Source organism: Diadema antillarum, unplaced genomic scaffold (genome assembly GCF_040938485.1).
Source record: "Diadema antillarum isolate AM-2024a unplaced genomic scaffold, OU_Dant_1.0 scf00000179, whole genome shotgun sequence".
Lineage (NCBI taxonomy): Eukaryota > Metazoa > Echinodermata > Echinoidea > Diadematoida > Diadematidae > Diadema > Diadema antillarum.
Window position 1 is genome coordinate 142,491 of NW_027271068.1, and position 144,179 is coordinate 286,669.

Below are 144,179 nucleotides of genomic sequence, written 5' to 3' on the forward strand. Positions count from 1 at the left end.
GGCTCATAACTTTTGATCCCTATGTCCGTTTGTGACCAAACTTGGACGGTAGATGTCCCTTGGGGAGTTAAAGGTCATCACAAGGTCAAAGGTCACAGAAAGGGGTCAACAAATTTTTAGGGCCCAATGTTAAGTTTTTATGGCGCATTTCGATTATGGCTCATTACTTTTGATCCCTTTGTCCGTTTGTGGCCAAACTTGGATGATAAATGTCCCTTAGGGTGTTGAAGGTCACCACAAGGTCAAGGTCATAAGCAGGTCAATTAACTTCTGGGAGTTATAAAAAATATTAATTCCTTGTACGCGAATGGGCGAGACACAATTTGGCGATTGCCTTGTGTTTTTGTTTTTGTTTTTGTTTTTGTTTTTTGTGTTTTTTTTGGGGGGGGAGGGCGCAGGCCACCGGGGGTCAATCAACAATTGATAAACCCTATTTTACAAGGATTTTACTTTTTTTTTAAAGTCACTGCAACCCCTCCACCCCCCCCCCCCCCACCCCCATTCCGCGGCGGCCCCTGCTGTGAGGCATGTACTACGTACATGATGCAGCTGCTGTCGTAGCTTGTGCAGTTGTGGCAGCCACTGTGGTCGCAGGTAAAAAGGTCGTGGTAGCACCTCCAGGGCTAGCGATACACAGATCGGTTTCACAGCAACTGACGCAGATTGAGCCTTCTTTACCAGTACACTGCGACGCATACATGGTCTTGTCATTATAACATGCCGTGTTCTGTTGACATCGATGAAGATATCGCGGTCCCAAGTAACCGGAGATGTGAACCTCAGACCTGCAGATCTGTGTGAAGTTGAATAAATGATAACTACAATTAGGCATCGTTCAATTCACATAATTATATGCCTACGCATGTGCATACATAGCACACACACCCAACTTTTGTTCACACATACTCAGACACAACGCTTTTTGCATCAATCAAACTTGAAATATTAAGCTACTTTATAAACTGACTGTGTCTCATTCCCTGCTGTCATCCCGCTGTCATGCAAATGAAGTTGCGCCAGAAGGTTTCCCTTCCTTTTATACAGTAGGTTAAATTAATAAATCTTAACTTAAGTAACGAAATTAGAATATACAAGTTGTATATTTCACATGATGCCTGTAGTGTACTTCAGGATGGCATGTGAGAGGGTCCACCTTCTATAAATATTAACTTTGATGATGTTGTGTCCTTAGATTTGTCACGTTATCTCTTTCGTTTCAATGCCTAGATGTGATTATGATGATGATTATTTTTTTCTGTATTTATTTATAAATGATGATAATGATGGTGATGATGATGATGATTGGGATTATGGTGGTAATAATGATGAAAATAATAGAATTGAAATAACATGCACTAAACATTGGTACATGCACTTGCCTCATTTTCTTCACATAATCGCTCTCCACATTGTAACAGAGAGAGCGCATCCCAACAGTCAAAGCACCGTAATCCTGAGCAAGAACCAGTGAAAGTAAAAAGAAAACTAGAAATGTCGCTATGGCGACTGATGCCTCCGCCATAATGCATGATTCTCCCATTAGCTGTATCTCTTCACAATGTGTTATAACCGTTTCACATAATTGGCAAAATACAGCTGTATTGAAATGATAGGTTTGTCAGAAATATCTTGTATGTTCACTTTCCTTGAACTAGATTTGCTATAATTGTCTAAGAGTGCAGGCACATGTATTTGGGGAATTGACGATTTTTACTTGTTTTCTGACCGACCCTTTCATAAGTTTATGCATTGGGTAATTTTCAAGGTATGAAGAAAGCGTGTAATTACAGTATGAAATAGATTTGTTTTGCATTTAAACCTTGCCTTTTACCCTTAACCTTTGACCTTCTGGCTTGAAATTTCCCAGAGAATCTCCATTAGGTAATACATGCATACCAAGTTGTAAAAATAATGATGCAAGCATTCCATATGCTAGTATATGAGGGTAATATTTCGAGGAGTTGACCTTGACCTTTGACCCCCTGACTAGTGACCCATGACCCCTACATTCCGTAGATAATCCTTGCAGTCAGTACATGCGTATGTGCCAAGTTCCATGAAGGTACAGTGAAGCATTTGCGAGAAAAGTGAAATTGTAACATTTTCACCTAACCTTTGACCTTTTGACCTTTGACCTTATGACATGAAAATCTCTCTTGAGAATCTTTATGCAGTAGTACATGTCTACACTAAGTTTCAAGAAAATACCTTCGGGCATTGCATGGATATGGGAAAATAGCAACATTTTTAGCATTTGACTTTGACCTTTTGACCTTTGAGATCTTGCTAATGTCACTAAAATCTATTCAACTAATTGCCCCATCATACATCATCCTTGGACCAAGTTTGGTGAAAGCAGCTTCATTGAGTTTTGAGTTATCACGTAAACAGATAGATTTTAGGATTTGACCTTGATCTTTGACCTTTGACCTCTGTCCCATTTCACTCAAAAACTAATCAAGTAATTGTCCCATCATACATCATCCTCGGACAAAGTTTGGTGAAATTTGCTTGATCCAGTCTTGAGTTATCGCGTAAACATGCAGATATACAATTTCATGATTTGACCTTGACCTTTGCCCTTTGGCCTATTGCCGATTTTACCCAAAATCTAATCAAGTAATTGCCCCATCATACTTTATACTTGGACCAAGTTTGGTAAAATTCCAGTCAATATCACTCAAGTTATCGCGTAAACGAATGCGGACGGACGTACGGACGTACGGACGGACGGACGGACGGACGGACAACCCGAAAACATAATGCCTCCGGCACCACTTCGTGGCGGAGGCATAAAAAAGTAAGATAACACTCCCAATACCACTGGGAATTAATTTACCGTGGATATCAATGACGTTTGAAATTACGTTTGAAATTAAGGCTGACTGTGAACAGTTTACGGACGGTATTTAACGGTAATATGCAATTACGATAAAAATTCTATGCAGGTGTTTGGGGTCTGCATCGACATTCTTGGCTCGGTCAATGATAATGTCAAAATATGATCTAGTATAGCTTCATGCAAATTTCATCAACAAAGAAAAGTTTGTGTCGTGGTGAGATGATGTGGGGTGCTGTTCCTGCCATTTGCGTAGCATAACATACAAACAACAATAACAACAATGCACCGTTTCATGAAAGTGTTGTCAGCCTGACAAGTTGTTAGTCTGTGACAACTTCAGTGAAATCCTTGGTTTTGATTGGCTGAGAAGCTCTGGTTTCGGACTGTTTATGGTGATTTTTCAGTGACTGACAGCATGTCAGGGCTGACAACTTTCCTGACGATGCCGTTGATAGACGGAGAGCAATTGACTCTGCACATTTCATATCTACTTCAGACAGCAGTGTCCAAATACACACAAGTCTATATATTACATTATTATGGACAAGGTCATATGGGTATACATGTAGTATGTTGTCTTGCTTTCAATCACACGTTTCCTTACCTGAACATAAACTCAGGGTGGTTGCTAATGACATCAATTTCTGTGCATGATATAAACAGATATATGCAATGAAAGACACAATTAGTAACTCCAGGCTCAATTTTGCCATAACTTCTACACATGCAGAGCCATCGATACCGCTCACGGAGAAGGGATGCTGTGTGTTATTCCGAAGGTTTGTTATTCCAAAGGTTCGTTGATCCGAAACACACAATTCCCTATACCTAGAGGTTCGTTAATCCGAAAATGAAAAAGGGTTCGTTTACCCGAACATTTGTGGCGTTAATCCGAAGTTTCGTTATTCCAAAGGTTCGTTGTTCCGAAAACAAAATAGGGTTCGCTATTCCGAAGGCCTGTTAATCCAAAATGAAATAGGGTTCATTACTCGGAAGGTTCATTAATCCGAAAATGAAACATGGCTCATTATTCCGAAGGTTCGTTTATCCGAACATAAAATAAGGTTCGTATTAACGAATTCTATTTCGTTTTCAGATTTACGAACCTTTGAAATAACAAACCTTATTTTATTTTCGGATGAAGAACCTTCGGAATAACGAACCTAATATCATTTTCGGATTAATGAACCTTCGGAATGACGAATCTTCGAAATAACGAACCTTCGGAGTAACGAAACTTCGGATTAACTAACCTTCGGAATAACGAACCTACGTTAATATCATTTTCGAATTTATGAACCTTCGGAATAACGAATCTTATTTCATTTTCGGAGTAACTAACCTTCGAAATGTCTAACCTTCGGAATAACTAACCTTCGGAATAACGAACTGTGACCTGGAGGAGATGGCTTTGATTACTGGACAGTCTGCTCTGCTACAATAGGAGATTTAGGCTTCTACCAACCTTTACTGAATTGTGGCTAGCTTCCGTTCACTCCTGTGGACTTCTTCAGGCCAAGTGATTGCACCGTTTCTCTGAAACTGCTTGCTTGTTTCTTGATCACTGGACCAAAGATTGGCGATAAGCTGTATCCGGAATCCCTTATGAGTGTGGGTTTGATTCTTTTTACCCAGATGGACTCTTTCACTTCCCTTAGCCAAAAAATTCCTTTCAAACGCTATTGTTGCATCACTCCATCCATTGTTATATGTCCTGTCTTGAGGCTGTGTTCAGCTAAGGGTGAATGGGAAGGATTGTTACGCCAGAGGGCTCTTTCGTGCTGCATTAGTCTTGTAGAGTTTTGCCAGTTTTATCTACCAGATAGACTATCTGCCAGAAGGATATGACCCTATATAAAAACTCAGAAATAAACCTTGAATCAAAGACAAGGAGCATGGGTGCAAGTGAAGGTGATTTATTCCTTTGAATAACTTTTTAAGATAACAAGTAAGAACCTTTTGGAAACTTAATCTCTTGTGATTAAAGGAAACCCAAACCCAAAGAGAAATATGGATTGAGTGAAAGCAACAACACTAGTAGAACACATCAGTGAAAGTTTGCGGAAAATCGGACAATCGATGCAAGAGTTATGAATTTCTAAAGTTTTGGTGTTGGAACCGCTGCTGAGGAGACTACCAGAGGTTATGGCACAAACTTTCAGAATAACGAACTATAACCAGATGGATACGGTTTCTTTTCTTCTTTTTTTTTTTGGTTCCTTTGTTCCTTTTTTGTCTTCATGTACGAATGAATGATAGTTACTATCATCATTGCTATCATCACTATCATTATTATTGCTGTAATCACTAATGGGGATTGTGTCTTTACGCATGTGAACATGCATCTTAAAGTCACTTACCAAAGACAAGAACAAGAAACTACCACTAGCTGACAGGTTTTTCCTCGAATGATTAGCAGTCATGCTTTAGCCAAGGTGTTTTTGGTCCTGTGTGCCTAAATGTGTGCTCCGTTCGTCTGGGTATAGGAAGAAATGAACACGCAGATAAAATAAACATCTCATTTTAAGGGTTTTCTGCAGCAAGGCACTACAATAATTATGTTTAACGTTCAATCTAAGGAAACATTTAGGCGCAAATACAATACTTGGTATCAAGTGCGCATTAATCCAGAAAGTGCATGTGTGCTGATCTATAATCATCCTCATCTTTCCGGGTCATATACAGCGCCATGTCAGTGACACCAATGCTGTTTCACAGGGACGACACGCAGCCACTGAGAAATATATATTATCATACACCTGTATTTCCTGAAAAATATAGAATGAATACCATGTATACTGTCACTGTTATATACACTGAATATGTGAATGTGTATATACTCACCTATATGCATGCATAGGCCCCATATATAATTCCAGGTATTTGATGGGTTAGATATGCGTTAAAATCACGTAAACTGTTGGAGTCGAATCAATAAATGAATCTCAACACTGCTACTGCTTATGGGCACGAAACTGTCTTGGGTTACCATTCACATTACGTGACACCGCTTGATTGCTCGGGAATATGTAATGAAAGTAAACCAAAACAAACAGAATCAACTGTTATTCATTTCATAAACCCATGAGGTCATTTTCTCGTTTTGATGGTTAGATCATAGGATCAAGTCTAATGAATTGTAAAGCTATACGCCATGGACATCACCATTTATCCTCAACGATAACATTACATTGTGTGCAACAAACAAACTTTGGCGCCCTCGAATATCCTCCGATCACCAATGTTAGCTTGAATCATTCATATTGCTTTTCAATCTGATGGATTAGGGTTAATTGCACGACATGGTGCAACTACCTAACAGTAATTGATCAAATAATCCCATAAAATGCCCAGCGCAAGGCTCAAGTTGAAAGTATTAACTTTCTGAGGGGGCTCTAAAAGGACAGTTATTTGACATTAAATGCGCAGGCCTTTAGAACTTTTGTATTATTCATATCCGGGAGGAACGCCAGAGTCTCCTCGGTAACTTACCATGAACGGCATAAAAAAAAAATAGAGAGAGCTTGAATGTGAAAACAGATAAACGTCATTTTAACTATTTTAAGGGACGGTATACCATTATGTACAGCATGTATAGGATTGGTTGAGATGAGGATTCAGATCTTACATTTTTGCTTGATACACACTTATAGAAGCCACTTCATAGAATGCTAAAGAGCACACAATTCTAAGAGGAATTCAAAGTTTATTCGATAAAAATCGTTTTGAAATGACTGAGATATCTAGAAACAAAGTTAAACAAAACGGTCTCATTAAAAGGTGGGTCCCAATTTTTATTAGGATCGCTCTTGTTTGGATATATCTCAGCCATATGCTTTTTCATATGTTATGATACATTTCTTATTATCTCCAAAAAAATAATAATAAAAAAAAAAGTTGGAAACATAAAGCCCCAACTCAACCGACACTGTACCATTCCTTTCAGAGACTAGGTCATTACTGTAAATAGAGAAAAATACACTTTTCCAATAATAATGCCCTCGTTTCACAAGAAATATTTTTGAAGATATTACATTAGAATTATCACATTTTTTCTTATTTTCTCAACTTTTATCAGCTTTAATCTGAAATACCTCAAATTGATATAAGTGGATACATTTGTACATCTGTATGTGTGTGTGTGTGTGTGTGTGTGTGGTGCATTTAAACTCTTCTGAACTGTAACTCGGTAGAAACATCTACGCACACGCACAAACATATATATATTATTATACGCATACATAATATGCATGGTACAAGCACAAAACCAACGTATTCAATCATTTTCAATAATCCAATAAAATATTCCATATAGCCAAAGAGATTGAAATTTCCATCATAATTGGAAAGAGAGTAAACAACATATACATGCATATAGGCCTACAATATATATATATATATATATATATATATATATATATATACATATATCATGGCTCGACACTAACTTTTTTGTTTGGTGGCCCGATGGGGCCACCAAAATCCTAAATTTCATATTTTTGGTGGCCCGAGAGAAAAATTTGGTGTCCCGAAAAAAAACAATAAAAAACATTAAAAGTCCTTTTTTTTTAATGAGTCAAATATTTAAGATTTATGATAGTAAGAATTAGAAGTTGGACGTATCTACTCATAAATAAACTTCAACAAACTTGCAACACTCACTCTCAGGCATTCAATCAGTCCTTTTCATCCATCCTTTGAACAAATTTAACTGCTAATTTCCGGCGCAAAAAGTTACGAATTTATTCACATATACTTTTCAAAAAATTTTGGTGGCCCGAGGCGGGCCACCAAATTTGCCCTTTTTTGAAATTTGGTGGCCCGACTTTCATTTTTGGTGGCCCCGGGCCACCGGGCCACCGTTAGTGTCGAGCCCTGCAAATAATATATATATATATATATATATATATATATATATATATGTATGTATTATGTACCATATAGTATCATGTAATTGGAAAGAGAGTAAAAATGTATACATGCATATAGGCCTACAATAAATAAATTTATACATATGTATGTATATATATATATATATATATATATATATATATATATATAGGGGCCTATATATGTACCATATACAGTAGTATCATGTCATCTGTATCAAATAACCGTTAATACGCTTGTATACAGAACAGACCCATTCTATGTGACACTACTTTCTCATTATGCAATACATTTTGCGATGATACAATCATTTTTATTATTCTCACTAGAGCGTTGACACATTGATTGATATGTTAGATAATAAAATCAAATGGAATCAGTTTCAGGGTACTGCAATATCCTTTCCCTTAATAGTATATCAAAACTAAATTCTTTTTTTTTTTCATTTCGTAAGTTTCCAAATATGACATGTGTGATATTATATCCATTAATGATTTACCCATTATTGAAAAGACGTCTACTGAGTTTTTGGATATGACAACAGATTCCAAATTTTCTATGTAATGGCAACACAGGGCATAATATTTTTACTATGTCCGGAATATATTGCAGTATATTTTGCACACTCAGAGATTTATTTTGAAAAACAGTTATTGTGTATACTGCATATTTTTTCCATACTCCCCAATATTATGCACTTCAACGTTGTATTCAGATACTGCAGCTCGACCAAAAACGAATTCTGTCTTCATCCTTAAAAGAGGGCCTTATGTGCAATTTTAACAATAACGGCTATATATCCCATATACAAACGTTGACTGAAAGTATAATGAAAAAAAGAGATATCCTATATGGAACATCGAACTGGAGCAAAGTTGCTGGGAGTACAGTTTACCATTGCTACTGGTGTGCACAGAACATTCGGTATCATGCTTGTGGTGTACGGGTACAGTATTAAAGGGCTCGTACAGTTTTGGTTGAGACCCAACTTCAGGATTTTAACATTTGGGGTGAGATAATGAGAAACCTCTTATGAAATGTGAAAGAGCATGTAATCCCAAGAGGAATTCAACGTTTATTTGATGAAAATTGGCTATGAAATGGCTGAGATATCCAAAACAGAGCAATACTAATAAAATGTGGGACCCACATTTTATTACGATCGCTTTGTTTTACTTTGTTTTGGGATGTCTCAGCCATTCCATAACCGATTTTCATTTAGTAAGCTTTGAATTCCTCTTAGAATGGCATGCTCTGTACCATTTCATAGATGGTTTCTTGGTATCTCGCAAACAGTTAAAAGCCAAATCCTCAGCTCCACCAATTCTGTACCATCCCTTTAACATACTGTTTGGAGTCATAGCTTATAGGGAAAGACTATGAGTCGTCCAGGGGGGCATTTCATGAAGCAGTTTGGTCTGATATTTTTCTGACAAACTGTTACAAGCTACTGAAATCCTTGCATCTGATTGGCTGTGAGCAAATTTGTGTGATAACTTTGTCGGACAAAATGCTTCATGAAATGCCCCCCAGATCAGTAATTTAGATTAGAATCAGGAGGACAATTACGGAAAAGCTCAAAATGTGACTTTTGACATTGTTACCACACATCACTTTGATGGCTGTTGATGAAATTAAGAGTTTGATGACAATTTAATGTGTTTACTCCATTCTTATTGATTTGATATTGCATGTATTCCAGATTTGAGATTTAATCATAACTGGAAGAATATTATCGTGTAACAGGTGAAGCATAACTGGGAAGGCTTCAATTCGCTCTATCTGACGATGGATTTTCAATTTTGTGGAAATGGTGCACAACCTGTTTTGAAGTCCCACACCGTCTTCAAAATGGCGGCGTAGCAGACGACAACGACCATCATCCTGGGGGCTGTGGCATAGTGGATAAGACTCCCGACTCCCAATCGGAGGACCCCAGTTTGATTCCCGCCCAGAGCTTACGCCCCTGGACAAGATGTTTTACCCACCACGTCCTTCTCGATCCAGGTGTATAAATGGATACTTGGCGACGCTAGCCTAACGACAGTGAAGAGGGTACCCCGCATAAAGAAGACATTATTATTATTACTATCATTCTGTTTCTATACGTACATTTCCTCGTTAATCTGCTCCACAATGTGACAGTTTTGCAATCGAACTCGTGAAATACACATTCATACAACAGTGTATATCGATGTACAATCTCTTGCTAATCAACTCAACAATTTGATAATTTTCTTAACTAACGTGTGTACTATTCTTTCGAGGACTGGATTACTGTTACTCCTAATACAGACACCTGCACCCCTTTCCCGAACACCTGACATACATGTATTGGCCTACAGATCGTCTGCCACATAAAAAATGCGTTGTGTTAGCATTTAATAAGTCAACTGGCAAAGTTCAGAAAAGAAGCAAAGATAAAGTTTGCACAACCCCCATCCCCGCAACAAACAAAAACAAAATACATTGTAAGGAAAACATATTGCTTATTCACCAGGTATATCTTCAGAAGTCATTAAGTCTATGAAACTGCATGTATCTATAAAAGTTTTAATAATGCTTATTTTTTTATCACATCTTCATGATGACAAAAAAAAAAAAAGAGAATCGACAAAGTCAGTGTGACCGCCTAAAAAAAAATGGCGCGGCCAGCCCCTTTCCCACAAACACTGATTGATCACTGCAAATTCACATATCTAAATTATAACTGTATACACGTTGCTATTATTATGTTCACGGGCTGAATGTGCTGTCCTAATTGATAATCATTAATGGGTTTATCTCGTCAAACAAAAGGAAACGTTTGGTAGTGAGTCAATCTGCGGATGCCTGACAAGAAACAAAATGTATACATACATTATACATGTATAAACTCAAAAGGAAATACAGTACTGGGGGATGCTGACTTGTCTTTTTTTTTAGAAGGCAAACTCGCAGATAACCCAAATTTTGATCCTTTTGAGAGTGATATAGAATTATAGGGCTCAAAATCAGGAGTAAAGTATGATGCCATTTCTTTTTTTGCTCTTTTTTTAGGGGGATGGGGTGGGGAGTGGGTTTAGGAGGTTATCAAAGTTTCACGGTGCTTAACATCCACTAGAATATCCATATGAACATGATGAATAGGCCTATGTGTTTAAGAGGCTTCTTCAATATCGATAGTGAAGCCATAACTTGTTGCTAATGTGCTGTGATATTGTCCTATTGTTGGAAAACAATTGCTTCGAATCATTTATAGTTAAGTCGTGTGAACTGAAATGGCCAACTCAAGGGAATCAAAGTCAAGTTCATGACGTCACGACTACGTAATGGTTGCTCGTCGAGACGGAGGAAAGAGAGAGGCTCTCGACGTCGCCCTCTGAGAGATAGCAAGAGCCTTCTTCCTTGTCGAAGCTGAACGACTGACACGATGAACCCGTCTTCAAACAGGACGTCGCACACCTGATGAGCGAGCTTGCAGATGTTACCTCCGCTGCTTGGATTGGCTGTAACTGTCTTCTCTCGGCGTAAAGGGAGTAAATGCCGGTCCGAGTTCTTGTTGCATCTGCGGTGAAATAATGTGGCGAAAGGAAAAACGTGTGGACTTTTGGAGAACTTTTTTTTTTGTAGATCTATGTTACTACACAGTCGGTATAGTAAATACATAATTTGATATGTGTGTATGTGTATATAAAAGAGTGCGTGCTGTGTGTGTCAGTGTATACGCAATTTGAATATTTTCTATACTTGTCAACCAGTTCAGAGTCTGAATATGGTGTATATGGGGTGTACATATATGTGATATGATATGTATGTATGTATATATTTTTGATGATTTATTTTGTAATAAAGATTGTTTGTAATGAAGATTTCCAACTAGCTGCGGACTGTTGCATGATTAGGAAGATGCAACAAAAAGATTATGCAGATCTGATGATTATTATAGTGATAGGTAATCACTTAATTTTACAGTTTTGTTTTAAAGAGTCACTGCAACCCCACCTACCCCCCCCCCCCCCCCGTTCCGTGGGGGCCCCTGCTGGAGACACGTACCCGATGCAGCCGCTGTCCAAGCCTGTGCAGTTGTGGCAGCTGCTGTGGTCGCAGGCTCAATGGTGGTCGTAGCACCTCCAGCGGCACACAGATTGCTTTCACAGCAACTCATGCAGATTGAGCCATGCTCTCCCGTACACTGGGACGCGTAAGAAGGCTCCTCGTTATAACACGCCGTGTTCTGTTGACATCGATGTAGGTACTGAGGGGTACTGTCATAGATTCGAACCTCAGACCTGCAGATCTATATGAAGGCGAATCAATGATACCTGCGAGTCAGCAACATTCAATTCGTACTTTATGCCTACACACAGTATACATACATTAACACGTGCGAAGGTCCTACAGAAAGTTTCCATTCTTTTCATGCAACGGGGGGGGGGGGGGGGTTCATAAAGCTGTTCGTAAAGTTACGAACGACTTACGAGTGACTGGCAATCAGTTCTTACGCTGAATTATGGAAATTCTGATAAGTACAGCACATCAGAACTGATCACCAGTCGCTCTTAAGTTGTTCGTAACTTTACGAACAGCTTTATGAAACAGGGCCCTGGTTATAAATTTAACAGATCTTAACCCTAACTATAGGCCGGGCTATTTAGGTATATCATAAAGCCGGTGGGGGGCTACCAGCCCCCCCCCCCCCCGATCGCGACGAAAATTGGCACATATATTGCCTATGATGTAATCTAAAGTACCATGAAGTTAATTTGTTTGAAAATTATCATTTATGCTTAATTATGCTAATTTATGCATAATGATGCATGAAATCAGACAATTTGGTATAAATCACTAAATAAAGCTCAAAACAGGCACATTTTTTTGTGTAAATATTTGTTTTAATGTCCGTAGCACATGTAAAGGAAAAAATTGTGCAATCAGTAAAAAAATTCTGTTTTTTAATTTCTTATGTATTTCTTTGTTCTTTCGATGAAATTTGTCCGCGACATTGCTCTGAACAAGAAAATATATCATTAATTGATTTTAATCGATAAAACCTCAAAATAATCATGCTTTTATGAAATTTGCCTGTAAACACTGTTTGCATTGAAATTGTACACGAATTCACGTTTTTGAGCTATTTTTGGTCTGACATGCGCGTAAATATTTATGCGCAACTTCGGATCCACACGCGTTCGGGCATCGCAAATTTGGCATCAAAAGATGCGGGAGGCTCGAAAGAAAAAATTCATGAAACGTCGCGGCGATAGCTTTTCGCGATAACGATATATCGCGCGAAATGTCGGGGGGGGGGGCATCGGCACCCCCCCCCCCACCACCACGGCCTAGTTAGGGTTAACTTGTATAGCGAGAAACTCTAGTGATGAAGGCAAGAACACATCTGTATTTGAAAATGAATATGCATAGCTATAGGTCTATTCACATGATGCCTCTACTGTACTGCAGTGTGACTTCTTTGTCCCCTTTTTATCTTTTTTTTTTAAACCCATAAGGCTCGCAACAGCAATCATATTTGAAGGAACATGCTTTGATATTATGGCCTTTTTGTAATGTTAACATAAAACCCTACGGCCCGAATTCACGAAGGTGGTACAAATAGAAACCATGATTTAAACCATGGACAAAACCATGGAGCGCCAAGTGTCGCATGGAATAATTCGTTACGAAATTGGTCATTTCGTCGACAAAATGACCGTTTTTTTAACGAAATTATAATTTCGTGGACGAAATGTTCATTTAGTTACAAAATGTCATTTCGTTACGAAATAATCATTTTATCGACGAAATGACTGATTTCGTAACGAAATATTCCATGCGACACTTGGCTCTCCATGCTTTTTGTCCATGGTTTAAACCATGGTTTAATTTGTACCACCTTCGTGAATTGGCGCCCATATGTCTCAAATCTTTCACGCACTCTTCAGGATGGCATGTGAGAGGGTCTACCTTCCATAAATATCAACTCTGATGACGTTGTGTCCAATAGATTTGTCAAGTTATCACTTTGTTTCATGTTTGAGAATGTAGAAGATATGGTGGCAAGGATGATGATGATGATGTTGTTGTCGATGATGATGATGATGATAATGATGATTTGGACTGCAACTGGTAGTAGTCTAGTAGACCCCTCAACCATTCTGGATCTGAAGGAAAGAATCTTAAATTTTCACCATTTACTGATTTAGGGCCTAGCTCTTGTTTTGTTTGAATGAGCATGATGGCAATTCATACTTCTCTTGATACGCTTAATACACACTGAACTGCTCTTTCTTTCCTACTTTTGAACCGAATTATCCTTGTCTTTTTAAGAGGGTGGAAGTCTGTAGTAATAATGATGATAGTAACGATAAATGGAATAAAGTGCGGTGAACATTGGTGCACTTGCCTCATTTTCTTCACACGTTTGCACGGAACATTCAGCCAGAGAAGTCGTAGACGAACATTTATAGCACTGTAATCCTGGGTGAGAACCGGGAAAGGAAAAAAAAACACAGAAATAAACAACACTCTGGACAGTATCATTGGGAATCGTTTGACATTGGACACCAATTACAATAGTCATATCGAGGTGGTTACTGTGAGCAATTTACTGACGATAAAGGTATACTTATGCAACGATAAAAGTGCCATGAGCACTGAAAGGTGGACCTGTTTGCTATAGAAGTAGCCATTATTATCATTATCATTATTATTATCATCATCATTATCATCATCATTATCATCATCAAAAAGTTCATGCGCGCGTTAGTGCATGCATCGAAATTCTTGAGTCAGTCAACGGGAGGTGACAAACTAAACTTTAAAGTAACTGAGAAATTCTACCAACAATGAAACATTTAGTGTTGTGGTCAGATGTCGGGCGCTGTTCATGCTATTTGCTTGCAATACACAAGAAACCAACAATAAGGCCTACATCTGGAGAGCAATTACAGTATTAGACTCTGCACTAATTTCATATCCACTGTAGATGACGATATCGAAAAGAACATGAGTCTATAGGCCTAAATAACACAAATGGATCTTAGACAAAGTCATGGGTATGCTGTCTTGCTTCAAATCACGCGTAACGTATTTTCCTTACCTGAACAAAAACTCAGGCTGGTCGCTAATGACACCAATTTCTGTATAAATGATATTACAGACAGATATCAAAAACAGCAACAACATTAGAAACAAGAACATGAAACAGACAGACACAAAAATTGTAACTCCATCCTTAATTCTGTTATGACTTCTACACATATTATAAACGTTATTGCTCATAGAGCAGATGGCTTTGATTACCAGAACGTTCTCTACTTGCCAAGGATGACAAGGGGGCGCTTTTATAGAGCAGAAAGAAAGAAGTGTTGTGCTGAATGAATGGTGCAATCAAGGATATACTTTGGCAAAAAGCAAGCTTTTGACCTGTAATTTATGTTCATCTGCTACATCAATTTTGACACACTGATGGCATGAATGTTGTCGCCGATGCAAAAAGCCAACACAGCTATTGCTTTCAACATAATTGGTCTTTACTAAACATCCAATGCACTCATTTCACACATGATTAGCATAGTAAAACAGTGAAAACAGAAGGGTTGAAGCCCTATAAACGCAGAAATAGACCTCCAGTCAAAGACGGTTGGCATGGGTATGACTAGTGAAGGTGACTGATTATATCAGTAAAAGTAAGAACCTGTTGGCGAATTCATCACTGATGATTAACTCTGCCAAGAATTTGCGGGGTCATCCCACTAGACCGACACCCACGAGTCATACAGCTCATGAGTCATATATACAACCCACGAGTTCGACACTAAGAAAATAAAGCCCATTCATGAGTTCGACACTAGGTTAGAACAGCCTACGAGTTCGGCAGATTATACAACACGAGGCTTAATGTGTCAGTCTCGTGGGCCTTGTTAGCTTAGTGTCGAACTAATGGGCTGTATAACTTATAGGCTGTATGACTTGTGAGCTGTATGACTCGTGGGCTATATAACTCGTGGATGTCGGTCTCGTGACATGCACCCGAATTCGTTCACTGTTACATTCTCGTTCTAATCATCGTAAAGTGCAAAGCGATTATGGTCTTGATTAATTATACCAAACGTAACTCTTGTACATGTTATGGAAAGCGGATATTCTCATATAGGGGCATTCTTCTGCCTTTCTGTAGCCATTCCTTTGTAGACTTCAATGCCAAGAATCACAAAACACGTGTAAGCTTTCCATCAAGTCTCCTAAATCGCGTCATGAACAACGTCAAATTGATGAGTGATGTTCGTTCTTCCGAAGGTTTCTTTATACGAAAAGACCGCTAATTCGAAGGATCATTAATCCGAAAAGAAAAGGTGGATATTAACGAACCTTGGGAATATATCACGAACCTTATTTGAAGGTTCGATAAACCAACCTTGGGAATAACGCACCTTTTCTTTTCATTTTGAGATTAGCGAACCATTGGATTAACCCTATTCGTTTCTGGATTAACAAACTTTCAGAATAACGAACGGTTACCAAAAAGACACTGTTTATGTTTCTTCTCTCCGTCTTCAGTGTGAGTTATTATCATCATTGCTATCATCATTATCATTATTATTGCTTTATCATTGATGGGTATAGTGATGTGCCTTTACGCATTGGAACATGCATCTCAAAGGCATTATTTACCATTTGCAGATGGAACTAAAACCAAGATTCAGTGCTTTAAAATAGATCTATTTAAAAAGAGAGTTAGGGATGGAAACATCCAATGTAAAAATTGTAATCATTATAATTATTAAGTATTGTTAAATATAAAAAATGTGAAAATGGTAATAATAGAATTGATTCTATAGACTAAATCGTGTACAGTTATGATGGTTTAGTAAGAAATATAGTGATATCTCCTTAAATTCTAGGCTTTATTGCAAATTATATGGTAGGATGTTTTGTGATACAACTAACCTGCACATTATTATGCATCAAATGTGATAAATCGAACATTTTCTAAATTTCTGCTCCCAATGGTAAAAAATATGTTTAAAGTCACTTACCAAAGTCAAGACCAAGAAACTACCATGAGATGACAGCTTTTCCCTCGAAGAAGCCATACTGGTGCCAAGGTTTTACGGTCTTGTGTACCTAAATGTGTACTCCGTTTCTCTAGATAGGAAGAAAATAACACGCGTATAAAATAGCACTCTTATTTTACGGGGTTTCTGCTGCATAGCACTGCAATTATGTATTTAACGTTCGATCGAAGGGGTCATTAAAGGACAAGTCCACCTTCATATATATGTAGATTAAGTGAATGCAGCAATATTAGTAGAACACATCAGTGAAAGTTTGGGGAAAATCGGACAATCCGTTCAAAAGTTATGAATTTTTAAAGTATCTGCGTAGTCACTGCAAATGAGAAGACTACTACAGTGTATGATGTCATATGCGTACAACCATATAAAGAAAATAAAAAGAGAATTTTACAAAACTTTACTTTTTGAATAAAGTGCACATTTCTTCGACTTGTTACTGACATATGTTAAGGGTAATATTATTCCCCCTGCCTTCTGAAAGAGAGAAGTCAAGTGTTCTGTTGTTATGCGAGAAAAGTGAAAATATGTTGAATTTTCTTTATTCTTTCTTTATATCGTTGTACTCATGTGACATCACAAGCTATAGTAGTCTTCTCATCCAGCCTTGAGTGAGCAGAAACTTCAAAAATTCATAACTTTTGAACAGATTGTCCGATTTTCCTCAAACTCTCAATGATGTGTTCTACTAATATTGCTGCATTCACTCAATACACATGTCTATGAGGGTGAACTTGTCCTTTAAGGAGCAACTGCATCTGTATTAAGCGCACATCAAAGAGACCATTTACGAGCAACTACATGATTGTATTAAGCGCACATTCCTACAAAAGGCGCATTTGCTGCCGACGCACTCTTTGACTATTTAGTATACATAAAATGGCCGTGGGGTGGGGGTAATTTGAGAACTAGTACTTTGGTTGGCACTTAACACTCACTCTCTCTCTATCTACTGAATAGCTGTGTTGTTATGCCGATTTCCTTATTTTATTCTGGGCCCTGTCTTATAAAACTTGTGATAGAAACCAATCAATCACAAATCTCTTGAAAGCTACAATCAATCGCAACCTGTGATTGATTGATTGCAGTTCTCCGTCTTAATTTCAATCATAACTTTTTAGAAGATGGATTTGCATTCAGTCGTAAAGGTGTGGTTGATTTGAATCAATCACAAGTCTTTCTAAGACGGGGGTCTGGTCTGGAGATATGAGACCACATTCACAGTAACTATTGATCACTTCCGCGGTACTTAGAAACGCTAATGCCATAAATGTTCTCTTCTTCGAGCATTTGTAATCCTTGCATGCATATATCAAGTTCCAAATATCAACAAGGGAGCACGTACGCCATAAGTGACTACGCACAAATGTCTTTACACTTGGGTTTGACTCTTGCTCATTCCCCCACCCCACTGAATTAATGTTATAAATGGATTGTTGATATTGCTATTTCGATGCATGATCAATAAAAGAGCTCTTGCATTCACGTTTGTTATGAAAGACATATCTTCTGATATACTCATATCTGATGCATACAGGAATTATAACCTCTAGAACCAGAAAACATGCCCCGAGATAATTCATGCAAAATGAATTCCCGGTATCGAGATGTTCAAAGTATTAGGCTGATAAAATAACGTGTAGCCATGTACCCATGAGTATTCATACATTTAAGAAAATCAGTACAGGGCCTGAACCCCATACTTGTACTGGCATCCACAATTTGTGTATGTCAGAAATTGAGCTTGATTGATAAAGCGCCCACAAAAAATGATCATGACATTGTGGATACAAAAACGAACAAATCCAACGAAAGAAAGCAAATAAAGAACAGCGATGAATAAACCAATCAACACGAAATATGATATATCTTATACAGACCTGAGGTTTGATTGTTGTTTAACTGAGAATTCGCTCCAAGCTAAATATTCACCATCGTGTATCAGATCTGCTATGCGGATGGTCATTGCTTTAAATCAAAACTAGTCCTATATAGCTACGTCCATCGCAGGATGTTGATGTACCATGTGCCATGAGTTCTAATTGACCGTCTCTTTTTCTAGTTTTGTCTCATTAACTGAAACACTTGAGATAAAGCCTCCATTAAAAAGATAATAATGAAATCGAGTTCCCAGCAAGATTCATCCGCGTCTTAAGGAGTGTATTTATGTCATAGTTACAAGCCGGAGTACTCGGGGAAGCAATATTCTAGTCTAGTCTAACACAACTATTAAGACCTATTGTATTAAAGTCCATGGCACGCTAATGAAAGTAATTTACCGTCCTGGATGTGGGAATAATTAAAGAGCGAAGTAATCAATGCTGACCACATGTGCGACGCATTGTTTTGTCTGCTTTGTTGAGGGGGGTTGACCCCTACAGTGTGTACAGTGAAGATGGACTTCAATAAAGGCGTTCATTAAACCACAGATTCGTGATACCAGGCTATTAAATGAGAAGAACGCTTTCTTCATCGGGATTCCAATAACTCGTCTAAGATGCCTACAATGTATACATGGATTCGGTCATCGAGGTCAGCATGGCTGTGATGGCTTATGAATCCAATTTGCGAGTTTATTTTCTGAAAATAATAGTAACGTCCTTAATTTTCCAAGAATCGTATGAAAATTTGTAACTGTTTTCTCTTGACCAATGTCCTCGGCAATCCCTTGTGTGTAGTATCATGGAAAAGGAGATTGATTTTAACGGGCAGTTATGAAATCTATTCACTCAACCATCAGATCAGGTTGAATGATTATGAGATATACGTGACTAATTTAAGAAAGTTTGATAACTCATCGACTTCAAGTTTTTGCACATATCACTTACGTGAATATTATTTCTGATTTGTTTATGTTATATCATGATATGGACTATTCAGACTCCTGCAAAGTCCTCCACGACTAAAGTAACAGCTTAAGATATGCATTTTGTAGTCGATGGGGATGAGACACGTGTATCACATTCATTGGTTATTTGGTTGTTGGTATATCTTTCAGGCGGGTTTGAAAGAAAGTCTTCGTGAATTATTTAATATGTATATGTAGTTGGCAGATACTTGATGACCTACATGTATTACTTGTCCTCTCTAAACGATACATTTTATACGGTCATTTATTAATGTCGATTAGTATAGATTATAGAGTATAGAGATCAAGTATCATGACAATAAAATCCTCATATTATCATCATAGGTATACTTTGTTTATCTATTTATGCTGACGCCATTCCTGTAAGTAATTATCTCCTTACGTCGACTAGCGTGACTAGTGCTCTTTCTTGTAGTTGCTAAGAACGCGATAGAATTTGTACAAATTATTTCGCATTGAGTAACACATTAAATAAGCTGAACCTATTTTTTTCACTTGCAAACTGACCTTTGACCCCCCCCCCACACACACACACACACACACACACACACACACACACTCACACACACACACACACACACACACACGTACACACACACACTTACCGTTATCGTCATTATCATCCCTGTCCTGCCTATCGAGGTATGTACTGCGCCATGTCAGTGACACCAATGGTTTTACATACAGAGACGACACGCAGCCATTGCACTGAGAAATATATAAGCAATATACACCTATACTTGCTGAGAAATATAAAAAAATATAGGGCTATAAAGTATTAGGCCGTATACCAATTCAGGTATTTGATTTAGAAGGATAGGTTAAATAATATGCGCGTTAAAATCACGTCCTCTGTTTGAGTTTATCATTTTCTCACTAAATCAAATCAAGGAATAAATCTCAATATTGTTGCTCCATTACTGGTACGTGACAACGCTTGATTGCTCCTCTTATACGATGAATGTAAGCCCAAACAAACAGAATCAACCCTCATCACGTAACATATTTCGTAAACTCGTGAGGGATCATCTTCTCATCTGGCTGATTTTATAGCAGGATCGAGGCAAATTGTGAATCTATATACGCCATGGACATATTATCCTCAACAATAACATTGCATTATGCAACAAACAAACTTTGGCGCCCTCGAATATCCTCCGATCACGAAGGTTAGCTTGAGTAATTCATATTGCCTTCCAATCTAATGGATTTGCCTGAAGTGCATAGCATGCAACTACCAAACAGACTTATACGATAAACAAAATGCCCAGTGCAAGGCTGAAGTTGAAAGTAATAACTTTCTGAGTGGACTGTAAAATGAAAAATTGACATTAAATGCGCAGCCTTGTAGAACTTTTGTATCATTCATATCCGGGCCAGTATCTCCTCAATAACTGACAATGAACGGTATACCACGAGAGCTTAAATGCAAAAACAGATAAACGTCATTTCAGCCATTTTTTTTTTACAGGGTGGTAATGACTTTAGATAGATAAAAATATAACTTTTCGGATGATACTGCCCTCGTTCCACAAGAAATATCTTTGAAGATATTATTAGAATGATCACATACACTGACATTCTTTTAGATTGTTTTCTCAATGTTTCAGCAGTCTTAGTCTAAAATACCTCAAACATACAAATGTATACATCTGTTTTTACATTCAAATTCTTACCTGAACTGTAACTCGATGGAAACTAGGCAAACTATGCATACATACATACATACATACATGCATACATACATGCATACATACATACATACATACATACACGTACATGTACAGACCAATGTAGTTCATTGATTTCAATCATCCAATAAGATATTCCGCATAGCCAAAGAGATTCAAATGTCCATCCTTACACGGTTTCCCTATTACGATTTGTGTTATTGCAGCGCTGTTGAAATAAAAAACAAAAAAAGCAAATCATGTTGTCATCTTCTGTATCAATAGCAGTTGATACGCTTGTGCACAGAACAGACTCATTCTTAGTGACATCATTTTCTCATAATCTAATACATTTTGCAATGATACAATTCTAATCCTTTATTATTATTGTTATTATTATTATTATTATTATTATTATTATTATCATTATTATTATTATTATTATCATTATTATTATTATTATTATTATTATTATTATTATTATTATTATCATTCTCAACAGAACGTTGACACTTTGATTACTATGCTACATAATATACCAAACGGACTCAGGTCTAGAGTGACATACTCTCTCTTAACATTATACTAAACCTAACTTTGTTCATTTCGTAAGTCTCCTAGAATGACACGTGTGATATATCTTCTGACAATTTACTCATTATTGAAAAGACGTCTACTGTTTTTTTTTTAATTGACAACAGATTATGATTTCGTTGTAATGACGCCATTGGGCATATTTTTAATATGTCGAGTTAATATGGCAGTATACTTTGTACACTAAGAGTTTAACTTTGAAAAGAGTTTGTGTATATTGCATATTTTCTATTATTTCCAATGTGATGTACTTCAACGTAGTATTCGGATACTGCAGCTCGATCAAAGTCAATTCTGCATTCCTCCTTCAAGGAGTGCCTTGTGTACAATTTGAACACTAACGGTTACATATTCCGTTTATACTATAAAGAAGGTTGCACTATATAGGAATAACGAATCTGTACAATGAGGTACAGACCTACTATGAAGATGGGCAACCTTGGGGATGACATTCGTTGTTTCGGAGGTTTGCTATCTGAATTCGTTTTTCCGAAGGTTCTTTACTCCGAAATGCATAAATTCCCAATTCTTCGATGTTCGTTCATCCGAAAATGAATAAGGGTTCGATTACTTCGAACATATTTTGTTGGGCTACCCCGAAGGTTTCTAATTCCGGAGGTTCGTATTTCCGTGAGTGAAATTAGGTTCGTTTTTAAATAACAAACCTCCGAAATAACGAGCGTCACCACTAGGGTTGCCTATTGAGATGTAGTAGGCCTACCTCATTGTACAGACCCGCTGGTGGCCTACAGACGTTGACAGCCCAAATATGCACTCGCATCCGACGTACCACGCAACTTCAAAACAACTCTGGACTTCGATCATGTAATTTCTTCTTACATTTTGAAGTCAACTGGTGTTGTATTCAAAACAAGTCATCTCAAGTCTGGGAGCGGTTGAAAAGTGCGTATGGAAATCTGCTGATGTTGTTTGAGCTTGTTTGAATGCGAATGTTGAAAATTAGTTGGTAATATGGAGTAATATAATTTAATTGTTTGTTTTGATTTGATTCTACCTTTCAAAGAGAATTTAGTTCGATGGAAGATTGAATCAATTTGACTGATTTTTAACCATTGTAAAGATGTTGAAACAGCTGTTCAGATTTTGTTGCATTACCCATAAATTAAAAATAAACAGTATTTCATTTCATTAATATAAAACATGATGAGACAATATCATCAATTGGTTATGATATTGAAAATAAAGATATGATTCTTCTGAATGTAATATATTTTTGCACAATTTACAAATATAAAGATTGCAAATGTTATCTCAACTTACCAAAAAGCAATTTGATTATTGTTTGTTATCAGTATTCAGAAGAAAATTTATAATCAAATTTTGATTACACAAAAAGGGTAACAAGATAAAGATAACTGAATGACCGTATAAAGAAATAGATATTTTGTAAATAGTGAAATTACAATTATTTACCATCCAACTATATACTATCATTATGATATCGGTATTAGACTTCTCTGTATGTGTCACTACGTTGATTAAATAAATCTCTATGAGGGACATTTTTATTTATTTATTTATTTATTTATTTATTTATTTTTTGTGGTCCCACTCTGGTTTCATATAATTTTTTGTTCGTATTGTCTTTATGATTATTGACATCAACATTGGTTATGATATCATTTCTGTAACTTCTGTTTCCATTCATTGCCATTGTTACTGCCATAATTACCATTAATATCATACTGATGGAATAGAACGATGCAGTTATGGGTGATGGCCGTTATTCCGAAGATTCGTCAATCAAAAGATGAAGTAAAGTTCCTCATCACGATAAGGCCGTTGATGCGAAAATGAAAAACCAAAAAGGTTCAGTAACCCGAGGGTTCGTTAATCCGAACATGAAATGAGGTTTGTAAATCTGAAAATGAAAAGAATTAAAGGTGCGTACCACCGAACCTTATTCCGTTTTCGAAGTAAATTACCTTTGGAAGAACGAACATTTTTACATTTTGGGATTATAAACGAACCGTTGGAAAAACGAACCTGATTCTATTTTCGGGTTATCGAACCTTCGATAAATAAACCTTCGGAATAACGAGCCATATTTTGTTTTTTTGATTAACCTTATTTCATTTTTCATTAACAAACCTTCGGAACAACTAACCTTACTTCATTTTGGGATTAACAAACATTTGGGCTTAATAAACCTTTGAAATAGCGAGCCTTCGCAAAAGCGAACGGTAGTTGTGATATATAACCAGTATCCATAAACAACCGATCAAATGCCAGCAACCAAAGTTCTGGATGATGTTCTCTTACTTCTATTATTCAATTATGCCTACATTTTTTGTTTCTTTTTACTTATCATTTCAATCATTTTTTTTTCAACTGATTCCTGGATTTTTCTAATGTAGCATTTATGTTACTACACTTTTCAAAAAAAAAAAACACAACACAAACAAACAAACAAACAGACCTTGTAATTGCTAAATAAATACTTGAATCATGAATTGGCAAATCACTTTTGACAATCAACCACTGTTTTCTTTCAATTCTTTTTTTTTTATAGTTTGTCTGCTTTGAGAAGATTCAGTATATTCAAGCAGTTCAATCTAATATCTATCCAATTTAAAACCGGAAATGAAATCAGGTGTTCATTTATTGAAAAGATGATTCTTTCTGATGCAAAATTTACCCAAGACTTGATGGAATAATTGCGACCACATATCGCATATCATCACAATTGGTGTAGAACGGCTATCATCTCCATTCAATATCATAACCAGCATCGTATAATCCCGTCAAAATGTCAAGGATGAACAATGGGCAAGGTTTCCACTATACTCGTCGAATTTCCTTTGTGTATTCGGAATGACATACACGGTGTATGCTGCTATTATAAAGAAATCTTGTTTTGTGTAAGACTGGTTTAACTATACAGGAAATTTGCATTTCTAATATACAAATAAATATTGTATGAATGTGACTTTGTCAAAAAGTTCCAAACAACTAACAGAGTTCTTCTCAAGGTACGTGTGCAAAAAGCTCTCTCTCTCTCTCTCTCTCTCTCTCTCTCTATATATATATATATATATATATATATATATATATCTTGGAAATTTCCACGTGTTGGACTTTGAATGTTGTAATTATAAGATTAACGAGTCTCAAATACGCCATAGATCCAAGAAGGTTTTTTATTTACAAAATTTTCAGCCTGCTTCAGGCCTTCGTCAGTGTAGTGTATACTACTAGTAGCACTAGGACAATGATAAGTTTTTGCTACAAAAAAACTATCATTGTCCTAGTATACACTACACTGACGAAGGCCTGAGGCAGGCTGAAAATTTTGTAAAAAAAACCTTCTTGTTGGATCCATGGCGTATTTGAGACTCGTTCTTTATATATATATATATTTCCATTACGTACAATACAACTTTGCTATATGAGTGTACACAGTGCAGCAGTGTTATCATTATGTTGCATAATAGACTCTTTTTATTTTATCGGGTGCTCCTCCGACAAGCAAACAATCTACTGAAACTTCTGACTATTTTGCATAATGTTAAATTCAGCACATCGTAAATCAAATTATATAATGTGATGAACTCACCAACTCATTAAACCAACACCATCTGTGCAAACTGAAGAGAACTCGTGTACTACAAGAACTGTCTTTATAGAGCACTAGCATCTTTTTTGAAATTAAATCAATTGATGACAAAAAAAATAATAATAATGCATGTAATCATTTTCTTAATCAATACAACATAAAGTTCTTATTTTCATACTCCCTCAGCAAATCAGAATAATGGTAACAGATCTCTGAAGCAAAGATATTGTACACCCAAGTCATTACGGTACGGTGTTAATCTGCTGCTTATTACATTTAAAAAAGAAAAGAAAAAAGGGGGCTATAAATGTGTAACACACAAGTTATCAAATAACATTCCAAACAAATTATATGTAAACGTGCAGATTTTTCAGCAATTTTGTTGGTCTACATCTTGCTCATTTACATGGATTCAAATGGATATTACACCAGTCAATTTATGACCATTGGGCTGCCAAATGACTATAACTGCCATAAATAATATGGTGTCATAGTCTTTCAGTACTGTGATTTAGTTTGTAGTGAGTGTGTGTGTGTGTGTTTTGAGAATCAATGGATACTAAAGTCTTGCATTGTAGCAAAGTGCTAATCAAACAGAATGAGGATTAATTTTGTCAATCTTATTGAAGATACAGATCTCTTACTATTTTTCTTGGTGAGTGCTCATATGTATCTTTCTTGCATTAAGGATACTTCTTAATGGAATAATACACAGCAAATGCCATGGAAGTTCTCACCAAACTCAAATATTGATTCATCCATGTAATTACTGAATTTATAATCTCAGAATTTGTTTTGTCTGAGCCCCCAATTTCTTGCCATACATTTACTTCTCACTGTAAAGTTCAAACTTGGAAACAAAAAATCAAGTTCTTTCTGTGCTAGTTTATAAAAAAAAGAAAAAGAAAAAAAAAAGAGAAATCCAAACATAACCAAATGATTTATCTTGTATCATCAAGAACCTTAGAACCAACGAAACAAAAATCAAGAATACCATCTGCTGCAAGATCTAGCAATGTCTATGCCACCTTTTGAAATAGATTTTTGTGTGATACAAATTGTCACACTAACTGCGATCGACATGTCATGAAAAATAAAATAAAATGCAGTTTGTATTATATCCTTATGCTAGATGTTTACTAATTCCTGACAGCATGTGCTCTCAATTATAATGAATTGATGTTAGATGGAGAACATGTAAATGAACAAGCATTGTGAAAGCTGTAATATATTTCCATGTTTGCATACACAATGGTTACTATTGAGTGGCATTTAAGGTAAACGGGCTTCAAAGGCTCACTATATCCAGGGGCGGATCCAGGAATTCTGTAAAGGGGAGGTGCCCATGCAAAATTAAAGGGGGGCGCTTACACCCCCTTTTTTTTCTTTTTTTTCCTTTTGTTTTAACCAAAAATAAAGAGGGAGTGCGCACCCAGTGCATCCCCCTCTGGATCTGCCATTGATATCAGGGATATGAGGGGTGAGTTCTGAAATCATGGAGTTGGTCTTGCATGAATACCGTATAAGGAACAAGTGGAAAGTTTGTGATTATTAGCATCCTTACACTTGCCTTTTAACAGGGATAAAACTCGGAGGAAGACAGACAGAAACTTGCCAATACAGTCAGAGACCAGGTGATCTATAGAGCCACCCATGTCGCTACACATTTAACAGCCACATCTGAACACAGACCATAGTTGATGTGTGCACTGAAGGGCATATTATGAATACGTCACAAGTAAAACTAAAGATACACAGGCGGTCTTCAGCTAATAATTGTCGCAAAACTAAAAGCACTACTACACACTGATTGTCATATTATGTAGTGACTGTGTTCTTGCCAGCTGTAGCTTCTTGAAAAGTTAAAAGCCTGTTCTGTCTACAGACTTTGCAAGCATAGGTCTGTGTGCAAAATTTTGTCTACCTTCTCAACACTTTTCAGCCTTCAAATTTATGAGCATTTCAGATCAAGCGATGTGATGACAGAATAACGGCATTCAGATACAGGAAAATTGGTGAGTATCTTACCAATGACATCATAGACAAACACAAGAGGGAAAATAGAGTTTCATTCCTAGGACAGAAAACCCACAGTGTCCTAAACAAACAAAGACATAACATAATAGATACAGAATCTATGATGACAAAACTGTAAATCAAGAAATGTAATTAATCTGGCGGTGCTACATCAAAATATGTCAAAAGTGAATAGAAAATTCGTCCACAATCAATTCAAGTCTGGGGGGGGGGGGGGATGAGAGGCCATTGTTAAAGCTTGCAGTTGGTTAATAGTATTTCATCACTGGCACCTTGATCCTAGTAAATTTTCCCTGGTCAAACTAACCATTTTAAAACACATACTCCTTTGTATCAATACAGTCGAATTGCACACATCTACACATGATCCTCCTAGGTACAATGTACATTCTACGTAGTGCAATCTATGAGAACAGAAAAAAATACATCACACAGCGGACATACATTTGTAAAATACCGTCATGCCTCCAAAATCGCATAAAGTCCTGCTCTATTCAATCATAACAATCTAATCTGAAAAATCATGATACACGTGCTACACTGTCCCAAGTAATTCTTTATATGTTATATATCAAAAGGACTACAAAAAAGAGAGAATTATAATGTAGATACTGATTTTTCTTTTTGAAATAACATTTTGGTGTTAGCATGAAAAGCATCTGACAATTAGACAGGATCAAGACGCATTTGACAATTAATGGCGCAATTCTTGCTAAATGAATGAACAGGTAGTCAACAAAGAGGGCGCCCTCTTTACTCTTGCCTGCCCTATACAACGCTACATTGTGTCGCTCCACTACAACATAGTGCATCTAAATGTCATACTGCTAGCTGCAATGCTTTGGAAAAGAAAGCATCTTCTTCAAAATTTTCTGACAACCTTACTTAATTCTGACACTCGTACACATCAAGATAGTACTGTATTGTGTTCTGTTACACAAACAACTCAATGGCGCGCGGAAGGGGTCACACACAAGACTGTTAGCATGAAAGACTCCTAGTCATCCCAGCATAGTTTCTAATCATCACAATAAATTTTGCCATTTCAATGCATTTCATCTACATCATCCATTACCAATGTATATTTCAATTCCATGTGTGAAAAAAAAAATAGGTCTATTAAAAATAGGCACTGCATGGATTTCAACTCTCGATATGTATTGGGTAGGTACATGTAGTAGTCAATGAATTGCTGAGTAGGCAATGGACTACATGTATATTGTAGCTGTTAGGGGCCTCAAATTCAAATTCCAACCTTACATGGAGATCTTGAGAGAGAGAAAAGACCAATTTCAAAATCTCACCACAATGTACGAGGCAGGAGAAAAAAAATACATTCAACAATCTTTCTTTTTTTTTTTAAACCGATGTGCTGATCACTTCACCACATTTTGTATCATGGCTCACCTGAATGACCTAACACAAGTGACAGAAAAGGAAAAGAAATTTTGTTCCAAATATTTTGCACAAATTTCACAGATCAAGCAAAAGTACTGATTTTTTTCTAATGAATCAAGAAATACATCATACAAAACAACACACAGTGATCAGGAGTGATAGGAATTTACAAAAGTTGCAGTGAAACGTCTGCTAGTACCATGAAGAACGGAAGTGAAAGACAATTTCACGAAAGACAGAAGTGAATGAATGTAAAAAAGATACTTAAAGAGATACATGTACTCCCTGCACAAACCAGAAATAGAAATACACATATCCACTTCGGGAGTGCAGTGGATTACATACATATAGTACTTGAAAAATTCTATGTCTTCAAATTGTCAAATTGTAAAATTAGTCCAGCCAATTTAATATTTCTCTTCTCTATCATCACATCATCCTATATACAGTTGTAGTCAATAAAATCTAGTTACTACTACTAACTACAATATGCACATCTACTTTGAAACATGTAAATTAAGAATACCAGCTGTTACTGGACTTCTCAGCATCTCATTGTGGTCAGTACTATAATGGAATTTCTTCTCAGAGAATTGCATAAATTGTGCTTCTCTCTATTGCAGCAGTGTGAAATAGAACTGATAATTATGATAATGATAATGATAATGATAATAATAATAATAATTATGTATAATAATCTTGTTTTTCTTCACTATAATGTTATTTGTTATCGGTTGCCAAACAGTCAAGCGTTGTGCTTATTATTGGCAATCGTTCTGTATGCAAATTATTAACATGTTACTCATGTAATTATACTACAGATGTATTGCATAATTGATGAAAATGATGAAAATTGTATAAAGTATACTACCGGTATTTCGTACTTTGTTAATGAAATTGCAGAAAATTGATGTATTTGAAAAAAAAAAATGGCATACAGAGAATAAATAAATCAAATCAAATCAAATCAAATAATAATAATAATAATAATAATAATAATAATAATAATAGAAAGACTCTTATGAAGTGCTCATTCTGACTAAAAAGATACTCATGGCACGGCAGAACAGAGTGCATTATGTATCACGTTACAACAGAGTATCACAGAAGATATCAGAAGATATAAGAACAACAGCTTCAGGAAAAATCAAACACTGTGCCCAGAAATGCATTTGAATCAAACATTTCTGTATTTGGTAAATATGATAAAAAAAACCCTAACAAAATATGCAGTGGGAAGTACCCTATTACAGTGCAGAAGAGTATACATACCTTGTATGTATTAGCTGTGCTGCAGAAGTGTGCCTTATCAGTGTCATCTTTTTTTTTCCATTTTTATTTCTGCAAAATGACATCTTCAATCTGTGTCCTCTTTAAATTAGCATCATTTTCTCAAACAGAAACTAGCATCTTAGATATACCCTGTATATATATATGAATTAATTTAAAAGAAAGATTCAAACATTCACAAACCTGTTGAGAACTCTACATAGTCATGTAGATCTAAAAATTGTCCTTTTCTCAGAACAAATCCGTACAAATACAGGTAGAAAAATATCGTCTTCTAAAGTTCATCGCACGTGTGAAAAAGAAGGCACTAGTCTTACCCAAATTCACATTTAAAAACAATGCAAAAGGTCAGTGCATACACACACGGTCAATGTTTTCATATTTGATACTCGGATATATTTGCAAGTGCTCATGTATGAGAATTCTCTTTTTTCCCCTGATTGTAGATTCCTCTTTACTCCTGTTCTAGTTATTCAGTTAAGGGAAATAAATTACTAGATTAACAGCACCCAGTTGTAATGTAATTTGATGTCATTGATTAATCTTTGCCTGCACCCGTTCAGTTTTCAGGCAGATTGAGCATGAATTGGTGCTAATCCTGCGGTGCTAGGCTTTGTCGGAGACTTATGGTGAGCAGGACATTTTAAAACTAAGCAAAGGATACCTGACAGGTCTTTTAAACTACCGGTACATATAGGAAAGTGGAAATTCATTTTGGCCTACTTTTTGTGAGTTTTGAGCTAGGCAGTCACATACATGTATGTCTGCCTGCGGAAAGCACAAGAACACTTTGCTGATTTCCTGGTAAAAAGAAATAATCACAATATGCTAACTTGATTCTTGAGTGGAACAAAACTCTCTGCTCTAATACAGCTGATTCCGGCTGATATTTCTATTCTGCTTATATGAGAACACAAAATGTTGCCCACTAAAATCATTTTCATGTTTCACTGCTATAGTCATATTTCATCATGATCATCTTTCATTCTAATGAATACTTTCAACCGTCACATTCACACTTGGGTCAATGTTCATTGCTACAAAATACATAATTTTTCCACACAGAAAATATATCATGATATAGCATTCGAGAAGTATCTTAAATTGCTTACTATGAAAAACAGATTAATTTTTGTCACATAAATATATCATGATATACAATTTTGAATACAATTCTGAAAGAACTAAAACGTATATTATACGTCAGGGTCAGAATACAGAGATTTCACATCAATATTCGACATTACCTGGATCATATCAAGTTCAAGTACTAAATTGTAAACTGTTGATTTTTTTAACATTGTGCCTGTTATGCTCCTCAAGCTTTAAAACTTAACAAGGAGCAATTTGCATTCCAGCAAGGAACACCTTTAGAAGGAGTTAGGTGCCTCTACTCCTGACCTTCGTTGTCGACCAGTCCCCGGTTATCCCCTCCGACAGGCGGGGCACCCACTTCGAGGTGCATGTCATCCACCCGCTGCCCCTGCTGGGCCTCGGCCGAGTAGGCGGGGGGCGGTTCCGGCATATGGCTGTGAGGGGGCGGCGGCATGAAGGCGTGTGGGGGTGGTGCGTCCGGGTACATGGTGCTGGTGTACATTGCGAGTTTCTCCGCGTCGCTGAACTCTTTGTCTGGGAGGGGTCCCGCCACCTCGTCCGGAAGGCCCGTCTTCTCAGCAGGGTAGCTGGGCTGCCCTCCCCCGACTGCGCCCATTGGTGGCACGAAGCCCGGATTCTCATATGTGGCAGGATAAGCATTCTGAAGAGAGAGGGGGACGAGAACATCACACTTCTGCTCCTATACTCTGATCTTTTCTAGTTTGACAACCTGTATGTGTTTAACTCATAATTCAGTGCCAGGTGTTGGCATAAATGTATAATTGTTTTGTCCTTTCCGCAAGTGGCAGTTGCTAAGGTGGCAAATGTATCTGAAAATTAAGACCAGAAGACTACGGGACTATTTCACCCTCACCTGAGCTCTTGGACAAATGTAACTCTGATATAACTTCCCTGTGGTACCCCTTGACAGTACAGGTATGTTATGAACTATACCTTTTGTGGGGCCTTACAAATAATTGCAACATCACATTCCTTACCTACAAGGGTACAGTATATCAGTTACCTGGCTACCTGCCAAACACATTGTATAGCCACCAATGGCACTGTCTTGAACAACTTATATTTCTAATATCTAAAAGGTGTACTTCGTTTGGATCTAAAAAAGAAAATCTCTTTGAAATTCACTAAGTTTTGATGCCTTCTGCATGTACCCAATGCACATTGGTTAATTGCCACAGTATTCAAACAACTTTCTATTCCCTACCCCTTTAAGAATGATATTCCTTTACAGGAGGGTAATAATGGATTATGGGCACTGAAGAAAAGCATAAAACATATACAGACAATGCAAGAAGCACAACGGACTATGAACTACGTAGCTCACAAAAAGTGATCGCAGAAGTTTGAGATTGAGCCCCTCATTCGCATGACCAATTTGCTTTTCAATGCACAAAGCCATGGGAAAATTGTGTGGCATGGCATCATCTTCTTTTTTACTCAATTCACATGTCACTGTGAGTAACAGTTATTTTACAAGTCCTTATGGCATACTAATTCCATAACTTTTTCATTTTTTTTTTCTGGAAAGGAAGCTTTATTATTCTGTTTCGACTTCTTTCATCAATATAAAACCAATCATGGTTTTGGAGTTTCCCTTTCACAGAGTGTCACCCCTTTGGAGAACAGGTAGTGCAGGGAGAGAAGGTTATTGGCCTGATTGAATGTTCTCTGGAATACAAATACATGTTGATTTGTGTTGATTTATTATACCCTCAACATCACTTTTGCGGTGAAATGAATATCTAGATACATTTCATACATATTTAACTAATTTTTTTTTTCCTTCAGATTACGCTGATACGCCTATATAACTATGCCCAGCATAACTTGAACGTTTCTGTGATATCAATGTGACTAACAAAAGACATGGCGAGAGAACATGCAAGTTATGCTGAGTCGAAGGGAAGGTGCATTCTAATGTCTTTTGTTAAACATTTCAGTACTTAAGCAACGATTGACAGATGAGGTCATTTCAAGAATATTGGCTTGGAAGGATTTTTTGTGGGCATATCCAAGTAATCTGAAGAAAAATAGAAGAAAAATTAGATAAAAATACATGGATTGTTTCTACATACTCATTTCATTGCAAAAATGATGTTGAGGGTATCATAAATCACATTAACACAAATCACCATGCATTTGTATTTCAGGGAACCTTTAAATTGAACTTCATTTGCTGCCCACCTAAGTACATTTGAAAAATGACTAGTGCAGGCCTGCTAGAATAGAACTGTGTGTCAGCAAATATGTGCTTCGAAGTGCACCCTCATAGGTGACATTCAACACCAGTCAAGATTCTTTGGCTGGTATGTATATGCATTCAAAGCTGTATACAATTTGTTACCGGAATTCCTGAGCATATCCAAATCGGGCCAGGAGGGGGGAAGGAAGGGCAGGGGGAGGGGTATCGATAGGAAGGGATTAAAAGTGGACTTCAAGAATGTACGTGGGATCAGCTTACCTCATACACCGGATTGGATTGGTTTGTGGGAGGAAACCTGTTTCGGTCCAGTTCAACATTGGTGGTTCCGTTGTTGTAAGAGACGTTGCCTGCCGTCTCTCTCTTTGACTTGGCTCTGTGTGGAGTGGAACACATCCAAATGAACGTAATGGCAAGTACACTGTACATGTATATAGCCACAAAATGACAATTAAAGTCATCTATGGCTCCTTCATTCACACCCTGCAAAAATCTGGAATATGTTTTAGTGGTGCAGAGGGTTCTTACACATTACCCACAAGCTGACACCAATGCAAAAGTGGAAATATTCAGATAACCTAAACATATTTGGTTCTACATGAATTCATAATTAATAGCAACATATGTTACCATTTACTGAAATTTAAAAAACATAATACTGCAACAGACCTAATGTGACAAATTAATTAGGCCCTACACACAAATGCTCACTTTTATGGTATTCCAAGCACATTTTTACACACCAAATGTGACCCGCGACAACGGTTTCAGGCAAAAGTCGCAAGAGCAAATTCCCTTCTAGGCAGGGTACAAAGATTTTGACCATTATTTTTGTCGATTTAGGTTTTTTGCAGAAATCGAATCTCTGATATGTTTTTTACATCTGCACTAAATTTCATAGCATAAGACTAAGTTTTTCCTATCGAAAATGGAATTTTAAGCACCCTATGTTGGATCGCACTCGTCAGTTTCGAGCTTCTTTCGAACGCTGCGCCAATATCCCCAGTGTTGCTACGGCGCAGGGTCTCGCATGCGATTGGCTGGTGCGTCGCATACATTTACATAATTCGGCTTTCGGAGACACCAGTTGCAGCGTTTAGGGAATGCTTTGTCCATGCGTGCACGATTACATGATGCTCCATTGTTCTCGCTATAGTGGTTTATATACGCTCGCTCTGTAGTGCGTGCTCTTCGTTTGACTTTCTATCCAAACTATTCTACCGCAATGTTTGACAACAGAAGTGAAACAAAAATCATGTAGCATGACATTAATAGTGTGAAAAGAAAACTAAATATTCTCTAATTTGTCTACTTGTACATGGAGTAAAAATGATGACAGCAGACTGACTCAATGGAAGGTAGATGAGAGGAAAGGAGCGGTCACATGTGACCAATTATATTCAAATACTACATGTTAAGATCGCACCAAACTAATGAGTCGTGTTTGTTTGTTTGTTTGTTTTGATTTAATTAGCACCACCGAGCAAAGCAACATATGCATGTCTTGTAAAAGCAAAACTTGTAGGAAGCGTGACCCTTGCCAGCACTAGCAATTTTCTGCCTTCAAAAGGGTCGCCAATGATAAAGACAAATCAACCACAATGAAAACGCAATTTGTAAATGTGTGGATTCGCCACCGCTCCTGTTACATGCACAAGGTCATGGCGTGTGGATGCCATTGCGTAATGCGAGCACCATACACACACATGTACATGTACACCATACGTGCAAGTATCGTATTCGCCATCTTGAAAGACGTACTGGTAAACAAACCCGAGCGAAATGCATTGTTTTTCGGCTCCATACGCTGAGCTCCGAGGAAGGTGCCCGGGAAATTTGACTCTCTCAGTGAGCCAATCAGAAGGCGATGTGGTTGCTAGAGGCGGAGCTTAACATCGATTGGCACCATCGTACGGATGGGTGATTCTCCCCTCGCATCGCCGCTCGGACATTGTCTTTGAGAGAGAGGTGAATCTTCAAAGCCTGTTTTCTCGCAATTTTGCCAGGCTAACAACTTAAAAAGTGCATTTTATTTCTCTTTCTATGCCCACTTATGGTGCCGAAGAATACAAGTGTTTTATATCAATGCAAAGCTTAGGAAATGGGCAATGTGATTCAGTGAAAAAATGAATTTTCAAAATTCCCGACTTTTGCCTGAAACCGTTGTCGCCGGTCACAAATAGTTAACCATAAGAGGAATTACATAGCTATACAACATGTATAATATAACATAAACACCTTACACATAATTTGACACTGCATTTTAATACCATACACTGATGCATACACCATATCATGCACAATGGAGTGTGCTGGGTGAAGGTGGTGCAAGCACTGTACTAACACTATGCTACACCACAAGAGGCAGCTGCTTCCACTTACCGTCGTTTGTAGGCGTAGAGCAACAATAGAAGCATGAGGACAAGAATGATGACGATGAGAGTTGATGATACACCAGCCAGGATGGGGACATTGGATGCACCTGCGGACAGGAGAGATGATAATCAAGGTGTAGACACCAACACAGTTAACACAGACACCTAACACAAAGATTACACGGTGTAAGAAAAAGGAATGTATCAATATAGCAGAAAAAGACAGATTTAATGATGATAAATTTCACACAAAGAGTATACATTGTATGAAGAGCTCTAAGCTTTTCCAAAATACGATGCTAATTAATTCTCTTTTCTGCAAATTGGATTTTTTTGACAGAAATGTATTCGCTTTTAATACTGCTATAAATTAAACTCTTCAAAGTAGTGAAAATCTTGCGAGAAAATGGAGAAATCAGACAATGAAAAATGAGTCTGTTCCAAGAAGCACTGAATCCATTTGTTTTGTTCCAATAGGCACATGCAAATCCAGCAGGATCCACTCACAAACCCATGTACATACTTTACTGCACTTCGACCCCATATAGAGTAAGGTCAAGCTGGCTAGCTCTCCTACCTATGTAGCTTCTCGGACAACCTATACATCTTAAAGCCCAAACAAAGTTCTGGTATGCCTGCAAAAGTTGTCAAATTTCGCTCCCAAATGTGAACGTATGCCTAGGAAATGAGTGGAGAGTCGATGGGTAACGACGAAAGTGCAAAATATTAACCAAAAAGGTTCAGTCTCAGAACTTACCCGAACAGGGTCAGGCTAAACTCGGACTCGGGGATAACTCAGCCTTGCTTTGACAGCGGGCTGAGTTGTCTTGGTTGTCTCTCTGGATTGTACAGTGTTGTACTATGGGAGCGGCCTGTATAGCACTGCGCATTCTGGCTACAGTAATGGTCCGAGTTGTTACAACGCGCGCATCAAAAAACCTCTTTGGCGCGCATACAAAATTAGGGTGCGCCTATCAAGCACCTCTAAAAACAATCAAAGACCCTTGATAAACAACAACAAAAACTTCAATGACAGCGCATCTCAGCAACTGAGGTGATGTGCGTATACGCTTGAGGACCGCACGCTGTCCATTTGTTTTGTACAGGATTAGCACACACTTTCCTGTCTGTTCAGTTAGGCCTCATTTGGTATTGGGTATTACTAGTATACAGTAGAATATGGCGATCGCGAACTGCGTGTCAATTGTCTGAAATAGGGTCGAGTTTTCCCCGAGACCGAGTTAGTCTGGATCCTTCTGGAATAAATGTCGGTTTTCCGACTTTTATTATTTTTCTCAAAATACTCGAAAACGACTCATCATTCCGGCAAACTGCGTCAGCCAGGTAAGTTTCTTTGTAGACTCTTTCGATATATTGCAAGCAAATATGAAATGGTGCCAGATGGGTTCTCAAGCCCTTAATTGCCAGAACTTTGTTTTCACTTTAAGTATTAGCTCTGAAATGTTACTCGTTTGCATATTATGTATTCTTTGGAAGGATGGAAGAAATGGGAGAACGTGAAGGGATAACAAATCATCCCCGAAAAATTCCGAAATTCACAGAATCTATACTCACTTAATAAATATGTTGTACATTGTACATCACGGTGCTTAGATTTTTGTGCTAAACGGTGCTAAATCCATAACATTAAAAAAAATTTAAATCTCCTTCTCTCTCTCTCTCCTTCCCTTCCCTGCTGCTCCCCTTGATATCCCCCCCCAAAAAAAAAAACCTTCAACAGATCATTACTTACTTCGTTTTCCACTTTCTCTACAAGAGGCTCCCGAGAAACCATTGGGACATCTAAAAGAGAAAATCGTAATTGACAGACATGCAATGACAATGGTTACTATCAATAAGTCCTTTTTCTTCAGAGGGTGTTTTACAACAAACAATGGAATTAGTCTTTGTGATAAAGTGATGACAATGTGTGATTCGTCCAGTCTTCACAGGCGACATGCACTTGAAAAGAAAACAAAAGTTTGTAGATAGTGATGTAAAGGTCACAATTATAACTGCCCGGCAATTAGGGAGTTCCAGTCTGTGCAGATCATTCATGTTTATATTTCTTGTTTTCCTCTTGCAATCGCATTTGGAACTCTTTCTAATACAGTGTGTTATTTTATCAGGTCACAGAAATGGAGTTCTTTTACCAAGTTAAACATGGCCAACAGTGATGCTCACACATATACATACAGACAGACACACACATATACACACACTCAGCTGATGGAGAAAATATCGGGAAAATTCCACTGTTTAAAGCAAGGAATCAACAGTGGATCAATTGTTACTGTATTTACCAGGAATACACATTTACTGACACCATAAATCTCAGCATGGATAGAAACATCTTTCTTGCTGCGGTATATACTTCATATCAATGACTCAACTTTGCTCATGTACTATTGTATGAATAGATTTGGGTGGATAGATGAATGGATTGATGGATGGATAACCAAATGAATGAATGAATGAATGAATGAATGAATGAATGAATAAGTAAACTAATTAATGATATGTATACAGAGTGTATGTACAATGTAAGTATGTATACAGTATGTATGTATGAATGGATGGATGGATGTATGTACATATGTACGGTGTACATTTGAATCTGCCATTTGGCACATCGGGGGCACTTTCTGCACAGTTTGACACCAATATTTGGGAACTAACCATCAATAAATAGATAACCAAATCCTCCTAATCCCTCCTTTATGACCATTTTCTTTCTTTTTTTGACAGAGGCAATGTAATGCCCCAGCAGACTATCTTATATATTTTTAGGTCAAATATCAAAATCATGGCTACATGCACATGTTTGAGCACAAAAAGGTAGAGGATATCTTACACAGAGACTCCAACTCTCCCGTTTTCGACGGGAGATCTCCCGCCGAAAAACCCATTTTTGCAAAATCTCCCGTTCTCCCGTTTGAGATTTAATTTCTCCCGCCATGGCTCTTTGTCTCCCGTTGGAAAGGATTTCTTACATATTTCTATCGTATGTTGAAAAAATAAGCCTTACATAGCACCAGAGAGCATCTAAAACCCTGGGAATTTCGCACTTCGCACACATCAACTTTGAGTCTCCCGTTAGCTAGGGGTTTCAGGCGGGAGAATCTCCAGATCAGAAGGTACTTTAGGTTGGAGTCTCTGCTTACAATTCAATGCATACATGTATCAGGGCAAGAATAAGTCACAAGAGAACGAATGAATGATAACAACAGACTCTTTAAACTCACCTACAGCTTCCGTCACTTAGGCATATACCTCCATTTTCACAATGGCAGTCTGTGAACAGCAAAGAAAAATAAAGTGAAACAAAAACAATTACATTTTCCCCCAGGAATATCTTCTGACTGAGATAAGAAATGGCAAAATTGTCCCATAACTACACAGTCTTGCTATTAATGCTTCCAATTTGTTAATACCCCCATCCTCTTACCTGAATTCTGATTAAAATTTCAGTCATTTGATGGTTTTATCTGATTGTTTGTGTGAACACTCACTTCATTATACTCACATGGATTTATATGTAGTTCAAATATGCTAGCATTTGATTGGGCAATCATGAGCACATGAGTCCACCATTGATAAAGTTCTCCCATAGGCAAACAGTTATTGCAGGGATGCTCTCTCATGGGAAAAAGATGTAGTCCAAACAAATGACAAACAATACCATAGGATAGAGGGGGAAAATCAGCATATTTGACTAAATATATATTTACAGTTCCATCCTGTGCTTGAGAATATGAGGGATGAGTATTCAGGTGTGCAATAAGTGCACACTTTAGGACTGAGCAACTAGTGTCATGACGATTCCCACCAGTACTTCACACAAATTCTTAGGATTGATTAATTCATTTTTTATTTGAATTGATAACCGTTTTATGTAGCCACCATGGAAGCAATGAATGCTTGTGTATATATAAAGTGAGCAGCTACAGGACCAATTATTGACTGCAGCAGCAGTCACACTGGCAAAAGATTGCAAAATTAGAATTGCAAATTCTTCACAATCTTTGTTCTTCTGTCCACATCACTGGCAGCCAAACTTTGTGATGTTCAAAGTTCTCAAACTTTGAGTCACTGGTGCACGTTTGCAAGAAAGAAGAAGAGTCTAGTGCACCACTAAAGAGTTAAAGTGACTGTGATAAAAATATGCACAAACATACATCACAATGCATACAAACAGACGTTGGACCTGTCATGTGACAATTGACTTGCTTCACAACTGCCCGGAGATGCCAAAGATTGGCAGGGGTCCGGGAAATTTCCCTACTTTGAGTGAGAAATTACGCAAGTAGTTTCGCAGGAAGCGTTTGCAGTCACACTGGCAAAACTTTGAGATCTTGAAGATCGCGATCTTAAACTTCGCAATCGTTTACCAGTGTGACCATCATGGCTACTGAGTCTCTTCTAATGGACCAGGCTATGAGGACACCATGCCTTGCCATGTCAAAAGGCACAAGCAGGTCTGCCAAGGGTAAACCCAGGGACCCCTATGATTGATGCTCCCTGGTCTCATACCATGCGCTGCAACAGCTCCCTCACAAATACGCTGTACACAAACAGCTGCTCAACAATAATCTACTCCCAGGCAATTTAAAGGTGAAGATCTTAATGTCAGGAGAACTTACCATCACAATTTGACGTAACTCCACCATCGTCATCAGGGGCAAGAAGGCACAGCCCATTGCAGATGCGATTAGTGCATGGGTTGTCCACTGGGGTTGGGAGAGATGTTAGGAGGGAAACATAAATGACCAAAAAAAAAAAAAAAGATTTCAGAGTAGAAAACATGTTCAGAGAAGACGATACAAACGCTGATGTAATGATAAACCAATCAAATGAAGAGACATCTGTAGGGCTCTGAGGAATTATTTTCAGACGAATTTCACTCAGATGTAGTTTCAAATGTAGAAGTTGCATTGCTTTGATACAACTTGAGTATGTATCCATTCCATGAATGTCATCTTCCATCATTTTCCATAAGGAATATAAAATCGCCACTAGACTTCAGTCACGAAAACAGAACTCTATGATGACTTATGTCATTTGAAGGTGCGATGATCATGATTTAATGATGTTGGCAGATGAAAATAATGGCATAAGTAATACATTACAACAAAGAAATGATAAATACATTGTATGATGATAATGACAATACTATAGAATAATTATTGGAACACCAACAACAACAATACTAGTAATAAAAGTGGTTGTGTGGTATTGTATATACTCCTTTTTTTACCATACTTAATAGCTTCGTGCATTTGACAATACTGTATATCATTACCCTGGTCACTATAATCCTTTACTACAGCAGCATGCTCTCCTCTCCATATGGACAGAAATTCAAAACTTTTCAAGCCAGGATGCTTACTCTGAAACTACATAAAAAGGGACAAGGGAAGATGTATGCAGGTAGAATATGACAAATACAAAAGCCAGCTAGTCGATCTGAGCGTCTGAATATGTGGCAGAAATAATGCACTAATGGTTTGCTGGGAAGACTTTGTTGAGCTTAGAGGCTTGGGGTCCTCTTGAACTCGGTGTCTAATTATTGAGGGATTATTCTATCTCACAGTATGATACTTTGTGATATAATGAGATACGTGTATCTCTACATATCTAACAAGTTTACTTTCTTATAGATCAGGTTTTCCTGACAAATTCGCCAGTGGTTACATTCATGATTTTGAAGGAGAGTGATGACAGGAGAAATGTGCACATGCGCATGTTTGGATCAGAGATAAAATTTTTTTCATGATGTTAACTTCAGGGATAGCACCTGACTCAAAAAAAATTTACGAAAATGAAAAACCCATGAAGTACCTCTAGCATATAAAGTTTATCATTGACTTACAGTGCTGTGGGTAGCGCTGAAATTGGTACATGCGGATTCCGCCGGGGTTGACAAGGTTTGGAATTTCAGTGACGTTCTTCGCCGTATTTAGACGCTTCGCCGCCAAGACTTCTCCCGTCGAGCTGGCCGTCCAGTAAAACGTGTCTTCAAACACCTCCACTTGGAATGGATTGAACAAAGCTGTAAGGTAGGAACACACATGGGAATCCAAGGTGAGAGGAAGGAATTTATGCTATTTGTTGTTTTGGTACAAGCAGCAGAAGACAAAACAGTGATGCCTTCACTATCATTTATTATCATTTTAACACTGTATTATTAGAGAGTGTAATCATCATTCTTATCATCAGAAAGGAAAATAATTTGTTGATGCTCAAAGTGCATCTGAACACAAAAAATTAATTTTCTGACATCGTATTTATTGTATTAGCAATATCTCTGAGAAATCTGAGTGCGAGGTTGTTTCCATAGAGTGATACTGAATGAAAAAGATCAGTCTCAAAACACCTAAAATTATAGGCGACTTGATCTGAAACTAGTCATCTGGGCTTTATTGATTGTATTCGATTGTGTAGTTTGATAACTTTCTGTGCAAACTCTGATTTTTGGTATCACTTGTTAAAGGGACTGTACAGTACTGGTTGAGGTAGGGATTCATGTTTTGAACATTCCTAAGTGAGATAATGAAAAGCCTCTTATGAAATATGAAAGAGCATGTAATTATAAGAAGGATTCAACGTTTATTTGATGAAAATTGGTTTTCAAATGGCTGAGATATCCAGAAAAGTGCTAATAATAAAAGGCGACATGCCACAACTTTATTAGGATCTCTTTGTTTCACCTTGTTTTTGGATATTTCAGCCACTTCAAAACCGATTTTCATCGAATAAACGTTTGATACCCCCTAGAACTGCATGCTCTTTGACATCATATAGAGTGGTTTCTGAATATCTCGCAAAACGTTAAATGCTAAATCTTCACCTCGACCAGAACTGTACACACCCTTTAAACTGACAGGCTCAAGCATGCACACACATGTAGCTGTACGTGTAGGCATTCTATTCAGTACTAGGCAATGTGTATAGAAAGTATTTGATATACATGTTTGCAAACAGAGGCAAGTGAAGGAATCGTGCGCACACCAATGGGCTAGCGTAGCTACTAGTGCAGCATGCATGATCAAGGGACAATATAAAAAAAAATAACATTTCTCAGTTATGGGCACTTTTTGCGTTGAGCAAGAACTTTCTCTAGGGTAAAGGACATGTCTTTACACTCCTCAAATTCAAATTTCAGGGTTCAGATACACTTTGATATACATTATGGCTCATTTTGTATGCATATAAGTTATAGAACATATATATACCTACATGGTAACTACAAAAATTATGATTTTTTGCGATTTCAGTGTGATGATAATTTTTAATCATTTGTACAATCACCTCCACTCATCAGTGTCTTGCGGTTGCTCCCATCAAACGCCATCCCTTGAAGGATGTTCAGCTTCTGGTCGATGAAGAAGATGCGGTCTTCATTGGCGAAGTCGATGGTCATCCCTGTAGGCTGCACCAGGCCTCTGCGAACGATCTGGATGGAATTCTCGCCGTTCATGTAGGCCCTGCCGATGAAGGCACTCCCGACGGTCGATCCGGAATCAGCCCAGTAGACATATCTGCAGAAAAAAAAAACAAGATTTGTGCATTTGTGACTGCCCAGGTCAAAACTCACAAAAAGCATGCCAAGTGAATTTAATATTTTTCTACATACTGCAATTAAAAAGAAAAAAGTTCTAAGCTTTAAATGATATATAGCTTGTTAAAATTGGACCATTCAAACCCATTCAAAAAGTGACTGAAATAAGAGGGAATTAGGAGGTGCAGTTTCATAAAAAGAGAGAAAAGAAGATTTGAAGTATTACGATCACTAGAGCGTGCTGTGCAGAAGTACAGATGAAATAATGAACATATTGTCCACACACAAAAAAAAACCCACTAATATCTTGATTTTGCTAAAAGAAAGTGTGCCCCTACCCCCTGTATGGATTGACCACTAGTGCTGTCGCTGACTCCACATTCTGCTTGGTCAGCAGATTCTACAAATAATTAAAAATAATAATCACACTGAAATCACAAGAAATTATAATTTTTGTAGTTACCCTGTATGTAAATATAAATTCTATAACTTATATGCCTACAAAATGAGCCAAAACCTACCCCCTGCGTGGATTGACCACTAGTGCTGTCGGTGACTCCACATTCTGCTTGGTCAGCGTCATCTCGAAGTGACCCTCCAAGTTGGCCACTGCAATTTTTGGGTAGGGGTCAGATGCCACCTGTCGCCTGCGCCGACGCCGGGTTGTGACGAGGGTCGGTGACCCCTGGTCTGTGAAGTAAATGTTTCTGGAGAGAGAGAAAAGTATAAATAATTCACTTTGTGTTATTTATCTCTCCCTATCTTACATATAGTCTCTCCTTCCAACCGTCTCTCTCTCTCTTCTCTCTCTTTCTTCCTCTCAAATATTCACGAATTTGAAAACATGCGAAAATCTTATTCTAATTCCAACATGAATGAGACGTACACGTTTAGATTTTATCCTTGCAGTACTGTACTCCTTGATCATGAATTCAACTACTCACAAAATTGTCGCAAAGTCCAAATTCGTGAATAATTTGACTTGCTATTAAATGGCGTATACGTAATTCTTTTTTCTTTTTTTTCTTTTTTTTTGGAGACGCAATCTAGTAAAATCCTACATGTAAGATAAATTAACATTGCATTTATGTTATGGATGACAATATTTTGGTGTAAGCCTACAGCTGATGTATATGGTGTACAGTGTATATTTTTTTCAGGGGAAAATTATACACTTGTGGTATCTCTCACCCTGCTGGTGTCATATGAGACTATGGAATGAACCCTCGATCTAGTTACCTTCCGATCCAATCCACGGCGATGTCGATGGGTCGGAAGACGTTATCCACCGCCAGGTTCTCCGGCGCAAAGCTGCTGTCGAGATCCAGTGAGTGTCGCTTGATGCTGCGAGCCTCGCTGTCCACAAAATACACATACCCTGAGGAAAGACATCAAGAGACGTCATGAGACAGGGAGATACTTTCGATCACACTGACACTGATTGACTAATTCTCTTAATTGTGTATCCAATAAAAGTTCTACAGAATTATATCCACCACCATGATTTCCCATAAATTACATCTGTATATACTGCAGTGTTTGTTTCCACACATATTTATAAGTTTTCTGCATCTTTCTCCAAAAATCATGCTTCCCCCCCCCCCCTTAACGACTGTACAAACAAAATCTCTCATTTTTTTTTTTTAAGTTTACCTTTTGTGTTGCCATGCTTTAAAGAACAACCTGCCTTCAACTGGAGCAATATTTGAATATACCGTCAAATGTGCTAGCATTACATACATGTGTACCAGTATACATCTATGCTGGAAATGTAAGTAAAGTAATATGCACCTTAATGCCTCTTCTTCAACTACCTTTATTATTCTATTTCATATCGAATATATATACATGTATATATACAATGTACCGGTACATTTTGTTCGTTATTTGTATATTCTGATCTCCATTACCTTTCAAAACCAATGATAAAAGATACAATCAATGAGATCTGCAACCAAAAAAACACACTTTAATGTACATGTAGGCCCTTTCATAGTTCTTTTTCCACATACACACCCAAACATTTTTATGTTTCTGGTTAATTTTTTCCATTTGTATCTACATTGTACAGTATGTCCACCCAAGTCCATGCTATCCAAGCAACCTCAAACCTGTTAACATGGCTAAGCAGTCCATCACTAGGACAGAATAAGTAAATGCTATTGTAAAAGCTATGATATTTTTGCGCGACTCATTTTTCACGCTCCGGGCAAGAAGAGTTTTGCATGATTTTAATTCTGCAGAATCAAGACATCAACTACTGCAACATACGGCAGGCAAAAATATTTGGGTGCTTTTATTTTTGCGCTAGGTTCTGGTTGCGCAAAATGCAGGAATATTTCAACACTGCGAAAATTTCCACTTTTACAGTATCATATAAGGTCATCCACATAGAGGAAGAAAAAAAAAAAGAAACATAATGTCGAACAGCAATTGTACAGCCTTACATATGCATCTACAAAAATGCTTGATATGGGTAAGCATAAACAGTCAGCATCTAAACATAAAAGCAAAAAACTCACTTGTTTCCAGCATGTAGTCCAGACCACTGACCCTTGTTTGATGGTCAACGACCTTGTTCCTCTCCCCGTCGCGGTTTGTGAATATAGTCTGACCATCGGCCACTATCAGGTACTCTTGAGCTCCTGTAGACAACACATGTCCAAGAATTCAGTTACAGCCATTTGAATACAAGGAAAAGAAAATGAACAAGACCGACATATTCATCCTGTCTCAAGACCATGCAAAGCATAACGCCAGTCTTTCTCTGCACCTTAAATGACAAGTTCACCCAAATACATAGGACTGCGTAAATTGTGAAGGAAGCATTATTGCTAGAAAACATATCAGTGAAAATCTTAAGAGAAGCAGACAATGTGATCAAAAGTAATGAATATTTAAAAGTTTTTGTGCAGCCATCGCTAGATGAGAAGATAACAACAGTTAGTGATGTCACTCATGTTAAAAAAAATAAAGAAAACATAAACAGAACTCCACAAGATATCATTTCTTTAATGAAAAGTACACTTTCTCTTGACTTCTTACTGACACATTAGGGGTAATATTGTTTCCCCTGCTTCCTGATAAAGGTAAGTCAAGCACTCTATAATTTTAACAGAAATTAAAAACTATATAGCTATGTTTAATTCTGTCAATATTTTCTTTATGTCATTTCCATACATGACATCATAATATGTGACCGTGCACCTCAAAACAAACAAAAAGTCGCCAGACATGAATTTTTAGTTAAGACCATATTCTGAAAGAGTAGACTTTAAGCTTTAAAATGATGTATAACTCAAATCAAATGGACTCTCCTAACCTATCTAAATATTGGAAAGAAAGCACAAACTCATAAAAAGTGTAAACTGAGAAAAGAGGCTCTGAAATACAGTGTCTATTCAAGCGCTTAATCTTTACAAAACCGTGCTGGCTGTGCGATGAATGGGACAAAAACAGGAAGTAAACCACCAGAGTAATAGCAATAAAGAGATTATTAGATTAAACTGAAATTAAGCATGCCTCATTAACACATTCTGTCCATAATTAATGCCAACTTTCAAAGCAGTAGCTCTATCCTTTCAAAATTTATTAGATTTGAAAGTGAAGAGTGTGGACAAGGTTTTTCAGAAATGAAAAAGGGATTCTAAAGACACACCTAATCATACTATTCTACCAAAAATGTTCGAGATAAACTGCTAAAAAACACATTTTCCTGCCCGTTTTATGATACCAAATTTTAGCATAATGTAAAGGAAGACCCGCTCTTTCAGAAAATATGAAAAAGTCAAGTTGGGCTAGGTTGACCCATTTCACTTATTTTCAGTCCTCACGCAAAATCAGGGTGTGCGACTTTATGTTCGTTTTGAGGTGCACGGTCACATATGATGTTGTCTTCATAATATCCAGAGATGGTAGCAACAAATCTTTGAAACTCTCTCACTTTTTACACTGATTATATGGATTAACATTTTTATTTTGGGTGTTTCTATCCCTCACTTGCATTTTAGAACTATGTTGAAGCACTAAGGCTGGTTTTTTGTTTCATCTGCAAATAGTAAATAAAATAATAAATGTTACAGTCATCTGTGTTTATACCTTGTGCATCACACGTGTTGTTCAAGCCATCGTAGCCCTCGGCACAGGAGCACTGATAACTCCCCTTTATGTCGGTGCAGGATTGGATGCATACAAAATCCAGGCATTCATTCACATCTGCAGGAAAGAGAATAGAAAATAGCAATTTGATTCAGCCTCATAAGCAAATACCATCCTAAATTTCTTCCTCTGCATCAAAAAATACAAAAACCAATTTAAGAACATTGGTCAAAATGTGGTGTTAGGTCAAGAGTCTACATTTGCATGCTGCTAAATATCAATACCATATCCAAATATATTTTAGAAGTTTATAATTAGATTCGCTGAAAAACACTAGGTTTTGTTAGTAAAACACACTAAAATACTGGGCAACTTAGAAAATAGATCGCAAGTACAATAAGGAATTCCCTTTTTTATTGGTGGGGGAGGAAACAGAAAAAGAAATGAATTTTGTTTATGTACTACTGCTAATTGTGCCCAAAAATTGACTGCACATTCGCACTGAAAATGAATGGGTGTAATAAATAGAAATTTGAAATATTTAAAGAAATGTGAAACATTTAATATCAAATAATGAAATATGATGATGCATAAATGAAAAGGAATATTACAACAAAAAAATTATGGCCTGTAATCTACACGCACAATGCTTATTTTCATATTTGATAAACGTCACATTCAAAAAGGATAAAAAATGATATTGCATGCAGCCTTATTCCTCATGAATATGCATTACTTGGCTGACTGCATCTATGGATTAACTTTTATTGGGCTCAACAGGAAATTAATAGAAACCAGCAAAAGCAACTGGAACCAACAGGACCAATAAAACGTCCTATAGGCTCTCACACTGCATGGGTTCCCTGAAATAAAAAAACAAAAACAACAGGACCAACAAGACCTATTGGATATCCATTTGGTTTAAACTCTATGGGTTTCTATCGGATTTCTGTTGGTGCACATACATTGTATGTAGGCATTTAACTGATGTACTTTTGGATGGAGTTTTTATTGGTCTCAATAAGAAACAGAAACAGAAATAGAAAAAAAAATTACAAACCAATACGGGCTTCTTACTGGATTTCTACGGGAGTCTACAGGATTTTCAACCCTGGTATACACCAAGTCTAATGTGGGAAGATCAGAGCAGACTATCTATCACAAAATCGATCATTTTAAATGTATGCTTTCATGACTTGATAATCACCCAAGTCCAATTTCTTGCATAAATTTGTATAAATTTTCACAAATGACTCCGACTTACCCACGCAGCTGCGGCCATCCCGAGAGAGAGCGTAGCCCGCCCTACACTGGCACAAGATGGTGGTGGTATCTGTGACCGACGTGCACACTTGCTCGCAGCCCCCATTGTCCACGGCACATGAAGAATCTTTATCTGGAGGATGGATGATTGGTGGACAAAGTTATGATACCCAGAATGCATCATACTCTGAGAACATGATATGGAAATGTAGATCAACTTTGTGCGGAAAATCAAATTGATGGCTTAATTTACAAAACTTGTCCCACAAACAATCAAACTTTAAGACATTTAAAATAGAGGAATATAATGACCATTGTGATAAGGATAATGAGGAACTTAAAGGACAAGAGTTATCCAAACATTTTCACTGTCATCATTTTATCATCACATCATTATGAGTAGTTTCATTATCAATACAGCCATCTGAATATCATCAACACACCAACAACAAAAAAAACTCTATTATCAATATGAAATAATCAATGACAAGAATATGAAAATAGCACTATAATTACAAAGATGATTCTGGTCATCATAAAAAATAGGGTTGCTCAAATGTTACAATTAATCTATCAGTAGTCATAATTACCTACCATCACCACAATCACTATTAAAGTTCAAATCATCATATCTTCGCACAATCAGAGATGCCACAGGGAGCTGTCCAAATTTCCTGAAAATCACATGCGAGGGAGCGAAGCGACCGAGGGGGGGTGGATGTGGGAGGGGGGTGTCCCCCCTCCCACGGTAAGGACTTTTTGTTATTTTCGGAGTAGAATTATGGGTTCTGGTGCCGCGGGGCACTATGGTCGCCTGTCTAGCTCTAGCTGCTTCGCGGTGTGCGGCGCGCGATTCACATGCTTTTCTATGGGAAAAAATCTCTGTTCTTTCAAGTTAACTGAAATAAGCGATTACTTTCGGTACTACAAGCCAATTTGAAGACCGTATATTTGAACTGGGTAATACCGATCGTCGGTACTAGCGCTCGTAATATGCATTATGACAGTAATCAATGCAATGATGACACTCATCAAATTGGCAAATGCTTTGAAAGAAAAACATCGTTGCTTTCATGCTGCATGTATTGCGTGCGGAGGTCGCCGAGAGAGACGGAGAGAGCAAATAGGCACATTATCTCAGTAGTTATTCACACATTCCCGGAGAATCTAGAAATACAATTTTTTGCCAGCTTGCCGGAAATTCTGGAAAGCTTCCCTCTTTTTGGAAAAATCCGGAATTCCGGAAATTTCCGGAAATGTGTCATCTCTGCACAATTAATGTCCAAGGAATCATAGACATTTGATAATCGAGAGGATATCTACGGCTGGAGGCAGAATAGATCAGATGTATTCTTACTGCATCCTAGCTCATCGTATCCATCAGGGCAGTCAATGACATCATTACAGACGTCATTGAAACTGATGCAAGTCCCATTATTGCATCGGAAACTGTCGGTTCCACATTGTACAGTTGTACCTGATAAAGCATGATGGAAAACAAAAACCAAAAACACATTAACATCAATGGCTTCTGGATGTGCAGGGTTCTGAGTATAGAAGATATTATTAAGATAAATCACTCTGTTTTAGAGCAAATAAAAGATAATTCTATGTGTGCCACAGAAATTTTTTTTATTTGCCATATGACTGGCTCCAATTTTCATTTGGCATGTATGCAATGTCAGATATATTGTGGGATTAATATTTCATAAATTGCATGGAGATTAAAACTTCTCTTGAAAATATATGGCATGTAAAGTACATCAGTGGCATTGTTCAATACTTCATCAATTCCTGAAGGAATTTTGCTGCAGAAAGTAAAATCTCAATTGTCAATATTAAATTGGCACCATTGAATTTCACTGCACATGTAAATCATATTTGATAAGGGATAGGTGAAAATGGTTATTCATTAATCTGCATGCAGATGGGAATTTACCACAAGATTGCCAATTTGACAGAGAAAGAGGATCCTAAATCTTCTGGAATGTGCTGTCAATTTCAGAATTAGGCATTAACTCAGCAATAAAAAGGAGGCTTTCAAAATTCCACAATCAAATCAATAGGCCAAAATCTTTCATGGGAATGGCAGAGCTTGGCTCAAAGGAACAACAATATTTTACTCTAATTCACTAAAATCCGACAATACCGGTATACAGCACTGGGAATAATTTTCCTGGTATCGCATCGCAATTTGCTATACATTTTTACACCATTGCTAGCAGTTTTCTTCCACAGAAGTGTACAGGATATCATTTGAAATATTGTTCATCAGCTGAAATTGCTCATCAAATTGGAGTTGGAAAAATATTCCCTCCATTTTTTTTCCACTATTTTTTTTTATTTTTTTTTTAAAATTTCCCCTTTTTTTTGGGGGGGGGAAGAGGTGTGAGAATTTAATTTTGTTGTTGTTGTTGTTGTTGTTGTTGTTGTTGTTGTTGTTGTTGTTGTTGTTGTTGTTGTTGTTGTTGTTGTTGACAGAAATGACAAACTCACAGCCTTGTTCATCAGAGCTGTCTCCACTACCACAATTGTTGAAACCGTCACACAGCTGAGCCCTCCAGATGCACAGCCCGGAGATGGGGCAGAGGAATCGATCACTACCCTCACACGTACTGGCACCTGACAATATAAGGTGACGAGAGATAAGAGATCAACCCTGTGTGTGCTTTGAGTGATGATTGGCAGAGGAAACCTCATAGCATTGTACCTGTACTATCCAAAGTCCCTGGCACAGAAAGGTTTAACTGGAGCTTGCAGGTGCAAACTCACCCCTTTGGACCAGGTGGGGAAGTTTTCACCAAACTTCTAGAAAATGTAGAAATATTAGAAAATACTCAGCAAAACTTGGATAAAATTACACAGGTATTCAGAATCAAGAATTCTTAAAAGGTTTGGTTGATATCATGAATGTGTCAATCTTTCTACATGGGAACTCACAATAATTGCCATAACACAGGAGAAGAAGAACACAGAGAAACTGTACAGGAAATTTCAGAAGCTTCATATTTCTACGACAACATTGTTAAATGCATTCTGACCTTACTCCTTCAGAAGGCAAGGAAAATAGATTAGAATTTGAATAATACACCAGTAAAAAAGTGTAAATGTTGAAATGTTCTTTCCACAAACCATATTTAAGAATGATGACTGATTCGGGCTCAGTAACACAAAGTGCAGAATTTTAAGTCTACTTTTTTTTTATATATGGGTTAAAAAGAAATGAGAGACAGTAAAGGTGTAGAGTTCAAACTCACGACAGGCTTCCGTGCTTTCGTCGGTGTCATCACCACAGTCGTTACTCCCATCACAGACGTATTCATTGAAGATGCAGCGGCTGTTGCGACACATGAACTCACTTGCCGAACACGACGGTTCAACTGAATCTGAAGAGACAACAACAACAAATCAAAACAACACATATATAAACATTTCAATATTTGATGTGGACTACTGTTAAAATCATCATTACCATATTATTAACGCTGCTTAGATAATTCTAATCATCATGATTATCATTGTAATTATTATCATTATCGTTAGCATTATTGTTGTTGTTATTATTACTACTACTACTACTACTACTACTACTACTACTACTACTACTACTAACTATTACTACTACTGTTACTACTACTACTACTGCCACTACTACTACTACTACTATAACAATGTATCACTATCATTGTTCATTTCATTATTATTGTCATTATCCTCATCATTACTCTTATCATCATTGCAATCTTTTTGATTTCTATCGAATTATATTTCACCATTATAGAATTACTCTCTCTTTTTTTTTGGCAAAAATGTGAACAAAATCATTCATTTGTAACAGCAACTGGATCATACGGCATTATATCTACATGTACATCATGATAGAGTGTGGATCAATAAAATACTCCCACAGCTGACATGGAAAAGGAATGAAAATAATCATTCTTCTGACCACCACGTCTACCCTTGATATCTACCCAAGAGAGGATTCTTTGGATGAGCATGAAAAGCCGGCCTGCCCACATTGACAACCCATGAGGGCGCAATCAACTGAAGATGTTCTGAATAGTAAATCGTAGTTCAGTAATAGCAGAAGCAAACAAAAGTCTGGGCATACAACATAAATCAGTATTATTTGGATTTATATCTCATCTATAAATCACATGATCCATTAATGACCAATCAGCAAAATTTGCATCAGAGGTAGGACAGCAAATTGCCATACGGAGAAAACAGGGGGAATTTTCAGAAGAACTGAAACAGAAACACTGCACAGTGACTTGAGCTCAAGCGTGCACTGTAGCTGAAAAAGGCAAAAGAACCACAGCATACAATGTAAAACTTATAAAGTAGTAAAAATGACAGATCTAGCTGTCTTCAGAAACCATCAGGTCATAATCTGGGTGACAATAACGATATGAAAGATTTGAATAGTGTCCATTGCAAAATGTTTCTAAGTATTTTCAAATTCAAATGATGCAGTGAATTAACACTGACAATTAGCACTGTATCAATCAAATGAAAAAAAAAATCAAATGAAAAGAAAAAAAAAGCAATGTTGAAAGTAAAACCTTTCAAGCATCATGCAGAGAAAGAGAGAGAGAGAGAGAAAGAGAGACAAAATACCAAGAGTTTGCTTGATATATGTTGTTGTTCTTTTTTTTTTAACCCAGTGGAGAAAGAAAGAATGCTAACAGGCAGAAACTATCCAGAATACATGTATATACACCTCATACTGCATCCACAAAACCCGTCTTCAAACAACTTTGTATGTCTACATCACAAAGAGGAAAGTTTAAAGGTAACCAATTTCACAGAGATAAGACCCCTGAGCCTGAAGTAAGTCCTGATTTCCCATACATCTGTAATTCCTTTTATGACACAAGATTACCCTGACATACAATGTACAACAGGGCTTGACACTCACTTTACTTCTCTAGTGACTTGTTAGGGTCACTAAAATCTTTCAAAATCATATTTTAGTGGCCCAGAACAATTGGAAACAATCCATTTTGAATGATAAGTACCCCACTGGGCCATTACATAATAACCTTATTGAAAATTTGGCGGACCAATATCCATTTTTTTTTTTTTTTTTTTTTTTTTAGTGGACTCAGGACATTGGTAATGTCGAGCCCTGCATATAGTGTACAAAATACATTCATGCACCACCACGTTCCCCATAAGATATTCCAATGTATCCACTTCCAATTACCTTCATGCATATTCATGAGCTCTAAAAAAAGACTATAATGTAGAATTTCACTCAAGCAGGGATGACTGATTTCGAGGAACCAGAATTGACCCAAGCAACAGTGGATGTATATTTTAGTTTGCTTTGGAAAGGACAAGGAAATGAAAACACATTCCATTTGAAAAAATAAATAAATAAAAAAATAAAACAGACTTCATAGGCTATGAAACCATTTTGCAGGCAATGAATAAGTGCATATTGTATATTACCCTCTCCTCTAAATGCTGAGTTATGACGTCCTCAAAGTGAAAACAAAACAGCATGATAAATTCCACATCAAACATGTAAGCTACCATAGAGCAGTCAAAAATTCACTGCATGTGAACATAGCACACATTTTAGCATCAAAATACAGGTTGAAGGCCTACAAGTTTGGGTATATTCACTTATAGATATGTACACACACACACATACATTTGTAGTTTCTGTGGCTGCATCGTGTGCAAAAATTTCAACACCGCAAAAATTCCCACTTTTACAGTTTATGAAATGGGTGTTTTCAGTGCTGTCATAAAGAAATCCACTGAAGAGATATGTGTAGTACCAAAGTACCAAATATAATGTGCAAAGGAAGCTTCTTCCAGAGAGAAGATATCCCACATGAACAAAAAAACCTGTCACCCAACATGGTTCTTACAATGTAGTTTTGGGAACAATGAGGAGACCAGTATTACAAGAATGGAGTGATATTGAGAGAGTGTTTTCATGAAACAGAGAAGTACTAAAATGTGGGGGCAGAGCTATTCCATCAATGATACAAAAAGTAACAGCTTGAGTTGAATGTGGTCAAAGAAGTCTGCCAAGAAATTTGTCTGGCTGATACAATTTGCCAGGATGTGGAGTTGTTTTAGAGTAATTGGGGATCAGATGTGTAGGATAATTTCAATCAACTGGCGCTAGTACACTACTTTTATTCCTGAATGGCCCCACAAACTCAGTCGTGGGAAAGAAAACTATTACATGATAATTGAATACGCCAGAGGAGCAGTACGATTGTATATGATCCCAACAAGTGTTTCATCTGATTAATTTTCACTCACAAGATCAACGGACACTATTAGGGTAGGATTTGTCATCAATTATGAAACATTAAGTAGCAACCACAAGATTATGATAATATCGGTTCACCTTTGGGCTATTATTTTGCATTTTCTACTTATTCCACTGAAATCTTGTTATCACAACATTACCATATATATATATATCACATTTCTATGCATGTGTCTGCATTAGAGCAAAAAATCCAACAGTTTCTGCACGTATATGGAAACTAATGGGATGTTTGATTTCAAACTATTCATTCACTTAGTCACCGCCCAAGGTTGCTCACCCATTCAAAGCACATGCCATGGTCCATGAGCTGATTATCAAGAATTTCTACAGTACATGCATTGCCTCATATCCTTATGCAGAACTACTTTTAACAGCATACATACTGTCTTATACAGTGTACTTGATATTCCTCTCTATATATGATGGCGTGAGGTATATCAAACCTCTCACCATTACATAGCCACTTTTGTATAGCCAGCTCCCAAATGTACAACATAATTATACTTCTTTTTTTGTTGTTCTTTTTTGAGAATCCTAAGTGCATGTAGAGTAAATATTCCACAGGCAACTCTATCTCTAATATGACTTTTGGTTTTAGAATTGGAATTGGTGTTAGTGAACAGCAGTCACAACCACTGCAAACTGCATGAAGGGTGGGTTTGTTTGTTTGTATTTCCAGTTTTGTTTGGTTAGCAGTAACAATACAGACGCAAAACAAAATAAGATGAGTTGCATGACTGGCTGCCATAGAAACAAAAATGGATGCACACAGGCAGACAAATGCACAAAGAGTGGAGGCAGTGAAAATGTGCGGGAGACACACACACACACACACACACTGGTTTGGAGACTCACCATGAATTGTCAATATCAGACGAGGTAACGAACACACCAATATCGACATGTAGCAGGGGCATGACAAACAGAACAAGGAAAAGTAGAAATTACGCGGTGCGTAATATATGTCCCCGCCGAAAGTAGCATTTTGTAACAAAATGTGCAATATAGGTAAAAAATCAAGGTCAAAGTTCAAAGAAGTCAAGGTCAATATTCTGTGTAGAAGTTTTGAAGTCCTCACCTAGTGCCATCACATAATGCAAATGGAATCGAAATTGGGTTAGAAATGGCAAAGGAGTAGCATTTTGTAGCCAATGTACAATATAGGTCAAAAATCAAGGTCAAAGGTCAAAGAAGACAAAGGTCAAAATTCTGTGTAGAAGTTTTGAAGCCCTCATCTAGTGCTATCACATAAAGCAAACGGAATCGAAATCGGGTTAGAAATGGCGAAGGAGTAGCATTTTGTAGCAAAATGCACAATATAGGACAAAAATCAAGGTCAAAGGTCAAAGAAGTCAAAGGTCAAAATTCTGTGTAGAAGTTTTGACGCCCTCAACTAGTGCCATCATATAAAGCAAACAGAATCGAAATCGGGTTAGAAATGGCGAAGGAGTAGCATTTTGTAGCAAAATGTACAATATAGGTCAAAAATCAAGGTCAAAGGTCAAAGAAGTCAAAGGTCAAAATTCTGTGTAGAAGTTTTGAAGCCCTCACCTAGTGCCATCACATAAAGCAAACGGAATCGAAATCGGGTTAGAAATGGCGAAGGAGTAGCATTTTGTAGCAAAATGTACAATATAGGTCAAAGGTCAAGGTCAAAGGTCACACCTGAAATTCTGTGTAGAAGTTTTAAAGCTCCCATGTAGTGCTATCATATAAAGCAAACAGAATCAAAATTGGCTCATAAATGAGAGAGAAGTAGCAAATTGAACATTTTGATCACACACGGACGCACACACGGACGGACGCACGGACGGACGGACGGACGCACGGACGCACGGACGCACAGACACACACACGTACGGAGCCCGTTTCATAGTCCCCTGCTCGAACTCGTTCGGCGGGGACAACAATGTGTGTTTGGACAGACATATTAACAATATCTTTCACATTAGAAGTCATCTCGTTATGACAACTGATAAAAGGGCTTTAAAAGAATCATGTTAGAGCTCACAAATACGTACATCTTAGCATCAGCTAGTAGTTGTTAATATTGTGTGCAGCACCAGATTCAGAAAAACAAACCATTTATCATTCCATGCAATTCAATTTTGTACTCATATAAAATTTTCTCACAAAGTTCTTGGAAGACATTGTAGCAATGAATCTAACTCCAGGAGCCCGTTGCATAAAACTTACCGTTGAATTTCAATGGTAACTACCGTCAAAATTAGGCGTCACAGCCAATCAGCATCAAGGATTACAAAATTTACCGCTAATTTGAAGACTTACCGCTAGAAAGGAGCGGTAAGTCCAGCGGTAAGGGTTTTATGCAACGGGTCCCAGCTGAACAACCTCCTGAGGAGGCTGCAGCTATCATTATTTTTTACAAATTTCTAAATACAAGCATCAAAATCTTTCATGCAAATCTCTATCTACTGGTTCACCTATTGCCTAGATGGTGTATAACACTTGACTGCTCACAAAACAAACACAAACACACATGTTGAATGTATCTCAAAGGGCAAAATAAATCACAGAACGAGGAAATTCATAAATTCTCTTTTCAAGACGTACAAAAATGATTGATTTCTTCTAATTTCTTCCAAAGAGTCTCCTACAAAATCTGTCTGGGGGAATCAGCAACTCTGTGATACTGTCAATGTTTTAGTTTCCAGTGATAAAATTTTCTTCCTTAAAATAAAATAAAATAAAAAACAAAAACAAAAACAAACATATTCCCTGGTTCTGAGATTTGTGCAGCACAATGGCTTACTCCTATATATTCATCAAATTCACAAGAGGAAAAAAAATCATTTGACATCTCCATGTGTGAAAATTGATGTCAAAATGTGCACAGAAAATCATGAAGATATTTTCGTGAGGTTCACGCTAACCAAAAGTAGCATGGAACAGGTGAAAATTAACTAATACACAACATATACAATCTTGTAGGTTTGCACTTAAGCACCATGGTATTTGCATCATGAATCTACTGTATGTACATCCTATACTTAGTGACTCTAATTTTTCACAAATCGGGACTTCCTGATAATTCTGTGAACAGTTATAAGTTAGTGATCTGTACTAGGCGTTCGCACCAAGTTCATGTACTGTGTACTGCAAATTGAAGTACATCTGAATGCATGCACCTCAAAAAACATCCGATGTATACACCACTTACCACAGTCTCTTTCGTCCGAGCCATCGTAGCAATTTTGCCTGCCGTTGCAAAACAGGGTGGAGTTGATACAGGCCCCGAAGGCACACTTTTGAAACCCAGGCTCACAGCTAGTGCCATCAGCTTCAAGTAACATAAGAGCAAACAACAAAAGGAGTTGCAAAGGTAAAACTGACCCAGTAAAAACTGCAAATTAAAGAGTTTACACATTTACATGGTTCCATGACATTTGCTCCCCTGACAATTACTCCCATGGAATATCTGCATGCTAAGCCAAACATAAATTCTACCCACAAACAATAACCCTAATCCTAATCCTCACATCAAACTAAACCTAAAATCCTATCACAACCTAAACCCTGACCCTAACAGTAAATCCTTGGAGAAAATGAGACCCGAGCAATTGATGCATGAGCAAATGTCGTGTCACCCTGATTTATACAGAGTGTAAATTTGATTTGGTAGTTACTCAATGGTCTGACATACTCGAAATAAAAGACTTGTATACATAAGTATGATAATGATACTGATAATCCATACAGAGCTTTTCCATAATATTCTGGTGCTCAAGACACAAGCCAGTCCCATCATTTACTAAGTAAAACAAAATTGGTATTGTTCATATGAACTAGCATGCATAGCAATGGAAAGTATTGGATAAGAGTTATTTGCATTTTGTAATGGAAGGATTCCAATGACATTTCAAAAATGATTACAGAGTTCAATTTGATAGACATTTTATTACATTCAATTTCTTTTTATTTGTTTCTTAAAAGCATTGAGCAAATTCAGTAGAGAGAGAGAAAAAAAAACACCACAACATTATAATCACAAATTGCAATCATAGAAAAACTATCAATCAGGCAGTAAATCAAACTTCAATTTGAAATACAATTGTACCAGAGTGTAGCTGAACTTCATTTTGTGTACAACAAATGACTATACTGTACATACATGTATACAGCTCTACATACATGTATACATTTGCGAGAAGGTGATGATATAAATTCATCTCTTTTCGGTCTCCTTCAAGAATAAAAGGGCTGAATTACCTGATTGACATATTGCCTTTCATCAGCCATTAATTAGGGCAATTTGTTAATCAACTGCGATTTAAAAAAAGGTCTAATCAGAGATTGTAGACTTTAATTCTCCCTTTGAAAATGGCAATACTTTCTCATTGAATTCGTTCACAAAGAGTTGACTCACTGCAAATGTCAGCAGCCTCATCCGACCCGTCAGGACAGTTGAACTCTCCGTTACACAGCAGCTTCCCTTGGATACAGCGCTGATTGCTACATCGGAATTCACTCTCACTGCAGTTCCGATACACTGTAGATCCATGCAGAAAGGAACAAATGAAAGGAATGCTTTAACCAGATATGTTATCAACTATCACACTGTTTTCATTCTACTTAGTAATTCTTTCTTTCAACTATCCATCTACTCTGATGAGTGTATATATTGAGAGATATGTGTGACAATTTACAAACAAAAATGATAAAATTTGACCGTGCATCACAAAACCAACAAAAAGTTGCTTGCGTTGATTTTGGGTAAGGACTGAAAATAGAATGATGTACTGTGTCATCCTAGCTAATCTTGAGATTTTAATATTTTCTGAAAGAGCAAGGCTTCTTCTACATTATGCTACAGTTTGGGGTCATAAAATAAACAGCAAATTGTGTTTTCAGCAGTTTTTTCCAAACACTTTTATAGCATAGTGTGATTAGGTGCGTCTTATACAGTCCCCTCTCCATTTTTTAAAAACCCTGTACACATTCTTCACTTTCAACTCTAATATAAAACTTTGAAAGGATGATGCTACTGCCTTAAAAAATTGCCATTAATCATGGACAGAATGTGTTAATACAGCACGCTAAATTTCAGCTTAATCTGACAATCCCTTCATTTGCTGTTGCTCCGGTGGCTTACACCCTGTTTTTTGTCCAATTCATCGCACAGCATGGCTTGGTAAAGATTAAGCGCTTGACTAGACCCTGTACTTCAGAGCCTCTTTTCTGAGTTCAAACTTTTCGGATTGTGTACTTTCTCTCCAATATTTAGATAGGCTCCCATAGGAGAGTCCATTTGCAATGAGGAATTACTAGCAAGAAAAAAAAAAGGAAAGAAAAAATTATACCTGGATTAATCAATTCATTACGAAGCCTGCACAAAAAAAAAAAAAAAAAAAAAAAAATAGGGATGGAGAGAAACAAAATGAAAGCAGGGTTAATCCTTTAAATAGCGATTCAAACTTACCACAACCCTGGTATTCGTCTGACCAGTCCCCACAATCATTGTTGAAGTCGCATTCCCATCTTTTGGGAATGCACCTGTGGTTGGCACAGCGGAAATCTCCAATAGGGTCACAGGTCACCTCGGCTGCAGGAAATGATACAACAGTAACAGGGTCTCGTTATAAAAATAGATAAATAAAAATAAAAATCTCATAAGAAAAAGCTTTGCCCACATTTGTTGCAAATGTTGAAAAAAACAACAAAACCAAACCCGGACAACGTTGCATAGGACTATGGTATTTTTACAATTAATGGCAACTTTTCAATCAATCAGTGATACCTTGGCTTTGACTGGCTATGGAGTAGTGTTGCCATAGCAGTGACAACTGAATAGTCAATATGTCAACAGAGTTGCCATGAGTTGTAAAGCTACCATAGATTTTGTGCCATATGGGGGCCCTGGTGCCTCTTGTAAAGACAGAAATCCAACATGATTTTTATTTCATCCCTTTCTGCATTATTGTTTGCATCCCTCTAAAAAAACAACAACAATATGAATAGAAATAAAAAAAATGCATCAGGCACCCTTCGGGAGGAGGCATAAAAAAAAATCAAGCCATTTGCATGTAGCGCCCTCATCTTTTCAGTATTGAAAGGGTTAACAGTTTTTGCCTTCGGTATTCTTAAGTTTCAGACTTACGACATCCCTCCTCGTCGCTGCGATCGGTCCGTCGGCAGTCATAAAAGCCATTGCAGCGCATGTAGAGAGGGATGCAGCGATATGATTCTTCACAGGAAAACCAGCCTGCCGGGCATGTTCCTTGATCTGATATGTAAAAATAGGGGGAAAAAATGAGTAATAAAATCACAAAAGGTTCAGCATTTGAACCGATTGCCAGCTACAGGAAGCATTATACAAATTCAAAAGGAAATTGAACAAACACTTTTACTTAACGATCAACATTCATCAGTAGAGGGAGAAACAAACATTTGACACAGGATATTCTGGTAAAAGAGCCATCATAAAAGAAATTCAAAATAAACTTGAAAAGGAGGGGGGGGATGTCAGATGATTGCAGCTCTAACATTTACTGGAATTTGAAATGAATAAAGAAAGACATACAACTATTCCTCTTGACAAACAGAAAGGTCAAAAAAAAAAAAAAAAAAACTGTGCCTCCTAAGCTGATATTGCAGGAAACTTATACCCCGTTTATACTGCTAGCGGGTTTCAGAGCCTCCTTGAGGAGGTTCGAAAGCCCACTCTGAAAAAGCGGCCTCTTGTCTGTTTATACTGCTCGCCAAAAGCAGACCCTAGCAGGCCCTACCAGGTCCAATCTTCTCCTCCCCTCTGATTTATGGCGCGGGCTTTTGAGTGACAGTGTGCAAGTTGAAAGGCTTTCTGTAGCGGGGATTGGTCGAAATGGCTGGGTTGTTGGTGTAAGCAGGTGATGACCTTCAGCAATTACCTCCGGGTCGGCCAAAAAGCGGCTTCTCGAACCCCCTTTGCGTTTATACTGCAGTCGAACCTCCTCGAGCCTGCTATAGCGGGTTCTGAAACCTCCCCCAGTAGGAGGTTTCAGAACCCGACCCGACCGACCCGATCGGATCGCCTTTTCTGAATTCTGTCTGTTTATACTGAGCTGAAAGCCTGCTCGAAGCGGCTACAGGGGGTTTCAGAACCCCCTTTTTCCTTAGTATAAACGGGGTATTAGAAGGAAATTGGAAGGGTTATATACTGTAGGAAGTAACTACAAATAATATATCCTGCTTAGTATATTCCCTATGAACGAAAATATATAATTTTGAAACTACGACACGATACCAAATTCATTTTGTTCACCACAAGAAGATTCCTCCCCCCCCCCCCCAAAAAAAAAAAAAGTATCAGCCTCAGGTCAAAATTACTTCTCTTTATCAAAATGTTCTTTGACCTTCCATTGCAGGTCATATGTCATGCTCAGGGGCTTGGTTCCCCTTGATTATAACAGGCAAAAGTAAAAGAGGCTCATGGAGGCTCACAGCACTGATTGTGGGGTTCGTCAGACATGTCCCCACAGTCGTTATCGACGTCGCAGACCCAGGCCTCCGGAATGCAGAAACCATTGTCGCAGGTAAAGTAGCCCTCTGCACAACTGGTGCTACGAGCACCTGAGAAGACAAACAAAAAAGTTCTCTCTAGCTTTCTTTACCCTCCTGTAAATGATTCCTAATTAAGATATTGATGACCATTATTCTTTTCTTAGTCATGCTTACAGAAGAACTCTTCCAGTAGGCCGTTTTCATGGGAAAAAAAATCCAGGAACTACACAGATATGCAATTTTCATTTGAGATAGTACTGGTTGTGAAAATGTGAAAACAAGGAAAACTGTAAAAATCCCCTTACTTTCGTTATTTTGCATCTGATTTCAATGAAACATCCACAAAATTGTGTTTATCTAAATTCATATAAGCCAGCCTGGCTGTCGGTGTAATTGCACATTGAGCAGCAAAAATAAGAGCACGATGAGAGGTTAGAAACAAACAGCCAATGAAATGAAACTAATTAAAGTTCCAGGCTGTTGCTAAAGTCTAGCTCACCACACATTTCATCATCTTCATCCTCGCCGTCTGGGCAGTCTCTGGTGAGGTCGCACACCCTGGTCCGAGAGATGCAGCGACCGCTGTCACACCTGAACTCAAAATCTTGGCACTCCTCCACTGCAGGGAGAAAGCCGCGGAAGCGGAGAGAATGAGACTACATCATTTTCCAACACCCAATGCATTGCTTTCAATTCAATTCAATTCAATGCAAGTGATTTTATTTCCACATAAAGTAATACAAAGCAATAAACATAACACTTACATGAGTACATAGTATTTTAAGAAACTTTGAATCACATAAGTTTCAACAAAACATGGATACAATTATAATAATATCAACTTTCTTTTTAGGTAAATATACAAGTGACCAATACAATTTTATTTTGTAACTCTATATGGAAAAGTGGAATTCACAAGAGAAGCATAGCTTGTAAAATTTGTGAATCACTCTAAGAGATGAGGGCATCTCAAGATCCGTCAAGGACTCCATGTATGATATTTTGATATTATGATGTCAGGTGCACACAAACAAGAAGAAAGGACTACAAGTATGACAAGGACAAGAACAAAAGTAGGGACGGAACAGGCAGGAAATCAAACTAAATTGCACATTCAAGAATCGGGTTCAGTCAATCTTGCCTTAATACTAGGTGACCTTGCACAAGTCAAGCTTGGAAGTTACGCTGTTCACAAAATTGATTAAGGGCAGATGGACGAAAGGACAGACGGACAGACGGACAACCCAAAAACATAATGCCTCTGGGTACACTTCATGGCAGAGGCATAAAACAGAAATACTCTATTTTATAAAATATTCACAATGAATAGTAGAAATTATAACAAAGAAATGTGAAAAGCACCACAGCAAAAAACAAAAACAAAACAAACAAAAACAAAAAGGCTTCTGTGACTAGATGGCATAGAATGAGAGGCTAAAGGGATGGTACAGTATTGGTGGAGATGAGAATTGGGCTTTAAACTTTTTGTGAGATACCAAGAAAACACCTATGAAATAGTACAGAGCATGCCATTTCAAGAGGAATTCAAAGTTTATTTGATGAAAATCGGATGTGGAATGACTGAAACATCCAAAAACAAACTAAAACAAAGCGATCGTAATAAAAAGTGGGTTGCACACTTTATCAGAATCACTCTGTTTTGGATATCTCATCCATTTCAAAAACCAATTTTCATCAAATAAACATTGCCTACATGCTCTTTTATATTTCATAAGAAGTTTCTCATTATCTCACCAAAAAAAAAAAAAAAAAGTTTGAAACTTGAAATTAGGTCTCAATCAAAACTATATGATCAATTTAATGGTTTTCACACTCACCGCATGTTTGCTCATCGCTGCCATCTGCACAGTCAAATTCTCCATCACATAACCAGAACACGGGAATGCATTGGGGTGTTCCAATATTGCACTGGAACAGGTTGGATGGGCACAATCTTGTTGCTATGGTAAAGAGGTGAAGAGATTAAAAAAAAAAAACATTCATGGCTCATTTTCTGGTTTCATCTCTTCTCATATAATTATGTAACAGTCAAATCAACAAAAACACCACACAGATACAACATACAACTGTTTCTGTATATCAATATAAAATATGCTAAATGAAATTAGATATAAACATAAAACAGAAAATAATGGGACAAAAAAATATCAGAGAACGACATGTACGAATATAGGTAATAGGAAATTCAAAAAGTTTGAATGAGGAAAAACCTACTGTGATATTAGAAGCTCACAGAACACTTGAAACACTACTATTTCTTTCTTCATTGACAAAACATCCCCCTAGGGGTATTAAACATGCATAAATATGATATCAATAGGCATCAACAGAAGACTGTAAATTTAAGGTAATTTATACTTCTGAATTTTCTTTCAGGCTGAACAACTATCTTTGGTAGATATTGAGGTGAGTTGCCACTAATGTCTACCAGTGATTATTTATCACATGGACAAGAAGCACCAAAAAGAAAATGGAAGACAATGAGGAAAACAAAAATTACCAAGTGGTACCCTGTCAGATACCTGAGTTTAAATGTCAATTTTGAATTTCCAGATTTTGATATTAATGTGGTAGAATGATAAACCAAGAATCTTCTCTATGACATTGATGTATGATCCTGTGGCCTTGGCATATGTCTGTGCACTTGGAGTACTCGAAGCATTCTTCAAAGGGATTAAGGTGTGGGGAAACTATGCAATGGGAAGGTTGATGTGACTTGAATTGATTTGAATTGAATTGAATTGATCTTCATTCCCTTCCCATGGGGTACATCCAAAATCCATGATTGGCACAGGTCTGCTAAAAGAGAATTGCTCGTTACCAAATACACGTGTATGTGCACTAATTTAATAAGCTACATCGCGTGCTGCATATACATGTAGACCTGTATGCAATTCATTACAGAGATTCCCAAATATATCTGAGTTGGGCCACTGCCTGCCAATTCACTATAGCTTCCCAATGTTTCTGTCCCTTAACATGGCCTTCAGGTTTGCTCAAATATGTTCAAATTTGCTTGAATTGTTCACATCAACATTGATAGGGCATAGAAGACAAATCCATTAAGGATGCTTACGACAATTCCTTTCGTCTTCCCCGTATAGGCAGTCGTCGAATCCGTTGCACTGTTCGTACCACGCTATGCACTTGCCGTCAATGGGGCAGTGGAACTGGCGGCCGATGCAACTCTCCGTGCACGTTCTCCCGTCCGCCTGCATCTCGTAGTTGTCCGGACAGAGGCAGGCAGATGCCCCGCCCCCGGCTGCGATCACGCACAGGTGGGAACATCCTCCATTGTCGTTGCCACAAGGGTTGATCAAACCTGGGGGGGGGGGGGGGGGGGGTTGGAGGGTTACTGTAGATTCAAGACCCAGCCAGTATACACTACATTCTGGACTAAGGTGTAATGCATTAGGCAATGATACCCTACACTGAACATGATGTTTAAATCATGTAGAAAATCATCCAGGGACTGGAATGTTACATGTGTATATTTCTTTCTGCACCTTAGCACTTTAAACAAAGAAAGAAAACTAGATTTTTTACACTTAAGCAGACGTAATGGAGCAAAAGAGACCCCAAAACTTACTGCTGTCTTGCCGTAGGGAGTGGTAGACCGTGATGTCCATCGGACGGTGGACGGTTTCAATGAGTTCAATCTCGTCCTGACCGGTCAGTTTGTTGGCCCGGTACACCTTCTTAACATTCCACTCAGTCCAGTAAACGCTGTCCTCGAAAACTGAGATGCTGAATGGATGGGCGATGCGATGGTAGGAGTCGTCGTTTGCGAGTTCCCTGATGTTACTCCCATCCAAGTCCGCGAATCTTCAGGGGAAAGACACAAAGACGTCCAAGTTTTCAGCTTATACTATTTTAGTCCAGGTCAATAGATATGCAATCAGCTAAAAGCTGCTTGTCAACAATGCCACAGGATATAAAAAATTACGGTATATACTATAACCATAATTACAAACAAAGACACTTTCAAATATAGAAGAAAAAATGAATATACTGTGAAATCAACCATATATCATCAATAAAACACTAAAACTTAATTCAAGAATTTCAATGTCTACAAAATCAGGCTAATCAAAGTCATTCATGTATGCACATTACCCTTCATGTTCTGCCATATTACAATTAGAATGCGATGTAAAATTGCAGAACCCTGTAAAGATGAATACCATATTCAAATTTGACACATAAAAGCTGAACATACCCATTCAAGCTGAAAAATGCAAAAGATTCCTACTATGTGTGTGTGTGTGTGTGTGTGTGTGGGGGGGGGGGGGGGGGGGTACTGTGGACACCTCCCTACCATGCCTGCCCCCATGGTCTAAAGTTTCCATGCATTCCCCACTCTAAACTCTCATCCACTAGATGTTAGCAGCCCTGCAAACAGCCACTTACTGATTCGTACTTATCACTAGGAAACCAATGGCATGAACTCCACAGAGCTCACATGCATGTACCTTACCTCCCTAAGCCCTCCCCTTCTCTCCTTCCCCCCCCCCCACCCCACCCCACTGCAGCTTACATGATGTGGTCTAGATGGGCATCGGTCCAGTAGATCCGGTCTGCTGAGTAGTCCACGGAGATTCCATTTGGCCAGGCGATGTTGGAGTCATGGATCTCCATAGCGTTGGTCCCATCCATCCCCATGCGACCAATGTACGCCCTCAGCCCCCAGTCTGTCCAGTACATGTTTCTTTGTAGGGCATAGGAGAGAGAGAGAGAACATTAGTCTCTGCAGGGTTAAAGGAATCATATATTTATGTTTGAGACCTAATTTCAGGTTTCTAACACCTTTTTTGGGGGTGAGATGATGTTATGTTACACAACAGTTCATTAGTACATAGCTTGCATGGATGCAAGTGGATCGAAAGGACGTAAATCTACAAAAGGAGGTAGTGTACCGTAACACTCACCCATGTTTTGGATCCACTGCCACGCCCCTGACTTCAAACAGGTTGTCCCGCTTGAGCACCCGACGGCTGGAGCCATCCAGCTCCGCCACTTCCAGGACCCTCCTTGGCCGGTCAGACCAGTACAGCTTCCTGGATGGACCAAAACGGAGGCGACATTGACCCAAATCAGATGAGAAAGATAAAATACAACTGTACATGTATTTAACCTTCACATATTAAAGCAGAAGCCCTCTTCACAAAAGTCAGACTTACATGGCAAGCCGCATCGCGTGAGTTCACTACGACACAAACAGATTCAAAATAGATTGCTATTATTTGGTGCCACTTCATTTCTTTTCTGGCTGCAAACATTGCAAATTCGATTATTTTAGTGGCTTGTGCATGTATCAGTTTTAATAGCATAATACATGTATGAATGTCACAGGTCATATGACATTTTCCATTTCAATCTACAAAATAAATTGCTTCTTTGTCAGGTCATTTTACTTTCTAGAAACAAGTTGCTTACAGAGGGAAACTCACAAAGAATATGTATTCATCAGAACATTGACACATATGGCTAAAGCTGAAGTTTGTGGACATTGCACTCAAATGATATGCATTCAGGAGACAGCTTAGGTGACCCTTAGCTGAATGAGACAGGTGGTTTTTATACACATCCTTTCTCTGCTGAGGTGTTGGCAGCTGTTGATAACATGAAGACAAATTTGACAGAGCTTTACAATTTACACATTACATATTGTCTCAATCTAATGGCACTGAAGCACATACTCAGCAGTAATAAGTCAGTGAAATTCAAAGCAAGAATGCAAATTCTGTGCAAAGAAATTTTGCACGTACCGAGCAACCCAGTCCACGGCTAAACCCTCCACACTGCTGGCATCTCTCTCAATGATTGGTTCCTTGTTCCGACCATCACGGTCTACACGGATTATAGAATCTGCAATGACATCGGACAGATAGATTCGATTCTCGCGGCTGTCGAAGTCAATGGCCACGGCAAAGTCGAAGTCCTGTGCGACAATGCTGTTCATGTTATCAGCCTGCAAGGTGTCAAACTGCCTCACGTAGTACCGGTTCGATATCAACAGAAACGGATCTTCGTCTGCGGGGAACAATACGAACAAAACATCACACCACAGTCAAAACACATATTTCTGTTCACGGTATACCATTCAAGTGTAAGAAAAAATAAATTTGTTGCATATTTCTATACCTGGTATGCAATCCCCAACTAACAAAATTACACTTGTTCCATACTTCTGTTCATGGTACATACATGTGTGGTATATAACAGTATGCAACCTAGAACAAAGCAAAATACATATGTTGTGTCCCTATTTCCAATGAAGCAAAACGCTTTGATTCTGGACAAGGCAATTTCTAGAAATTTAAGATAACCATGCATACAGACCTATAGACTTCACAAGTTTGTCACTTTACAAATATATTCCTAATATATAATATATACATATAATAAATAATATTCCTAACAGTAGAAGTCACTGATGTACATGATGCAAGTAACGATTCATATCTCATTACTTCATTAGTTAATCAAAAACGGTGATGGCAAATTACGCCCTGGAATAAATGCCCATGAATCAATACCTACCCTGACTTGTTGACCGGATACAGCTGCCACCTGTAGACAAGGTGTAACCTGTAATACAGGCACAGGCATACGACCCCTGTGTGTTTGTACAAGTCTGACTGCAAACCTCCGGAGTTTCTGCACATTCATTAATATCTGCGAACACAAACACAAATGCCACCACGAAAAGAAAACAAAAATAGAAGCAATGTATACACAAATGAAGACTTATCAAAGGACAACTATAAAATTGCTGATTGCATTTTGCCAAATGATTTTTAAGATAATATTTTCAGCTTGCCTTGGGCTCATAACCTTCCACACTTTCACCATGACTTTGACCGCTACATTTGACAAAAGCTATGTGACCTGATCTTTACCTAAAGGTTCAATTATCAGCCAAATGTAACCAATGTGTCACATAAATAAAGAAGAAAGCTATATTGTAGGACACTGTGATCAAGAAACATCACAGATAGACAGCAGAATAAATGCATGGATCAATTAAAAATGCATGAATGAATGAGTGGACCTTCGTAGAAAAATATACAAACAGATGAAGAATTTAACAAATGCATGTGTGTAAATACTGTCTAAAGAGAGAGAGTGCAAATACGTTCATGAATGAACAAAGTGAACTAAATGACATACACAAGCATGCATCCATGCTTGCAAGAAAGCTTGCAAGAAATAATTGAACAAACAGAAAAGAAAAAAAAAATGATGTAAACAAATAGAAATTCCTATCTAAACATGTGCACGCATTCATGCTTGGAAGAAAGCTCCAAGAAATACCTGAACATACTGCACAGTACAATTGTATGCAGTTATGCATGAACGGATGAAAGAAAGAAAAAAAAAGAAAGATGCAAATACAAAAAAAAAAAACACCATAGAAATTACTGTACCTACACCAATAAAAGAATTGATAGTACATCTCATATCAGACAAGACAAAGTTCCCAACATGTTTTAACAAATCGCTTACCAACACATGTCCTGCTATCAGGGCCCAATTGGAATCCTGGGGTTGTACACTGGCACTCAAACCCAGTCGGCAAGTCCACACAAGATTCCGAGCAGGGGTTGTTCAAACATTCATTAATTCCTGTAGTCACCACAGTGGGTGGGATGTAGAAAGAAATAAAGAAAAAGAAAACTTGTATCAACACTCCACAACAAAAGAAATTACAAGAGAAAAGTATTTGTATTAAAACCACTTATACACCATGATTTCATTTTTCTGACCATTTTCTGACCATTGACCATAGTCCCTGGTAGAGAAAGGATTAATCGAAAAGACCATGTGATATTTAGAATGTACATTTTCATTTCAAAAACAATTTTTCTTAACAAAAAATTTTTCACAACAAACTTCATGGCAAAACAAGAAACAAATTTACTAATGCATTTTGGCATTGAAAATCTAGACCTGAGGTAGCTACACACCTCAAATGATTCCAGACATGGCACAGAAGTCAAGAGAAATCATGTAATGAAAAGAATTATGGTCTATTGCACGCAACTTGAAGACAGGACATCCAAACTGCCATTGTGTCTGCAAACCTACCACAATATCTCTCGTCGCTTCCATCCTCACAGTGGATGGCATTGTCACACACATTGGAGTTTGGAATACACCTGACATCATCGCATAGGAATTGGTCACTCTGGCATTCAGCTGCATGAAGATTAATAACAAAAGAGGGTATTATGTGTATGTGTATGTCATATGATCAAACAAGACAAGGGACTTTATGATACATAAAGTCCAAGAATCCATGAACATTACATCATAATGCATCAAAATGATTGTCTCTATATTACAGGTTTACACCATAAGAATACTGGTACAGTAAAGTATTATATTTCCAAACAATGACTTGATAAATATAATGCATACAAAAATACAATTGCCTCTTCAAACCTTTATATGTTGTCAATATCTCTATTCTTTTTGATGGGAAGAATTTATAATCTGAGTTGGGTGTGATCTCACTCACAACTGATCCAAAAATGTGTATATGTACTGTAACATCAATGGTATCTTCAATAGCCACGGTCACACTGGCAAAATATCACATAAATTCAGGTTTGAGTTTCTTCAGTTTGTCTCCCTCTACAAATGAAAATTTGTTAAGATCGCAACTGCTGATCTGTAAATCAACAAACACATAAATTGTTTAAGATTAAGTTTTCCCAGTGTAACAGCAAACTTCCTGCAAAATTTCCCAATCAAAGTAGGGAATCTCCCAGACCCCCACCACTTTCTTGATCATGAATCAAAAGTGGGTAGATTTATAAGCATTCTCCCAAATATTGGATATACAATAATAGCGTTCTTGTGTTTCTTATTGTGAACATTTAACTGAAAATGAAAATCTAAAATCTAAAATTGATACTATAATGTAGATGAGATGTAGCTCTACAGATGTGATACCAATAACTCAACACCCTCAAAATCGTGATAACGCCCCTCTGGTTCTCATCCTATGATATGATCTGTTATTACTTTCATATCTACTGTAGATAGGGTACCTACTTTTAAAAGAAAAATTCACATGCGAACTGATATGAAGCCTTGCTTAAAATGCTAATCATGTATAAATGTTTTGAGTGATTAGTCCTTTCTATTTTCTTTTTTTCCTCTCTGATTTCATGGTCATGAATGAATGTAACAAGTTTCATACTTTTTTTCTCTGGGATATTCATTGCATACGATTGTGCATTGTTTCTCAATTTGATATGAGCACAGAGGAAAAACAGTGCTTAAATCTCGATCGCCATATTCTGCCCATGTGAATGCACGACAATATCATTACTGATTATAAAGCATTGATGATGATACTCATGATGATAATGATAACAATAATATAAGAAAACAATATCATCATTATTATTTACGATACTTAAAAACCATGATTACAATCTTAATGATGATAATTACAAAGGAGTAATTTTCTTTCATCATAGGATTCTCCTTTTTGAACTCACGACAATTTCTCTCGTCAGAACCGTCATGGCAGTCTTCTGACCCATCGCACCGAAATGCATCCAGCACGCATGCGCCATTCCCACACCGGAACTCTGTTGTCGCATCACAGTCTCGGTAATCTGAAAGGAGACACCCGACTTTAATGATGGACGCCTTTTGCGTGTTTGTATATATATTAGTGACTTTGTGAAAAGAAATAACACATGACTGCCTTGCTTGGATGTCAGACAGGTAATAGTAATATAACAGATTACCGTATAAGCGGATATTTTCGCCAGGGTTTAATCACAGTTGGACTGCAAATTTAACAGCACCAGAAAATGTCAACATGCACTATTAAAAAATAGTGCGCTTATGAAGGCCTCTGTGTCGATTAGCGAAAACAACATCTCGCAAAAATGTCCATGACCTCCTCATTCGTGAAATATCTGTGAGTGAAAATAATAGCGTATAGAGTAGGTTGTTTCTGAGGAAATTCGTGAATACATCATGTAAAAGATCATGTATTCATGAGAAGAACGGGAAGGAAATGACTAGATTGTGAGGTGTGAGATGTTGGTGTCGGTGTTTTGTGTTGTGGTGATGAGTCCTAATGATGTTTGGAGGAAAGGAATATAGGAAAGATTGACAGAATGATTAAATCTCAGCTGCAGCCATATGAACAGTTTGATCGCAAAATGAGGGATAATATAGTATTGGTTGAGGTGAGGATTCAGCTTTCAACTTTTGCTAAAGACTTAGGAACCCACTCTATGAAATGCTAAGAAGCATACAATTCTAGGAAGAATACAAAGTTTATTTGATAAAAATTAGTTCTGAAAGGGCTGAGACATCCCAAATCATAGTAAAACAAAGCAATACTAATGAAAGGTGGGTTTCACCTTTTATTGGGATCACTTTGCTTTCGATATCTAAGCCATTTCAAAACCAATTTCATCAAACTTTGAATTTCTCTTCAAATTTACATGCTCTTTCCTATTTCATGAGAAATTTTTCATTATCTCACACAAACGCACAAAAAAAGTTGGAAACCTGAAGCCCCATCTCAACCAGAACTATACAATCCCTTTAACTCCATTGATGTCAAAATGAGATACTTGTGATTAAAACTGACAAAAACAAAGATATTGATAAGAAAATATTGGCTACTTATGATCATATTAACTTAACGAATATACTTCAAGAATATTATTACTTGTTATTGTAAGAAGGTTTTATTTTCAGAGGTGTGAGAGGACTTGCAGATAAAATCTGAAAAAAAAAAAAATCTGAACTTAAGAAAGGAAGGTCTGAAGTGCATTAAAGTGTGAAGATTCGAATGCATTTGAATAGCGAAAAAGTTTGAAAAGTGGGTTTTGGGCAGATTAAAAAAAAAATTTGAACTCTCACACTCCTGTATTTTGGTACAGTGTATATCTGATGATGGAAACACATTAAAATGTTTAAAAGTGACACTGTGTTGAGTGAAATCTTGTAACGCATGATATACATGTACATGTACATGTACATTCCCCCGTTTCAGCAGAGCCAAAAAAGTCCGGCCTGCTAAGGGATAAGTAGACACATGAAATAGGTCTAAACATGTGCACATATCAGCTGCATTGTATCCACTCACCACAACTCCCTGGCTCATCGGATGCGTCGCCGCAGTCGTTGTAATGATCACATCGATAGGCTGCCAGTATGCAGAGTCCGTTATCACACGTGAACTCGTTTGCCCCGCACGCCTCCTGTGCACCTGGTGACATATTTGGCAGGAAAACCTAGTGTAAGACACTATAAGTTACACACACACATACACACACATACACACACACACACACACAATATATGTATATACCTCTACCCCAATACAGGTTGGTTGAAAGCAACCAGATATTATAACGACATCATATCAATTATCAGATTTCATAATAAATAAGAAATTCCTTAACATTTTGTTTTTTGTGTGTGTGATAATTTTAAAATGCAATTTTTTTTTTGATGAAACTTCAGGTATTTTTTCCTTTCCTTTAAAGAGCATAAAGTTATATTTCATCTCGAGGGAGACCCAGAGTCCTTGCTGGCTTACCACAGCTGTCCTCCTCATCGTCTGCGTATTCGCACTGTGCCACCCCATCACACTTCTCCGTGTTCGGAATGCAGCGGGCCCCGTCGAAGCGCTTGACCAGACAGGTGTAGTAACCTTCCCGACACATGTGATCACCTGGCAAAGGAAGCAGCAGGGAGGGGATAGAAACCTTTACTGTTAAGACGTCAAAATACTTGCCTAAATGTTACACATGCAGAACAATTAACCTGAATGTTCCACAAAGAGGACAATTTTTTTTTCTTTCTTTTTTTTTTACGAACTATTCCAGTGATATATCTCAAGTTCAAACAAAATCACAATTCTTGCATTACACTGTGCACCCCGTATACATTTTTTAAAGTGTCTTTATTTTGCAAGTCAATCAATATTCACCAATTCAAAAAATATTAACTTTAATAGGTGGTCATGGAAACCCTCCAAAAATACTTACAATATATTGCCTCCTGTAATACAAACATTTGTATGTAGGCCTACTGTCTCCAGGGTTAGAAAGCAACAATCTTTCTCTTCAAATGCTGACAGTACTTTCTCATTGCTTCCATATGATTCTTGGTCACAAATTCAACCACTTGTGATATTGACTTACAATTCAACTTTTACAGAATATCATACTTGTGAAATATATGGTGCATGCAGTATCTTATCAGCATTCTGCTTAAGGCAATATGACTGCAAGCACTCCTTGAACCAATCAATCCATTTTGAACTATTAGTGACAAGTTGTATTACACAAGGCAAAAATTTATAATGATAATGATAATGATAATAATAATAATAATAATAATAATAATAATAATAATAATAATAATAATAATAATGAAAATAATAATAATAATAATAATAATAATAATAATAATGATACATACATATAATGTACATCAGAGACTCCAACCCAAAGCACCTTCTGATCTGGAGATTCTCCCGCCTGAAACCCCTAGCAAACGGGAGACTCCAACTTGATGTGTGCGAAGCGCGAAGTTCCTAGGGTTCTAGATGCTCTCTTGTGCTATCTGAGGCTTATTTTTTCAACATATGATAGAAATAAGTAAGAAATCCCTTCCAACGGGAGACAAAGAGCCAGGGCGGGAGAAATTAAATCTCAAATGGGAGAACGGGAGATTTTGCAAAAATGGGTTTTCGGCGGGAGATCTCCCGTCGAAAACGGGAGAGTTGGAGTCTCTGGTACATACATACAAATTCTATATCATTTTCCATTCTGATTAAATACTCAAGGCACTTTACACCAATTAAAGCAAACAGACTAAAAATACATACCGTAAAAGAAGAAGATAAAAAAAAGTAGAAATGAAAGTTTGTCTTCAAAGCACACTGTCAAAGAAATAGGATTGAATGATAAATGACTATGGAATATGCCTCTCGTTATAACTCAAGTCAAACAGCATCAATTTCACTGGCCATTGGCCATCCTACAGAATATGTCAGTGGCAATGACGTGTCTTTTGTGCAGAGAGTGACATGACATACTGCAGTCGTCCAGTTCGTCTGAACCATCTTGGCAGTCATTGGTGCCATCACAAACTTTCAGGTCAGATATGCACCGTCGGCTGGTATTGCACTGAAAATGGAACTCTGGACACTGCCATGGAGCAGTAGCTGAAAGAAAAATGAAATATTCTCAGAATATCACTACATATCATAAATATAGATTTTAGGTCCATTCACATAGCAGTCACCCTTTTGAAGGAACTGGCTTCGAAGTTAAGGGTCTATTAAAGTGCTCTTTCTCATAATCATCTTCGTTGAGTGTGTTACAAACAGAGTGTAATGAAAATTCATGCTAGACTCTGTGAAGGGATACAGATTTTTGATAAAACCGAGTGCACTCATTTACAACATTATTTCCATGATTGTGTAAAATACCTGGTACCATTCCCCACAACACTTCTCCTTTATGCCATAAACATCAACAACAATCATATCACAAGATTGAATAGAATTTGAATCAAATGCTCTTAAAATGTTATACGCACTATTAAAAACTATTGACTTGTCAGAAAATGGAAGGAAAAAAGGCAGGAGGAATACTATTCCCTGTCTACATAATACCCTTCATATGAAACATTCAGAATCTCTTTCTCACAAACATATAGGCCTACATAATATATGTTGAATGTACAGTTGTAAGGTATGTTCAATTCAACAATAACATTTTCCTCTGGTGGTTTAGGTTTTGAAATTTGAAATTTTGGTTGCCAAAAATAGAAATGTATTGGCCCGAAATAAAAGGAAACATCACAATCCATTTAGTGTCTTTGTTAATTGCCAAATCAGGCCACCAAAAGACAACCTTTGTGGAATTTGGTGGCCCTCTATCACATTTTAGTGGCCCAAGTCTACCAGGCCACTGATAATGTTCAGCCCTGATATCATGTACATGTCCTGGTACAATGTATGTAAGGACATACCCTGTACATGCATATTATATGTTTTGTATTTATTTATCCTGACTGTGTTTGTAGGAATATAAGATCAAACTGACCAGTACAGTAGGCGGGTTCATCAGAGTTGTCGTCGCAGTTCTGGAGTCCATCACAAAGGCTTTCACCAGACAAACATCTTGTGTTGCCGTCGACAACGCACTTGATAAATGAGTCTGGGCAATCAGTTCTCTCTGTGGAGTGGAAACCAAGAAAAAAAAAACCCAATGAAAAATGGCATGGCTGATAAACTTAGTATGCCATGAAAACAAACTTATGACACGTTCAGACTCTAAACCAATATAAGTAAAAGATTAGGTGCTACTACAAGTATCTGATGCATAACTATACCTCCTCTTCAGCCCTATAATACATGTATTACCAGTACTTATATGAACATGTATTAAGACACAGATTAAGGTAGAAAAGTACAATGTACCTACTTTAACCCTAATCTACCTGGGCTATTTAGCGAGCTTGAATTCCTGGGGGGGGGGGGGGGGGGGGCATTATGGCCCCCCCTTCAGATTTCGGCCATTGATCGCGCGATCACCGCAAAATTTTGCATGAACATAAAGCCGGATGTAATCTACAAGACTGTTAGGTTAAATTTTCAAAAAATTTGCATTTTCTATTTTAAATTAATTAATTATGCAAATTTATACAAAAACCTCATTTTTGTCTGTAATTGGCTTATAAAAGCTTAGGGAATGCTGATTTTTGGTGTAAATATTCCTGGTGACATTCAGAACATTTGTGCATAAAAAAATTCAGTATCAAAATTAATTTCTTATGTTTTTTATTGTTTTATCAATTCTTTATGTATTTCCTTGTTTTCGAACTTTTGTTTTTGTTGTTTTTTTAAGCGGAATTTGTCATACACATTTTTTGAAGCATAATTATACTAAAATAAATTGATTTCAGCCATTAAAATAAAAAATATGAATCTTTATATGAATTAATTGAAAAAACACAATTTGTATTGACTTTGTACACAAAATCACGTTTTTGAGCAATTTTGGAGTTAACGAAAATTTTTTGAAGGGGCTAGCTTCGGAACGGTATGCCCGGGTGCAACAAATTTGGTCTCAAAAGTTGCGCGAGACTTGAAAGTAAAAAGTCAGCGAGCAGCGCGGTCAAAAAATTTTGCACGCCGGAATGGTCATGGAATTCGTCGAGGGGGGGCCATTATGGCCCCCCCCCCCCCAGGTAAGTTAGGGTTAAGACCAGTCAAATTGGCACTTTCCTGCAAGACACACATGTACTTCACCTTAAAATTTTCAGGCATATTTTTTCACAAAATCACAATTTGCAAACACACCAAGGTATGGTTAAAGGGTGTGTAGTTCTGGCTGAGGTTTTAACGTTTTGCGAGATATTCAGAAACCACTCTATGAGATGTCAAAGAGCATGCAATTCTAAGGGGTATCAAAAGTTTATTTGATGAAAATCGGTTTTGAAATGGCTGATATATCCAAAAACAAGGTGAAACAAAGAGATCCTAATAAAAGGCGTGGCCTGTCGCCTTTTATTATTATCACTTTTTGGGATATCTCAGCCATTTGAAAACCAATTTTCATCAAATAAACGTTGAATCCTTTTTAAAATTACAATGTACATGCTCTTTCATATTTCATAAGAGGTTTCTCATTATCTCACTTAGGAATGTTCAAAACATGAATCCCCACCTCAACCAGTCTGTACATCCCCTTTAAACTCATCTATGGAACCACATCAGTAGGGACGACCAATTGTACATGTAGATGTAATACAGGAAATGGAATCAAAAGCTTGGGCATGTACATAATATGTACCTTAACCTGTTGAAGACTAGTCCCGCGTATACTCAGGCAGGTGTCTATGGGAAATGCGTGTTGTTATTAGCAAAAACAGTTCGTTCTCAACAGGTTTATGTACAAAAAAGATGCATGATACCTGTAAATTGCAGACATGAACTGAAATTAAATGACAACTAATATATGGTGCACTTTTTTACTGATTCACAAATTGGCAAATATTGCAACAGCAATGCAAGATGTTTAAGCTTTCAATTTCCCACTGCAATCACAGCTTTTGAAGTTTTGGCACTAGGAATAAAATAAGATTAAGTATTTGTGTGAATGCACAATGGGCTTGATGGTGTGTTGTTGATGTGTTGATGTAACAATTATAGCATGACCTGCTACACTGTGTAGCTGCACTATATGGCTCTGGGGTGAAAGAGTGGGGGGGGGGGGGGGGGTGGCGGCAAGTGACCGAAATCATGATTTTTCTCATTACTGAATGACCCCATTAAATACAGAGGAAGCAAGGAGATCATGCTCCAGTTTGCAATTTGTCCAAGTCATTGCTTCGGGCAGCTTTTTTGCACGGTTTGTTGCCTAGCAACTTTAAAACTGACGTCCCATGCTCTAATGTTACAATTTTCAGCCGCAGTCTGAATGGCCCTACATCAGTGGAACTGAAAAGTTGAAACAGAGCGTTGAGTACTCACGACAGTAATCTGAATCTTCATCTGAATTATCGTAGCAGTCGTCATTTCCATCACATCTCATGGAGGGTGATATGCAGATATTGTTCCCAGATGCTGGGCAGCGTACGTAATCTACTCTACAATCAGTTAACAGTGTATCTGCAAAGAGAGAAGAGAATATATAGGTGAAAAGGGGTGTACGGTAACTAATGTTGTAATCTTAGGACTGCTCAATGATTGATAGTATTTGTTGATGTTTTTCATGCATACTTGCACACACTGTTGAACAGTAAAAACAAACAAACAAAAAACAAGTACCTGCGAGCTGTTACACTACTTAAGCTCCAAAATCAATCCTAAATTCAATTCAGCTGATCATAGAGACAATTTGAGGATTAATTAGTCCTCGAATGGCAGAAATAAGAAACATTTACTACTTTCACCAATAAGCCATTTTGTAATAATATCTTGTGCACACCTTGCCATGTTCTACATACATACAAATCTTGAATACGATGTATCCTTCCCAACTCGATCTGAATCTGTCCCAACTTTGGGTTAATTGTTTGGCTTGATAGATGTATAGTGCCCATGTTAAGTGAAACAAGGCCGTAGAATGTTCTTCAAACACTGTTCAAAACAGTACTTCAATGCTTCTATATACTGTACTTTAAAAAGAAATATTTACCATTTACACATGTACTTTAAATCAACCTTTTTGACCAAAAATATATAACTGTTTTCAGGCCCACTTGAAAACAACCCTGGGATGCATTTTTTTTTTTTTTTTTTTTTTTTTTTTTGGGGGGGGGGGGGGGGGGGGGGGGTAGGATTTGTGATGCAGTGTCACACGTAATCTTCATTATAAAAATTCAAATCCACAATGACCATTACAAATTTGTACAGGGAATTGATTCCTGCAGCATGTACTTGTATAGTTCACAGGAAATCATATATTTGCATTTATGTGCACAATGGAAGATTAAACGAGAACTTACCGTTTGAAGTTTAATATTAATTTTATGAGTAATTGGAGGGTGAGATTACGTCATATATGAGATCCCGCTAGTGCGCGCGCCACTCAATATTAGAAGCAAGAATGTGACCACTGATGTAGGAAGATAACGAGAGATTAAGTTACCGTTTGAAATTTGGGGGAGGGTGAGGTGGGACGTAATCTCACCCTCCAATTACTCATAAAATTAATATTAAACTTCAAACGGTAAGTTCTCGTTTAATCTTCCATTTTATATCGTAATTTCGTGAGAGATTACGTCATATATGAGATTTCAAAGCCAGTGGTTACATTCTCGAGGCAACCCCCCCGAAAAGGGGTAGGAAGCATACCTTACAAGAGGTTCCATTGCAAATCTCATTCAGGTTGAATGCTACAGAGATATTGTGTCTCCAAGAGTTCACAAGTTCAGGCAGTTCAAGACATGTCTGCCCAAATCTTAGGGCTTCACAGTCTATTTTTTGATAATTGTTTCTACAAAGGTTTTCTCAGCAGGACAGGGCTTGTTGTAGTACTTGCGAAAGGTTCTTTCGTTGGCCCAACCGGCTTGCGCAAGTATTTTAGATACTGGGAAATTTCCCTTATTGGCTGCGGAGGTAGACGCTGCCCGAGTAGAGTGCGCCTTGTAGATCTCTGTATCAATACCCGCAGCCTCCAAAACCTCCTTAATCCAGCGAGCGATTGTTTGAGATGATACCCTGTGATACGGTTTCTTGTAGCTAACAAAAAGGTACCGTTCACTAGCTCTGATTCTGCGGGTCCTGCTGATGTATTCCTGCAAGTACCTGACTACACAAAGTCTCCTGTCTGGCGGGTATGCCTGGAGCTTGACACTGTGTGAGTAATTTCCAGGCTTGCTCTGTTTTAGGAGATCATGAAGGTGAAAGGTGACTGCATTATCTCTTAACACCATACCATCCAAGCTTAGATAGTGTAATGATTGAATCCTTTGTGCTGAGATTAATGCAATAATCACACACAATTTAAGCGTCAATTTTTTCAGGTCCAAAATGTGCGCTGGGGACCAAGAACGAAGAAAATTGAAAACAAGGTTAACGTCCCACATTTCCATGTATCTAGGCTTGGGTGGGCGTAGCTGAAAGACTCCCTTCATAAACCTCTGGATAAAGGGATGGTTTCCAACTGTAAACATAGTATCTCGAAGAATCACAAATGAAGATAGAGCACTCCGTGCTAAGTTTATGACACTGTAACCTGCCCCTTTATCGAAGAAAATGTCACTCAGGAATTCCAGGATAGCTTGAACATCCGAGTACAAGTAGTTGCTGCATTTTTTGTCACAAAATGCTTTCCATTTGTTTATGTACACTGCATACTGTTTTTTAGTCCCTTTTCTCCAAGAGGAGGCCATTACAGCAGTTATCCGTGCATTCAATCCCGCATCTCTGAAGGGCTTGCACAGAACCTGCAAGCAAGAAGATCAATCTGAGTGTTTAGTGGGTGAGGAGTGTTAGAAACTGGCAATGTTAGTAAGGATTCACTCCTATGAATAACAAGTGGTTCCTCATTCATCATCCTGTTTAGGAGAGGAAACCATGGCTGGCTTGGCCATTTTGGGACTACTAGTATCCCAGTTGCATTATCAGATTTGATTTTTTGAATGCACTTAGCAACTAAGCAGAAAGGAGGAAATGCGTAAAAGTACCACTTTCCCCAATCGAGAGTAAAGGCATCAACAGCCTTGGCATGTGGGTCGGGCAACCATGTGACATAGTTCTCTACCTGCTTGTTAAGTCTGGAGGCAAATAGGTCTATTTCTGGTGTCCCAAAACGTATAGTTATTTCTTGGAAAACTGTGCGGTCAAGCATCCATTCTGTGCGGTCATTGAAAATTCTAGACATGCGGTCTGCCTCCACATTCAGCTTTCCTGGCAAGTGTGCTGCAGTGACCCAAATTTTACGAGTTTCGCACCACTGCCAAATCTCTCGGGCTGCCCGATCACAGTCAAAGGATTTAATGCCTCCCATGTTGTTAATGTACGCAACAGCAGTACTGTTATCTAGCCGTAACAAAACATGAATGTTTTGTGAATTAGAACAGAAGGACTTGAGTCCCATGCCAGCAGCCAGGGTCTCCAGATAATTAATCTTATTCTCCCTGGCTTTTTGCAGCTCGTCTTCATTCCATCTACCCCCTGTATGGGTGGTATGATCAGATGCCCCCCAGCCTTTGCCACTGGCATCCGTGCACAATTCGAGCATAGGTTTAGGGTGTCGTAAGGGTGAGAAAGTAGACTGCACATTGTCTGTCCACCATTGCAGCTCTTGTTTTGCTTCCAAAGATAGGCTCATTTTTCTGTCAAAATGCCCCTTATTCATTTTGAGTGCTTTGATTTTGTCCCTTTCTAAAGCCCTGTAATAGAGCTGTCCATACTGGACTGCGGGAAATGATGCTACCATTTTCCCGATAATTCTAGCCACCTGCCTGATACTGGGGTTTGCCATTTGCATAAGTTCAGTGCACAAGGACTGTATTTCCTCTGATTTGTTATCAGGCAGTCGAATTGTCATGGCCTGAGTATTGAGAATGAAACCAAGAAATTGTATTTCTTGAGTGGGGCATAGTACTGATTTTTCTGGGTGTACCAAGAACCCAAGTTGTGCAAGGATGCTAGTGGTTTCAAAAACCGTTTGCAATGTTTGATTCTCACTTTCTCCAATAATGAGTACATCGTCAAGGTATCCAATTACTACATGCCCTTGCTCTCTCAGTAATGTGAATACAGGTTTCAGTAGTTTAGTGAATAACCTTGGCGCCGTGCTCAGGCCATTAGGCAGTACTTTGAATTGCCAAAGTTGATTTTTCCAGGAGAACTTTAAGAACTTCCTGCGTGTTGGGTGCACAGGTACTGTATAGTACGCGTCCCGAAGGTCGACTGAAGCTAAGAAGCTATTTTCTGAAATGAGTTCAATAGCAGTATGGATATTTTCCATCTTAAAATGCTGGTACTGGAGATATTTGTTGAGATCAGACAGGTCTAGGATAACGCGTGTACCCCCGTCTTTTTTAGGCCGTGTAAAAATATTAGACACGAATTCTCCAGTTTCCATCTGGCACGGTTCGATTACTCCCTTGTCATGGAGTTTAGAAATTTCAAGATCAATATCAGCCTCTTCGGCTTTATCACACCGAAAAAGGTAAGGGGGTTTAGTTCTAGATGGTGCACCCATCTCTTTACTGAATTCAAGCCTGTAACCACTTACAGCATTTAGCACATGTGGGTCTGAAGTAATTTTGCGCCACTTTGGGAGGAATTGCTTCAGTCGACCTCCTACCATAGGTTCTACATTATTATGACATAGCTTTGCATAATCACTAGAATCAGATGTCATGTTTACCTCGTCAGTTGAACTGGAGGTTATCGTGCTCTCTTCATCCCTGAGCCCTGCTTGCTGCCGCAGTGCGGTTGGTGCTGGCTGGGATGTGTGAAGGTGTGGGGAGCCGACGGCTTCCCCCTCCCCTTGGGGCGCTGGCCTAAAAAAGCATGGCTGGTAGCTCCAGTCCACGGTCCTTTTGCACCTGTAGGCCTAGTGACATCACTTGTACTTGCACGAGAAGTAGTCCAGCCCGCGTCGCGGTACTGTTGGGGCAAATTTGAGCTTCCTGATGTAATCTTGCTCCTGCCCTTGCCATATGCACTCCTGCCATAGTCATATGGGCTGAAACGCTGCTTTTTGTACTGTCTGCTATGCTCACTCCTGAGGACACCCTCAGTTGCTTTTTGTTCATCTCTTATGTCTTTCATTTGACTTCCCAGGTCGTCACCAAAAAGGAATTTGGAGACCGGGGTAGAGGGCTTGCAGAGATGCTGGAATTGATAACCAATGTCTGGTTTCATGAATTCCTTACGCAAGGAATTTAGCTCGAAATTCGCACTGCACAGAAGTGCTAGTGCATCTTGTTGCTGTTCAGTGATATCCTGTGCCGACACTGTATGTATGTAGGCATTGATGCCTCTCGTGAGATTCTTTTGGAGTCTCTGAAATTTGAGGTCTCGTGTCTTTGAAAAGGCAGGTAGCCCATTCCAGATTCTTTGGTTGACTTTCGGCACATCCACCAGCTCACAGTTGCTGGGAATGGGGTATTTAGTGATCGTTTCATCTACCACTTTGGGCTCGAGCTGGTGGGTCAGAAGGTAGGCTGTAGACTTAGCAATTTCTGGGTCAATGGGGGGACCAACTTCCTCAGCCACAGCAAATTTGGCTGCAATGTTTGGCACTTTCTCCACTACAGAAGGGGGAACTTCGCCTTCTTCAATATCAAATTTGTCATCACGACTATCCCCTTGACCTGGTTGGATAATCACAGAGTTTTCATCCATATCTCGGCCCAGAAATGGTGCCGCATATTCATCATCATAATGGCAGTCAGTATCTGCCGAGTCTGAAGGGGAGTATTCAGAACGAGTCCTGATACTCTTTCCATTGCCACCGCCTTCACGGGCTGGTGTCTGCTTTGCCGACTGTGCCTCCACAAATTGAACAACCACAGCTAATTGGCCTTCAAGCTTGCCGAGTCTATCTTCCAAAGTTGAAACTTTAGAGGCCAGTTTGGCAGGTGGTTTCACTGTTTTGTTTGCACCGGTACTACCGCTAGGGTTAGCACTGCTTGTTGTAGTAGTACTATTACTAGTACCTGCCTTGCCGGCTCTAGTAGGCGTTTTACCTTTGGCTGTCGCAGTTTTCTGCTTGCACTCTTGTGCGTGCTGGTCTCCGCGACCCCCGCCGGTGGCTGCCGGGGACGCGACTGCTGTCAGCAGCGGTGGTGCGGCTGCGCCGCCCACGTTTGGAACGTTGGTCGAAGACATAAATTCCGTCGCTGTTCAGCTGAAGAATGATCGTTAAAACCAGAAAAACCTGGCAAAACCTCCCGTTGAGGTAACTTTCGCTATTACGTCGATCCAACTCGAACGAAAACTTGAATATTCAAGTGCAATTCCGGCGAATTTTCCGAGCACAGAAATTCGCGTGTTAGCAAGATGGCGGCGACTAACGAATTGAGTGGCGCGCGCACTAGCGGGATCTCATATATGACGTAATCTCTCACGAAATTACGATATAAAATAACATATTCATGCATGAAATTCCTCTAACAGACAATAAACAAACAAACACAACAGACAGGTCACTCTGGAAGTTAGTACTTATCACTATTAAAGCATTAAAATGAATACATATGGAAATTAATATCATTTGAATTACAATTTGTAAGGCACGCTCAAACAGATATTACATCATCTTTTTGATAAAATAATGTTCTCCACTGTTGTGGGATGAATTTGCATGCTCATGGAGAGAAGGTCTTTGCTCTACCGAAGGGTTGAAGAAGACATTGTGACACCAACCTGGACAGTTAAATTCATCGTCGGGTGTGGTCGGGCAGTCCGGCACCCCATCGCACCTGGAGTCAAGGCTGACACAGCCCCCTGAGGGGCATGTAAACTGGTCCTGCGTGCACACATCCTGTGAGTGGGCTGTGAACCAAGATACAAAAAGAGTCATGGTCAATTATAAAGAGTACAAGTAAATCCATCTTATTTCTACAGGTTGACTCTCACCACTGCAAATTGACAGAATGGAATACAGTTTTCATTCAGAAGGATTTTATGCTGAACTACAAGATTTGTACCATGGTACGGTATTTTTGGCAGTTTACTAATCAATATCGACACTGCACCGGTATCTATTCAGTTTTATTTCAACAGGGTAGCCCCATCAGTAGGCAGGTAGTGTTCTTCCAGGGAGGCCCTAAATACATAAAATTAAACAGTTAACTAGACAATGACATTTACACAAACTATAACATACTAATCAGACAAGCTGTAGTATTTCAAACTTTGCATGAAAGATGCCTGTAAGATTTCAGTGTGAATCATAATCACAAAATACCATCAATCAATCATACACCACATATTCTCATGTAACATATATTTATAATTCCTGTCTTCTCCCCACAGTGCTGTTTGCAATTGTATGATGTGAAGGTATACTACACATACATACACATACAGTACACTTACTGTATGTTATATTGGTTCATGGATCAACAAAACTCTCATCATAACCAAGTAAAATTTTAGGCCCCATAATCATTAGCTATATTATCTCAGCATACTTCAATGTTCCGCTATCAACAAAATTTCTGTAAAGAAATCTGCCGGTACCAAAACATTGTCCAAACAGGAGTATAATGTAATGATCACAATCACCAGATCAAAAGCACACACAAAACAAAAACAAAAACAAAAAAACAAGAGTAAAGTTCTGTGCCACCAAGAGGCTCAAAGAACTAAATCATCACTACAGGTATTGCTACAGTTTGAGGCATTAATACATCCATGGAAATTTATCAGATTACAACTATAAGATACAATAATAAAATAGACTTTGTAATCATGTGCTACACTGTAACTTAACTCTCCCTTTTATAATCTCAAGGATTTTAGAGCTCTAGCAGCCAACTCCAATGAAAGATTCTGCTTTTAGATCTAACATGTAAATACAGTACTTTCTATGATGTTTTGGCCCTCCTACTGATTGTGCAAAGGAAGTTTGACAATGGAAGCATGCAGGTCCACCCACAATGCAAATTATGCATTGAAAAGGTGAGAAGGGAACCTTCACTACACTGCATGGGATCTCTACAAATGTAGCCAACAGGTCCATACATCAGAGATATACACAACATCAAAAGAATTTCGTGAAACTTTGAACTTCATTTATTATGATGAAAGTATAAACTTTGTACATTCTTCTACTCATTACTGACATAGAGTGAATTAAGTAATGTACATGCATATTACAGTGTATGTATTCCTTGTCCTTCTGAAAGAGGTACATGTACATTACACATAAAGTACTGTATGTCAAGTCATCTCATTAGGCTAGAAAGTTTTAAGTTTTAAAGGGACTGTGCAGTACTGGTTGAGGTGAGGATTTAGGTTTTTAACATTTTTTGGTGAGATAATGAGAAACATGTTTCCCACATGTTTGTTAATTTACAGATCAGAAGTTGTGATCACATAAGCTTTTGATTCCCCTTAGAATTGTAAGCTCTTTAACATTTCATAGAGTGGTTTCTAAATATCTTGCAAAATGTTACAAGCTGAATTATTACCTCAACCAGTACTTTACAGTCCCTTTAAGTCCACTGTTAATATAAATGTGCAGTGTAGATTGAGCGAATGCAGCAATATCACTAGGACACATCAGTGATACATCAGTTTGTGGAAAATCAGACTATTCACTCAAAAGTTATGAATATTTAAAGTTTCTGCAGTCAATGGTAGATGAGAAGACTAGGGTTAGATATCACACAAATACAAAGATATAAAGAAGATATAAAATGATTTCCACATAAGTTTTCCTCTTTTTTTGAAAAAAAAACAACACATTCCCTTGACTTGTTACTGATGTACACGTATATGTGAAAGGGTAATATTATCCCCCTGCCTTCTGAAAGAGGCAAGTCAAGTGCTCTTTTGATATGAAAGTTAAATATGTTGAGTTTCTATACTTTCTTTATACCTTTCTATGCATGTGACATCACAAGCTGTAGTAGTCTCATCTAGTGATGGTGGCACTGAAACTTCAAAAATTAATAACTTTTTAATGGATTGTCTGATTTTCCTCAAACTTTCACTGATGTATTCTACTAATATTGCTGCATTCTCTCAATCCATAGATGTAGTTTAAGGTAAACTTGTTCTTTAAGACATTTTCTTTAAAATGTGTATTAATTATTGCAGTCCTCCTGTACTAACATCACAAATTGTTGCAATCTTCTAATATCAAGTGAAGATGGTACATGGATTTCACCAAAACTTTTAAAATTCATAACTTTTGAATAGTTAAAAAAAGTCTACATTTTCTTACTGTAAGATGTCACTTAACGTGTTCAATTTAATAAAATCTAGTCCAAGTATGTATATATGCCCATGATTTTCTGTCATGGCTATTACTATATAACACTGATTACAGTAGTTGGTGCTTAATAAGTCAAAGTACACGTATGTACGCTGTACATGTATACAATAGGATAATTTGTCAATCAACTGCAATAAATCACATATCGGTATGTGTTCTACTAATACAGTGTATTTCTGCATTTGCTGATATATACAATGTACATTGTACACTGTATGTGTATTTATATTTGGGGTTAATTTCCCTGAAGGGAAACCACATCGCAGCCAAACCAAGAACTGGTGTTTATTAATGCACTGTTTGGATCAAAACGCACTCCATTTCTCCTTGCTTTCTTCCAGTTAATTCAAAAAAGAAAAAAAACTGCTATACCCTGTATAGTAGACCAGCCAAACCTCAAAAAGGCTCTAGATAAGGATTCGACGGCATTTTTTGTTAATGCTCCGTTCTCATACTGAAAGTCTTGCAAAAATACTAAGGAATAGCGTACGGCCGGATGTCACGCGCGTTTTTGCCGAAAAATGTCATTTTTAGCACAAAATTCAGAAGCATGTCAAAAATCACGATTTTTATTTTTTGCTTGCATTCAATTGATATTTGAAAGATCATGAGTTTCAATTGTCCCTTTTAATGAAATTGCAATTTAAATGTGTTTCCTTAGCAATTTAAAAAGTCATTTTGTACAGCCATATATGGGGCTCTCAAATGTTTGGGTGTTGTTTTCTCGAAATAATATTCACAGATTAATTAACGTTCTGCAAAGTTTGCTTTTCCAAGCTAATTAGATGATCTTCCAAAAGTAATTTAATGTTTTATAAAACTACAAGTGCTTCTTTAATTGAATGTGCAAATATTATTTCTAGTTTTCTTGAAGAAATCTTTACTTTTAATCAAAACTCTGAACTTGCAGGAACTCAGAAAATGCATTTTCGAGCATTTTCCAGTAGCCCCGCGCAGCTTGTGTGCGCGCGAATACTTAATACGTGTGCGTACCGCGTACGTCTACCCCTACGAGCTAGCTACAGGTGAAATCTCTCGCGCGAGCTAGAGCTGCATGTTTCGGTCGTTGAGTTGGAAACGTGGTGACTGGAAAAGGGACTATTTCCTTCGAATGTAAGTAACTTAGTAATTAAATACATAGTTCTTTATTGCACTGCATAACGAAACTTAAAAATCTGTTTTGATCTAACAGTTAGATATACAACTTTCATCTGAGACTTGGTTAATATCAAGGTTCAAGCGCTAGTACTACGTTAGGCCGATGTCTTTAATTACTGTATTTCGCACCGATCCCGTGGGCGCGGGCATGCCTACCAACCCCCGGGCCGCCACCCGACCGTGCCGGCGGTGCTTGTTAGTGGAACACCGATTATTCCGTAAAGCACGTCTTGACGCGGTGCGAAAAGAGGCCTAACAAACATTAGGTATACGTCTAGATTTAGGTGTCTTGTTCGTTCGATCTAGGTTTGTAATCTATGGCCTCATCACATGCAGTTGGACTGAATCCTCGTCTACTGTTAGGTCTAATCTATCTAACGGTTACACTCTCTCTAACTGTTAATACTAACGTTAGTGTTAGACATTCTAGCTAGTAGGGGTAGTGTTACTCTAACGTTAGTGTTAGTGTTAGAATGTACGGCTACGCCTGTTATTATGCCAAAACAATTCAATCGGGCTAGGCCCTATGATAGTATAATCACAATGAACTTAACACCTAACGTTAGCACATTAGCAGTTGTATAACGTGGACAGTACATGCCCACTACTACTAACGTTACTGCGCTGGTTAGATATATTTGTAGGGCTAGAGCCAGGTCCAGGGCAAGGGGCTGTAGTCTATACAGAAGGTGTAGATGTAGATCTACCAACGTTTAAAGTCTAATATACTAGACCTACAATATAAAATCTAGGGCCGGGGTCTGAAGCATAAATAGCTGGTGTCTGGAATTAGGATCTAGGTCTAACCTTAGTCAAGATCTGGGCCACTGATTCTACCTAACGTTAGAGGTTTCTAGTAACCTACTACTCATATTTAGGCAGTTTTGTTGTAAAGACCCAGCTTACTAGGCCTAGCTAGACCTAAGTTTAGACATCTAGAGGTTCTAAAATCTATGCATAATAATTATACTATATATGTAGGCTAACTTTGATCAAAAAGTTCATGTTAGATCTAACATTAGAAGATCCTAACATTAGCTCTAACGTGAATTAGCTAGACTAATATTAGTCTTTAGAGCAGAGGTCTAAGGTCGATTCCACTCTTTCTGGTATTTGTAGACCTGTGGGTTCAGAAAAAGAGTCTAGGATTTAGGCCTAGGTGTTTTTATAATCGAGTCTACAACCAAGTGATCTTGCCATTCGAATATGCCCGAAAGAGAGAGAGAGAGAGAAAGTGTTCAGTCCTGACTGCCAACCTCTCCTAATCTGTGAATCATTTACATGTACTCTTCCAGTTTACAAGTAGATCTAGTCAAAGAGGAACTATTTAGAAATGTCTTTACTCATAAGTACCAAGTTCTTATGTTAATGTCTCAAAGAATAAAGGTTCCTTTGAAAAAAAAGTAAATATTACATTTTTAATGGCTCATTTATACCGACTCACTGAAACCTAAATATCTTCCTTCTTCTTTTTTAACTTTTTAAAAAGCTAAAAAAAAATAGTATCTTAATAAAAGAGATATTTTTTTAGTTATAATTGATTTGCATGGGGAACAAAGAAAATTATGTCAATGTCAAGATGCCTTTTCAAAACAATCAAATTTCAAATTGATTTTATTTTTTGTTCACTGTTAGCTTATAAGGCTCTGCTTTAAAGATGAAAAAAATTATTTGAGTCATGTTGATTTCTGTTTTCAGCTAGATGTACCAACAAGTGGACAGACTGAGTCTTGTCTTCAAACTTCACCAAAGAGAGAGACATAGGCCTATCCTGACTTGCCAAAATCTAATTGTAAAGACTGAGCTCTTTCTACCTGCAACAAAGTGCAGAACAACCAGAAGGTAAGAAACGGTAAATGTCTTAAATAGCGGTCTAATTTGAAATATCTTTTAAATACTAACTTACTAAGTGTTTGATTATCAAATGTATCACTTCAGTGCCCAGTTGAAAATAATGCCAAATCTAAATACATTGAGTATCAAATATTCCTATTCCATTTGAATAAATTGTAACAAGCATGTTTTCACTTTGACAGTTGCATTACAATGCAGTGTACAAGTACTTTGCAAACAAAGAGAGGAGAATAATCTTATACACGTGTATCTCCATTTATATAAGAAGGGGAGCAAATCTCTGATCAAATGTGTATTCTTGTTTTCTTGTAAATTCATTGCATGTTCTATTGTAGAGGATCATATGAAAGAACGGTATTCTATCTACTGAAGATGAGATCATATAAAAATCAAACATAAATGTAATCAAGTAAGATATTATATGTAATGAAATATTTCTCAACCATGTCAATTGGCACAAGTGTTCAATGTGTGCACAGATGAAAATACGTCTGTAGTCACAAATCAATTAACTTTCCATTGTTATTATGTTGCGTTAAGTATGACGTAAGGGTGATATGCTGTGATGTATTGTTCTTTATTTTTATCAAGGTGTCAGCAACAAATGGACATGCTGAGTTTGAGATCACATCCACTAGAGTGAGGGGGAGATAGAAAGATGTCTTGACTGCGATGTGAATGCCCTTTCCAGCTCACAAGTAAGTGTCAACCATTTGAAATTAGGAATATCATCTCATGAATACAAACCGATTTATGCAAGGAAATCATATCCTAATCCACATACAAATGAGAGCATGATACAATCAAATATTTGTGTACAGGAATTACAGGTGTCAAGATGACTTCCATCCTACATAATTCATTGTCAGTAAGATATGGCTTTAGAGCATCAAAGATGATAATAACAATGACATGATTAATGTATTACATGTAAGACAAATTAATGTTGACAGTGACCTGAAGATCCAAAATCTCTATACTAAGGGATTCATGAGATCGTGATGATTAATTCTAATTCATGATGAATGTGTTTGTTTTTTTGTTGCAGTATGATTATCCTGTTTCACTCATAAAAATGATAACTTATTCACGTTTTTGTTAATTGTATTTTTGACCAGAATTAGCACGAAGTGGACAAAATGGACCCTGCAAACCACAGCCAACTACGGACAAGAGAGAGAGAAAAAAAGAAAGAGACAGATGTCCTGACTACCAACTTCTAATCTGTGCATCCTGTACTCTATTTCGAAAGGAAATATGGGAGGTGAGCAATAATACATGTAAAATGTAAACCCCAAATATGTTGGAATATTTTGTCAAGCCTTTGACATCTTGACCAAATTTTTGACTGTCGATCGTTCATTGGGCAGAAAATTAACGCATGTTTTGCTAAATGAATGCAGTACTGCATATGCATGTAGTCAATCACTCCAACAACGAAGATTTACATGAATTAACGCTGATTATCTTTTTTTAGCCTCTGTCAAAGATGGTTGCAGGAGTTTTTATGTTGTTGCAGTCATCCATTCACACGCACATCTGTCCTATTCTCATCTTGCAATAACTTAACATTTACTCAGCAGATCATCTTCATCTTTGGTTTTATACAAAAGAGATGATTACCTGCTGAGCCTTGTACAAGTAGCATTTTAGTTATTGTTGTGATTTTGCTGCTGATTGTAAATTACAGGGAAACCCTGATTTTTATTGACTGTAGAGCATTGCTACCATGACATTATATTTACCTTCGGATGGCAAAGTTACCATAACCTCTAAGCAATTTGACTTTGATTAGTTATGAGGGTATTGATGTGAAAGGTCACGGGGACATTATATGCACGAAAGTGTTGAATGTATCAAGTTGCAGTATCAGGCAAGCACTACCTTGAAATTCTTCTGAATGGAATAAAAAGCTTAATGGAAAGAATTGGATATTTGGATCATGAAAGTTTCCTACATTTTATATTTCATCGTGTACTCGCGGTTAGATTGCTACAATTAGGATCTACTGTATAAAATAATATACTTTACAGTTTCAAGGAAACACTACATATAGAGGAAATCAAGTAACTGTATGTCTTTATTAGCGTATATGTCACTGTGTCTTCACCAAAGATTAAAATGCCCATGTCACTTTCTTCATCAAGTAAAGACAGATACACCATTCTTTCTCTCTCTCTCTCTCTCTGTCTCTCTCCAGAAACAACCCTGCCAGGCTATCCGGTCCGCATCCAGATTCCGTATGAAGGATGTCATCAGAACCTGAACTTACATGTGGAATGCATCCATCTAAACTTCTCAAATATAATCACAATGTGCTTTCAGGACTATTATAGAAGTTGAATATATAAAAGATATGTGTATATATTAGAAATTTCTACTAATCCAGATTAAATGCTTCTTTTCTATTTTTTTTTTCCTTAGTGATGAAGTAAAACAAGGCCTGATATCAAAATGTGCATAACACTACTTGGCAAAGAGCATTTACAATATGATTTGATATAGATCTACTTCCAATTTTGATGGCAGCATTAAAGGGATGAGGGATGGTCTACTTTTGGTTGAGATGGGGGCTGAGATGGAGATTTTGTAAAATAATGAGAACCCTGTAATGAAATATTAAAGAGAAAACAATACCAAGAGGAATTCCAAATTTATTTGTTAAAAATTGGTTTTGAAAAGGCTGAGATGTACAAAAACAAAGAGGTCCTAATAAAGGTGGCACCCACTTCTAATTATTATCATTCTGTGTCACTTTTTAAAAAAAATTCTTGGCCGTTTCAAAACCAAGAACTTTAATCAAACAAACTTCAAATTACTCTACGAATTTGATGCTCTTTCATATTTCATAAGTTGTTTTTATTTGCTTGCAAAAAGTTAAAGTCTGAATCTCCATCTCAACCAAAACTATACCATGCCTTTGAGACTCAGAATTACAAGCCGCATACTAGTAGTTCATGGAAATTGATCCTGTTATTTCCTTTGAAGCCCAAACGCCAACATTTTAATCCTGTCAGATTGGAATGTCTTTTGTTTTTGTTTTTAAGGGGGGGGGGGGCAACAAAAGGGAAGTGAACTTTGCCTTTCTTCATCAGATGGAGGAAAATATGTGACATCTTAGTCAGAAAAAAAGAAAACTGCACGTTGAAGTGCTTAAAAAGAGAAAATTTCACAAAATAACAGTTGGTGAATCTGAAGGGAAATAGCAAAGAGCATGTTTTTTTCTTTTCTAGTTTAAGATATAAAAGAATAGTATGTAGCTTAAAGGAACGAACGTAAGTAAAATCTTTCAATCCAAACGCCAAGTACAAGAAGTAGTGAAAAGAAAATGTACTGGTCAAGATGTATGTTTTGCCAGGTTTCTTTCACATGTGCCATAATTGTCATGATGTTGGTAATACACCATACTGTAATATATGTTAGCTATTCAGGGCCCCAGCAATGTATTCTGGTACTTGGAATAAGGGAAAGTATTAGAGGGAAACATTACCCATGCATTTTGGAGAGGTGATTTTTTTTTTCTTCACTGAGAGACGAGTATTCAGTACAGATATCTTATCACACTGGTCTGCAGAACACAAAAATAATATCAGACTAAAAGTAGATTTTTAAAAATTTGGCAGTCACCATTCTAATTTAGTTGTACATTGACGAAAGTTCAATGCAACAGCGTACAGTCATAATTAGCTAGGATATGTAACCACAAATTGTTAAAAAGATAGAGATATTGAAATATTGCTTAAAGAGAACATTTTGTTTTTCTAACTGGTGTAACGTTTGTGATGCTGGACACATTATAGTATATGTCACATTAAAAAAAAAATTGAGGCTATCAATGCAGTTAATGTAGTCAGCGCAATTTGTATTGTTTTTCAAACTCTTTGGATGTATGTCACAGAGATTTGTTCATGAAAGACATTTTCACTGAGGACTCATTCTTTTCTAATGCTTTTAATCATTTAAGAAGATTGCTTTCAGATGGATTTTTTTGTTTGTTTTTAGATGTCCACAAATGGAGACTGAGGTTCTTTACCTTTCAAAACGAAATACTGTTGAAGAGAAATAATTATATATATTTTGCAGGATTCAAGCATGTTCTTACTGTGTATGGTATTCTAATCAGCATTTTGGTAACCAGCAACATAGATGTCAAGTGCTGCTATTCTAGTAAATGTACGCTAATGGCAAATCATTGCTTTAAAAAAGAGAAATTGCCTCGTTTACTGTTTACTGTATTTCATTCGTGAACGCTGTTTGAGACGGTGGTTGCGGGCGTGTGCACATTGTGTAGTACGTTTTGTTGGTTGACTGGGAATTTAGAGTGTTGGTGATAACTGAAATGATTTTTTTTCACAAATTTGTGATGATATAGAAAAAAAAATCGAATTGCAAACAAACAAGTTGATACATGTCTGCTCCAAGGACATAGAACTTGGCCAAGGATTAATATAATCTGCAATATAGACTCGATGATATAACCGACTTAATGATGGGAAGGGGAAATGAGGCTGTTATTGCATTGTACGCATTTCACTTCTACTTCCTTTTTACTTCTTGTTTTCTCTTTTGAGGGTGATATTTGCCTTACTTTTTCACACAAATCCGGGATACATAATAACATTTTTATGTCGCCGACTAAGTGTGCGTTCCAAACAACGTTCATGTAAACAATCAACCATCATAAAAGAAACATTTAGTATAAGTCTTCTGCGGGAGAATAAATCTAAATAAAATGCAAACACCTCGCCTTAGAACATTACAAAAGTAAAAGTGATTTCGTGCCTATCCCTTGCAGGGCTCCGTTTCAGGGCCTGAGAATGCAAACTATATAGCATTATGAATTCCAAAGCATTCTCGGGGGAAGGGGTGAGTATGCACGATGGGAGATTTGGTATCGTAATTTTTCCCAGTAACACGTGATTTGTTATCACGGTTTCCATGACAACCATTTCCGAACATAGTAAACAATTTATATATAACTCTTAGGTTTCATTGTTAAACATAGATTAGTTAGATTGATACATTTTTCACACACACACAAAATGTTTCAACACTTTCGTACGTTTTACAATTATGAATATTTGAAATTTTCAGGGAGTGACCTAATGATGATCAGTTGCCATGGTAACAACACTACTGATTTTATTTATTTTTTATTTATTTTTATTTTATTTTTTTTTGGGGGGGGGGGGGGAAGAAGCACATTTCAGTCATATCAAGGTGCCACAAAGGGTTTTGCAGTCAGCTATCCAACCTGTCCATTAACTTCGCCAATTATGTAAGATAAACACCTACACGCACTATACCATGTACAATATATATGGGCTTACGCTATACATTCGATTTTTCATTCAAAATGCGCGTCCGGTAAAAATACATCGTCCCATTTAGGATAACATAAAACGAGTTATCTTTCGCCTCATCTTGTAATTTCTTTGCTGCATGAGATATCAGAATATATATTATATTTCGGAAAAATAAAAACTTTTGAATAGATTGATTTAGGTAGTTTAAAAAAACTTTGAAATATTGGTGGATTTTACAAAGTACAATTTTGAGTAAATCAAGTTTTTATGTTTCATTGCGCCATATATGTGCGTGTAAAAATTCTACATTCAAATGCATATTAGTCAGGTTCTAAACTTGAAATGGAAGATAACACATTTCTAGTTTGAAAGGTACTTATCAACCATTACTTATTTCGGTAAAAAAATAAAAATCGTGATTTTCGACATTCTTTCAAATTTTGTGCTAAAAACGGCATTTTTCGGCAAAAACGCGCTTGACATCCGGCCGTACGCTAAACTTGAGTATTTTTGCAAGACTTTCAGCTGGAAAACTTAGCATTAACAAATTTTGCCGTCCAAAGTAAAAAAAATCGTCTTGGCTGGCCTACTAGTACCTCTATTGTCCTTCTCCATTCCGATTGAGCAACCATGCATTTGAAGCCAGTTGGGTTTTGACCTTGAGTTACAATGCAAACATATACCCACCTGAGGCCCATGCAGTTTCCACAATCAGAAATTATTGGGTGCTGCTACACCCATCAACCTGGTATGATGAAGAATCTATTTCCCCCACAAAAGTTGACATCTTAACTCAGTGATGGAAGCTGTACTGGGCCCTGATTCACTACCACATGAATTATCGAGCAAAAAAGTGCACCAAAAGTTGGGATAGACTCAGATCTGATCAGATCAGATCTACATGAAGTAAGGATCTATAAATAGACATTTAAGATGTCTGTGCATTGTATTCTACAACATGGCTAGGTGAGCCGAGATAATTGTTCCAAAATAGCTAGTAGCAAAACCGTTCCCTACTTCTAAAGACTGACAAATAAAAAAGGGGAAAAAATGTCTGTAGGATCAGCTGAATTGAACTTTGTGTATCGTAACGAAACAGCTGGCCTCTGCAGTCACAAGCACGCACATACTCTGTACAAAATATCAGTCGGGCCTACAAGTAAAACATGATGCATACATGTTGTTACAAATAAATTGGAAATAAACCCCTTTCCTCATTAAAGGTAGAGGAATTTAAGAGCTTGGGAAGGTTTGCTTGAGGATAGAGAGGCTCCAATTCAAAAAAAAAAAAAAATCATGACGCAAAAATATCTTGCTTTACAGTACACTGTATCAGTAAGCAGAAAATGCATTATACTATATTATACAACACCTCAGAATGATGTCGAATTGTGATTGGCCAAGAACATGTCACATGACATTCAATAGAAAATACCTATCAAACTCATTGAGAGTGACAGCCATACAATAGGCCCCTGGCATGGGCCTATAGCACGGCTCGAAGGTACTATAGCACGGCTTCGCGGGGGGCTACTAATGCATGGCCGCTCACAGAGTTCTGTGGCTCACACCCGTAGCAAAGCGCCAGCAAACTACATTGTACAGTGTACGTGCTGGCCGGCTGCGCTGCGCTGCCGGTAAGTCTCACAGACCAGGCGCGGCGGAGTACTGCAACGTTAACGTGTACGCGCAGTTACTTTACCTAGCTAGTTGCATGTATCGCGGCCTGTATACACCTTAGCGGTACTGCTGTGTTTTTACTTTTGACTCTGATCTGCTACGTGGACCACAGTGATCCCAACATCAAGACTTCATTTCAAGTTGAGAAACCGTAATTTGATTATTTTTCTGTGTTTTTATACAAAATCATTTTCGGAAATAGACAAAGTCTAGACCTACTACTAGATCTACCGACATCTCAGATCGACCTAACAGCCAGGCCTAACTCGATCTAACGTTAGCGTAGAATGGGTATAGACCCTGCGGGGTTCGTGATTCCTATGACTGTGTGGTCGAATCATGACGAGTGTTTGAAAGCAGTACACAGGGTGGTTTACAATTCTCTGCCTAATTGTTACATTTATTTTTGGGCCTTCCTGAGTTGGCGGTCACTAATTTTGTATTGTGATTGTGGACAAGGTGTTGTATAAAACGAATAATTTATGATTTTGTTCGTGCATTGGGGCACGTAATACCGCACTCGGCGCGAGATTCGCCACTGGTCTATTCAACGCGGCGCTACGCGCCTTGTTGAATAGACCAGTGGCTCATCTCGCGCCTCGTGCGATATTCGTGCCCTATGCACTCACAACTCATAAATTATTCGTATAATGTTTACGTACAAAAAATTTTTGTACGCTATGTACAAAAGCATGTGCATGACTGTAACTTAGATAAATAACGTACAACGTCTGTTGATGTATTGATGTCAGAACTGTAATGGCAAAGTGTTTCACAGTGAAAGTTAATCTCTCAAGTGTAATATATTTACCATTTATAGCAAAGCAGCACAGAGGGAGTGTTTTGTACATTTGTATGTACACTGGAACTCCTGTGATGTTACGTGTTACATCTAATGCACAGTTTCTATTGGGGCAATATCTGTCTGTTCATTGTGGAGGTCATATCCTTCGACATTGACTGATGGTATGCATTTGATGTTTATAAAGCTGAAGCCACAAAGCATGTCGAAGATTGAGAGACTGATGCCGTCTTGCACGGTAGCAGTACAAAGTAAATGGGATTTCCCCCTTTTGAAAACTACGCAATCACAGCAGTGATTAATTGCCTTTCACAGTGAAAGGGGGTCTATACTGTGGGTAGTGAAGCACACTCACTGTGTACATACCGTACATCATTTCAGGTTTTAGCACCTGCCATGTACACTAGTACTCCTACAATGTACAGTGACACTAGCTACAGAGCGAGTATAAACAAATAAGAATTCAATACCTAGCTAATTTTGTGGGTTGTATGAAAGGAGTCATTAATGCATGAAGGAAATCCAGGGTCTAAGGTCAGGTCACAATATACACAGAACTCATCAAGAATGAGAGTTTAATACATTTTCTGTCATATACAACGTGTAATACACACAGTACACAATTTTGTATGTGGTCAGATGAGCACTGCTTTGTAAAAGACACCAATAACAGCGTCAGCAAAGGGGATAATGTGCTATTAAAAGCATTAAGCATCTTTAACATGTCATTACTAAAACATTATTTCAAATATGATTAGCAAAAAAAAACCCCACAAAACTAGAAATGTCGCTATGGCGACTGATGCCTCCGCCATAATGCATGATTCTCCCAATAGGCGTATAGTACATTGTCTTCACAATATGTGATCCATGACAGTTTCACATAACTGGCAAAATATTGAAATGACAGGTTTGTCACAAATGTCTTGAACTGGGTTTGCTATAATTTTCTAAGAGTGCAGGTACACATATTTGGGGAATTGAGAATTTTTACTTGAATTCTGACAGACCTTTTTATAAGTTTAGGCACTGAGTAATTTCCAAGGTATGAAGAAAGAGTGTAATAACGGTACAATATAGAATTTTTTTTTTTTTTTTGGGGGGGGGGGGCATTGAAACCTGGCCTTTGACGCTTAACCTCTGACCTTTGACCTTCTGGCTGGAAATTGCCTGGAGAATCTCCATTCGGTAATGCATGTATTAAGTTTTGAAACTAATAATGCAAGCATTGCATATACATGCATACTAGTATATGAGGGAAATAATAAAATTTTGAGGAGTTGACCTTGACCTTTGACCCCTGACTATTGACTCATGACCCCTAAATTCCCTAGATAATCCCTGCCAGTCAGTACATGCATATGTACATGTACCAAGTTCCACGAAGATACATTGAACCATTTGCGAGAAAAGTGATATTGCAACATTTTCACCTAACCTTTGACCTTTTGACCTTTGACCTTATGACATGAAACTCTCTTTGGAGAATCTTTACGCAGTAGTACATGTCCACACCAAGTTTCAAGAAAATACCTTCGGGCATTGCATAGATATGGGGGAAATTGCAACATTTGTGGCATTTGACCTTGACCTTTTGACCTTTGACCTCTTGCCAATGTCACTAAAATCTACACAACTAATTGTCCCATCATACATCATCATTGGACCAAGTTTGGTGAAAGCTACTTCATCCAGTTTTGAGTTATCATGTAAACAGATAATTTTAGGATTTGACCTTGATCTTTGACCTTTGATCTCTGTCCGATTTCACTGAAAAACTAATCAAGTAATTGTCACATCATCTTCAAACAAAGCTTGGTGAAATTTGCTCCATCCAGTCTTGAGTTATCGCGTAAATGGATACAATTTCATGATTTGACCTTGCCCTTTGACCTTTGACCTTTAGCCAATTTCACTCAAAATCTAATTGCCCTATCATACTTCATACTTGGACCAAGTTTGGTAAAATTCCAGTAAATATTACTCAAGTTATCACGTAAACGAAAGCGGATGGACGGACGGACGGACAACCCGAAAACATAATGCCTCCGGCACCACTTCGTGGCGGAGGCATAAAAACATTGTACACTGTATGGAAGCATACAAGTTACATTGTGTATAACCCAAGCTCAGGGGAAGGAGCTTACATACAGAAGCTGTACCAGTGTCTTGTTCTCATAGCTTGCGGTAGTTTAGCAATGACTATAACAGCTATGATATCAGAATAGAATCTTGGTTTAGAAGCATCTTTTTTTTTGGGGGGGGGGGGCAGATCCAAGTAATTGGAAAACAAATATTAGAAAAAAAATATTTGTAGCACATATTCATATATTCTCTGTGTTACAAAGTGATGATGACAAGGTCGTCGCTAATCAAAACATAGTCAATAAGCATACAAATTGTAAAATCATTTCACAGGTCCTTATCTTCACAACATCTGAGAGGTCGCTGGAAGAACCCTACTCTGCATGTCAGTGCAAGAGGATGAAGACACAATTTGCTAGAAATGGAGGTCTACAATATTTCAGAGTTTGAAGGGCTTTTTACACTTGTAAATTTTTGCTTAGCCCCGGACCAACGGTGGGGCTAAGGGGGGGCCTTAGCCCCACCGTTGGTACGGGACTATCCTTAGCCCACTTTCTGTTTACACTCGTTTTTGCCAAAGTGGGCTAGCCCCACCGATAGTACGGTACTATCTGGCCCTGCAAAATAGCAGGGGTTAGCACCGCAATTGCGGTGCTAGCACCGCAATTGCGGTGCCAAGCAAGTGAGTGTAAACAGAACGAAAAAATAATCCTGGGCTAAGCGACGGAGACGAAGTCCGACCCTCACTGACCAATCAGAAACGAGGTAATCAAGTGCTGCCGGTGCGTGCGTGTACGTGTACAGTACACAGCATAATTATGAATATTCATGTGGTTTGGAAAGTCCGGGGCTAAGAAATACGAGTGTAAAAAGGTCAGTTTTCTCCTTAGCCCCGGACAAGAGATAGTACGGGACTAATTGGCGAGTGTAAAAAGCTGAAAAAATTGGTACGGGACTAACGATAGTCCTGGGTCAGAGAAAGTCCGGGGTTAAGAAACACAAGTGTAAAAAGCCCTTTAGAAATCACAGACGTATCATGAAGTCATGTCTTCACAGCTCCCTATTTCAAACAGTATATCCCCCATCTTCAACTTCGAGGACATTTTATTTGCAAAATAATCATCTTGTCATTAGATCAATAATATCAGCACTTTTGAATTTCACTGTTATTAAAACCTTTAAAAAGGACCCTCGCACTACCCCACTCAGCGGGGCTCTCTTCACCATACAGCAAGTGGGTCTTGACAAAAGGCTAGTAAAGTACAAACCTTGTAAATACTCAATTTTGAGTGATACATACTGTACACACCATTAAAACCAAAACAACAGCAACAACAATTGTAACTTAATCACCAAGCTATTTTATGAGCATTCAGAATTTCCACAAACTTAATTTACTTTCACAATGTTTAGTTGTAAAGTTAGTACAGCCCACTATGGATGTGTACTACCTCACCCCAACAGACCCAAGATTTTTTTTTTTTTTTTTTTGGGGGGGGGGGGGGGGGGGGGAGGAGGGGTAAAGGTATATAATCTCTGTTCCTTGACGATTTATTTTACCTGTACAAATTATAACTTTCCTGACACCTGCGCCAATCATCAAAGGAAGCACTCCAGTGATTGAGCCAGTTCGAAAACAAGCAAAGGAAGGGCTTATGCTTGCTTCCTTATAATTGTACATTGCTCTTTCTTTGAACCAAGCAGAAAATTTCATATGTTGGCAAATTTACACTGCCATTCTTTTTATACATGTACAGTAGGCTCCTACATGCATGTGACGAGTTTGATTTAAATGCTCGATTTCAAGGTCAATAAATTGTAGAATATGTTTCTCTTGAATCTTCGAACTGGAAAATGGAAACCACAAGAACAGGAACTGGCAGATCAAAATGTGAGGTGCGCCATTCCGCGATTCCCCAGTGGCATTTTATTTGATCACAAAGGACACAATACTCTCTTGCCTGGTTGCCACCTTTGCAAATGATGTGTGTATGTACAGTGTACTACGTCATTTTCTGGAAAACCCCTATGTGATTTGAGGGACAAGAACCATTCTGTACCAAGCCCCACGTAAAGTGTACACAATCATAAGAAGACCCCCACTACAATGTATCATGTCACTGCACATAATCACAAACATTTCTTTTTTTTCAACTCTATCTACATTGTACATTGTACACTCCCTAATAGTCTCTTTAATACATGTACCATTCTTTGTCTGCAACATGAAACAATAAACTCGGTGTCCTGTTAGGTCTTGTGCTATCTCAGAATCTCCACACACCCCGTCACATTTTTTTTTCCAGACAATTTCTTTGCAATGTCATACAAAGAAAGGCAATGAAGATTTGTAACTTCCTGCTGGAACAAAATGACACAAACAAAACAAAAACCCTAAAAAACAGTATTTTCTTGTACAATAACAGGACTTACATGTACATACAAATGTATATTGTAATTGTAAATCAGTGAGACAAAATTTGAAAGGAAGAAGCAGACAACAACAACAACAACAACAAATCCATGGTGACGCATGCATGACATGACCTTGCAATATTAGGGCATACCAAATACAATTGTACCAGTACCATGAAATCTAAAAGTTACAGTAAACAACATTTTGAAAGCAGGGTGCTCCCATATGTGTTCTTGCACAATAACAAAGACTTACATCAGTGAGGGAAAATTTGAAAAGAAGAGGAAAAAAAAAAGAGAACAAAACCCTGGTGATGCATGCATTGGCATATCACCTGGTCCTCTACATTTACAATGTAATAAAAAACACAACATGTAAAGGTTAACAGCAACAACAGGTTTGTCTCCGACATCACAATGGTTACTGTGTATGGATAAAAATTCTCAGAAAACAAAACAAAAATTAACAGGCAGATGCTCATCCCACTTCACCATGCTACAAGGTAACCAAAGTATGGTAAGGGTGAATGACACTAGAAATGTTCTGTCGTACATCCGGGAAACACTGCTAATTCTGTGAAATGCCATCTATTGCTCTTTCATTTCATTTTTGTTTTGTCCTATAGCCACTTCCTAATAATGTACAATAAACATTGGTCACGCATGAATGAACATGGTAAAGCATGGTCAACCACAACCATGGTACCAATGACTGTTCAAATAGGTTTAATCACATAATTTCTCAGTATTTACAGGTCATAAGAGCAAATACTACATATGATTGGACAAACAAATCATTACAAATGTACGTACGGTAGTCACACATGATGAACACACAGTCACAGCAGGGCTGCACACTAAACCATTTTTTCTACTGGTCCGACCACCTGTCTGATGGACCTGTATGGTAGGTACCCAGTTTTTCCATTTTTCACTGGTCTATTCCTGAAAGAATTACTGGTCCAACAGTGATTTTTACTGGTCAGGGACCATTGGACAAGTGCCAGTGTGTGTGCATCGTTGTCTACAGTGTTTTATGCAAGTCTTTTTAATCCTGATAAGGTTTACAGTTGCTAGAGTATTTACACATTACTACATTTCTAAAGGGGTTCAAATGGTGGATTCTTCAGACCCCAACTCTTTTGCTTTCAGCAGGAGATCACCTGCTTTATTTGAGGCCATAATTTTCTTAACACCTCCCACTCTCCATTTGAGTTTCGAGTTTGAATTTCTCGTGCTCTGTAGTGTAGTGTGTCTCTCGCTTTAGGTATTTAAAGGGATGGTAGAGTATTGGTTGAGTTGAGAATTCAGCTTGAAACCTTTTGCGAGATATTCAAAGAAACCGCTTTATAAAATGATACTTAAACCCGTTGAGGACAAGTCCCGAGTATACTCGGGCAAGGGTCTATGGGAAATGTAAATTTCTATGTTGTAGCAGAATCCCTCAGTCATTTCAAAACTAATTTTCATCAAAAAAAAACTTTGAATTTCTCCTACATAGAATCATATACTCTTTGTTCTGTTGTTTCCCCTTTTTTTTAACAGCAGAAAATCACATTTTCACTATCCTATTCCTCTCATTTTCTGGAATTACAGTGTATCATATTATCTTTTTGGGTAGATTTCCACTCTAAAGAGATACACTGTATCTCTCTGCTAATTACAATGTACAGTAAATGGTATTGACTCCACAACCATGGCAGTAACAATGCATTTGTATTCTCTCACACAACTACTATCCACAATACACTTGTATGAGAACGGCACACTGTAGGCATACATGTGTACATGTACATTATACACTCCAGTTTTGATTAGTAAATTGCTTTTTGAAGTACTGTACATGTAGGATACGGTACATCTAGTGAATTAAGTGCAGAAATTGTGCACAGCTGGGGAGAGCACCAAACATTGATACACACATATGTGTACACCGTTTGTTTCTTTGTTTGTTTTTTTAATTCTCCCAGGTACAGGATGATTGCACATTTCATATGACCATTGTACTACTGCAAGCTTTGTTTCAAACATCAAATGTTGTAAATGTACAATGTACGTGCACCATAATGACCATCAATAGAGATATCTGGTGTAATTCATCAAATAAACAATTAAAATTGTACTTCGAAACCAGAAATGTTCGTGTGGATGGTAGTAAGTAAAATGCATGTGAAAGCGTTTCGACTATACAATGCACTGACTTCCGTCTGGCAATTTGCAAAAGTTTCCATTTTGCATAAAAGACCATCAGCTCCAATTAGCGCAAGTTTCATGCTGCAGATGTTTCTGCTTTTATAGTGTATACAATTGTACCCTGTCATTTGGATACTATACATGTACTAACTACAATGTGTACCAACAGCAGGTGATTTTTGATATTCTTAATGGAGGGGTACTACAATCAAGCCCTGCAAATGATTACTTTGTCCCTATTATGGCCTTGGAATACCCAGACAAAGTGCAATGCAACACTCATGAAGAGATTAAAACCAAATTTGGACATGCTCTAAAATGTGCTCTGTCATACCCAGTATAATCCCGTAGACAAATATCAAGTGTGGAGAGGGCATGTGTATTTCCATTGTGAAATGCAGTCTTCAAGGACACCCAAATCACACTGCAAATCTGAAGGCAGCTACAGTACGTTGTAACCACTATCCCTTCACAAGTCACATGGACTAGAAGGTCCTCCACGGCAGGCAAGTTGGTCCACAGCTTGAAATCTTAGCATAAAATATTGCATGGAAGAAGAAAATCTTTACACAGTGCTTTTACAGTAGTATACACTAACGTTCCAGAGTGTAATTTCATTTTCCCATGCAATCACTGCATACACATGGTGTACTTGTCTGATTTTGCAATTCAAGCTTCACTGCTTCACTGCCCTGAATGATTTCTCCAGCTCTTTTCCAATCTGTTTCTCTTTGCAAAACTGACCTGTAAATGCTGGAACTACAATGTATGCGAGGATGTGCACCAGAATGCACAATTTATACATAATACAGTGTATAATGCAATTCAAGAAATCGGATTATCCACAAAGGATGCTCCATGACTCTTTACATCTTTAATATAGAAATTTAGAATACGTTGATCGTTGTTCAAGGCGGAAGCAGCAATGATTTGACAGTATTTGAATGACATCATCCTGGTATTACCCCAAGTCAACTGAAAAAAAAAAGAGATTGTGTTTTCTTCTGGCTGAGTTCACAATCACGCGCAGCTGCATTGTGTTCTTTGTGCAGACAAGAGATGCACAGTTCATTGTCATCTGCGGATTCATTTTGATATAAACTACGGGAGCCATGCAAGGATTGTCATGCATAAAATCAATGTAGTGGTACCATGACGATACAACCACGGGGAACTCTAAGATTGTTGCTCACTGAAGCACACTTAATGCGTTTGCGTTTGTGTTTGTGTGTGTGTGTTTCTTTTTTGTATGCTCTTGTAAGTATGAGTTATATGATTCAATATATTCAACGGATATGTTTGGCATTATGTCAGTATATATGTTTAATCCTCTTTTTTTTTAATTCCTTTTTTTTCCTTTTTTGAGGGAACCTAAAAAAAAAAAAGAAAGGAAAATGACACAAAAAAGATACTGATCTTTTAATACCAAATCTATTCTTTTCATTTTACTTTATATTTGGGGCTAATTAAATTCAAGTGACACAGAAATGAAAAATAGATTTTATGATGTTAAAGTGTTTACCTTATCCAGCAAAGATTACTTATTGCTAAATTACAGTACTATGGTTACTACACATACAAGTGTACACGTGTACAATGTTTTGTACCTACAATGTACTCAAAACCTCTAGACTGTACCATCAGACCATCATTCAAAAGAAAAAAGAAAGAAATAGATGAGGAAAAAAAACAATAACCTGAACCAACGATAACCCTGACCAAATGATCCTAAGAATACCGTTTTCAGTCTTCTAGATCAAAATTAAAATCACACAATCAAAATCACATGCAGTCACTTCTCAGCAAATACTGTACAACCAATTTCCTTCAAGCAAAAAAAAAAAGAGCTGTGAATTCATCAAATCTCTTGGAAGTTATCCAGAAAATCCAATCATATTCCCTGATTAAAATGGAAGGGAACTCATCATAATCTCTAACTTGTCATCTACTCTAGATCAATATTTTGCCCTTTTTCTTGCAAACACAATCAATCCCCAAGGCTTGTCGACAATATAAATCCTGCCTCATCCATGACCCAATTATATGAGCATTTTTTTTTTCATTTCATCTGCATGGGTATCATAAGTATATTCAACCCCATAATGAACATTTTCTGTAACATGATTAGTTGTGATATTGCCAAATATCATCTTCCTGCCTTTAATTATATGCCTTTTCATAAGCGAGAACATCCTTACAAAAGGAGAAAAATATTGTATATTATATGTTTATAATAACAGTTTTGATCAATGTGTTCATCAGACATTTGTAGAACTTTTCATTTGATTAGAAATGAATCTAATTTTACTGCACATGAATGTCCACCTCTCCCACTCTTTAATAATTTCATAAAATTACAGCCATAGAATAGCGATCTTACAACAGTTTTAAGCGACAGAAATTACTCATACTTGTATTACTGTCACAATGTTCAGGCAGTACATACAACATGTACTCAAAGGTAAGATTAACAAAAGACATTGTTTTGGAAGCAGCAAAATGACTCGGGGAAAACTCTGTCATATCAATGACCCTGGGAAAATTCTGTCATATCAATGACAACTTTACCACACCCTTCATGTTATATAATCTCCTTCAGGAAAAAATGTGGATGGCTACAACTTTATCAATGACCTGAGGGTCTCAAAAGGAGACAATGATCATGCATACTCCTGTTTTGATAAATACTTCTTTTAAAACATAAGTATGTATTTGTAATTATGTGAAAATTAGCTACATGCATACCTAAATATTTTCAGTCCAAATAGGACTGTGAAAAGACCAATGCGGAGCATTATATGTTTTATCTACAAATACAACTGTAGGTGTAATTACTTCCATGTTTGGTCACACTGACCTTACTCTATAATAAAACTTCTCAATTCACCTCCCAAGAGACCAAAACTTGTGACAATATTGACACTGCCTTTCTGGAAGCATTCTTGTGCTTTTCAGCAGTAAAATTTCCCACAAAGATGTGACAAACTGGGTGGAGGTCATTTTGAAACCCCTAAAAATGTGTCTTTGATGGAAAAAAAAATCCTTTGTGTGCCACTGACTGATGGCTCCATAGATCTCACAAAACAAAATGAAAACAGTTCCAAGGTCATGGTGGGAAAAAACTATAACAAAAATTTTCATTCAATTTTACACAGCATGTGCAAGAATGAATGTACAAGTATGTATGACCTTTTGGGATGTGCGGATGCTACTACATACAAGTATGGGAAATGCCCACTGTATATGTGGTATTGATCACAATTACAAATAAAATGTACACATTTTGCAAGTTTAGGTATTGAAAAAAAAACCCAGACATTCAACAGCATTTTTTAAAAATAAGCAATCATATTCATTTCATTTAGTCACGTCTCGACATGTAGTACACTTTGTCTTTTTTGATACAAAGGTACATGTAGGTGTACAGTACATTTAATATTACACACTGTATGTATAATGTACATCAAATCTGTACTTTGTACATTGTACATACAGTGTATAATAGTAATGTGAATGTGAGTGTGTGTGTGTGTGTGTGTGTGCGTGTACTGAAGCAGAAGCTCTCAGAGTAATTGGTAGATAGAATGAATTCATAAGTATACAATGTACGTATGTATGTCCCTCTCTTTCTTGTACTGAAACACTACATGGCCCAAATTCATGAAGGTGGTACAACATTAACTATTGAAACCATTGTTTAAACCATGGACAATTTGTATAGAGCGCCAAGTGTCGCATGGCCTATATAATTACAAAATCAGCCATTTCGTTGATGAAATAATCATTTCGTAAAGTAATGACAACATTTCATCGACGAAACGATCATTTCATTCATGGAATTTCGTCAACAAATCCGACGAAATGACTGATTTCATAACAAAATAGGCCATGCCACACTTGGCACTCCATACAAATTGTCCATGGTTTACAATTTGTAAACCATGGTTTCAATTGTACCACCTTCATGAACTTGGGACCTATGGACAAGATACAGAACTTTGTCTTCAGAAATTTAATCTGCTCTGACCCCCCCCCCCCCCCAACACACACACACACGCACAAAATACTATAATACCCTTTCATATATAGAATCTGTTCCAAATGTCACTGTGTGTCTATAAATGGTAAAGAGAGCAAAAACAAGATAGGCTTTGCAAAAAAAATTAATGTCAAGAGATACTGTTTCCTAGGTGGTGCAAATATACAGCATTACGCCTCCAGACAGACGGTAGGGTTTCCTACACAATGCTGCTGGAAGATTAGGGAGGGAATTAGATACTCCTGTTCATAATGTGGCATTGAGAATAACAAATAGACAGAGGGAGTTCCAGCAGAGCTCAGGGTTACATGCTGTGCCAAGTGATATCAAAAGACTGAAAAAAGGTTCTAAAGAGTCAAAATACACATTACAATGCCACAGGACAGAGCAAAATACATAATGAAGGAGTGAATACAAAACTGTGTAAAATTTAGAGTGAAACTGGAGTGAATCTTTAGTGAAAATCTTCATTTTCACTCATTTTGGAGTGACCTCAGGGATCAATCAAAGATTTTAGAGTGATCCCTGAGGTCACTCTAAAAAGAGTGAAAATAAACATTTTTCACTCAAAATTCACTCCAATTTCACACTTTTTTGTATTCACTCCTTCAAGAGTGAATATTTTTACTTGATTTTTTTAGAGAGTAAACAGAATGATTATCAAAGACTGTAAATCAACAGTAACCAGTAGATCTGTGTATTAGTAATACACTTTATCTTGTACACACAGCTCATATTTCTTCACAAGTGAAAGTATTATCTATTAAAGAATTATCTTCATAGCCATAAAAAAGTGTTATCTTAATTTTTCTTTCCACATATTTTCTTTTCCAGTTTTGTTTTTTGATCGGATGGACAATTTTCCCCAGTCATTACAATGTAGAGAAGAAGAATTTTGGATTTAAAGGGTTTGGTGCTGAGGATAAGGCCAGATCTACAAACATTTTGGATATTGGATTATTTGGGAAAAATTTATAGTGTCAAAAGTATGTGTGTATATATGTACATTAGATTGAAACTCGGATAGAAATGACAAATCCTGTGTAAGATCTGGATCAAATTGTGACACATTATTGCAATGCTGGAACAGTCAAATCAAACAAATTGAATCTCATGGTAAAAGGTACATGTACGTGTAGCAGTAGTCGCAATGCCTGGACCAGGGTTAGCAATTTAGCAAGTACCAGGTACAATTTGTACTTTAACAGCACAGGTGGACTGCAGGCATGTGTCTTCACTCTTCCATACGTGTACACGACTACACAGCAGTTTTACATGACTGACCAACCGTACTGTCAGCAGAACAGACTTTTATTCATTCCTAGGAGTTTAGACCAAACAAACAAATTAACTCCTAAAACCAAGTCTGTCTTTGAGTGTGAAAATAAAGATTTAATAGCATATTGAAGCATACACTGTGTACTCCCACACAATTTAAGAAAAATGTTTGCATACTGTGCTTTCCAATGACCAGATTCTACAGGTGAAATAACAAAATCATTCATTGAAAAGTAAAGATTACAGCCTACATCTGTACATGTACAGAGAATTCTCACTAATATTACTGTGAAAGATGATATAGTACAATGTATATTCCAGTACAAACAAGCATGAGGATTAAAACACAGATCTGGAATGGCAAACTACAAAAGTTGCATTAAGAAGAGTTGAAAGGCTGTTTTTAAACTCTAGACCCACAAAGTAATTTAGAGCATTTTAGAGTCAACAGAAACTTTTGCAAATTGTGTGATTTTTTCAAATCTTGTTGATATTACATCTCTACAATGCATCACAAGGGACAGGAACAATCCATACTGTATAAGTGACTTGTTACATAGTATACATATTGTTGAGATAATTGGCCTTGATTTGAGATTCATCTGGGTTCAAAGATACAATTTCTCAACATTAGTACACACTGTACAATTGTACATCAAACCTGCCAAATTGACAGGAAAGTTCAAAAACTGGCAAGAGTACCAGTGTAACTGTACTTTTTTGGCATTATGTGTACATTACATGAACCCTGTAATTATGGGAAGTCTTAAAACAATTTGTCATGCCACAGTGCCAGCAAAACAATGTACACAAAAATTTAGTATGAATTTTACAGATATTTTTCTAACACATTAAAGGAGAACTTACAACCAACATGATAATCTCATGAATACAGGCCAATAGAAGTAATCACTTCAATTATAAGTGTACAATGTACAATAGTATATCTGAAATTTCAAAATCTTTTCAGCTTAGTATCTAAATGGAGTTTACAAGGTAATTGGCCTACAATGTACGTTCATCTACAACTGCAAATTATCAATTAAAGATCAGTGATAGGATGTCCAAAATATTTTCATTTATGCAATTATTTTAAATATCTAACGTTCATTCACAATATCTCATCTTTTATCAGGGACATTCTGTTTGCAGTTCTGCTGATATCCAGCAGACTTGCTTTTCAAGGAAGCCATGTACAATTGTATGCAGTGCACATACATTGTAGAATGATATGTAAGTTGTACAACTTTGCACATAGTGTACATGATGTACATTGTAGATTTGTTAGAGAAAAAACAAACTATACAACAAACAAGCAAGTAAACAAAATACAGTATGATTTACAAATCATTCTTTCCAAGCATCAATTAGTGATTTTTATAGTGATGACATCATCACATCTAATTTGCATTCTAAGTGGTTGCGAGTAATGTCATAACATGCAACATCCATTTAAGTTTGTAATACAAAGTTGTACTTTTTTAGTGTACATTTTGGAGATGCTGTCTATGATTACATTTGACTCTCAACAATCATTATTGCCTTCATCGGTGTGGAGTTTGCAGCATCATGAACACAAATGTTATTAAACAAGTCTCTGCATGTTATTGATGTTCACAACTGGTGCTCAGCACACATGTAATGCACACAATTAACTGTACCTGCTGATCTCCTGCCATTCAAAGATGAACCATGTGCAAACAAAAGGATACACCACCTTCTCAGAAAGATAGCAACAGGTGTTACTGCATAATGGCCCAGTACAGGCATTCACTTCGAGAAAAGTCTTTTATCTCTGGGCTGTACATGGGCATACTGTATACTCACATTGACAAAAAACGGGTAAGCCGTTCCATATGAATGCCCCCTGAACAATGAATGGTAATCAGCCAATACTTCAGCACAATTCCCAAGGTAAGATGGATGCTCCCAGAGGTTTGAACACCTCTTCTGCCCCCTCATCCCTCCCCCACACACACCTGCCGCTCAAAAGATGCTTAGTAATTATAAAAGGGTTGATGCAATGTAATTTATGCATTCTGACATACAATTTTGTACAGATGTTGATTCTTATAAAGATATAAAGAACATAGCAACATGCCATAAAAAAGGAACATTAACACCTTTTTTCTACTATTTTTCTTCAGATTACTTGAATATACCACACACAAAAAAAAACTTCCAAAACAAATGACATCATCTCTCAATCACTGGTAAAGTACTGACTGAATGATTAAACATGTAAACTGTACAATAGCAATGCACCTTCCCCTGGACTGCAAAATCTTTTGCTATAGATCATGAGGAGCATGGTCAGGATATCATGAATCAATGCAAGTCAACTATAGATGAATAATTTGCAGTCCACAGTCCATTTTAAGAGCTCTCACTGTGTTCTTTGCATCTATCTATATGTTATGCAAATGAATGGGGGAGGAGCAGCCATCACATATCATCCTTGAATTGATACCATTGTTTCTGAATATTACTGCATACTCAGAGGGAAAATGCTTGGATAGAACAGGCATATTTGTTTTAATCTGCCAGTTTGGGAGAGAAACAGTAGCCTTACTGTATATTCCCATTTTACAGATATGGTGCAAATTCAAATTTAACCAGTTTAAACATTAAAGAGACTTTATGAAACTATGCATCAGAAACAGATCTCTATCACATACCATTAACTATATCATTTACAAAGTATAATGTTCATTCAAATATATTCCATGTAAGAAAAAATGTTCAATATTTAACAAAACTAATTTCTAAAGGGGATGACTACTAACTGATCAGTGAGAATCAGTGGGAATGCTGGGGGATGATTGTTCCAATTCTTGTGGGATTCATTTAAGAGTACATTGATCTATTGTTGTGCGAAAATTATTTGCTTCAGAACGGTCTCGTATTCAAGTAATGTGCAGTTTAATATTCCGTCACTGTACAGGCATGCTAACCTGGAAACATTATTTAAACTGCACACATTACTTGAATATGAGACCATTCTGAAGCAAATGATTTTCACAGAAAAATAGAATGAATCCCACAAGGATTGGAACAATCATCCCACAGCATTCCCACTGATTCCCACTGATCAGTTACTAGCCAGCCCCTTTAATCTACAATGCTAGGTACATTGTAACAATCAGTAATGCACAATGTGTAAAAATTGTACAATAAGGATACAGCACAAAACCACAAACATGTGGTTTGTGGGATTTGGTTTAAAAACCAAACCACAGCTTCAAAAATTTTCTAGAAACTCTCCTGTTCCAGGAAAGTTTCCATGGTCATGTTTGCTGCAATACTTCTTTCTCTCTCCCCCTAATTAGGTGATCCGAGTATCCTCTCGGATCACCTTCTGTATCTGTACGGATTCTTTGTTGGTGGTTCTTCTTCTTCTTCTTCTTTCTTTATTTCTGGACAAAATTTGTGTATCGATTAGCTCAGAAAGTGTTCTTCCTATCAATTTCAAACTTATACCATTTTATGTATCATGTCTCAAAGACGACGGATCTAATAAAATCATAGTGATCAGTCGACCGTGACGTCACTATGACGTCATTATATGAAAACACATTCTCAATCATATCTCATCAATGGAATGGAATTTTTCAATGAAATTTACGTCACATATATTTCAAGTTATGCGCATTCTATTCATATTCTCAAAATTCATATTTTCTCTTAAAACGCGCGCGTACGCGCGCGTTGAAATATTTGTATGCTCAAATCGAGCTCAAATTTTTTTTTGCACACGTTTCAGACCATTTGGAGCATTTTTTGAAAAATTGAAAAAATCGGACGGACACGTACGCGCACGCACATATACGCATGCACAGCTCATATGTAATAGAAATTTCCCGTTTTTTTTACGTTTATCAAATGCCTGAAATGTCAAGGAATATTTCTACCAAGTTTCAAGTCAATCCGACTCAATATGACGTCATACGGGCCCGTCAAAGTTGAAATTCCGCGCGCGCGTCAATGGCGATATACAAGTGTACAGTGCAACAATGCCAAAAAACCGCCAATTTTAAATCCGATATTACTCGTCAGGATGGACAGTGACCTCCCATTTTCTTTTTATATTCTGAAAGCTGATGAGTTGTACATGTCATTTCATGGGTTGGCGATGCTGAAAAAATGATTAAAAGATATCAAATTTCTTAATAAAATAAAAAAAGTAAATTTTCAAAATGACGTCATCAAGTTTCAAGTTCACTCGAGCGTATCGCACTAATCCTTTGCCAATTTTCACCCAGATTTCAGTATGATGTAGCTTATTAAATACTCTTTCATTTATGTGGTAACAACATTTTAATTGGATGACGGCATCACCTCGTAAAAATGGATTGAAAGTAATCTTGTCAAATTTGACCAGTTTACGTGTTATCTCTATGGGAGTGCAGTTTTTCTGGAAATGAAAATTGACATGACTATCTTTATCGAGCACTAGCTCCCTTATGCTTCGGTGAATTTCTCCCAGATTTTAATATGTTGTAGCTGAGACTTTGGGCTATCAGTAATGTGCCCTCCATTTTTTCATTTGATGTCGGAATCACGTCCAAAAACTTGGTTGAAATTAAAGCTTATCTTCGATGTATTGAGATATTCCTTTCTTTTTGCAACTTTCTTTGCAATAACTCAAGAAAAACAAGCTCTATAAGCATAATATTTTGCACATTTTTAGTTCATGTCACGTACATTATTTCATAAAACAACAACTACTTGATCAGACACCATCTTGGGTATGTAAATTAGGGTCAAAGGTCATAAATGTTTTAACTTGTATCTTGGTTAATACATGTCTTATCTTTCCCATATTTTGCACACGCAAAGACCATGTTACAAGAATCATTTCACAAAATAACCACTTTTTGCTCAGATGCCATCTTGTCTGTGCAAAGTGGGGTCAAAGGTCATATGTACTTTTTTCCTCTATCTTCGTTATGACGTGTTATCTCTATGGGAGGGAATTTTTCTAGATGTGAAAATTGACATGGTTGTCTTTATCGAAAACTAGCTCACTTACCCTTCAGTGAATTTCTCCCAGATTTTAATATGTTGTAGCTGAGAGTTTGGGCTATTGTAATGTGCAATTCGTTTCTTCATACAACGTCGGCATCATGTCAAAAAACTTGGTTGAAATTAAAGCTTATCTTCGATGTTTTGTGATATTTTTTTCTGAAACTTTCTTTGCAATAACTCAAGAAAAACAGCCTTTATCACCCCCATATTTTGCACATGTTTAGTTCATGTCACGTACATTATTTCATAAAATAACAACTACTTGATCGGACACCATCTTGGGTAGGTAAATTAGGGTCAAAGGTCAAAAATTGTTCATCCTGTATCTTGGTGAATACATGTCCTGTCTTTCCCATATTTTGCACACGCAAAGGGCATGTTACAATAATCACTTCACTAAATAAACACTTTTTGCTCAGATGCCATCTTGGGTGTGCAAAGTGGGGTCAAAGGTCAAATATACTTCATTCTGTATCTTCGTTAGTGGATACGGAATTCGGTACCAAAGATGGCAAGTCTGACTTCCTTTTCTAAATGAGAATCCAAACATCACACGGCCAATGTCTCCTCGACACAAATGAAACCGGTATGGTCATGCCTATTGGGATCAGGACTCAAATCATTGATTTTCGAAGAGATCGGATCACCTAATTTGTCAGTGTTGACAAATTCCGGTTCTAGTTGTTTTTGTTTTGTTTGCGGTTTTGTTTGTGTGTTTGTTTGTTTGCTTATTTTTGTGGAAGGGGGGGGGGGGGGGGGGGAGCAGGCCTTCCAGCTGCCTCTTATTACGATATGATTTACAGTACAATCCTTAAATTTCTGTTTTCTACCATATAATCAGATTCCCAGTTCAGATCTAATCTATTTTATCTAGTCACTCTCCCTCTCCAGTATTTTGACAAGTCTAGTACATATATGTGCAGTCTAGTGTATTTTTCTATTTTTACGTACTGTGTACGTGAAATATGTAAACTTATATTCATTACATTACATGTACATATGATGTTCCCACGCTCAGGTCTTGACAACTGCTGAGAAACTATGCCACTTTCATGCATTGTATGTCTTTCCATTTAAAAAGAAAAAAGTGCATGTGTCTGAACCCCTTATCTCCAGCAGAAGTTATGAGATACTTCTTTTTAATAGTCACCTGCTTGTTTACCATTCCTACAACATCCCAAATTTAGGGGTCATTTAGGGTAGGCATGTCTCAGATAAACTCTGCTACCTGCTTTACAGCAACTAAAAGGATAACATGGAACACAACATGAAACTAAAAATGTGGGTAATGGGATAGCTCTCCTCAAATATTGAACCAACAATGATTTTTTTTCTTTAACCACAGACAGTACATTTACACTGCAGGAAAGCAGGTATTTCAAGACCACAAAACATAATTGATATGGATTGAAAAGAAAAGCAACTCACATTTCATTCACTGAATTTTAGGCAAAAATCAGATTTTTGGTTTAAGAAGAACAGGAATTGCACACATATCAAGTTAGTTAGAATTGTACACACACACGAATATATATTTCTTTTAAATCTGTAATGAATATCTTTTAGTAACAATCTTGTGAATAGAAACATACAAAATCAAAAATATCTGGTTGTAGGTCTGTTGGCTTTAATGGCAAAGGCTACATTTGTACATTGCCATACAAATAGTAGGCCTGTAGTATCCTTTGTAAGGGTACGAATGTACAGTACAACATGTAATGTGTACAGTATCTGTGTGTGTGTGTGTGTGTGTGTGTGTGTGTTTGTCTGACAAGATCCATTTTCATGAATATATCTCTATCGTTTAAATATTAAGATATACTCTGAGCCATTCAATTGTTGATCACTAATGATGAAGCCAGAGACTCCAACTCTCCCGTTTTCAACGGGAGATCTCCCACCGAAAACCCATTTTTGCAAAATCTCCCGTTCTCCCGCTTGAGATTTGATTTCTCCCGCCCTGGCTCTGTGTCTCCCGGTGGAAAGGATTTCTTACTTATTGCTATCGTAAGTTGAAAAATAAGCCTTAGATAGCACCTAAGAACATCTAGAACCCTAGAAACTTCGCGCTTTGCACACATCAACTTCGAGTCTCCCGTTCGCTAGGGGTTTCGGGCGGGAGAATCTCCAGATCAGAAGGTGCTTGGGGTTGGAGTCTCTGTGAAGCACATCAGTTTTCTTTTCTTTTTACTTCCCAAGGTCTACCATCTTTACTGGTCCATTATGAAACCCATTAGGCAGGTATTGTACTATTGGCTTAAAAAGACAAATAATTCGTGTCAACAAAATGTTACCAATTGTCAATATTTGAGATTTCACTGTCTTGTCACATGGCAGCAGATGGAATCACATCAAACCTAGCATCCCAACATACCTTTGGCAAAATTGATTTGCTATTACATGTAGTATTACAATGCAAAATTCTAATGTCATGCTTAGTTTCCAAAAGAAAATTTTCTACACCATGCCAATCCAAACACATAGAACAGTTCTTGAATCTAGCTGTTGGGATAATCTTGTTTGAATAAATTGTCACATCATCGATTAAGATGAAACCCCACATCATACTGTAACTTCTCTCAAGCTTTTGATCCAGTTTGCTGCTGTCTGGAAGCATTCATTTGTTAATTTTCCCACATATTCTACAGTATACCTAGTACCATCACTGTAGCACTGGTACCGTATTTCACTTTACAAGATACATGTATTTGAGTGGTCTTATTTGAGGATAGAGCTCTGCATAATGAAGGCAATTTCACATAAAGCCACATTTTTTATTTTTTTATTCTTTTTTTATAAAGCTCTAATTCGTATAAGCCTAATGTTGAGTATATACATGTAAAAGCAGCATGCATGGACAGTTTCTGACTAGTCTGTCAATATGAGCTGAATCTGAGTTAAAGGGATGAAGAGTACTGATGTAAACATCCAGACTTGAAAGGTTTCACTCAATCCCTCCATGAAAGAATCATTGCAATTTAAAGAGGGTTTATTTCATAAACCGACAGTGTCAATTATAAAGTGGTCCTTGAGCAGAAACTCAGACAGTATGATGACAGGATGTGAGAAGTATGAATTTCAAAACACTGCATACGGTACACCTCTATCAAATACCCATTCCTTTGATACCACTTTCATGTCCAAGATTAGAAAACCTGGCAGGATCGCATGCAGTTAATAAGCAAGTACCGGTATTATGTTACCAAACACAATCATCACTAACAATGAAAGTACAATGTACTATGTAGCTTGTTGCGCAAGCATCACTCTCTGTTTAACACGCCAGTCAACTACTAGTAGTAGTAATATTCCATCTACTACAAGTGGTATAGGCCTATCGTAAACACGCACAGTTAACAAAATGAATGGGCGATTTTCGCTAAAAACGCGTCGACGCGACGTGCATTCCGACCCGCCACACGTTTCTCTACGGGCGGCGCCAGGGATGAACAAAGCAGCGAGAGTGCAATGGTACCAGACTCAAGAGTAAACAAACATCATGTTGTAAACACGTTAAGAAGACATGGGAAAGGAACGGTAACTCACCACATATACTGCATACGGCAAATACGAGAAGGATACTCCTGTCTAAGGATTTGAAGAAATCCATGATGAATTCGTTTGAGGTGCCAAGACCTGTAAGCCTTATGTTGTTTTCATCTTACAGCAAGACGACTACCCCAATAAAAATTCACCCGTCTCGCTCACTTTGTGTTTACGCAGGGTTATGGAGCGAAAACACGTAATCTCACCGCGGGAGTTACGGGCAAGTACGGAGGTGCTTGGCCCGAAAATGGGGCAAAACGGATCAGTGCACACGAACAAACACCGGCTGCTGAGCCTGATGTACAGTTACATTCGCCCTGTGGAACTTTGGAAATGGTTTAAAAAGCCAGCTAAAAAGTGTACGGCCATGGGAGTCTAGAAGCTTCAGCCGTCTGGGTTTCAGCAAAGACTTTGAAGTCTATTGTGTGAAAGTTACTGCGTGACGTCACCTTTTCTCATGTAAATTACGAACGGGCCAGAGGCGAGGATACAGATCCGATGCACCCTGTATGACGCAGCTAAACGAGTCCCAGCCCACACAGTTACTTTGCGATTGGATTATGGTGGCAGATTGATCAAAACGGTTCATGCATCCCATTTAATTTTGGGGGCAAGATGAGCATCAATCCCTCGCCTAGCTGTTCAATACTATCTCCAGCTTTACCACAGAGTACAGTAAGCCGGCACACCCACTTAAACTTGATCCACACGTGCTGCACGAGACCATTAAATTTTTGGTCGAAACCGGAAGCGCCAAAACTGGTAGTTCGCGTCGCCACGACACGACGGTACCAAACGGAACTCTGCATCTGAGCTGAGGAGGCAATTCTTGCTCCCATTTCATGAAATAAGTTAGGACAGTGCACCCTCGCTAGACTAGCAACTTCTCGTATGGCAGCAGCCAATCAGGAAGCTTGATTCTTGTCACTACCAAAGTAGGCCTATTTGCTTCTTTTTTTTTCAGCAAGAGTTGCTATCATTTAACAACTTCTCTTTTTTTTTTCTTTTCTTTTAAAGAAAAGCTAGGTCTGGGGTGGATCAGACGCAACCTTACCAATAACAGCAATTGATAGTTATAGATCCAACAACTCTTAATGTCTAGTATTAGAACACGCCACCGTCAGGCCATGTATTGAAATTGTTTTAATTACTAGTGTATAGCGTGATGATGCTGATACTCGTACCGTACGCCTCTGTCATCTTAGGAAGAATTATAGTTGAGAAAATGTAGATGGCAAAAGATGTTGCGTGAAGCCGGCTGTTACGAAGATTTCGACCTTGGTCTTCCTCAGTTTTATTATCTGTTTATGAAATAAAATATATGTTTTTGAGCATATAGAGTCATGAACACAATATATTAAATGCAAGTTCAGCATGGGTTAATAGCTTCATAGCATACTTGCCAAAAATATAGCATGCTTGCCAAAAATGTTGCCAAGTATAGGCCTATGCTATGAAGCTATTAACTCATGCTATTAACTCATGCTATTAACTCATGCTGAACTTGCATTTAATATATTGTGTTCATGACTCCAGATTTGCTACAAGTATGCTCAAAAACATATATTTTATTTCATAAACAGATAATAAAGCTGAGGAAGACCAAGGTCGAAAGCTTCGTAACAGCCGGCTTCATGCGACATCTTTTGTCATCTACATTGTTTCAACTATATATATATATATATATATATATATATATATATATATATATATAAATGCAGCTAGGATCTGTTTAATTACAAAGCACATCACACTACAAGCCAAACAATGACACCTCATAAATTGCAACTGATTGACAAGACGGATTTCATGAATTTGAACCTCATAAATTATTCTAAAAACTTCGAGTTTTACAACGGCTTTCACGAAATATTTTTGTTATTCGACTAATAATGGTGCGTTACTATCTAACAATTTTCTTCATGTAATATACAGGCCTACAGCGGCTTATAGAGCTTAATACGTGTTATAGGTCTATAGGCCTATGTTACACGAGGAGTCGAAAACTTGGGCATATATTCACTGCTGATTATATTAATGTTTGCGTAACTTTCACCCTCATGTCTGTCGGGGTGTTTTATAGGTATATACATTTATGATCACATTAGGCCCTATAGCATTTTATGGCCATGGAATATAACAGACCTCTGTGACTGTGAGTGAAAAACCATATACGACATCCTCGTATCCTCAATTCTTGAATTACTTAATGATGAATTAATGATTAAGGACTGCGTAACTTTTTATCAGCGTGTTTTACGGATAGGCCTACAAATTAAATGATCAAAGTTATCATGGCCATGGAACATACGACACTCCTACATAGGCTACATAGACCGCTTCGAAGTGCGAAACGACAGATTATTGATACAGATGACATCCTCCATTCTTTGAATTAAATAATGATGATATAATGATGAATTTCATTGGGAAGAATATACCAAGGAAGAATCCTTACCCAATGTTCCCTCCTCTATAATATTCACTTTGTTTACACATCACATCCATGCACCTATTACTGTCACCCCAGCAACCTTCACAGGACGTGATTACAACCTGAAGAATGTCTTTAGGCTATAACTGAAGCAACCATGCCCTGACACCTTGTTACGGCACATTTTGGTAAATTACCAAAATGTGCAAGTTACCAAAATGTGCCGTCACTATGTGTCGGCACATTTTGGTAACTGCATATTTTGGTAATTTACCAAAATGTGCCGATAGTGCACTACCAAATTGTGCCGATAGTGCACCTATACCTGACGGGATCAACTGTTACCAAATGTGCAGTTAAAGTGGATTTGCCTGCACATTTTGGACAATCTGCATATTTTGGTAACTGAACTAAAAACCTATGGATGGGCTTGAGATTTACAATACGGTCAAGGAGTTAATGGGATTATGGTCCTGCTGAAGCAGTAAAGACAGGGAAGACACATATTTAGCTCACCCGAGCTGAAGGCTCGAGTAAGCTACTGCGATTTCTTTTCGTGCGGGTATGCTGTGTGACCTGCGTGCCAGGTGCGTGGGGTTGACAACTCAGTGAAAGAATTCATGGCATTCATGGCAATTCATGGAATGGCAGAAGTACCACAGAATTCCATTAATTTGCCCGCATACGGGGACTGCGAAATACATGCGTGGGAGTTGCCTGCGAGGTGTTGCCGCTAAGGGCCTCCTACTGGCGTTCTGCATATGCGAGTACCTCTGCGGGCAATTCCCACGACTCACCCGGAAAAAGTTTTGGTCATGCTGTAAACTTTGCTGCGGGTAAATCGGACTTGCGTGCACTCCTCCGGGCAAATACAGGCGAGATACGCGCTAGGTACTGTCAGGTGCGGACCAACTGCGGAGAGCTCCGCGTAGCAAATTTGCTTCCCCGCAAGACAAACTTCCCCAGATACGGTATGACAAGGCCTTGAGCATGTTCAAAATTTACCGCAGCAGCGACCCCATACGGACAAATACGTACCGTACAGCGCCCCGCGACGGGGTTAGTTCAAAATATGCTCCTAGTGAGTTGCGGGGGTACACGCTGAACACCAGTAGGAGACCCTTACCGGCAGCACCTTGCAGACAACTACAACGCAGGTACTTCGCAGTACCCGTAAGTCGCTCGTAACAGAAAACGGATCGGTTTCAAAGTTCTCACGCAGGTCAAACGGCCCTATACGGAATACACGCAAGTAGAAGGTAAGTAGCACGTGTCTAGCAAATAAGAGACAAGTGCGAAACTCGTAAACATTCTTGTCCGCCCGCAGAAAATTTTCCTGCGTGCTGAAAAAATCCCTACTCGCAACAAGCCCGCGTAGCTTGCCCGGAAGGGTGTGACACGGCCTTACAGGGTGTGACACGGCCTTACAGGCCGTGTCACATCTTTCCGGGCAAGCCTTGCGTGCGACTTGCGAAAAACAATTTTTACTACCCAGAGGTCCCCGCAGATGATCTGCACGTAACATTACCTAGCACGTATTTCACCCGTTGTGAGGTGCGCACGCAAATCCTTTTTACCCGTAACCATGTTAAGGCCCTGTCACACCTTTCCGGTCAAGCCACGCGGGCTTGTTGCGTGTGAGGATTTTGAGGGCGGACAAGGATTTGCGCGAGTTGTGCATAATTATGTGTCGTACTTGCTGGATGCGTGCTACTTATGTTCTTATTGCGGGTATTCTGTGTGACCTGCGTGCCAGGCGCGTGGGGGCTGACAACTCAGAAATTCATCTGAAAGGAATGGCAGAAGTCCAACAGAAATGACAGAATGTCATTATCTTGACCGCGCTGACCGCATACGGGGACTGCGGAGTACCTGCGTGGGAGTTGCTTGCGATGTGCTGCTCAAAATTTGGCTGTGGGGAAATTTTCCTGCGTGCTGGGAAAACCTTACTCGCAACAAGCCTGCGTAGCTTGCCCGGAAATAATTTGTTTTTGTGATGATTGTGGAGGAGCAGAAAGTTACCAAAATGTGCCGTCAATGTCCTGTACATTTTGGTAAATTTTACCAAAATGTGCCGTAACATAGTTACGGCACATTTTTGTAACTGCACATTTTGGTAATTTACCAAAATGTGCAATTTACCAAAATGTGCCGTAACACACCTTTCAATGTTCTCTTTCTATGGCCTGGATTATCCAAGAACAATGGTCAGAATGTGGAACAAAGTACACGCCTACTTCAGGTGTCAATTCTGAAAGGGTGTCCAGTTTAAATCTGGCTGCTTTCCCCTTTATCAAAGTGATGCACCCACTTGCAGCCTCTCAGTTATGATTTTACAGTGGAAATCCAGTCCAAACATGAGTTTGTCTGATAAGAAAGAGTAAAGTATTACGAGTTCAACGGTAAAAACGGAAAAATAAGGAAGTTATGACATTTCAAATTTTCGCTAAGTTTTCAGGAAACAGTTCTTGAACAGTCAATATGAATATAACAAAATTTTGAATTTGCATTCAGACGCGATTATGTCGGGGGCTCAATTCCTGATAATCTAACTGATCACCCTTCTGAAGTTATTCAACTTGACTTCAATGACAGAAACATATAAATTTTAACCATGCTCACTCATTATTTTGCATAGTCATATCAGTTTTGTAGAAATTAGCAAAACTCCAAAATGTCATAACTTCCTCATTTTTCATCCGATTTCAGTCACAATTTTATCGTTGCACTCATGAGATTGTAATCTTTTTTTATTAGAATGACTTATATTTGGACTTGATTTCCCCTTTAAAATGCGTTGGATTGGTCTTTTTAACTGTAGGCACTCTAATGGTAGAACTATGCCTATATACCAACCTCCATTTTCTGTACGTCATGGCACTCCTTCCGATGGCTTACTTAAAGGGATGGTACAATGGTATTGGTGGAGATGAGGATTGGGCTTTTAACTTTTTGCCAGATACCAAGAAACCACTTATGAAATAGTATAGAGCATACCGTTCTAAGAGGAATTCAAAGTTTATTTAATGAAAATTAATTTTTAAATCGCTGAGATATCAAAAAGAGAGTAAAACAAACCAATTGTAATAAAAAGGTGGGTCCCGTTCAACTTTTATCAGGATTACTCTTTTTTGGATATCTCAGCCATAACATTTCAAAACTAATTTTCATCACAAACGTTGAATTACTCTTGGAATTCCATGCTTTTGTCATATTTCATAAGAGGTTTCTCATTTTCTCACCAAAAAATGTAAGAAACCTTAAATCTGGTCTCAACTCAACTTTACGATCCCTTTAACATATCATCCCAGGATGGCTTCCTGTGTGAGCTGCAAAAGAGATTACTTCCAAGAATGAGAGAATTTGCTGATTTTTAAGAAATAAAGACTGGGTGTGACCCGGTACTGTCAGGCTGTTCGCCAAACAACAATTTCAATGAGTTTGGGCGATTGACGGGCATTTATCTACATGTATTTTTTTTTTCTCGTGTTAAAGCTTTTGACGAGGTTTGGAATGCATCCAATCTGACACGTGAGGGCACTAAACAAAAGACGACCAAAGGTAACTATTGTGAACTTATATTCACTCTGAAACCATTATAGTGTCGGTGGTTTCCGTTACTGGTATTTACTGTGGAATCTCACCTTAAATTCCAACGCGAACTCTTCGATCATCATCACAGCATCTTTTTTTCAGTCTATATCCTGTAAGCTCGCAAACATGTCTGGTAATCGATCCTCAACATTACATCAGCGCCCAGTCTTTTGGAATTCATTATAACTTACACTAGGGAATTTATTATCTTATTATTCCTTAAAGTATAACAGCAGGCTCTGTAAACCTATACCTGGATACAATATTATGTACAAGGTATGAACGATTGTATATATATTTTTGTAAAGAACTAACATAACATGGCAATCGACCCTCAACATCGCACAGTTGTCAACAAGATCTTGTTCAAGAGTGATTTACTTGGAATTTAGAAGCCGAATGTTAACTATTAAATGATTCTTCACGATAATCTCTCAATATTGAACATATTTCTCTGATTGTCTTCGTGTACGTGTGTAATCATTAAATGAATAGTTGATTACATCAGTTTAAAAGGAAATGACAAAACTCATTCCCCGCTTATCTCTTTTTAATATTACTATTATATATATAAATATATATATATATATATATATATATATATATATGTATATATGTATGTATATATATATATATATATATATATATGTATTGAATGCATCGCACCGTCATCGGACATTATCGAACAATAAACATATGCCCCGAAATATACTTGAAATATTTAATTCATTATATATATATATATATATATATATATATATATACATAATTATAATATAATCTGACTTAGTAACATTTGCCCCGAAATATACTTGAAATATTTAATTCATTATTATTGTATATATATATATATATATATATATATATATATATAATCTGACTTAGTAACATCTGACACTGAAAATTTATATGCTAATCACGGATACATAGCAATAGACATTTAAAAAATGCATTTCCATTTATTTTCATATCAGTCGTCAAAATAACACACAGAAAGGACAATAGAAATACAAAAGATTCAATATACATCTTAAGTGAAACATTCACCTGTTCTATCTTAATATGTACAATGTTGTGCCGATATGAAAACAAACGTATACTGGTCAATAGTATTTTACCGTAGTCTTACAAAGTGTATAGGCTAAATAATATGGGCAGGGCTCTCTGGAAGAGCAGGACCTGCTGGTCTTGATGAGACTACCCTGTGGAAATAAAACTGAAATAAATAAATAAATAAATAAATATAGTGGGAAAACTATGACGGGGCCTACATAAACGCAAGCTTAAGTTGTAGGCCTATACTGTACAATGTATTGGTTGTAGGGAAATGTGGAACACGGATGTAAGTAACGTGAAAGGTCAATCGGTAAGTTTATTCCAATATTTGGACCTCTGAACATGAGGGTTTATTTGTTTGTTTTGTTTTGTTTTGTTATTTTTTGCAAGGATTGTTCGAGTAGGTGAAAGGTGACATACATTTAGAAGTTTTATCATGTACATGCTATTTCTTTTCGTATAAGAAAAGGTACGATAGTCGGCCGAACAAAACAGGAAGCAGGAAAATGCCAGCAACGCTAAAGGAAGATAGGCAATCTTTTCAAAATTGCATTTTACTAAGGAGTTCGTTCGTGATGTGAGATCTGCGTAACCAGTTTGATTTACAAGGGTGCACTTAGCGCTATGGAGGAAAAAAAATGAATCAATCATAGTATTAGAAGCACATGAACCAAGTTAGAATTCCTTGATTAGGATACCTTGAATAAACACCTGTGTTGATGGGAGTTGAAAGGGTTGATTTTATCGTCACTGAGGGTGTGACGCGATGCCACGATACATGCTTTTTTTCCTGTTTGATTTTGTTTTTCCTATTTGAGACTACATCGTCTTATATCTTGCGTAGAATAAAGTTAACTTCTCAATTTGTGCAATCTGTTGCACATGGTTAAAGATATAAGAATGTATCAAACCAAAAGCAAATGATTACAAGTAAATGAAATAAATATATGTCGATATTCACAATGTTATTACATCGTACGTTTTATATAAAGAGTACATACACTCGTTGTATACGTATTATAACCTATGTTTAGTATACAGGCCCAAGGCGGTCAAGACAAAACTAATGTATTCAGTATCTTATGACAATTTTTTTGATACAAAAATAAAATTTCACTTTCTGTTCCTCTTCTTGTACATTACCTTTCCATCATCAGCATTTGTTTGATGGTAAAGTGCCATTTAAGAACCCAAAACACTTTGTCATGATAAAAGAACAGAAAAAGTGACGAAACTTTTTTTTTTAAATTTGACAAGAAATAATATATAAACACACACACACACACACACACACACACATATATATATGATATATATATATATATATATATATATATATATATATATATATATACATTGTTGTTGTTGTTGTTGCAATTTAAAATAAAATTTATTAAGATAAAGTAACATGATCAGACAACACATTTATACCTATACGGGAATACCTCTTTTGTCGATATGCTCTTAATAAGACTGAGTACTTTCACGGATTTTGAGCTATATGTAAATTGTCTAATAAAAGAGAGTCCAATTTTATGAGTACAACAGTGAAAATTAAAATTGTAAAGTTCCATTTTGTTGTTTTTGTTGTTGTTGTCGTTGTTCTTCTTCTTCTGAAATACTTCTTATTCTTATTCTTCTTCTTTCCCTTCTTCAAAATCAATATTATAATGCCCCAGTCTAAAACCCTATAATAATACATCTGATTGATCATTGTTTTATTAAGCCAGGAATGACATCAAGTTACACTTTTATAAGGAATTAAACTATTTTTGTCATTTTTTCTCTATTTCCCCCCTCTCTCTCTCTCTCTCTCTCTCTCTTTTTTTTTGGGGGGGGGTTTCACGACCAATGGGAGTTGTGTGGTGACACATTTGAATATTCAAATCAACATGCTGCTCCAAAACTGATTTGAAAAACTAGCGAAACCTCAAGATTTCATAACTTGCCGAATTTATATCCGATTTGTTCATTTTTTGTTTGTGTTGTGTTCATATTATTTTTTTTTTCCTGTTTAGGCTAACATTATCTGGTCTGAAATTTCCTTGATCCGACAGAAAACCGAGGGAACGGAAGGACATGAGCAGCAATGTTATGATTGCCTCAATGTGAAACGAGAGAGAGAAAAAAAAAACGTTGTCACAAAGTCAGACACTATAATAGTTCATTCTTAATTCCCGTATTCACATAATTTATCACTACCGTTAAAGTTGGCAAGCTATTAGAGTTGAAATCAATCTATGAGATCGTGATTGGGGACAAATCCAAATCAGACTTAGAAATTAGATTGACTTCTAAATCTATCAAATTGAGATTTTCAATCTAATTTTGGATTTGTCCGTCATCTAAATCAAAGGAATTTAGAGAGAGGGCTTGAGCACACAAGTGCATGTGGGTGACTTGCTGAATGATAAAAAATACACAAACAAAAAAGCAAACAAACATATACACACACATCAATATAATGCTTTCGTTGATGTAATTCACTAGCCCACTCTTGCTCTTGCTGAAGTCCAAACCGATGAGGCCATAGGCGAGTATGTGACATGATTACACACATCATCCACACATAGGCACTTTTGGGAGCATCAAATTAGTGGCATTGTCTAACGACCTATAGGCATCCATTTTCTTACACTCCCATTCACCTGCATTCGAGAGAAGTTTAAAGGGGAAGGCTAGTAACTGATCAGTGGGAATCAGTGGAAATGCTGGAAGATGATTGTTCCAATCCTTATGGGATTCATTCAAGAGTTCATTGTATATCTATTGTTGTGTGAAAATGATTTGCTTCAGAACGGTCTCATATTCAAGTAATGTGCAGATTAATGCTCCGTCACTGACCAGGGACGCTAACCTGGAAGCATTAAACTGCACATTACTTGAATATGAGACCATTCTGAAGCAAATCATTTTCACACAACAATAGATATACAATGAACTCTTGAATGAATCCCATAAGGATTGGAACAATCATCTTCCAGCATTTCCACTGATTCCCACTGATCAGTTACTAGCCTTCCCCTTTAAGGATATATCCGTTATTCCAGAGGTCCGTTAATCCATGAACTAAATAAGGCTCGTTATTCCAAAACACACAAAATCTTCCATATTTAAAGATGTTTGTTAATAGGAAAATAAAACAAGGTTCTTTATTCCGTAGGTTCGATAGTCCGAAAATGAAGTTTGAAGTTTGTCAATGCAAAAATGAAACAAGAAATGCGTATCAACAAACCTTTGAAATCATGAACCCCTTTTTATCCCGTTTTTGGACTAACGAGCTTTCGGAATAACGAACCTAGGTAAATTTTGGATTAACGAATCCTCGGAATAAAAACCTTCGGAATAACGAACTGTAGGCCCTGCCCGTTAACGGTAATGTGTGCACATGGTTTTAACCCGTTCCATGCAGAATTCTGAAATCCCCATAGAGTTAATACACAGGCCGCCAGGTTTCCGTATGGGATGTGTTAAGAAGAACATCGATGATTACTTTGTGTCAGCCTCCTGGATCTCACTTATCAATCATCTGTATACAAAGCATGAGGACACAGGCACATCGAGTCTGTGGAGCACGGAGAAACGTTTGCCATCATCAATCGACTGGGATCATAATATCTGTACCAACTTGTACATTGGCTGTGGAGGAGGCGTCTGTGATATCAAACAGAGGGACAGAAAGCAGAACACAATCATCTACATTAATCGTACATAATGATTATATACCTTATTATTGAGTTTTGTTTCCTTAGTTCAAAGCACTTCGAATTAATGATTTTATACTACCCTGCATAATGTAACAAGGTGGTGTAGGATTCAGCAAATTAAAACATATTGTCATTTTAGGTCTATAATATTGGCTGTTCTTTCTTGTGTATTTTTTTTTTCAGTAAACAGTCACTAAACGCAACGTGAGTGGATAAGTGTATACACATCGTGGTACAGTTCTGATTGAAGGAAACCAGCGAGCAAAGAAATCAGAGATTCACAAGATTTTTTATAACGTTAATATAGAATTGAAAGCTTACCCCCCCCCCCCCCCCCCCCGCCATTAAAAAGAAATCGAGCTCATATAATAGAATAAAGAAAAGCTCACACATTATATACTGATACAATGTATCCTTACACCGGTATTGGCTCTAGTTTTCGAATGCCCCATTTGATTCCATTTTGTTTTACGTCAAAACGCACGAATTTCACTTTATGATAGAATATTTTATGTTTTATACATCTATCGAATAAAGTAGTTAATTTAAAGAAGTGCACTGTCTGCGAGTAAAGTTTTAAATGGAAGTTAAATGGAACTTAGACTTGGTTGGTCTCTACAATATCGTCGACAAATGGGCTTATAAATTATGTTAGACTTTGGGTCACACAATAATAGTCAATTTGTAATGAAAGTGATTAATTCCCCCACTTTGTGTGCACTTAAGGAATAACAAGGAGTTCTGGGAACGTATAAGAGAAGTCGAGAAAGAATGTATTGGTTATCAGGCCGATGTTATAGTTTTCAGCAGAGCAATGTAAACACTGAAACAAAACCACAGGAATCTTAAAAGCATGTAGTTTTTCGTCAGGCAACCAATGGAGCTATTCCAAAGTCGCATGATTGTAATCGTAAAAATAATAATAGTAAAATGACATCTTCAATCACTTCATCAGTGTCGACAAGATAGGGCAGAAAGATTGCTGGAACTTGGTACGTTTGTTATTTTCTGCCTTCGAAAACTTTTATACAGCACTTGGGATTATTTCATGAAGAGCTTATCAATGGATTTACTGCCTTTTGGAAGCAAGCTCTTCATAATTTATCTAGCCCAATAAGACCCAATGGGGGGGGGGGGGGGGGGGGTTGGTCCTAAAGAACACTGATACAGTGTGGTGATGTACTTTGGTTCAAAGCCTGAAAACTATACAACAGACTATATTAGTGTAAAAATACCATTAGTCGCATTTCCAAGCTTCAAGAATTAAGCGTACCGATATTTAACCTGCAGTAGTACGCTTTTTTATTCTTTCATTTTTCTTAATGCAAGAAATGCACATTCTTTAAATACTTAATGGTTTATCTGCTTAAACGTGATTGTTGGTGTGTTTTGTTACCTTTATTATGATCACCTCCTCATTCGGTGCTATACAGCGTTTGATCACTCGCGCGCACACAGTCAACAAGGGAATGGCGATAAATATGCCGAAAAATATCGCGAAGAATCCACCGAATGGAAAAGGCCGAAGCAAAAACTGCGGAGTTTCCAAACTGTCTATAAATAGTTAGAAGAAATAGAGGGGGCAAGAGAGAAGAAGAAGTTTTACAGAGACAGTGTTTTAGAGTTCCCAATAGTACATCAAAGTACACAAACACGAACACACGCATTGTGGACTATATGAATATGAATATGAATTTTTTTCTCATATTACACGACTTTCAAGTACGATACATATCACCGTTACAAACATAAAAAATCATCAAATTACAATTCAAAACAAAGAAATGTAAACTATACGTTCGACAGATAATGACTCATGTTATCAGTTGATATTATTTCCCCCTTAAATGATTTGAAACTCATCAACTTGCCATTCCGATCTAAATTTTGTATGATTGAATGCAGTTTTTCAAAAAGAAAACAAAAAACAAATTTTAAATAGATCACTATCATTTTCTATAGGTTTTACCATGGAGGTGATACCTCCCTGGTTTTACATACCTTCAGTTGTCGTGCCGTTAGATGAAGACTGATTGCCGCACGTACAGTTGATAGAACCGTCAATCGTAGTGCAGACCACGTTCTGTGGATCACATGGTGACTGTGGTGCATTTTCTGCGGGCGCCATTGGCATAGCTGGCAATAAACCTGAAAATTTTGCAAGAATAGCAGACATTTGCCAGAGACGAGTATCAATATGTGTCAAATTTTACAGTTAATGTTATACGTACGTGTAAATGGATAATATAGTTTTCTACAGTAACTGTCAGTTTTAGATATTGTAGCAATCGAGGTCACCTATAAGGTCTCCTATATTAGAAACTATTGCAATCCCCATTCCCAGTATCGCATGGGTTTGTGTACTGATTTTAAAGCACATATCAATATTTTATTAATGATAACAGTAACTTTCATTCCATCGACTTAACTGATTATGAATATCAACAAGGCAAGTGCCAAATTGTGTCTCGCCCATTTGTGTACAAGAAATTAATATTTTTCTAACTCCCAGAAGTTCATTGGCCCGCCTATGACCTTTGACCTTCTGGTGACCTTCAACTCCCCAAGGGACATTTACCATCCAAGTTTGGTCACAAACGGACAAAGGGATCAAAAGTTATGAGCCATAATCGAAACGCGCCATAAAAACTTAATGGGCCCTAAAAATTTGTTGACCCCTTTCTGTGACTTTTGACCTTGCGATGACCTGTAATTCCCCAAGGGACATCTACCGTCCAAGTTTGGTCACAAACGGACAAAGGGATCAAAAGTTATGAGCCACAATCGAAACGCGCCATAAAAAACTTAACATCGGGCCCTAAAAGCTTAATGACCCCTTTCTGTGACCTTTGACCTTGTGATGACCTTCACCTTCCCAAGGGGCATCTACCATCCAAGTTTGGTCACAAACGGACAAAGGGATCAAAAGTTATGAGCCATAATCGAAATGCGCCCTAAAAACTTATCATTTGGCCATAAAAGTTCGTTGACCCCTGTCTGTGACCTTTGACCTTTAGAGTACTTTCACCTCCCCAAGGGACATCTATCATCCAAGTTTGGTCACAAATGGACGAAGGGATCAAAAGTTATGAGCCGTAATCAAAATGCGCCGTAAAAACATAACATTGGGTCCTAAAAGTTCGTTGACCCCTGTCTGTGACCTTTGACCTCGTGGTAACCTTCAACTTCCCAAAGGACATCTACTATCAAAGTTTGGTCACAAACAGACAGATACATCAAAAGTTACGAGCCATAAACGAAACGCGCCCTAAAAACTTAACATTGGGCCCTAAAGTTCATTGATCTCTGCCTGTGACCTTTGACCTTGAGGTGCCCTTCATGTTTAGTAGAAATGTGTAATTTTGTTTAACCACTCTTCCCTCCAAGTTTGATTGAAATTGAAATCCTCAGTAGAGAGTTATTCAAGTTTTTGTAGCGTTACGGACAGACGACGGACGGACGGACGGACGACGGACGGACAGACGCCGCGGGCGATCCCTTAGTCTCCCCACTCCTCCGGTGGGCTCGACAAAAATCAAAATCACTTAGATCAGGCCTCTATTCATCTGATTGTGTTTGCAGTAAAAATGGGGGGGGGGTAGATTATGTCCGCTAGTGTGACATTTTCATAGTAAGACACCATTGTAACACTAGCCCTAGTTCAGTGTTCGTCCCAGAAACCCCCAATTCTCAATGCTCGAATGGTCAGAAGCTACATAGGCGCCGGAAGTGGGGGGGGGGGGGGGGAGGGCAAAACGGATTTTTGCCCCCCCCCCCCCCAAAAAAAAAAAGGCCCCCCCAAAAAAAAAAAAGAAATAAGATAAATAGATGAATAAATAAATAGGTAATATATATATATATATATATATATATATATATGAAATGCAAATAGGGACATTTATTAGCTAAGACTAGTAATTCTAACTCTCATAAATGTTTAGACATTCATTTTTCGTCGCGTGTGAGCAGATTATCTCAACCGCATTAAATTGTAACCGTTGCAGTTTTTAGAGGCATTTGGCTAGGAAAATCGTGTAAATATCAAATTGTTAGCTTTAAGCACTGGCGGATTTAGAGGCGGGCACAACTGGCCCATGCCATTCCTCCTTTTAAAGCAACTTTTTAAAAATTCTTCTTTGTTATGTCATTTTTAAACGTGTGCCCCCCCCCCCCCCTCCCCCCTTGAGAAAAATAGTTGTTACTAACGTGACACCAGACGCAGGTAGCGCGCCCGGAAAATAGTTTTAATCCCCGCCCGCACGCCCCCCCCCCCCCTTCTTAATTTCCAAAGCGAAAAAATATAGCTACAAACGGCAGTTTTTGGACTGTAAAATGTCAAAATTTTCAAGCTCGCTCGCATTTTATTGTCATGCAATTCTCCTGATGTTGCTGACAGTTATTTGTCGTTTCACACCGTCATTCCATAATCCATGTAAGGAAAACTTACAATGTTGTTCAATGACTGCGTTGTTGAATGTATCACATTCCGTAATGTATGGTAGTCCCATTAAGTTTGCAGAGACTGACAGCGTACGCCTGACACACGCACAAGCATACACACCCTCAAGATTACTTTTCCACAAGGTGCCCCTCCCCCAATGTCTCGACCCACGGTACGCCACTGTACATAATATGATTATATAGTATTATATATATATATATGTGTGTGTGTGTGTGTGTGTGTGTGTGTGTGTGTGTGTGTATGTGTATATTGTGTAACATAAATGGTCTATTGTGAGCCCCCTCCAATATTTGCGCCCCCCCCCCCCCCCCCCCAATCCAAAACTGCTTCCGGCGCGCCTGAGAAGCTATATTATCCTTCGGGTTTATGCCAGGTTCAAGTTAAGTGTGTGCGTGTGTGTCACACACAAACACACTGCTATAGCTTCTGACCATTCGAGCATTGAAAGTTTAGGGGGTCTGGGACGAACTCTGAAGTAAAAGGCTTTCTAAAGCTCAGTCGGTAGAGCACCGGGCTAGCAATCCGTCGAGGTCTCGGTTTCGAGTCCCGATGGAATCCCATTTTCTTTGCTCAATTTTCCACTAATAAATGATATTCATTTCTGGTCAGTTTTTCTGTTTGCGTTTGTTTCAATTTCTATAGGTTAGATTAACATACCTTCAAAAAGCGTGCCGTTAGATGAAGACTGCATGCCACACGTACAGTTGATAGAACCATCAATCGTAGTGCAGCCCACGTTCTGAGGCTCACATGGTGACTGTGGTGAATTTTGTGCTGGTGCCATTGGCATAGCTGGTATAAAACAAAGTTTGGAAGAATAACAAACAGTTTCTCAGAGACGAGTATACCTTTTAAAGCCGCAGTGTCGTTCAATGCCTTGTCAAAGTAAGGACACCTTTTACATATCTTTAAATTGAGATTTTTTAAAACTCATTTACAGACACACACATCTACACACATCCACACACATCATACTGACTTTTCACATTCATTTTGATGGAAAAGAAAGTACATAGAGGGACGTATATGCCAGGTTTGTACATTTTTTTTTTGGACACAGAATTCATGCATACCCGCCTTAGATAGGCCTTTCCTCGTTGAGTCCTAGTATCGTAGAATTCAGTATACGTACGTATACAAGTAATTAAAATGATAATCGGAGTTTCGTTCTTTTCTTGTTCTATTAATGAATTCAAATTCATTGCTGTAAAAAAAGAAATCTATATACAAGTAGGAAAAAAGTTTTAAAAAGTTATAGATGTCTACAGTTACGATTTTTTGATGTTATAGGCAACGTAATATGATTAACGCTCCTTATGATTTTGATCAAAATGAACCCCATCTAATGGGTGCTTCTTTTTCAGACTGAACATCTTCAAAACATTTTTGTTATTGGTTTAACATACCTTCAAACGTTGTACCGTTAAATCCAGACTGCTTGCCGCACGTACAGTTGATAGAACCGTCAATCGTAGTGCAGACTAAGTTCTGTGGGTCACATGGCGACTGTGGTGCATTTTGTGCTGGCTCCATTGGTGAAGCTGGTATTAAACATGAAAAGTTTGGAAGAATAACAGACATTTGCCAGGGGAATATAATAAACCAATAAAGCAGTGTCGTTCAATGCCTTGTCTATGTGTGGAGACCATTTATGTATAGTTAAAATTGATATTTTTTATTTACACATACACGAATACACACACACACACACACACACACACACATATATGTATATATATATATTTTTTTTTAATATTATGAGTATCTGAATATATGTATTTTCTCTTTGAATTTCCTGTATGCATGTCATTTTGTAATGCGCAGTAGAGTATATCATTATAGTAGCTGCGCAATATAAATGTCCTTTATTATTATTATTAGGTATAAGAACGACCCAAGTCCATGCAAGACCATTTCGAGTAAACTTAAAAAAAAACTTCATCTCTTTTTTATTTGTCCAATAATATTCTATTTGACTGGGATGGGAAGGCAACATTGTATATACAAATTAGAACATATATTATTATGACAATTAACATTTACATTGATTGTGGAGAGGCCATTTTGTGTGATGGACTTGGGTCGTTCTTTGAATCATATACATGATATTCTGCTATATGAGATGAGAGAAGGATGAGAGAGGGCGCTATCATATGAATGTTAAAATGACCCACGTCCTTCATTCTTACATTCATAGAAGATTTCACTCATTCATTTCCAGCACTTCCGGGGGTAATTATTATTTATCATTCATACACAAGATGAGTCCATGCATAAGCTACAATATCACAACTGAATTTGGCCAAAAATTGGACTCGGGTCGTTCTTATATTCAGGTCTTCATATATTTATATACTCTCTCACACGCATGTACACACATCATATTGTTTCTGTCTTTTCACTTTCATGTTGGTGAAGTACATTATAGGCCGACGTGTATGCCAGATTTTTACACAGAATTCATGCATAACATTAGGCGTTTTCGCTTGTGTGTCAAATACGCATAATTATGTATACATACAATGAATACATACACAACCAGCATAATGATCAGTTTAAATTAAATGTTGAAATATAAAGAAATTTATATACAAGTAGAAAAGTAGTAAAAAAAATGTTATGGTTGTCTACTGTTACCATTTTGAGATGTTGTAGGGTTCGAGCTCATTTGCGGTCCTCTGTTGGTGGTTGCAGTAGGAGAATCGTTTACAGTATTGCAGCCCCCATTTCCAGTATCACATGGGTACTCGGTTCTACTTGTTGGAAGCTGAATTGGCAGAGTTGATCCCGACGTTGTGACGTCTTAAAGAAAAAAAAAACAACAACATCGCCATTAATGCAGCGTTGCCATTTATGGATTTTAACAATTAAGATTCATGAAAATTAATTCCCTGTTTTTTCTCAGAGGTGTATAATGCAACAAATCTCTCTCCATTTTCTCATTGCGATATAATTATAATCCATATAATATATGTTTGTCAAAGAAATTGATGAAGTCAGCAATATGGAATGAATCTGAACTTCTGTTATAAATTTTTAAAGGCTGAAGAAAAAGTTGAAAGGATACACTGTTAAGGCAATCAAAATAAAAAGGGCTTTAACAAATCTTTATGAGCTCGCAGCACTCAAAATAATAAATCACAATACCCGAGTATACTATCGATGAAATACGTTTGCACATACGCTGTAATGATTTAGATCTACATTATAATAATCATTATTCCCTATTCATCGTACCTGTCGTAATACAACCGTCTCTTGCCGGATCACACGGGTACTCGGTCGCAGTTTGAGTAGTTGATCTTGGCCTCATACTAGCTTTCGTACCTGTAATGTTTAACAGCAGAAAAAAACAAACAAACAATCAAGTAATGATATCACTATAAAACTGAATATTTTAATCACATTGTCATTATTTTCCAATGACTGAAGACAAATCCATTACACAATTCCTATAGAATACATAATTATTAATAATATACATAATAGATGTATGGTACAGTTATATACATATAGATAGTCATTATGCATTCACATTTTGCATGCAAGCATGAACGTTGTAATTTGAAAATGATCATTTCCCTAAACCTTCCTTTGAACTAAGATGCGATACTGTGAAAAACAATATAAAGTAGAAAAGTACTTTAACAATTCTTCTGTGATAATACTTGTGCAGCATGTAGATGTGTCGTTTTTACTCGGTTCGGGTCCTCCGTTAGACGCAAAATTAGGAGAGATTTTAACACTATGGCATTCCCCATTCCCTGCATCACATGGACTCGGTTTTACTTGCTGTGAGCTGAACTAGCGGTTTTGATCCCGAACTCATAATGTCATAAAGAAAAAAAAAAGAAAGAAAATAGCCATTAATGATCTCACACACACACACACACACAAAAATACACTCCAGCAATGTTACCAATTGTGAATATCAAAAGTTAAGATTTATTTAAAAAAAAAATGATTAACTGTCTTATCAATGAGGTTTATGCAATATCAATCTCTCTTAATTTTCTCGTTGCGATCATATAATCCATTTATACATTTTAAAAAGAAATTGATGAAGTCAGCGATAATAAATAAATTAGTACTACCACTATCAATTGTTCCTATCGATGTTGTTGTTGTTCTTGTTGTTCAATTAACATCAATTTTAATTGTTCCTATACTGTATAATGCACTTACACAATGTAGTATCATTGCATCCGTACATTGCATGAGTATGAGTGTGTGTGTGTGTGTGTGTTGTGTGCGTCTGTCTGTCTGTCTGTGCGTTTGTGTGTACATATTCATACATAGATCGTATACACTGTAAAAACATCGGTGTTAGATTTAACACCACGGGTGTTAAATCTAACACCGATCAAACTTCAATAAAGGACCACACCCACAGGTGTTAAAAATGCGCTGTGATGGTGTTGAAAAGTGTTCACTTGACACTTCGTGGTGTTAATTTGACACTGTACCTGGTGTTATTTTGACACTGTACTGGTGTTAATTCAAAAATGACACCACATGGTGTTGATTTGATATTTGTTGGTGTTAATATCAATGGTTTAACACCCGTCCAGCTTCAATAAGAGACCACACCAGCTGGCGTTACTTTGGTGTAAATTTATTTTCACATTTTTTCAAAAATCTAGTATTTTAATGTAAAATTCTTGATCGTCTTGTTTAAATTAAAAATCAACAAGAAGTGCAGTTACTAAGAAACTCTTCAAAAACAGTTTAAAATTTGGTAATGACACCCGGAGGTGTTAATTTAACACCATAAATGAGCACCGAAAATTTGACACCAGCTCGGTGTTCACTATTTAACACCGGACTTTTTGCAGTGTACATATATACGTGTAATTCATTCTAAATGTCATGTTAAAGATGTGTATAGTCGTTCTTTGCTATACAATAGATCGTACCTGTCGTAATACAGCCGTCTCTTGCCGGATCACATGGATTGTTGGTTGCACTTTGCACAGTTGAAATGGACATTCTGTTTCTTCTCATACCTTTAATGTTTTACAGTAGGAAAAAAACATATGATATCAATAAAACTGAGAAGTAAGACACACATCGTTAACTACCAGTGACTGAAAGTCAAATGCATTACATCAGTTTGAAAAACCGCAGCCCGATCGTTTAAGCCCATATTACTACCAGTACTACTACTACAATTACTATTAATAACCACACTACTACTACTAGTACTGACAACAATAACAATAATGATAATACTACTAATAAATAATAATAATAATAATAATAATGATAATAACACTATACAATTATTTGTAATAATAATGATAATAATAACAATAATAATAATAACAATAATGATAATATTGATAACAATACAATTCATAATCTGAATGTGGGACATTACTTTCCTCAGAGGTACTTTAGATTAAGATGTGATACTATAAAATCGATATTACGTCGAAAAGTAGTAACGAAAGAAAAAAAATCTAGTGATACAATCACACAAATTGTAATAAATGTACCATGCTTACTCAGGTCAGGTTCGCCTTTAGATACAAAAACAGGAGAGCCGTTTACGCTGTTGCAGCCTCCGTCCTCTGTATCACATGGGTACTCAGTTGTAGTGAGCTGAATTGGCGTACTTTGTCCAGAACTGGTAACTTTAAAAAAAATAGAAAAGAAATGATCAAAGAAACGTACTTTCGAATAGCAGAACTATGTTTGAAGAGAAGCATAGAGTTCAGTAATTGCTCTAATATAAAGCTGTTTATTTATCACCCTGTATGAAGGTTCACATAGTGAAACGTATTATCTATATTGATTTTTAAGATATTAAGAAGTGAATGAAGAAAGTAGTGTTTGTACCAGTACAGATTTGTTCTTGCTTGTCCCTCATTTGACATGAAAAGTGCGGAAATTTTTTTTTAATAATGAAATGTCAAAGCAATCAATAAATGAAACAAGTCCTTAATGAAACAGGATGTATTTCTACTGATCATGTGACATATACATTATGTTACAAGAATATACCATCATTTTGACGTTTGTATTATTGTTCGGAAATGAAAATAAAACATGAATGAATGAAGGAATGAATGAAGGAATGGATGAATGAATGAATAAATAGGTCTACAGCAAAAGCCCCATGCCCTTGTATCAGTTAAAATATTGAACCACATTACTTGAACAGAGTTTCAAGGGAGTATCACATTGTTAACAAAATATATTGTAATTACATCATCCGCAAATACATTACCGGTAATTGTTTATCTATACTGACATTAATGCATATACTTTAAGTGTGATGGTTAAGATTAGTATTATCATTCTCTCCGTCTTTGTTGCATTTGCGATTGATTGTACCTGTCGTAAGACAACCTCTCTTTGCTGGATGACATCCTGGATTCTCGGTTGTAGTTTGCGTAGTTGGACTGGGCATGATAGCTGTCGTACCTTCAATATCTTGCAGAGTAAGAACAAGAATAGACAGTTTAACCGTACCATCATTAATTCACAATGACTCAAAATCAGCAACATGACACAATTATTCAAAATGTAATACGATTTTTTTTTGATATATTTATTTGTTTGTTTGGGTTTTTGTGCGCTCAGTATATCTCCATTCAACTCTGGAATCCGTGTTAACCCTGTCTGTGCCAGGGAAAAAGTGTATGTAAAACCCTATTGGTGTTTTTGTTTTTGTTACTCCGTAGGTCGTACTCGAAGCACTTGGTCAATAGAATTGCTGCTCTCATATTTCTCATTAACTATAGGTTAATGTTCAAGACGTGAAGACGGCGGGTAATATAATTATATTCTTCTTGGAACGATATTCAGTCCCCAGGAATAGACTGGAGAAAGAGATATGCCAAAAATGATCAAATATATTTAGATTTTTTTTATTTATAAATTACCATCTGTTTTTATCCACATGTTCAAAAGGAATCGCTCTATCCACTGTTATCCCACTCGCCAGAGTGACGCCTATCACCTTCCCCGTACTCGCACTATTTTTGCAAAGAAAAAAATTATATTCACTGGACCCAGATATTGGAATGATCTCCCTCTAGATATCACTTCTTCCTTATCTTTATTCACCTTCAAACGCAAATTAAAACAGTTATTACTTAGTGGATACACACTACCAAGCTTTTAGCAACCTTTTTATGCTCCCAGTCTTTTGTCCTTGTCCGCAGCACCAAGTTATTCAAGTTATTTCATGGTACCGATACATCTTTTAATAATATAGCATTTTTGTTATTCAAACACTGCGAGATTTGTATGCAGTCTGGTTTGTGCGATATCTATGTGGTTCATTAGTTTATTACTCATCGATTTTTTGTACTAGAGTAATTTTAGTTGGTCAAGACAAACATATCCGTTCTCCGTGTAAAATTACATGCCTATGAACTCGGGAACCTACAGTTTTACAAGCTTTAAAGCTTTTATGTAGGCCCCATCATATTTCTTATACTTACTAGTGACATTTTCACACGATATGACCATGTACATTTGTGTCAAATATATTTTCTTTTTCTTTTTCTTCTACAATCAAAAGACATGATTGTATATATTTTGTATTCTTGTTTTGTTGTCAATAATTTTGTAATCTCATCATTGAGAAAATGGAAATATGAAATAAATTTGAACTGAACTGAATAGATATTTATCTTTTTCTCAAATGCATCGTTAAATGAGATTGAGATCATAACCTTTAGAAAAAAACAGCCATTATTGCTGAAATAGTACAGATAATCACACACAACAAATAAAAAAATATGATAAAAGCAAGATAATTACTGACTATATTCTTTTCTTTTACCATCGCAAGCAACATTGTTGACGACGTTCTAATGTGCACCTATATATCATACGATCATTGCATAAATCTTTCCTTGATGACGTCACATGGGTATTCCCCTAGCTATGCTGCATAATAACCACTATTGAATCTTAGGTCAGAATACATGTAGTTTACATGTGAGTGGGTATCATGAAGACGTCACAACGTGTTTTTATAAAAATGCTAACAACATTTATCCACATCTTATGTGTTTCTATTTAATATGATCAGGGTTGGTATTATTTTTGGGGGGGGATTATTGATTTTAATTATCAATTGCTTTTCAAGTTTGTTCCTTTTGTTTGTTTGTTTTTTCACTTCTGGCACTTCTGGTTACACACAGTTTAGTATCGCGTATTAGTTAATATGGGGTCATCCCACAAGTCCGACTCCTAACAAATACAGCCCACGAGTTCAAAATTGAAAAAAGGTCCATGAGTAATACAGCCCATGATCCGAGTTCGACAAAAGACCGTGATTTCGACATTAGGTAAAAACAGCCCATGCTCGAGTTCGACAGATCAACCAGTGTCGGTCTCGTGGGACTTGTTCATGGGCAATATGACTCGTGAGCTGTATGACTCGTGGGCTGTAAGACTCGTGAGTTGTGTGACTCGTGGACTGTATGACTTGTGGGAGTCGGTCTCGTGACGTTCACCCGTTAATATCATATGTAGTACATAATTATCTTACCATTTTTCTGACAGGTGTAATTGTATTTTTCATCAATGCAGATTGAGTCGGCGGGGCAAGGAGACGAACTGCAATACGCCACTACAAGGAAAGAAACACAGACATAGATTTCATGTACATATATATATATATATATATATATATATTCAAATATAAATTTGTTTTGTTTTTCTGTGTAGTAATAATATGTGGTTATTTTTTGTGCAACATAAATATATTTCATATTAAGTTTAATTGTGATTTCTGATGTGGATGTTAAGTAGTATACGACAGTTCAATGTGTTCTATTTAATTTGGAGGTATTTATATGTCATTGCAAATGTTTGCAATGTATTTTAGCCTTTGGGCTACGAGTTTGCGATTTTTACCAAATAATCCATTCTAATAATAATAAAACAGTCATGACAGCTTTAAAATTTTTCATAAATCACTCATAGATTCTTGGCAATAACTCCATTAATTTAAACTGTTGCATGCTGTAATTGGTTGCCTAAACAGTCTCCGCTTTTGAATAGTGACTGGCAACTTGACTTGAATACAAAATTAAAGTAAATACTGCAATACTGTATAACGACATTGCTAAATCCTACATGCAGCGAAGGGTATAAAAGCGTAGCCGCAGCGTTTAATCATGTCATGTTTGTTCATGAGGGCAAGAAAATATATACGACTATTATATACACGGTAATAAATCATCGGCTATATAGTAGAGTGAACCTACTTCAAAATTGAGATAAGAACTCATACTCAGATACACACATACATACACACACACACACCTGGAGCTGTTGAAAACAATTTCAAGTCATTGATGTCGTTGCTGAGTGGGTACGTCGTATCTCCAGCACCCTTGAGCTCCGTTACGAGGGCGTAATCAGTCTTGTCGGTCAG

The 144,179-nt window shown here is 37.4% G+C and overlaps 1 long non-coding RNA gene and 1 pseudogene across 1 annotated transcript; both read right to left on the reverse strand.

The window, feature by feature from the left end:
* Positions 1–14,130: 14,130 nt before the first annotated feature.
* LOC139722980 (uncharacterized) lies at positions 14,131–16,874 on the reverse strand. Its single transcript, XR_011710313.1, has 3 exons — positions 16,750–16,874; positions 14,811–14,850; positions 14,131–14,188 (listed from the first exon to the last, which is right to left on the reverse strand). It is a non-coding gene; the product is annotated as an uncharacterized lncRNA (long non-coding RNA).
* Positions 16,875–31,610: 14,736 nt separating this feature from the next.
* On the reverse strand, positions 31,611–85,715 carry LOC139722987 (low-density lipoprotein receptor-related protein-like; annotated as a pseudogene).
* Between the last annotated feature and the right edge of the window lie 58,464 nt (positions 85,716–144,179).